This window comes from Paroedura picta, chromosome 8, assembly GCF_049243985.1.
Source record: "Paroedura picta isolate Pp20150507F chromosome 8, Ppicta_v3.0, whole genome shotgun sequence".
Taxonomy (NCBI): Eukaryota; Metazoa; Chordata; class Lepidosauria; order Squamata; family Gekkonidae; genus Paroedura; species Paroedura picta.
The window spans coordinates 30,015,111-30,123,285 of record NC_135376.1 but is presented as its reverse complement, the minus strand read 5'-3'; the positions used below and the strand labels follow the sequence as shown (position 1 = coordinate 30,123,285).

The 108,175-nt window shown below is 43.9% G+C and overlaps 3 protein-coding genes and 2 long non-coding RNA genes across 8 annotated transcripts; 2 read left to right on the top strand and 3 right to left on the bottom strand.

The window, feature by feature from the left end:
• Positions 1–8,729: 8,729 nt before the first annotated feature.
• Positions 8,730–30,934, bottom strand: AP1S3 (adaptor related protein complex 1 subunit sigma 3). The gene is made up of 5 exons (XM_077348896.1): positions 30,751–30,934; positions 17,588–17,766; positions 14,531–14,639; positions 13,381–13,518; positions 8,730–9,153 (listed from the first exon to the last, which is right to left on the bottom strand). Exons 1-5 carry the CDS (start codon positions 30,751–30,753, stop codon positions 9,118–9,120), a joined length of 465 nt encoding a protein of 154 aa, XP_077205011.1. The 5' UTR covers positions 30,754–30,934; the 3' UTR covers positions 8,730–9,117.
• A 6,099-nt stretch (positions 30,935–37,033) lies between these two features.
• WDFY1 (WD repeat and FYVE domain containing 1) lies at positions 37,034–63,149 on the bottom strand. Of its 2 annotated transcripts, none has more exons than XM_077348892.1 (12): positions 62,855–63,149; positions 58,849–58,916; positions 56,297–56,370; positions 55,315–55,369; positions 52,632–52,782; positions 50,926–51,038; positions 47,388–47,514; positions 45,286–45,391; positions 42,403–42,504; positions 41,198–41,328; positions 39,857–39,965; positions 37,034–39,263 (listed from the first exon to the last, which is right to left on the bottom strand). In XM_077348892.1, exons 1-12 carry the CDS (start codon positions 62,989–62,991, stop codon positions 39,204–39,206), a joined length of 1,233 nt encoding a protein of 410 aa, XP_077205007.1. In that variant the 5' UTR covers positions 62,992–63,149; the 3' UTR covers positions 37,034–39,203. The 2 variants fall into 2 exon arrangements, with proteins under 2 accessions (XP_077205007.1, XP_077205008.1); XM_077348893.1 differs by lacking the exon at positions 62,855–63,149 and adding an exon at positions 62,476–62,498.
• On the top strand, positions 39,151–41,719 carry LOC143843192 (uncharacterized). The gene is made up of 2 exons (XR_013233487.1): positions 39,151–39,288; positions 41,026–41,719. It is a non-coding gene; the product is annotated as an uncharacterized LOC143843192 (long non-coding RNA).
• Positions 63,150–64,357: 1,208 nt separating the features above from the next.
• On the top strand, positions 64,358–73,432 carry LOC143843193 (uncharacterized). Of its 2 annotated transcripts, none has more exons than XR_013233489.1 (3): positions 64,358–64,514; positions 70,844–70,931; positions 73,358–73,432. It is a non-coding gene; the product is annotated as an uncharacterized LOC143843193 (long non-coding RNA). The 2 variants fall into 2 exon arrangements; XR_013233488.1 differs by having other exon boundaries at positions 73,328–73,432.
• Positions 69,574–101,925, bottom strand: SERPINE2 (serpin family E member 2). Of its 2 annotated transcripts, none has more exons than XM_077348894.1 (9): positions 101,745–101,925; positions 81,212–81,487; positions 79,137–79,364; positions 77,056–77,253; positions 75,362–75,560; positions 75,161–75,261; positions 73,919–74,005; positions 73,428–73,511; positions 69,574–70,208 (listed from the first exon to the last, which is right to left on the bottom strand). In XM_077348894.1, the coding sequence occupies exons 2-9, from the start codon at positions 81,465–81,467 to the stop codon at positions 70,171–70,173; spliced, it is 1,191 nt and encodes a 396-aa protein (XP_077205009.1). In that variant the 5' UTR covers positions 81,468–81,487; positions 101,745–101,925; the 3' UTR covers positions 69,574–70,170. The 2 variants fall into 2 exon arrangements, with proteins under 2 accessions (XP_077205009.1, XP_077205010.1); XM_077348895.1 differs by lacking the exon at positions 101,745–101,925 and adding an exon at positions 81,572–81,590.
• Between the last annotated feature and the right edge of the window lie 6,250 nt (positions 101,926–108,175).

Below are 108,175 nucleotides of genomic sequence, written 5' to 3'. Positions count from 1 at the left end.
TAGCAAACTTTGTGTGGGCTTTGATTTGAAAGGACCATTGGTATTGCTGGTCTGAGTAGACAGTACTCTTTCAGAATGTAATGTGATGTATATATGATAAGCACTGGAAAGATCCTTTAAAGACAGATGTTAAATTTTGAAAATGGTTTTGGGATTACACCCCAGGTATGCCCTTTGCTGTTCAAGGAGGGAAAGTGGCTGCACCCCTCCATTTCTATTTCTGGTTCACTATAAGCAACACAGGTCAGGCCAACACAGGGCTATCCATAACACTTTGCATGACAGAAATAGGTCAACTGGCAGGCTCTATGTGAAGCCAGGTTTCCAGCAAGAGATCTCCTGGGTCACAAGTATCTGAGCAACGAGGGCTGAGTGGGATGTTCTTCCCAACCTGAACACAACTGGAACAAAAGAAGGAGACCAGTAGCAGATCTAATTAACTATCCTGTATTGTTTTTTGTTTCTTCCTGGTGAAGTTATCTTTCTAGCAGCTTCCTCCTGTCCTTAATTACAGGCATATCAAAATCCCATACACAGAGGGTCCTCTGCACCTGGACTCTCCCTCCCAACCAGAATGCAGATATAGTCCACTACCAAAGACTCACCCAAGGTCTTTCACTAGTTCTGGAGTTACTTCTAATGGCCTACTATTGTTTATCGTATCTGGTTTGCCCATAAATGAACCTCCGTTTTTTTGATATTGCTTTCTGGATCATATCAAGGCTTTATTTTAGGACTTCCATGCCCCGTCCCTAGCCCCCAAGGTACAAATCTGTTATAAAAAGAGAGCAGAGACAAGTAATTTCTGTTCTCATATTTGGCTCTACATTATGCAAAACCCAGCTTGCTGTGTTCTTTTGGAACTCCTCCCCCTTGTCATGTTGAATGGTAAATATAAATTCCACCTGACCCAAATTATTCCTCCTTTATACCCAATCATCCTTTTATTTTCCTCTGTATGGCTGATCTAGATTAAATTGTTATGGATGTTGCTAGGGACCATTTTTATTTGTTTTCAATAAAATTCCTTTATGTTGAATTTTATAACTGCCTCTGTCTGATTTCTTGCCAGATACTCTCTTCATATACATAGGTGGTGTATCTTGCTCATTACGGTCTCTTGCATTGCTTATTTGTCTCCTAGAATTGTTAACTCCCCCTTCATAAGTTCACAAGACAGGTCTATTTCCAGTAATATTCATGTTGGCCAAACTCTGTAAGTCTAATTTGTACATCTGACCACTGCTATGATTATTGTAGTAATCATCTGCTTTTGCTGCATTGCCCAATGCCTTTTAATTCACATTCTGTATTGTTTATATTCAAGTGGGTAGCTGTGTTGGTCTGAAGTAGCACAACAAATTTAGAGTCCAATAGCACTTTTAAGAACAACAAATATTTATTCAAGACATGAGCTTTCAAGTGCAAGCACTCTTCCTCAGACTCCTTGAATAAATCTTTGTTGGTCTTAAAGGTGCTATTGAACGCTAATTTTGTTATAGTACACCTTGCCTTAGTTAGTCTGTTTACATTATTCACTTGTGCTCTGGAACCATTCAAATTCTCGTCACTCGAACACATTAAACTGCTATATACTAACGCAGACCATTAATCCATCATAGGCAGTAAAATAAATCCCAATTCTCTAACATATACAAACAGATATCAACAAGGGTTGTTATCCTTGATGTTTCCCCCCCTTTGCAGAGTCATTTTCTTTTTTCTTTTTTTTTGCCATGGGGGTCCACGCTGGCTCAAGCATTCTGAGTATGAGGCTCTATAGCGTTTGATCACCCACTGAAGACAAGATAACACTGGCATTTAGAAGACTTGGGTAAGATTTTGACATTCACTTCATCAATTTCAACTAAGAAATGAATCCTGCTAGGAGGATGGAGGGAGGCTGTTAATGTACTTCAGGCAGAAGTTGTTCCAGCAAGTGTCAGGCGAGACAGAGTCAAACCGAAAAATGTCTTCCAGATGCAAATAAATTATACAGTCCTTCATTAGAAAAAAAATGCTGTCTGGAAGAAGCAGAAAACATGACCCTGGACATTTCAGCTGCTGCAGTGAGAGGTGGTTCCTTTAAGGGGAAATTTTTCTCAGCCACATGGGGACTAATTGGCCACCTTCCCTGCTATGAATGCCTGGATCAGATAGCTGGTTGCAGTTGGAAAGATGTCCAAGCTAGAGTTTCAGTAGAAAGCTGCAAAGGGTTCTTTCGGCCTCCTCTGCCTCTGCAGAGTCCTGGAAGAGTTTGATTAGCAATCTGTGTTTTAAACTTGAAGATGGGTCATAACTCAATGTAGGGCAGTTTTTTGGCCCAGAAAAGGCCCCAGATTCAAATCTCTGACCTCTCCAATTGAGATGATCTGATAACAGGTTGTAGCAAAGATTAAGAGTGAGTCAGTTAACCATGGGAGAGCTGCTGCCAGTCAGACTGGACAGTACTGGGCTGCTTAGATCAATGGACAGACTCAGTATAAGACCAATCTTTAAGCATGAGCCAGAGTTGGCAGGGAACACGACTCAGTACCATAGGAAATTAGGCAACATTCAGTGTGATCCTGTGCATAATGACTCCAGTTTAAGCTCTCTGAATAAAGTTGCATGGTATTGCATTGTCACTCCTGAGAAAAATGTGGAGTATTCAAGAGGGTGTTTCTATGTAGTTTTTCAAAATACTGGACACCAGCTTCCAAATTACGTGGCCCATATCTTCATTACAGAAACCATTTCATCATCTGGAGGGGTAGCAAACCCAGTCAGATGGTTCACCCTCAGAGATTAATGGATGGGATATTTTGAGAGTTTCCCCAATGACTTTGTGGAGGCTCTTGTAGCAACCTGGAATGCACCCATGATGGGCTGCTTGGTATTTGGTGCCCTCTACCATGCTCTGTGAGGCTCACCAGGTCCTTAGTTTACCGGGGAGCTGGGCAACAAAGCAAACTGGAAGATAATTAGAGAGATGTTCACAGAAAACTCAGGATGGATACAACAGAGCATGTCGCAGAGGCCACTAAACTATGGTCAGTAGAATCTAATCCAACTCAATTGGTCAATGTGGTCCATAATATCTAAGTCCAACCCTGCAAATGATGAAAATTTGGCCCCCAGCTATTTCTGGAAGGTTCTTTGCTGACAAAATCTCTCTCATCCATTCCAACTTGAGGCCAAGCTGAGGGCAGATCCAGTACCTGTGGTGCCAGAAGTGTCTGCTTGTCCTTTTGTTGTGGATATTTTCAGACAGATTCTGCCTTTGGATGCTGACAGGTTTCTTTGAGTGAGGGCTTCCACTTGTGCTCTATACCCATGCCCATTGTAAAATCTTACTTGGAAATAGTACTGGAGCCACTTGCAAAGGTCATCAACTCCTTCCTGGTTGAGGGAGCTCTACCTAGGCCTTTGAAAGAGGCAGTTATTAGACCTCTGCTCAAAAAAATTGTCATTGATGTGGGATGAGTTGGCCAAGGACAGGCCAGTCTCCAGTTTACCTTTTCTAGGAAAAGTGATAGAGTAGCTCCAAGTTTTCCTGGAGGACACATCTTCCCTTGATCCATTTCAATCTGGTTTCAGCCTGGGTTTAGCACCAAGACTGCTTTACTTGCACTGGTGGATGATTTTTAAAGTTGGGCAGGGGACAGTCTTCCTTGTTGATACTGTTGGACCTCTCAGTGGCCTTTGATCTAGTTGACTACCCTACTTTATACGCCAGCTTTAACGTGGAGTTCAGATTAAGAGTCAGTTAAATTCATTATGTGAATTCATATATAGTCAGTTAAATTCATTATGTGTTGCCAAAGGCCATTGCAAACACACAAACAAGAACAAGCAAACAATCATCTCAATGACTAAGCAAACTATACAGTTTCAAGATCATTATATACATATAGTGAGGCCACTTTGGAGTTGGGCGTCACAAATATGCAGATTACACCCGGCTCTATTTTTCATCACCCACGCTTCCAGATCCATCTTTCTTTGTTCTGAAGCAGTGCTGAATAATGCACTTTCAATATACTTTCAACGCACTTTAGCAATTGTACACAAGTGGTTTTGTCATTTCACACAGTAAAATCCTGTTGTAAAGTAGAGTAAAAGTACATTATTCTTAGATCAGCCATGGAATGGAAAAATGTTCTTCCAATGATTTTTGAGTGTTGAGGTTTTTAATGTCCATTTGTTCTTTCACAATGGGAGGGCCCTATTTGTTTGATGTTGAGAGGGCTGACACACGATGGCATATGTAACATTCAAAGATGAACAGAGGAACGAGCCTGATATAGTATGGCTGGTGTTGTTAAGTCAGGGAATTGTGTTATCAGAGTAACTATGGAGACAGAGTTGGCACCGCAACCACTCTTAGGACCAGGTAGATCAGGAATATTAATATCACATGTATGTCTAGCATGAGTGTTAAAGGGACAGGACATCCTCCCTCTGCAGTGCAGCTGGCAGACATTACCCCAAATTATAGCACCTGATTCTCATATTGAACTGCTTTATACCGAGTCAGACCTCTGATCTAGCTAGCTCAACTCTGTCCACTCTGACTGGCAGCAGCTCTCTTCCATGATAGGCACAGAGAGGCCTTTCCCAAGACCTCTTACCTTACTGGAGTCACAGTGGATCAAACCAAGGACCTTCTGGATAGCCTGGCAAGCCAGATCTCGTCAAATCTTGGAAGCTAAGCAGGGTTCGCCCTGCCTAGTATTTGGTGGAAAACCTCTAGGGACCACTAGGGTCATGACACAGAGGCAGGCAATGGCAAATCACCCCCGAACATCCCCTGCCTGGCTGCCAGACAACCCTTGGATTTCCTGGCTATACGACATACCTGCCATATGATAAATAATGACTCTTCCCATTGAGCCACCATTCCTGTATTTCGTTTTTATGTATGTGAGTGTATAAGGGAAAGGGTTAAACCCACATACCTCACCCACCAGCTTGACCCCAAATTCCATTTATTTTACAAATAAATTGAAATGACCTTATCCATTTGGGTGAAGCGGAAAGATAATAGGTGGATTCACACAGCTTCAGAGATGGCCTTATGCTGATTTCCCTACAGTAGCTGTTGTCCTTTGATTGTGCAAGGCTAGTGGCAGCTCTGCTATTTCAGATTGTTTTCTCTCACAGCATTCCTGTTTGCCTGTTCTTGTTAAGTAGGCCGGCTGACATGATTGTAAAGTGATCCACGGTAGCAATTTTGCCTATTCCAGGATCGAAAAGAGAACTGCAATATGCCATTACTTAGAGTTACTGCATGAGTCTTCTCTCACAAACCTCTCAATTCAGAGGGGAAAGGCAGGTCCAGATGAGAATAAGGAATCACTTACTGTTTGGTGGTAAATGTTTGCATTACCCAGAGTGTATTTTAAGCTCTAAAAAGGCACATCACAAGAAATTTGTATGAGAACAATCCAGCCTAAGTTTAGCTGATTTATTCTTCTTACTATATATCTCCAAGTAGGAACACTGATTGATGGTCCCGTAATTTCAGAGAGCAAGTGAATCCAGTTCCAGAATATCTATTTGTTTCCTGTTGATGACTATGTTCAAAAACTGGAATATTGTTTCCTTCTCTCCCCCACTCCGATGTGCTCAGGAGCAAATAGCCACCAGCTGTCAAAAGCCATTCCGCAGCTATTTTTAAATCATGAAGATAAAAATACCAAAAGGAGAAAAAGTTCTCTCTCATCTTGACACAAGCCAATAGCGTCCCCTAATCCCTCTCAGGACAAAAGCAATTGCTCAACATTCTCAGTGAAATTGAAACTTGGCAACTGACTGCCCCTACCTAGCCGCCTCCTCCTCCTCCTCTCTCTCTCTCTCTAAGTTAGACTGAGAGTGGCCCAAAATCACCAAGAAAGTTTTTATGGCTGAATGGGATTTGACCCTGAGTCTCCCCAAGTTCATGTCTCTTTATGTGATATTGTAGTTACACAGAAGCCTATGTTCATAGTGATTTCCCTTGCTCAATCCAGATGTCACCATGTAGAAGAAGAAGGTGCCTTCAAGCCACAAGCATCTCATGGCAACCCCATCCATGTGCAGCTTGCCTTTGCCTCTCTCCATGCAGCAGCTTCATCTTCCTTGGGGGTCTACCATCTTTGTACGAGCAATGGCCTTTGCTTCCAAGTTCTGACAAACATGGGCTAAGGTGGGCTATTCAGACTGTTATCAATATATAACAAGAAAATAGACCCATACCAGTCCTCAGAGATAAAGCAAAATAGGGCCAATGGTGCGTTTTATGCTTTTTGAAGAATGACTGCAAGATGAACCAGTTTGCCTAACAAAACTCTCTTGGTGAGAAGCAGAAACCTGAACCGCTCTAGTCTAGATGCATTCTGGCATAGGGCATCTTATTATATGGAGCTGCTCTGCATCCATTAATTAAACCTGTGGACCCCAGAATAGCTGTATTTCTGTCATCTATACATTGCCAGGTCTGTTTAGCAGCAGGCACATTTTCCTCTTAGCCTCTGCCTCATTAGTCATTCTGTATGCCCACAGGTTTCCATGACAGCAAGCCAAAGGAACAAAGTAGAGCCGAGTTGTTCTTCTGTTAGAAAATGACACCCTTTTGGGTTGACTCTGAACTTGATTCTTTCATTGATATTTTCAACAACATCTTCTAGCTGTCCAAAAATAAGATCTGTATTATTTTGTTCACAGGTAATAGAATAGATGAATGGGGTGAATGAATGAACAGACAGATGGATGGGATGGTATTTTTAACTTCAGCTTTGCCAAGCAGCATGCATTCTATTGAACACAAGGAAATGTGCTAACATTCTTCATCGCCTGGGTCTCCAGAGGCAGCTTTCCTCCTCTTGGAAAAAGCTGGGTCTTTTGAAATAAAAGATTACATGGCTTGGTTGCTTCAAGGGATGATGACCTTACCTCAGAAACCTTGTGAAACACCAATGACAATGAAATCTGCTGCGTTATAAAATGGATCTCACATAGCATGAGCATACTACCCAACAGAAGATGCAGGAGTTTTGATCTCACATCCAAGTCATGGCAGCAAATATTAGCACAAGCATATTATTGTGGCAAGAAAAAGGGCCTTCTCTAAATTCCTAGGTGTTGCAAAACCCTGTCTGGGCTGTTAGTGTATGCTCTATCTTCATGTTCCTTCTGTTTAATGAAATGTGGGGTACTTTATAGCAGTGGCATTTTTTAAAAGTTAAGAAACCGCTTTAAACCAAGTGTTACAACTCATAACTGTGGCTCAGATTCATTCCCACAGTACATCTCCACTGACAAAAGAGGTTTCTGCCAGTGTAGTGGGACTTCCTCCCCTCCCCTCCTGCCAGTGAAAGCCAAAATGTTACTCCTAGTGTTGCTACTGTAAGGACAGAGACTGTCTGGAATAGCATGAGGAAGGCAGAGGGGGCTGTGGCTCATCCCACTGCCTCAAGATCTCCCATTTTAGGATTCTCTCTAAGCTCTCAAGGTATTGAGCAGACTGATTTCTCATCTTCCCCCTTTTTCATGGAACTTTGTGTCTCTGCTGAAGCATCCTTATGATTCATCAGGCCAGTTTTTGCATATTGGCTAATTCACAATGTCACCTGGGCGGGGGGGGGGGTGTCCCCAGAGAGTGAAGAGAGATCCATTTTTTGCCTCTAGGGGGCTTAATTTTGCTGCATTCTTTATAGCTATATCAATATGTTATCCATGGTTCCTCTTAATTTTTGTTAAACTGCCATGGGGGTGGAGTGAGTCCAGGGTGTCTGAGTTGGAATAGGGCCAATCAGGGTGTGGCCAGCTGGCCGCACCCTGATTGGCCCTGAGCCATAGGGGTTGCGCTGATTGGGGCAGCCCCTAAGGCTCTCGCCCTCCGTAGCTGCCAGACCGCTGTCACCCCACCCTGCACACATGCATGCACACACATATGGCTCCCAGCCAGCGCCACTGCCTTGCCACCTTGCTCCACCCGCTCACCAGCTGCCGCTTCAACGGGGCCATGCCGCCATCACATGCCTGCCCCCCACCCACTCACGAGCCGGGGCCCTCCCCAGCAGCCAGCCCCCCGAACACCCTACTGCTCGCGCCACGAAGACATTCTGCACTGGAAGCTCCAGGGCGCCTGGAGCTCTAGGTGCGACCCCGCCCACACAGCAGCTACCCCAGTGAGCTGATGATGATGATCAGAGCACCCCAAGCCAAAGGGGAATGACCCACAAGATATAATAAACTATGAAAAGGCCTCTCTTTGTTATAAAACTATGCAAAGCGTTCTTTAACTTAGAGATCACCAGTTCCAATACTTACCTGTTGTCCTGTGCTTGTGCCCAGGAAAATGGAAGCCTTTTTAGGAAAGGAATATGGAATATATTTACAGACCAGGTGAAGTGCATAAGATGCAAGCAATTGTCTGGGAGGCCACAATAAAAACAGCCATCATATGGCTGCAAAAAGAGTAAAGTGATGAGGAGAAACTCAGCAGGGGTAACTTTTCTTATCATGGCAGAAAATTAAAAACAAAGTTCTTCGGAACAAAACTCAGTTCCCCACAATGTATGTAAAATACTGGCTGAGAAATGCAACTATCAGTTCAATCTTACTTAATGCTTATGTGTGGGTATCTTTTAGGACCACAGTGCAATAGATGCTCTTGGTAAAACCAGGTAAAAGTAAATTAAACACATGGAGTATCAATATCCTCAAAGCTATCTTAAAATAAAAAATCATCGACTCAATTTTTTTTGCAAAATCATTATTATTAGTTCAGAAAAATGATTAGATTCAAAATAAATGGCTTTTTCTTTTACAAAATTATACAGAATTTGTCAGAAGCTGACCCAAAAGTCATATAAATATATCCTTCAATTTCTTGAAATGAAAAAGCAGGTAGCTAAGGAATGCCCTAATGACAAACGTTCAGTCTAGACAGCCAGAAAGATTAGGTTATAAGAAACCTGTATAAAATATATTACATGCATGTTGTTATAGAGGTCCTACTGCCCCAGACCTTCATCTCGACTCTTGCATGAGTTTGAAGTTTTTGCTTTTCTCAAGTAATCTGGCACCTAAAAACAGCAGCTTTCACATGTACATTTATGCAGCATCTTTTCCTGTCTATGAGGGTTCCAGTTAAAAAGCAGGCTTGCTCATATATTCTTCCATTGTCTGCAACAAAAAACAAAGCATGCTATTAGATCAATTGTAATAAAGCACACAGAAGTCTTTATAATTTATTGAGATACTTATATCATGCTTTTCTCCATGATGTGGATCTAAAGGGGCTTACAACATCTTTTCTTCCATTTTTACCCTTGGGAACAGATTTTATGAGTTAGGTTAGGCTGAGAGTATATGCAACTTACCCACGGTCACTCAGAAAGCTTTCATGGTAGAGCAGAGATTCAAACAGTTTAAAAGAAGAAGAAGAAGAAGAGTTGGTTCTTATATGCTGCTTTTCCCTACCCGAAGGAGGCTCAAAGCAGCTTACAGTCGCCTTCCCATTCCTCTCCCCACAACAGACACCCTGTGGGGTGGGTGAGGCTGAGAGAGCCCTGATATCACTGCCCGGTCAGAACAGTTCTATCAGTGCCGTGGCGAGCCCAAGGTCACCCAGCTGGTTGCATGTGGGGGAGTGCAGAATTGAACCTAGCATGCCAGATTAGAAGTCCACACTCTAACAACTACACCAAACTGGCTCTCCTAGTTTACCTCCTAGATCCCAACACTATAACCACTACATCATGTCAGCTCTCCTATTATGCCACACTGGCAAAGGTAGAGAAGATTCAGTGCCAAGAAGCATTTTAGAAGTTCCATCAAATTTCAAAGGGTTGAAGCTAATTGAGTCACTTAAGTGAAGATCATTAACAGAACATAAACGGTGGGCATTGTCACCTGGTAGGGACAGCTTAGAAGAAGGGACCAAGCAAGTACACTTGCTCTGTCTGAATGGGGTGCTACTGTTGGTTGCAGACTCAGCCAGTAATCTGGGTGTGATCTTTGACACTTCTTTATCAATGGAGGCACAGATCAGGAAAGCAGCGCAGCAGACGTTCTTCCATCTTTGGCAAGCCAGACTAGTGCCCTACTTGGCCCTGGAGCACTTAGCCACAGTTATCCATGCAAAGGTCACCTCTAGGTTGGATTTGCATAATTTGGTCTATGTGGGCCTGCCCTTATCCTTCCTCTTGATACTGCAACTGGTCCAGAATGCAGTAGTCAGAATCCTCACAGGAACATCTTGAAGGGCCTATATCTGGATTGTCCTCCAGCAACTACACTGGCTCCCAGTTGAATTCTGGATCAAGTTTAAGATTTTGGTGCTTATCTAAAAGGCCATTTGTGGTTCAGGCCTACATATCTGAGAAACCGCCTCTTTATTTATATCCCCAAGAGTGTGCTTTGCTCCGCTAATATCTATCAGTTGTTGATCACTGGCCATAAGGAAGTACATCTGGCCTCAATCAGGGCCAGGACATTTTTTGTCCTGGTCCCTGCCTGGATGAATGAGCTCCCAGAGCAGATACGGGCCCAGACAGAGCTGGCACAGGTCTGCAGGGCTTGTAAGATGGAGCTCTTTTGCCAAGCTTTGGTTTGTGAAACAACATCTCCTAATGAAAATAAGTTGAATAATAAATATATAAATTGAATAATAGATAAATAAAAAATAGAAGGGGATTAGACAGATTCACGGAGGAGAGGTCTCTCAGTGGCAACTAGCCACCGTGACTGAGGGGAACTTACTCATTCTGAGATACTAAATTTTCATATCCCAGAGCCAGAACATAATATTAGGTAAAGCTCTCAGTCCTTATGCCCCATTGTTGGCCCTCCAGAAGGACCACTGGCCAGCCACTGTGAAACAGGATGCTGGACTTGGATATACTATTGCACAGCTCTTCTTATGAAGAAGTTTCCATAGCTAGCTAGGTAGATTTTGGAGAGGGTTTATTCCAGCAGCCATGTCTACATAGGTCCTATTGGTGAAGCACTGCTCAACTGATCACATGCTCCTATCTTTTATCAAGAAAATATGGATGACCAGATGAAACAGACAAACATTCCTGGTATTTACTTGTCCATGTTGTTTTCTGTTTATAAGGTAACTAGCAAGAAAGCCCATTGCAACCATGAACACAATGGGTGCTAGGACCCAGGGGACACCGGCAGGCGCAGATCTCTCTCAGCAGAAGCCATAGGAAATAATCAGGGATCTTAGTAACAGGGAAGCAAGAGTCTTTTTCAGCTTGTCTCTGTCTGTCTCTCTCCCTTGCAGCAGGAGCCATAGCAGGTAATCAGGGATCGTTTGTGGTTTGGCAGGGCTCTCTGTTTCTCTGCCTGACTCTCTCAGGTGTCTGAGAGCAAAGTGGCTAGCATCCAGGAAGGAGGGCAGGAGCTGGAGAGGGAGGGCCAATCAAGGTGTGGCCAGCTTGGATAAGGATTTAAACAACAAATCAAATATGCCTTTAGAGGCCTCTGAGTCAAGGACTCGTCCTATTACAGACAGGAGTTGCTGAAAGTACTGCTAGCGGACAGGAAGGTTTGCCAGCACACATTTCTCATGTTAAAGCTCTCAGACAAGCAATTGATGCTTCCACTTTGCTGCACAAAAACAAATCAGCAAACGTAGCAAAGCACTTTTTAGGCACTAATTGACCAAGCTCAATACCCAACCAAATATTCGACAAATGGTGCGAGAAACTCATGAACGCTCCTGTGTACCAGCTAGGTTATTTTTGTTTCTAAATAATTCAAGCCCAGTTTTCAGAATGCCAAGGCATGACAGGAATGGGAACCATGAAGTGTGATATCTAAGGATGCATTCAGACAGAATCATGCAGTTGGAAGGGGCCATACAGGCTATCTAACCCACCCCCTGCTCAATGCAGGATCAGTCTGAAGCATCCATGATAAGTAACTGTCCTGCCACTGCTTGAAGTCTGCCAGTGACGGGAAGTTCATCACCTCCTTAGGCAGTCAATTCCACTGCTGAAATACTCTGGCTGTGAATTTTTTTTCCTGATATCTAATCATTATCATTCTACATGTAGTTTAAACCCATTACTGCAAATCCTATCCTCTGCTGCCAACAGGAACCTTTCCCTGCCCTCCTCTAAGTAACAACCTTTCAAAGTGGGTCGGGTGATTGGGGATTGTTTTAGGTGTTTTATGTACTAGGGGTTTTATGGGGGTTTTACATGTTATTACCCGCCGTGAGCCTCAGGGGAGCGGCGGGCTAGAAAACTAATAATAATAATAATAATTTTTAAAAGACAGCCATCATGTCCCCTCTCAACCTCCTCTTCTCCAGGCTGAACATTCCCAAGTCCTTCAGCCTTTCCTCACAGGGCTTGGTTACCAGGCCATGGATCGTTCTTGTCGCTCTCCTTTGAACCCTCTCAATTTTGTCCTCGTCCTTTTTGAAATGAGGCCTCCAGAACTGCACACAGTACTCCAGGTGGGGTTTGACCAATGTGGTATACAGTGGGACTATGACATCCTGTGATTTTGATGTGGTGTTGATATAGCCCAAGACTGTAATTGCCTTCTTTACCGGCATATCATGACGAACTCTCATTATGGAACACTTTGGCAATGTCAAGCCTAAACACTGCCTTGCACACTCTTTTGCCTCCTCCCCTCTTCCACATAGAGCTCAATTAGGCACTTACAATTTGATCCAGCCATAATACCTGAATACAGGCACCTTGGCAGATTCAGAGTCCCACCCGCCCAACTGGAATTCTAAACCTGTCTCAATATTGAATCCTAGTTTAAGAGGGGGGGGGGAAACGCCCCTTTGCCGGGACCTCCACCTTCTGATGTCAAAGCAAATGGAGCTGGAAGAAACTAAGAATATTCAACTGAGCTCTGTGCACAAAAAGAAGAGAACGTTTGGAGGAATGAGAGAGGTTGTTGTGCACAATACCAACTAACCTTGGTTTATTTCGAGTTTGTTGCGATGTTCTAATGTAGCCAGCCCGATATTTATACTTTGCAATATTTAAATTGTTACGTTTCTTGAAATCTGGCATACATTTTACTTTGGTGTAAAAATACATTGGATCCCTCTGCAAGGTAGCAAGGATTTCAGCCTCTCTTTTCTGCTAAGAAAGAGCCAGTTTCATTGGCAGACAAAGATATGCACATTCAGAAAAAGTAGCTTAATTGGCATCAACAGCCAAGAAATGAAAGCATAACATGATTATTCATACTGGGTGATTATAAGTGGAATAGCCTTAAAACTTGATATTTTAATTTTTGTGTTGTCTCTTAGTTCTGCCTTCTTGATATCTGATGTTTGTTCCTGATTTTAATGACAAGATCAAACCTGTAAATTTTGAACAGAACAGCAAAACACTGTACAAACCCTTCTTTTATCCTTCTCCTTACCTCTTGTAACATGTCTGCATCTTCTATGGCTTTCACTGCAGATTTTTTTGAAGTTTCTTGAATTTCCCCTCCCATTAGAAATTCATCAAGAATAAAGTATGCCTTTTCAAAATTGAAGATAATATCCAGTTCGCACACCTGGTGAGGATTAAACGAAAGTGCATTCAAGCATAATTTTATGGCACCAGGCATAGTAATTTGGACAGCATGTCAAGACAAAACCCTGTTCTCTGTATGCACCCTTGTGGCAGACTGTGAATAAAGGAAATACAAAAAGATTTCAGTCTGAAAATATGTTCAGATTCTAAGAACATTCCAAGATCATTTTCTTAATATCTAGTGAGCTAATTTTGCAGTTCTATATATGCATACATTGGTTTATTTCCATCCCCATGTTATTAAACGAGTAAGCAAAAAAACAGAACAAATGCATGATTTGGCATACTGAATTAACAAACAACAGGACGGATAAACAAACAAAAACAGAACAAAGCAGGAATATTCCTTGAAGAAGATTTTCCTATGGCTGCCCAATGCTTCTGCCATATCCCCTTGACATGCATCATTGCTACAGGTACAGTTGGCAGAGCCTACCCACAAGACAATGCCTATCCATAGGACATGGCGGCAACTAGCACTAATAATTAGGTTCCAACCAACCACAAGTGGAACTTTGAGGCAAAGGTTAGCTCTGCCTCCTTTCTCCTACATTGCAGCCCACCCCTCCCCAAGCATTGGCCCTGGGGTACAGGTGCCCCCAGGAAGAGCACTGAACATCACATAGAGGTCTACAGTGAAAGAGGGAATTGACAAAAATCTCCCACACATACCCCAGAATAAATTCACTTATTTCAGGGGAAGATGAAAGTAGGGTATAACATAATAGTGATAGCAGCACAGGTGATACCAAGACCACTAGCTTGCAGATGTCCCCTCATCCCCACACAAATTATTTTCCCTTCATTAGCTTGTTCAAAGAGGTTTGTTTTTTAATTGAAACAGAACATCATATAAAAACCAGTCAACAAGTTATCCTTGGCTCAAACGTCCAAAAAACAAAACAAAAACCCAAACAAGTTATAATGTACCTCAAGTCACTTCTGCAGAGAGGAACAAGAAACACTGGGTTTAAAAAAAATACTCTACTTACATTGCCAAAATATCTGTCCAACAATTCTACATAACGATGGACAACTTCTAGCGTCAGAAGCTCATTATCCTGGCCTTCAGTTGCACAGCAGAAATATAAACTAGCATACCTAAGTTATGAAAACATGAAAAATATTAAGATTACTTTAAGGCTGTACATCCACATTCATATTATAAATTATCTAAAAATGACAGCTTGTTTCAATGGGTTGATATATGATGAGCTAATTAATGTTCAAGTATCTAGAAGAGTCCCTCATTAGAGCTCCGGCCTTTTACAGAAATGTGCTACTGTAAATAGGACGATCATCATTTCAGATACACAAAAATGGATGGCGAATTCAGTGCAATAATCAGAAATAATGAGCATGACAAAAACAAAAGGTTACTTGATCACTGCATGAGCCTTTCTTGCAGCTGTGTTCCAAACTAGTCTGAATTTGTTCTACTCTCATTATGAGTTCAACTGATTTTGTTTTTAAGATGGGTAGCTGTATTAGTCAGTCTGTAGGAGTAGAGAAGAGTAAAAATCCAGAAGCACCTTAAAGACTAACCAAATTTGTGGCAGGGTATGAGCATTTGTGAGTCACCACAAATTTGGTTAGTTTTTAAGATACTACTGGACTCTTAACTCTTTTCTACTGATTTTTTAAAAAAATCTGTATAACTTTAAAATGGAACACAGACAATAGCTTTTCAGAAACTTGAAGACACAACAACAGGACCACATTGAGAAAGAAGAAATCTGGGTTCAAATCCCCTTGAAAATGCACAGGGTCAGTCATGCTCAACCAAACCTGCCTTGAATTTCTCTAAAGCTGTCCTGAGTTCCTATAGGGTTGAAAGGTAGCTTATAAACATTTTTTAAAAGTACATCACAGGATCATTTTGAGACAAAAATGGAAAAATAGGAACCATGTATGCTGGCCTGAGGTGCTGACAGGCAGGGTGGGATAAAAATGCGATAGATTAATTCAATAAACATGTTCCTACCATAAAGGTAAAGGTATCCCCTGTGCAAGCACCAGGTCATGTCTGACCCTTGGGGTGACACCCTCTAGCGTTTTCATGGCAGACTCAATACGGGGTGGTTTGCCAGTGCCTTCCCCAGTCATTACCGTTTACCCCCCAGCAAGCTGGGTTCTCATTTTACCGACCTTGGAAGGATGGAAGGCTGAGTCAACCTTGAGCCAGCTGCTGGACTGAACTCCCAGCCTCATGGGCAGAGCTTTCAGACTGCATGTCTGCTGCCTTACCACTCTGCGCCACAAGAGGTTCCCACCATAGGCTCTAGTTAAAAGGGCTTTTGAGTGGTACAAGAAAAATGAACTCATATGCAATGATTCCTTCATCATGCAACTTGGAAGTCTTTGAAAAAACTATTGTCTGTACCTGATCTTTGCTGGATATCTTCACACTCATCCTTCAGCCATATTCATCAGAAAGCTGGCTTCAGAATGTGGAACATTTTGGTACTTTATTTCCAATTTACAAAAACTGTGAAAGCATCCAGGCTACTAGAAGAAGAAATGGAATCTACTAGGTGCCACTCAGAGAAAGTCTACTAGCAATCAAAGGGACTTAAGTGCTTCATGGCAAGTCTAATTTAAATGGGAACTTGATTTTCATTTGAAAGGGGACTCAAAAACCCTTACATTTCTTTGCAAGGTATTCTAAATATTTAGATACGTTTGATGTATGCCAAGCTAATTCTTGAACAACTACCTAATACTTGATGCTCATCACTGGCTGCCTTTAAATATGTAAGATTTAGCAGGTACAGACTTCATTCAGTTAGGGATTCCACGCTCTAGGGAGGACCTGAAGATTCCCCAGAATTACTGCTCATCTCCAGACTAGAGATCAGTTCTCCTGCAGAAAATTGGTACTTTGGAGGGTGGACTCTATAGCATTGTACCTCACTGAGGTCCCTGTCCTCCCCAGGCTCCACCCTCATATTGGGTTTGGAAATACCTGCAGAGCAAGAAGTAGGCGGGATCTGGGGGCAGGGAGACACCTCAGTAGAATATAATACTATGGAGTCCATCCTGCAAGCAGCCATCTTCTCCAGGGGAACTGATTTCTGTTACCTGGAGATGAGCTGTAAAATTGGGGGATCCTCAGGTCATCCCTACCCCCAAATCTTCAGGAGTTTCCCAATGCAGAGCTGGCAACCCTTCCCCATCCCTCACTGGTAGGCAGAGAGGACCTGGCAACCCTACATTCAACACAATGTCTGTAACTCCTGACAACATTTTGAGATTGCTGAGTAGAGCTGATTTCATCTTGATTAGGAGTTCAGCCAGCCAAAGCAGACAAATCTATAGTCTAATTTTTAATCAAGCCGACTTGTATTTACAAGGTCTAGACCAGGGGTAGTCAACCTGTGGTCCTCCAGATGTCCATGGACTACAATTCCCATAAGCTCCTGCCAGCATTTGCTGGCAGGGGCTCATGGGGATTGTAGTCCATGGATATCTGGAGGACCACAGGTTGACTACCCCTGGTCTAGAGCAGTGGTCCCCAACCTTTTTATCACCGGGGACCACTCAACGCCTTTTACTGAGGCCCGATGGGGGGGGGGTAGTTCACTCATCTACTCTCAACCACTGCCCTAACGGTCTCTGATCGCTACGGTAATGTTTAAACATCCCTTCAAAATAAGATACAGACACGCCACAGCGATGAACATAAGGAACATTTTATTTTCATGGAAATTTTAACTCATGACAATGACAAATCAATGGGAACCCTGAGCTTGTTTCTCTACAACAAGATAGTCCCATCTGGGAGTGATGGGAGACAATGACACCCGAGGTGTGTTGTATAGGGCCGGGGGGGGGATGAAGTAAAGGGCCGGGGGGGGGGGGGAGAAGGCATCCTTCGGGGCCCACCTCCAATTAGTCGAAGGACCACATGTGGTCCGCAGCCCACAGGTTGGGGATCGCTAGTCTAGAGCACAGCCACTCTTTTATAAGTGTATAATCTTTTCTTCTCGGAAACCTCACTGGAACAGATACAATTTGTGGGAACAGCTGACTTATAAAACTACTCACACCTTTTGTAAACAAGCTTGAGATCTTTCCAGTCCACAAAACTGCTCATTTTGGGATTGCGAGCCAGAATAATCTGTACAATTTCTCGGGTGATCTTTTTCTTTTCTTTGTCAGGCAGTGTAATAAACCACTTCTGAAGTCTTAATTTCCCTTGTCGGCTGAAGAGGAGTACAAAATGTATCTAGAGTAAATAGAACAAAATTTGGTAATATAGAGAGAAAAACCATAGGCTGATGAAACTGAAATTCAGCAAAAAATTGCCGGTTACCGAAGAAAACAAGAGACGGAGCCATTGTATCTTTGAACGGCACATGAGCACAAAGAGAAGAGTTAGTGCCTTTGTTAAGTGCTCCCCATTTTTATAAGCTGTGCTACCTTGAATGGTTAATTCCATTTGGATGAGGACACATCAGAACCTTACGATGCTTTTGCAATATTTGTTTTATTTTTAGATGACAACAAAGGCACACTGGTACAAGGCACATCTGTCACTTTACATAAGATTTTCATAGAGAGAAGCTGATACATCATGGGGTGTAGGATTAGCTCACAGCAGTCTCTGTCTGATTCTCCCTCTCTCTTCCACACCCCAAGACTGGTTATCCTCCACCAACACATATGCCCGCTCCTCCCTGGAGCTAGGAGGGGTCACCTTTTCCACCTCTCACAGTACTTGAGCAGAGTTATTAGGGGATTTCCCCCCTAACAATTAGCATGGAAATACCAGACAACTACTTTGGCCCATTAACTTAGCAGAGGATTAATGAGGCAGCAGCCACAACAGTGCAATAACTACAGGCTGCCATGTTAAATTCTCACACACAGTAAAACTGCATTGAATGCTCCTGGTTTTATTGCAGACTAAATTCACTTTATACTATTAGAGTTTCCATTGCCCTGCTCCTACACATTATTATTATTGTTTATTGACACAATTTATGCTCAGTCTTTCTGCCTTCTTCAGGACCACTAATACAGCTAACATTACATACAAAAACACAACTTTAAAACCAATAAAAATAAAAACACATTACAGCTCAATTCAAACACAGCTAAACATACATACAGAAACACTTTAAAAATCAACAAAACACAGGAAAGGAAGGGGGAAGGGATCATTGAGGGAATGGCAGACAAAAGAAATGTCCTCACCCACTGGCGGAAGATGACAACAGAAGGGGGACAGTGTGAATTTCTTTAAGGCTCTTTCCTGAGTTGTCACCCACCTACTCTCAGAAGGCAGAAGCATCTGAAGATAACCATAGTAGTTGGCTAGGTTCCAAAGGGAATAGGCAGTCCTTCGGGTATGTTTGTGCCAAGCCAGAGTTTTAAAGGTCAATATCAGCACCTTGAATAGTACCTAGAAACTGACTGGGAGCCAGTGTAGATGGGCCAAGGCTAGAATTCAGGTCGGAACAAAACCTATGGGTGCCAATTCCCAGTTGGGGTCAGGACATCCCTGGTTTGGAGGTTCCCCCCCATGCCCCAATTTTAAGGCTCTAAGAAACCAGGGGAATTTACCAGGCACAGGGAGAGAACAAACAGGATGTATCCCTGCATCGCCTGGAAATGACATAGGGATGTTGGTGACGATGGGAGGCAACACTCTGGTTTGGGTGCAGAATTCTATGGTAAGAAGCTAATTCTACCATAGAGATTTTACCCACAAACTAGAGCATCACTCCTGACTTCTGGCTGATTCAGGGATGTTGTGTTTACTTCCTGATTCTTCCTCTCTAGCTCCCAGTAAGTTCCTCCCCATCCCCCACCAGCTGGACCAACCGACCTGGCTACTCTACTAGGTTGCCAGCCTCCAGTTAGAACCTATAGTTCTCTTATAATTACAACTGATCTACAGATAACCCGTTTCTCTGGAGAAAATGGCTCCTTTAAGCGTGGACTCCATAGCATTATACTCTGCAGAGGTTCCTCCCTTACCCAAACCTCAACCTCCCAAGCTCTACCCATAACACTCTGGGAATTTCTGATCTGGAAACCTTATCAGAACCACTGCAACAAAGTGCCTCCCAATCCCAGCCAAGAAATACAGCTGAAAGAGTCCCAAATAACTGGTCAATTCAACACCATAGAACTATGTTGGTACATTATTCCAATGGGTCACTAAATAGGCCACCTCCACCTGCAGGCCAGATCCCAACAGGCCTCTGACCACCTTCATTGCAGAGAAGCAGGTGGGAAAGTGTCATTTCATTCCCACCACTACATATGCTTTCAAATGAGCACTGCCATATATCTTTATGATACAGAGTACTGGGTTGCCCTGTATCTTGTTGATCTGGATCCCTGGTCTTTTCATTGCCCATAGCCCTCAATAAACCAATGGGCTATTTGAGCTATAATGCCTTAAAGAGGGCATGTAGGAGCAATCATAGCAACTGCCCAGGTAATTTCCTCATTCAAGGTCAACCAGGACATTAAAACGAATACCAACTGGGCACACCCCTGGAGCATCAGCCCCCAGAAGTTGGAAGCGAGACGCACATGCAGCCTTGCAGCCACATGCCCCCAGGTCACCGAGGAGGGCATTCCCACAGCGCCCTGGCCAGCCCACCACTCAACCTGGCCACCAGCTTGTGCAGTAGGCCGGCTGGCTGCAGGGGCATCGACCGAGCTGCCAGCAGCGTGCACAGATAGAGCGGCGGCGGAGCCCTCGGGGGGGGGGGCACTACTAGTGCCTGTTGCATTCCTGGATGCAATGAGCTTTAGGGCTAATTCAAAAACAAGATAATAAATCAGGAAATTATTATTGTATAAATGGTTCTGAAATAGGCAGATATACATAACTTTGCATTCTAGAAGATGGAAAAAACTGAACATATGTATATCAACAGGTAGCAGCAACAACTAAATCAAGATGTGGCAACATTCAATACCTTTTTCAGTTGTTTGAATGATAACAGCGATTACTTTCCACTGCTGCTAGCACTACATAAAGGGCTAGTGGCACACATTTTGAGAAAGAGCTGAAGTGCTCATCCAGAAAGGTGATGGAATAAACAATGACACACCTTTTGATGTTGTGACAATACACAAAGTGCAAGTACATAGTAAAAACAAATCAGCTGTCATTGAATATAAAAAGTCTAAAATGTAAAGCTTAATTAGGTACAAAGAGTATTTATTCATGTTTGGTTTATCAATTCAATTAGGTAGTCATGAACTTCAACCAAGTTCAGCCAACTCCATGAACATTTGAGATAGTGGAATTATTTGATAATTCTCAAAGTCAATGTACATTTGGATCCATTTGTTTGCTTTGGAACTGAGTCGCACAGAAGCCCTTCAAGTGACTTTCATTGTATTATCAGTTTGTGTAAGTATGTATGTGTGTGTTTTTATAGGGTTGCCAGCTCTGGAGACTTTGAGAGGTGGAGCTGTGAGTGGCCAGGATTTGGGGTGGGGAGGGACCTAAGCAAAGTATAATGCTATGTAGTCCATGCTTCAAAGCAGCCATTTTCTCCAGGGGAGCTGATGTCTTTAGTCTGGGGATGAGCTATAATTCCAGAGGATCCCCAGGTCACACAAGGGGGCTGGAATCCCTAAACAACACCTGATATGGGAGAATCTGATGCCAAATCTGTGTAAGGATCTGATTTGATGATACCTGAAATGCACGTTGGGTGGAAACCCCAGTCTAACTGTTTAATTGGTAATCCACCACTCACCTTATAAATAGTTGGGGTATGTGTGTATAGAGCAGCAGGTGCAGTTTCAGTATTTCCTACCTGCAAGCTCATGCATTTTTTGCACCATGGAACCATCTGATCCTGTCACTGCTAATGCAGGCTGGTTCCTGGCCAGACACAGGGTACCAACAACATGAGAAGCAGCCTGCCCACAGCTCTCAACAACATTTTTTCTACTGAAAGCCCATGGGGTGGAAGGGAGGAAATGCTGAAGCCCTCCTGCCACTGTACCGCTCTTGAAAGTCCAGTTGGCCCCACCAAACTACGTTTTTAAATGTGAGTGATGAATCACAGATTAAATCAGAGGGAGGTTGGGTAGAGTTTCCTGAACCCAACTTGCATTTCATGTACTGTCTAATCTGACTCCAAGTCACAAAAAATCTCCAGGTGTATTTATGCTGTTCAGAATGGGAGTATCCCTGCCCTTAAGAAAGGCGAGAAAAACCACCTGAAGTCACAGATTTAGCAATATCATTAAAAGTTAGCAAATTGTGAGCTATTTATTATATAAGTAAACTTCATGGAGATCATCTTTTCTACCTCAGGTACCAAAATAGCTTGTGTCACCTTTAATTTGGAAAACACACCCTGATGAATATAAGATGAACTGAAAAATGGCAAATCAAATACCATAAATATTTATATCCCACTCTCCTTCCAAGAAGATCTGTGTCAAGATTTCCCCATATATACCCCATGGGACCCATGTGAGATTGGTTAGTCAATGAACGTAATGGTTACATGAATATTTGAACCCAGGTCTGAATCCAAGTTAACCAGTCAAGCAGCTATACTACTCACTGTGATGCATTTCATTTACTTTCAGCCATTTAGCTGAGGCTGGCTATTACAAAAACAAGGAGCATTATCCAGCTTTATGGTCATACTAGGACAGTCACTGAGACAGTTACTATGATACTGTGATACTATGATAGGGCTCTAAGGCATGGTTTTGGGTGGATCATGCTGCATCCAGCATCCCATCTCACATGTTTAGTTGTGAAATTTATAGACACTTTTGTTAGCATAATATTGTGAATCATGATTCTCCATTCAAGATTACACTAAAATATGGCCATCTAGTTTACGTCCACTTCCTCATTTCTATTCCAATCAACAGGAAAAATCAGATAATACCCTTCCAAACAGAAACCTGAGCATTGGAACAAACAATTGTTAAGCAGCTGAGGAAATGACAAAGGACAATGTTTACTGGAGATTAAGACCCCCACATGAAGACTGGAGTTTTTCAGTGTATTTTCATTTCTGTTCTGAAGTGATAAATCACAGTGATACTGGAACTTATTCATTGGGGCAGCTTTCCACTGTGCTCTCTGGGGAATGACAATGGTTCTTCCCATTGTCAGGATGCACTGGCATGTGAAAAAACTAAAGCAACTGAGATTCATCTTGCTCGCTTGTTCAGGAAGATAGTTAAAATAGTATACATGAAGCAGAAAGTCAGTGTGTATATCTACAGAAAATGTCTATCAAGGGGGAAGAACAGAGCTCTAGTTCTTTCCCCTTTCCCTCTGCCTCCTAACCCTATTTCTACTCCTGTAGCCCTGTTCACAAATTACAGTGAACATATATACCTTCTATGTACATGGTGCACTTAACTTTTCTTTATATGTGCTTTGATTCTCAAGTTATAGTCAATGCTTATACAGCTGAACAAGTGATTCAGACTGTACATTTATCTGGGTACTGGTCTCCAGTTTTATGTGTAAAGTGAATACACATTGGCTCTTGTAGAAGAACAGTTGGGTTTTTGCAACCTTCAAGGCAGCTTATAATTCTCTACCCCTCCTCTCCCCACAATAGACACCCCCTGAAGTAGATGAAGCTGAGAGAGCCCTGAGAAAATTGTGACTGGTCCAAGGTCATCCAGCTGGCTGCATGCGGAGGAGTTGGGAATTGAACATGGTTCCCCAGATTACAAACTGCCTCTCTTAACCACTACACCAAGCTGGCTCTTGCATTCAGGATATATGGGCATTCACTGTGATATATGAAAAGGGCTTATATCCTCCAGGGTAAAATATGAGGGTAGCACTGCACACCATTGCCTAGTCTACCTTGTCAGGTGCCCTGCAAGTTTCCACGTCAGAAGTTTGTAATAACCAAGAGCACAGTCCTATGCAGATCAACTCCAATCTGAAATCAATAGGCCCAGATTGGACAAGCTCTGCATAGAGCTCTACTGCAAGAGATACCTGGTAAAAGTACACAAGGTAACATAATTCCAGCACAGTGCCAAAAATGGACTATTATACAGCATTTAAAGCATACATCACAAATATTTTCACATATTACAGTGGCTGCCAGGTCTGGGTTGGGAAATACCTGGAGTTTTTGAGGGTGGAGTCTGAGGACAGTGGGGTTTAGGGAGGGGAGGCACTTCAGCGTGGTATAATATCACAGAGTCCATCTTCCAAAGCAGCCATTTTCTCCAAGTGAACTGATCCCAGAAGATCTCCATCCACCACCTGGACGTTGGCAACCCTTGTCATAGAAGTTATTTAAGTAAAGGAACACAGTCCAGGTTAGGGGCGAGCAACTCAGAAAGGTAAGAATTGGAATCAGTACAATCATTCCTGGAGAGTTTTCTGTTCCCCAACTATAAATGTTTGGGCCCTCTGCTTGTTAATTTGAGAAAACAAACTCAACAGAATTTAACACAATTTCCCACACATAGGATGCTTCCTGATTCTCCTGCAGTCCATTTAGCACTTACTGTGCCATTGTCTGGCATAATTAAAAGACAGAAATAGCAGCACCCTAACAGGGAAGCCTTGCTTATTATCCTTGCCTCTTGCTCCAGGGCTGAACTTTCTGGGCCTGAAGCAAAGGCGTTTGTTGATTTAGGGACATGATTCACTTCCTTTCAATGACACCTCACCCAGCTGCTGGCACATCTCCACTTGGGGCAATCAACACACGGTTCAAAAGGTAGGCTCAAGCTGTGAACAAAAGAGCAGGCTGTGCTTTTCTGTTCTCTGTCTATTCATGTATCACAAGGACGTAATTAAAAGAGATACAAGTGGATTCATTAAGAAACAATCTACTAAATTCATTTGGGCTCTTGGATCTCAGCCTAATTGCTTGCCCATCTACAGGAACTACACTTCAGGGCTCTCAAGGCAGCTTCTGTTCACAGTATGTTGTATAGGATGGAAAGAGGCAGCCAGAGCATATAAAGCAGCACCTCTTGCCCTGGACTATGTGACCCAGATACTTGTAGGAAAACCACAAGAAAATGGCACCCAAAAAGTCATTTAAAAAGAAACACATTTTGCCTTGAAAAGATCTAAGAATTACCTCCGTGTAACTCATGGCCATATAGACCATACAAAATTTGCACAGCTAGGCCATCCATGGCAAGGAAATCTGTCTTTGCAAACTTGGGACTCTAGGTTTGCCCTCTCATGCAAAAAACGTAAAACCCCCCCCCCCAAACCCCAAAGACTAAAAAGTGTCTGCACGCACACACACACACGTGTGGAGGGTGAGAACAGAATTGGGGTAATAATCTGGGCTGATGTAACAACTCTATAAAATGCCCAACAGCTCTATGAGCCAGGAGGGAGTAAAGGCAGATACAGCATGTAGAGAATGGAAGGAAACAGGGCAGAGGGAAATAGAGACACAGGGGATGGAAACAGAGACTGCAGGGAGAGGGATAATGGAGACAACAGCAGGAGGCAAAGGGGGAGCAGAGCAAGCGGTCATGGAAGGCTGGAGAGGAAGAAAAGCCAGTGTAGGTAGAGAGGCCAGCTGAAAGAACATATGGCATTTTCCGTCTCCCGTGAGTCCTTGAGGGTCTTTGCTTTTTATTCTAGGCTCTATTAAAGATTATTTTTATATATTTCCAGCCCATTGCACCTAGTCTCCTAGGGATTAGAATATGCTGAGACACTGTGTAGTAGCAGTGATGGAAAAATAAAGGGGGGGGGGTGGACAGATGGGCTCAACGGATGTAATGTTCTGTCTGTATCAAATCATCTGTATCAAATTACAGATTTGATTCTATGTTCTATGTATTGTTTATAAGTTTAATGTAAACCACCCTGAGCCTCTGGGGAGGGTGGCATGGAAATATAATAAATAAAAATAAATAAAATAAAAATTCTAAGCCTTAGAATCTTCAGGACCTTCTTGCTCTGTGATATGAAACACCTGTCCTAAGAAGAAGCCTCAGGCTGTGACGGCAAGCTGGACAAGATGGAGGACTGGAATTCTTAGTGGAAGCTCCAAAAGAAAAGGAAGATAGGGGGTAGTAAGCTCAAAGGCAGAACATGTCAGAATGGATGGCTTGTAACTCAGGAGAGGCCTGGCTTGAGGGAAAAGCTGTTGACGCAGACAGGAAGATGAATAAATCTGACAAAGAGCCATGGTACAGGAAGGTTATGAGGGGATGCAGGCAGGAGATTCAAATCTGAGTCTTCCAAATCCTAGATGGACACTCTGATCCCTATGCCACACTGGCTTTATGGCTTGAGAAGAATGCCCAAGAATGGGATGTACATTTGGATCCATATAGTCCCATATAGACTTCCCTCTAGCTCAACAGGAAGGGTAAAACAATACTCTGCTAGATTTTAAGCACTGAGTTCAGGCCTGCATTTATACCAATGATTTTCCACATTTCAGCTACCTAATGCAATTTCTTCCTGATGTTTTCATATGATGTTGCACTCACACACAGACCATTCACTGCCTGTTCTTTCCACACACACAACTTTATTTTAAACCTGATAAAAATGGTGTTTCACGGGCAGGACGCTATTGGCACAAAGCAGTTCCTTGTGTCAGAAGAAGAAACCAAGAAGCATAAATAGAAGAGCCCCACACATTAGCAGAAGGCGTTTTAGGATCCAGTGTCGTGTCTTGTTGATTAGGAGAAAGGAGGAACTGGGGTGAATTCGCAGACTCAACGCTTTCCCACCCAACTACAAAAGAAGTAAGAGATGGTAGAGAAGGGAGAGACGGAGAGAGATCAGCTGGCAAGGGCTTCCTCTGTACACAGCACGGCTCTTTGTTTATTGTGTTGCGAAAATAATGTGGTACTTCGTACCAGCAGTCACTGAGAAACTGCATGTAGCCTAAGTCTAAGGAGACCCTGATGGCGCTAAAGCAATGCTGCTGACTTTAGTACCCTGTTGGGACATTTCAGTGACTAGCATGAAAATGTCGGAGCTTGGCTTTCTAGGTTATCGCTGTTTGCCATGTTGCTATCCCACTTGGCTGGCACAGCGGCAGACATGGGTACCTCTTTATACACATACACAAATTGCATACCCTCAATAGCAGCTCTTGCCTATTTCCAAGGCCAAACTCTTTCCATCCTTTCTCTTCATTGGCTGAGCAGATCATTGGTAGGGGCCTGCTGGGTAATAAAATATTGAACACTGCTATGTCTGTGAGGGAGATTGTTCCAGTTTCATTGGAAGCCAATATGCACACTCAGGGCCAAGAGCCGGAAGGATTGCATGCTGTTGGCAGGGAGGAGCAGAGAGGGTCACAGATGATGGGAAAGTGAAAAATAGGAGATTAGTCCTGCATTTGAATAGATCGGTGTTCTTTGCATACCATTCACAGGGACACAAAGTGAAAAAGGACACAGGCAATTAACTGTTTTAGATTTTAAAGGGCTGGGAAATAAATTAGACACATATAGGATGGCTATTGCCTTATCACTCCACCTGTCTAGCAACATTGCCTCCTGTTTGTTTTCTACTTTTCCTCCTTTGCTCCCTATTAAGAGATGCGGCTGTTATCTTTTCTATTGAAATTACCTGATCCCCAGAGCCAGGAACTTGCAGATTTGTGTTCAGTTTGATAATCAAAGTGCAAGCTTGCCATGTGTAAACAAGCAAATAACTTGTGAAATTGCCTAACATATAGCTGCAAATCACAAGGAGACCCAGTCAGTTCCTCCCCCCCCCCCGCCTTCTGCTAATCTTGTTAAATTCAGAGACTATACAGCCAATGCAGTTTTCGTATACAAAAGCAATCTGCTTCTGAGTCCCAGATGCTAGAGAAGAAACAAGATGCAAGGCCATTAGTTCTAGGCCCTGGTTTTGTGATCCTTCCAAAGCAAATAGCAAAGTATTGTAAAGAGAAACTGAAAATGAACATGGGGTGTCCATGGAAGTTCTTTATAATTTAACATTAGCCTAATGCTTTAGAAATAACCTGACTTAAATTCATGTTACTGATATAAGCATGCAGCTAGACGATACAATTCCCACTGTACCTCAGAGCACAATGCACATTTCCTCCTCCCTCCCTCCCGCACACAAAAGGCTGCTATTTTCCTTCTTCCTTTCAAAGTAGTAAATCATATCCTTTGTACTTATGTCTTCATATCATGCCATTTCCCTGTTTCGGCCAGCAGCAGCAAACAGCGTCAAGCTGGAGCAAGGAAACATCCAGAATGACATAAAAGTAAGAGGAAGGATCAACGTTATCATAAATCCCATGGAATGAGACTCTCATTATCAGTACAGCCCAAAGAACCCCTGAATCAAGGAACCCTTACAAAAGCAATGGGAATGGCAAGTCATTCTCCCCTCCTCATTGACAGAAGTGTCATTCCTCTAGTGAAAATGCCAGTGGAATGGCTCCAACCTCAGGCCTATGTTTTCTTTCTTGTTATAGAGGAAGTGGAAGAAGAAGAGGAAAGAAATTATGTTCTTCATTGTGTGTTCACTCCTGCCTCGTTCTCACTTTCCATTCATCTCATATGCACAAAAGACAGTTTACCACTTCTGTTTCTCAGTCTTGCTTAACTTCCATTGTGGGACAGCAGAAGTGCCTTGGTGGGAAAAGTGGAAGGGCCAGTTGGTCACACTGTCTCACCGCCCAGATGCCTTTTATAACCAGCTGAACCCATCCAGGCAGTGACTTTAGTGGAACATGGAGAAACCTCTTCACAACCAGCCTTGCCTGCAAAATAACTGATGTGGAAAACAAGGGCCAACAGCCAGACTATAAGGATCATGGCAGCAGAAAAGGGGAAAGTTATTGTTTTTCTTACACCTTCAATGCACAAGGGGAAAAGCGGTCCTGTCCCAAGAAGCAAATAATTTCAAACTTGCCTCAAGGGAAACAGAAGGAAGAGGAGGAAGCTGAGAGAAACAGGAAGAAAATGCATTCATTCTGTATCCCTAGTTGTCACCTGGCCATCTTCTCTAGAAGGGATGGCACTCTTAGACCGTTTATGCACTGGAAGTTTCATATCAGGCTGCAGCCTGGAGTTTTAGTTGTGGCAAGTTGCCCGACCTCTTCCTGCACCCACATGGGGGAGCATTTGGCCTGGATCCACCCACAATTTGTGCTCCTGCATGGGATCTGGGGAAGTGAAGTTCCCAGTGCATAAACAGTCTTAGTGAGCACAGACATAGACAGAGGACTGCCTTCCTGTCCTCTTGGACCCAATCAGATGCTTTTCCTGTGTTTTTGCTGAAAGAAAAGTATGCTGTAACTAAGCACATGACTCAAACTCCTTTGCAAGTTTCTCCAACTGGTCTACTATTTTGGATAAGTAAATATATGACGGACCAACCCACCATTTGTGTATTGGTTAAAACTAGCCCCGGAAACTAGATGTGTTAAAACACATAAAGCAAAGTTCATCCAAAAGGACAAAGGGAAGTAAGAGGTAGGTGGGTGAGAGATAACTGAAGACTTTTATGACAGGAAACTTGCAAATCCAGGAGCAAAATCCACCCTGTGCCTTTTCAGCCTACAGATGACAAGCACCTCATGCAAAAGAGAGGAAAAGTCCAAGCAGCCAATAGAAGCTTTATCAAGGATCAGGAAGAGCCTGATTTGAGCTCAGGAATGTTGTCAAGCACCCTAATGCCTGACCTGCCTGCTCTTTTATTTCACTGTCTTTGAAGCCTGCTGAAATTTGGGTGTTTTCACACATGTTGAATACCTTTTCAATGCAGTTTGTTTGGCAATTGTTTGCACGTGGGTGTTGCAACATTCAGTTGCAAAGAGCACTGAAAGACGTTTGAAAGTGCATGCATGAAAGTGCCCTTAGTCACGCCAAGGAATTTGTGATGCCATTCAAAGCGAAGTGGCACTCTGCCTGTGGACTTCAGCGGAGTGACACCATAGACTCCTTTCCTGTCCTCCCATCTATATAGGCAAAAATACATTTTAAGGAAGGTACAAAAACAAAAACTCAGAATCAAAGCAGAGGTCTGAACTCCTGGGTCTTTTCAATGTGGGTTTACCGAGGCCACATTTTACCAGCAGTAGAAATGTGAAGTGGGCACAGACAGGACGCTTGAAGACAAGACAAGGCACAACCAGAGTTGGAGAGACATTCCCTCTAAAGGGGCCTAGCCAGTGTTTGGTGGATGCCCTATCTGCTGGAAAACCAGAGTCCAATAGCACCTTTAAGACCAACAAAGATTTATTCACACCTTGAATAAATCTTAGTTGGTCTTAAAGGTGCTATTGGACTCTAGTTTACTTGTACTACTTCAGCCCAACACCGCTACCCACTTGAATCTACCTGCTGGAAAGTTTCCCCATCCTGCCGTTATCCTATCTGCAGCAACTTCTGATGCCCCCAAAGCAGGCAAAAGGGAAATGCAGACTCCCATCAACATTTTGGGACTGGCTGCCTGGGAACATCCTATTTCAAAGCTGCTTGCTTTTCTCCACAACTTGCACAACGCATTTCGGGGCAGCAGAAATCCTGCAGGCCCAGCTTCCCCAGCCATGTTGGAGAAAGCAGTCTCCCTCAGCATCCCCTGCCCCTGGCCTGGAGGAGGCCATTAAGATGTTCTGAAGAGTTCCAATTCGCTTACAGTCAAACAAGTTTCAATCGGATCTTCCTCTGGGCAAGCCAGACATGCCACCCCCAGGGCTGCTTCTGATTGCCCGTCTGGGGCCAGCGGATTGGATTCCCAGCCTCCACACAGCACGGGAGGCAGGAGACTTGAACACAAAAAGTGGATGGAGCCGCAGCGGCCGCGGCTCCTCCAGCCGGCCAGTCCCTCCTTCCCTCCCTTCTTGGCCCTGCATCAGCAACAGGTAGAGAGAGGCACCGCAGAGATAAGCCTTGGCAGTCCCTGAGAAGGGGAAGCGACTGGCCGCTGGGAAGCCTATGGCGGGGCGGGCGGGCGGGGAAGGGAGCCACCTGCAGAGTCCCGCCAAGCCCCGAGCAGCTCCCCAACGCACCCCCCGCGCGCGCCCCCGACGCCCCCGCTTTCCTCCCGAGAAGGCCGGGCAGTTCCGCGTCCCGCAGCCGCTGGCGGGCAACAGCGGAGCTTGCGCGGCGCTGGAGGGCGAGAGGCAGCCCAGCCTCTCTGCGCCGGGGCTGCTTCACCTGGCTCCGACAGGTGCTTCCTCCCGCGGTGCCCGCAAAGCCCCCGAGGCCGTCCGGCCAGCCCGCCCGCCGCGAGCCTTCCCCCTGCAGCGCGCCCACCGCTTACCATGGCTGCCGCGGCCCCGCTTCCCCGGGAGGCCCCCGCCCCCCCGCCGCGACAGGTGAGCTCCCAGCCGCTGGCCCAGCCTTCCCATAATGCCCTCCACGGAAAGTTTGAAACTCCTCCCCTGGCCGCGTCACTCCGGCAACAGCCCCAGGGGCCGCTCGGGCGGCAGAGGCCAGGCGAGGCGCCCCGCCGGGGGGGGGGGGGGGGGGGGAGAGAGAGAGAGAGAGAGAGCCACGGCCACCCGAGGCCATGGCGGGATGCCCGTTTCTGGATGATGTTCCTGGGCTCTGTGAACCCCGAACTCTGGGCTGGGAAATACCTGGAGACTTTGCGGGTGGGCGAGGAGGGACCTCCGTGGAGTATAATGCTAGGGAGCCCACCCGCCAAAGCAGCCATTTTCTCCAGGGGGACTGGGAGTCTGGAGATGACTTGTAATTCCAGGTCCCACCTGGAGACTGGCATCCCTGTGCCCAGAAGCGTAAGTGGCCCTTGACCGAGGATCAGAAGCAAAAGTTATTGAGGCCATTTTTAGCCCTCCCTTCCTCCAAGGAAATGAGCATGGCTTTTTTATCCTCACAACAGCCCTGAGAGGTGGGTTAGGCTGCGACTAGCTCCAGTTAGAAGAACAATGTAAGGAGCTCTGGGTACCTGCTGAGGTATAAAAGAAGTCTAATAAGTAATTGCAGTGATTAAGCAAGGCTAACCCAGTCCTGCTTCCCCTGGTATCTGAATTATACATTTTTGCAACCACATGCTTGTGGAATTTGCACTTTTCATTTTGATATGCACATCTAAAACTGTATAACATAACTTCTAAGCTTCTCTGTTGGTGGGACTGGTGACAAAGGGGTTGGCTTTAATATGGGATCACACACACTTGGCACCAAAGCTGTTCTGAGGGGGTGTTCCATGGGAGATTCGCAGAAGGTACACCATGTGACGGGTAAACAAACAAGCTTGTTTTGGTGTTCAAAGGTCTTTTCCAGTTAAAGGGGTTTGAAGTATGAGCTTTTATCATTTTCAATTCCCTACAACTAAGAAGATCAGCTTGCTCAGTTCCACGTCCCATGTTCATGTTAGATTTGCACATTTGTACAAGATCTCATTCTCTAGTTTTCAGTGGGTTCAATGTCCCATATAAAAATGGCAAAATTGGCATATTAGCCTGATTGTAACAACATTTCTTTATATAAAATAGGTACATGTGACAAATACATTCCAATATCCCGCTTAGTGCAGTACATATGATAGTTCTAGATTGCACAAGCCATCTCTGTTGTATTAGTTCAGCTTCTAGGTCGGCACAGCCCCTATAATGCATTCTTTTCTTTTTTTTTACTTACTATGCAGTCAACAAGTTTGCAAATGTAGAGGGTTTCATTTTTTTCTTTCAGTGCTCCTGAACAGCCTTAATCCAGATACTCTAGTTGAACTGGTTTGTAGCTTTTCTGTATGATTGCCTTGTTCATTCCTTTCATGTTAGTCATAGCATTTGTAGTAGCTTTCACATTTCTGTTTTTATGACTTAATCACCTCTCTTGCCCTCAATATAACCCATGGAACGTAATTTGGAACATGAACATAAGAGAAGCCACACTGGTCCAATACTCTGTGTCCCACAGTGACCAAAATCCAGGTTCCTTCAGGAGACCCACTAGCGGTACCAGAACTCCAGAACCCCTTCTTCTGTTGCCCCCCAAGCACCAAGAATATGGTGCATGAATACCAATGATGGACCTCTGATGCTTACATTATCCAATCCCCTCTTGAAACTGCTTATGCTTGTAGCTGCCACCAGCTCTTTCAGGGGTGAACATGTTAATTACTCCTTGAGTGAAGAAGTATTTCCTTTGTTCTAAACTTAGTGCTCATTAATTTCATTGAGTGCCCATGAGTTTTTGTATTGTGAGAAGGGGAGAAAAGTACTTCTTTCTCTTTTCTTGTCCCGTGCATAATTTTGTAAGCTTTTGTCATGTCACCCCTCAGTGATTGTTTCTTCAAACAAAAGAGCCCTAACCTCTTTAACCTTTCTTCATAGGGAAGGTGTACTAGTTGCCGTTTTATGGACTTTTCCCAACACTATACTATCTTTTTCAAGGGGACATACCAGAACTGTACACAATATTCCAATGCTGCCACACCAGATTTATACAGGAACGTTGTGATACTGGCTGATAGGTTTTCAATCTCCTTAATAATCCCCATAGTATTTGCCTTTTTTATAGCAGTCACACACCAAGTCAGCATTTTCAGTGAGCTATCTCCCACAACTCCAGGATCTCTCTCCTGGTCAGTTACTGCCAGTTCAGATCCTATCAATGGATAGTTATAGTTAGGATTTTTTTTATTCCAGTGTGCATTACTTTTCACCTGCCCATGTTGAATCTCATTTGCCATATTGATGCCAACTCATCCAGCCTTGACAGGTCTCCCTGGAAGGCCTCACAGAGGTTCTCACTGCCCTGAACAACTTAGTGTCATTTGCAAACTTAGCCACTTCACTGCTTGCTCCCAACTCCAAATAACTAAAGAAGTTAAAAAGCACCGGACATACTATGGAGCCCTGTGGTATCCCATTGCTTACCAGCCTTCACTGTGAAAACTACCCCTTTATAGTCACTCTTTGTTTTTTGTTAATTAACCAGTTTTTTAATCCACAAGAAGACTTGTTCTCTTATCCCATGGCTGCTGAGTTTACTTAGGAGCCTTTGATGAGAAACTTTATCAAAAGGTTTGTGGAAGTAGGTAAACAGCATCTACTGGGCGACCTTTGTCCACGTGTTTGTTCACCCGTTCAAAGAACCCTAAAAGATTAGCGAGGCAAGGTCATCCCTTAGAGAATCCACGTTGATTCTTCCTCAATAACTTTTGTTTATGGTGGTTACATATCAGGAAGGTACCTATCTCCAAACACAAAGTTCTGAGACACTTTCAGCACCATCTTCAGCAGAGTCACACCCTTCTAAGTATTTTGAGGTAATTGGCCTTGAGGCTATGGAACTCTGCTTAGAGTGGCATTGTTTGGTATTCAGCAGCCAAATCTGCTTCATTCAACTTCCACATAAATTAGACATAATTATAAATACTCAATGGGAGCAACTGAGAGACAAACCGAAACCTTCAAAGCAGAAACTTGCCTGAGTGCCTGCATATAAAAATTACAAGAATATAGAGCCATAAAAATTGTTTCTATATTTTTTACTACTTGGGGGATGGGGATGACTTCCCAGCTCTTTTCTTAATCTTACCAACAATCCTTTTGATTTTCCAATTTTTATTAATATTGATTACTCCTCAACAGATATTATAATATTACTAATTTGATTTTGTTCAGGGTGTGTTTTAAAAAGATAACCATTTGTCATGGTACTGATAAATTCTTCGGTTGTTACTCCTAGCCTCTGCAGTATATGAAGGGATAGTGATTGAAATGGAACAACCTGCATCCTTTCTGCTTAGTAGCTAATACCCTTACCTTTGTTATCTGCCGTCATGTCTACAGATTGCTCTCTCATCTTCATTACTTATCAGCACAGTGAGAAACTGGAATTGGGCTTGCCGCTGATGTTTATATTGGGACTTCCTGGCTCTACCACGCCTGAGTTCTCCTTATATGGATCACACCTATCTTGGATCGACCTAGTCTACATCTCTGCATATTTTCCTTCTCCTCAATCCCAGCCACTGGAAATGCCTTAGCATTTTCCGCAGCAAGAGCTACATGGAAGGCTGTCCCACGGTCAGTGGAAGCCACCGTAAGGTGTTCAGTGAACAAATAGCCTTAAGTTCATTTCTGCTTGCTTGGAATCAAATTGGTTTGTTCTAACCTGCCATGTTCACCTATTGCTTCTGTAATCTGAAATATCCCCCTTGTTCCTAGGGTTGTTCATCCTTTCTTCCAGACAGATCAAATCCATTCCCCGGTGCCAAATGCCTTCTCAAGGCACCTGCATGGATTCCAGGTGGATCAGATGGTTGCCTTATTTCCATAGTAGCACCATGCTGCTGCTGTGTTTCTCCTGTGTCACCGCTCATTAGTTAGGCACCACTTCATCTTTATTTTCTTCTCTAGAATTAACCTTTTCATCACTTACTGCTGCCTATAAGACAAGAATACAACCCATGTAATATCACCATTAGGACCAACCCAATGACACATAACAGCATGCAGCCTTTCTGGTTCTCCAGGACTTTTCATCAGGCCAGATGCTATACCATGTTAAAAAATGAAAAGCATATGTTGAGCCAAGTCTGAAAGGAAACTTGAGCCCTACTGGATAAGGGGGAGGATACAGACTTTTGAAGGGAATTGTTGCCACGGAGTTTGTTTTTTTACCTCTTGCTCTTACAATCCCTAGCCTGCAGTGACCTGGAACATGATTCTTTTTTAAAAACGTAAGACCCCTGCTGGATCAGACTAGTGGTCCATCTAGTCTGGCATCCTGTCCAATAACAGAGTAGCCAACAACAGGACCCAGAGGCCAGGGCCTTCCTGATATTGCTTCCTGGCTCTGGGATTCAGAGGCTTAGTGCCTCTGAATGTGGAGGTTCCCCTCAGTTATGATGGTTAGTAATCATTAGTACATTTGACCTCCATTAATCTATCTAATCTCCTTTTAAAGAATTGTGATTATCACTACATCCCCTGCCAGCAAATTCCACATTTTAGTCAATCTATATGTAAAGCAGTATTTCCTTTTATCCATCCTGAACCTACGGCCCATCAGTTTAATTGGATGCCCTTGAGTTCTGATATTTTGGGAGAAGATTTCTTTGCTGGTCAGCAAACCCACTAGCAGCTGGCATGAGGTCTTCTTAACACCATGAGTTGAAAAGAAAATCTGCCTCTTTGTAATTCTATCACATTATTTTTCAATGTGCTAATAAGATCTTTGAAACTGAGTCACTATAAGATATGGATGACCACTTGTGGCCATCTTTTGAGCACTAATCATCTTCTCCACACCCTTCTATGTTGCAGATTTTCTGAAATGCCTATGCAAATCCCTAATGCTAATCCTGCAGGTAGTTCTTAACTGGTACTTACTGCTCAGCTGTGCCCTGGTAGAATTGTTGGAATGATTGTCATGACAAATTGTACTTAGCTTGACCACAGAAAACAATGTGCTTATGAACTATGTCTCAAAAAGCAGGTAGGAGTTGAAAAAGGCATGCAAGTCCTTACGCTATCCCTAGTGATAGGTTTTCCGCAGGAAAAAACGGCACCACATAAATTTTGGCCAGTTAAAGTTAGGGGCAAAGAACCTCTGCAAGGAAAAAGACAGGAATTTAACTATTCCCCCTCAGCCAAGTATATTCCAGATGTTTCCCTCTACTGTCACAGCTTCTGAATGAGGAAGCATAAAAGAATCACATACCTTCTTGAAAACAAAGAAGTCCCATGCATCCCCTTCTTATAGCAATGCATGTATAAACTGATATAAAGAACACTGAATGCAGCCTTTTACCAGTAGTCCTGCATAAGCAAGCTATGAAAACACGGTGAGGAACTATTATTATTAGATTTAAAAACTTATTATTATTTGAATATAATATTTGAATATTATTATTTGATTCATTATTATTTGATTTAAAACTAACGTACTAGGCACCAAGTAGATACACAGTACCTTGGAAGAGTTCTCATCCCAGGTGGTTCATATATTCCTGTATTAATGACTAGTGCTCTGTACCTGAGCATACACTTTGGTTCAGCTAAGAGAAATATCATTTGAATCTTATACTGTGGCTCTTCCAAAATAGGAAACCTCACTAGAGAGCCTGTGAAGACCCCATAGAGCAGCAGAAACCTCCAGGAAAGGGTGAGCCTTAAAGATAGGAAAGCAATATCTACAAAATAAATTACCATAAAGATTAGTTTTATACTAGCCAACTGGTTGATTTTTTTCACTTTGGATCATTCCATTCAGCCAGCCCTCTTTTGTACCTGGTCATTGAAGGCAAGATATAGGGATGGAAAGGTTTGTGATCAGATATTAGATATTGCCGTTTCTAAAATGATATTTTTGGTTTCTCTGATCTGAACCCTATGCCTTGTAAACCGGACGTCCATACAGTGGCTGTGGATACTCAGGAAGAAGGGTTGCTCATATTTAGAAATCTTCATCTTTTAGATTTTAGCCCTAGTTGAAAAACCCTTCCCTACAAGTTTTGTGTAATGCAATTCAGTCTTCAGGGATATTTATTGAACTACCTTTTTGAATAAAAGTCCATTTACAATAGGGAGCAGCTATTTCCCAAGAAATTAGAGAAACAAAATAGCTATCAGGAAATAGTATTTTTTAATTTTACAATACATAAAAGTTTTTTTTTAAAGATACGGACAGCAACAACAAAATCTTGGATAACAAAAGGATACAGGATTTCACACAGAATTTCACAAGAACACAGCTACTATCAACCAAAAACAGGTTAGTACTTGCTTCCCACTGAAGAAAACCTTTGTGAAGAAACAGGGTAAATGCATCAAACCAAGTCAAAGTAGCTGCACATTACTGGGACCATTATTGTTACAATGCTCAGTAAGATTCCCCCCACCCTTCCCCACACTCACACCACCATTGCCTATACAAGCAAAGATCACCTTGAGCAAAGTCTTTTGAGTCCTTTGGAAAACGCCAAGGTTCACAGGTGTACACAACCAGTGTTCTGCCGACAAAATTCTCTATATGTACTATTTGACACTAACACTATGACTGTTAATTTTATTTGCTACAAAAAATATATTGCTCAGCCATGAAGCAAATTCAGCATCCTCCAGCAAAAGACTGAGGAAAGATTATAAATGGAATTGCCAAGGCGGTAGAAGCTGTTATTATGCAGTTTGTGCTGCTAATCCTCAGGCCAGGCCATCAGGGTAAAAGTGTATATGCAATGAGAAAAGACTAAAGAAGCAGCTGGGGGGGTGGGTGGGGTGGAGGAGCTGGTTTGCGACTGGCCAGTTAAGCCGACTTGTCAAGACTGACCACGAAGAAATATACAAGATAATTTCCACTCTTAAAAAAAGTACAAACATCTTCAAGTCACGGTAGTGCTTCCCTAAGATGGATGAATATTTGCAGCAATGGTAAAGTTTCTCTCTGGGCACTGAGGTGAAGCGACTCCTCCTTTGAACCATTCCAGTGAAAACTGAAGTTTCACTTCTGCTACAAGCAGTCCCAATAAGGCATTGAAGCAGGACAAGTTTACCAGTTCAGTGGGGTTACCATCCTAAGCCTTTTAACTATGTCAAAGTCAGAGAAGAGGTATATTCTACATGTGGATTGTGCTATTCTTAAATGATTTACACAGGCGTTGTTGCTGAAATATCGTATCCCTCCTTGTTCATTCCTGAAGACACACACTTCTCCCACATCACAGTGCCTATTATTTCAGGCACTCAGCAACAATTGTGCCTATTCTGGAGCTCCCATCAATTTTCAGAAAACCAACATTTCAGAAGGATACATAGCATGCAACATTGACTTGTGACAAACCGTTATTAGTATCAGTATTTAGATAAATTCCAAGTACAAATATCCCCAAAACAAGGATTAATGGTTGCTTCTGGAGGGGCTTACACATAGATACACAAACATTCCTCATGACAATTTTCCAAGAGGAATTAAGGGGTTCTGAAAGACATCTTTTATTTACTAGGGACCCCTGGTGATACAAAGGAAACATTACAACACACAAGATATTATTCCTCCTCATTTGGTACAGACATGTCAGTTTGCTTTTACTGTTTATGGAGGAGAACGTTACATTTTAGTGCTCTGTCAGGGACAAAAATCCACTCAAAACAAGGTTCGAGATAATTCTCATGTTCCAAAAGTACAGACAGACCGCCTAACTTTGCAGAGGTGTATCAACAGCGACACTTGTAGAAAATACTCCCATAAACTCTACTGACACTCATCCCAAATGCAATTTTTGGGTACGGGGCGTGGGGGGGGTGGAGCTTTCCTCCTCCTTGCAAAGTTATGTTTGAGTTTCCTCCAAGGCAGCCATCAGAGTGACTGATCAGAAGACAAATGGCATCTAAAGCAATGTTTCACTAGGGCTGAGAATAAGTTACTACTATTTGCACAGGTTTTTGTCACTATACTCATTTTAACCCCTAGCCACTGTACAATATAGTTGGGGCAGAGAAAAAGTACACTGAACACTACAAATAAGTCACAAAGAGTCCTCTTAGGCCAGGTTTCCTGCTGAACAAAAAGCCTCTTCTGTGTTCATTCCACAGGGTGTGAATTTGGCCATTCTGCATCCTCCACCTCCCCCAGTAAGCACTAAAGAAGAATTCTGCTCCATGAAAGGAGTCATGCTGTCCATCAGGGAGTGGGGGGAACAGCATTCACTGAGTCAAGCAGCCAGCTTTTTAAATCAAAAGTCACAGAAGGAGGTTCGTCCATTTGGTACACCAGGTACGCTCTCCTGGCAGGCAGATGTCAACGGGAGCTGAAGCCAGTTGCAAGGCTGCAACCCATGACAGGTGTCATGTCCCATATCTGAAGAACAGAACACATGTGTAAGGTAAGATTTTTATATGACCTACAAACTTAGCCTTAAGTTAACTGTCTGATCCTTGGCCCATAGATGCTTGCAAGTACCCCATGGCACACACAAGGATTAGTCAAAGATGGAACAGGGTATCAAGCAAGGTAATGGGAATGAGAATTGGAGACTTTTGTTGCAAATGAAAATGTTCTTCGCTTCTTCTCTTTGACCAAAGGGTAGAAAAATTTCAGGAAAATGGTCTAAATGATTGGACGATGGAGCTTCCAAACACTATTCCATGCCCCACCCCCCAAAATAATGGAATGTTTTATTTCTATTGCACAGAGAAAATTGAATCAGGGCCTGTTTTAAAAGGCAAGGTCATCCTATGGTGCTGACTCCAAGGCAGTTGTGCCAATGCCAGAAGAAGGGTGGAGGAACTCATGGACAAGTGCAGACAGACCTGGTCTGGTGGCCCAAGGCACCACGGATACTACAGCTTTGTATTTTCCCAAACATTAGTTGGCCATAACTTCTGAATATTTAGATCTTTCCTTGTTCTCTAGAACTTGCGTTTCAAACTGCAAGAGGAGAGAGCTCTTACCTTTACCACACGATCGCTTCCACACGTCACCATCAGTCCCCTTGAGATATCCATGGCCATGTGGGAAATGTTATGTTTTCCTTCGTGAAAAGTTGCCAAAGAAGTGCGACTTGTTTTTTTTTTTTTTAAGCCCCAAAAAACAAACAGAGTTCAAATGAGGAGAAATTACTCCTGAGAACAGCAGCATCTTCTGAATGACATTTAAGCAACTCGCTGGCTCATTAAGGTCTTAATCAATTCCAAATATGCAGAAGTGAGGGATGCAGGCCCTTTACCTCTCTGTTGATCTGCAGATGTCTTTGCAGATAAGAACAATGGTAATTAAACCATTTTTGTATTTAAAAATTGAATGGTTGAAGGATGTCTACCCACCATCCTGGTCCCAAGTTACTGGGAATGCCCTTACTAATGAAGCCAAGCAAGTTATCTGCTTGCCCTCTCCATTTCTATAGGATACCTTTCCACAACTTCAATACTTAGCAGCTAACTGTATCTTATGAGGACTGCTGTGGCATTGTTCTCAATTGCCTTGCAAGCAGGGGAGACGCAACATACTCCTTCATAACAGCAGTATGAACGGGAAGGAGTCTGACTCACTTGTCACAGACAAGCTGTGGGCTTGGGAGGTATTGCACAAGGGGAAGAACTAAAAATTGGAGGCCCTCCTACCACTCAAGGTCCACCTACCAGGAATCTCCAGAATATCAGTTTTACACACATTCCCCCTATTAAGGCCCTCAACATTCCATTGCTCATTTTCATTTCTCATCAGGCCACTGAGAAAGGATTCCCTCTTTAAGGTATCCCCTGTGCAAGCACCGAGTCATGTCTGACCCTTGGGGTGACGCCCTCTAGCGTTTTCATGGCAGACTCAATACGGGGTGGTTTGCCAGTGCCTTCCCCAGTCATTACCGTTTACCCCCCAGCAAGCTGGGTACTCATTTTACCGACCTCGGAAGGATGGAAGGCTGAGTCAACCTTGAGCCGGCTGCTGGGATTGAACTCCCAACCTCATGGGCAAAGCTTTCAGGCGGCTGCCTTACCACTCTGCGCCACAAGAGGCTCTTTAGCTGATGTACAAAGTCTTGTTTTCCTGCATAACTGGGCAGTATCTCAGCTGGAACAAATCCCTTAACCTTACCAATTTTCCTTTTTCATTTTCCACACAGGCTAGCTAGCCCACTGTTAAATAAACTGATTTAATCCGAGATTGCTACACCCTAAGAGACAATCTTCCTCCACTTGGGAACATCTGTGTTCAGGGACAGCAAGACCAAAGTCTTCAGAAGCAAGAAGGCCAATACAATGAACCCTACACGGGCCTCTTCCACAGGTACTTACTCTTCATCCTTGATTGAATCAAAACAAGAGTCACAGACCCGGACCTGGAACTCAAAGCCCATGATGGGGTAGCTGGAGCGCTTTGTACTGCACTTGCCACACACCGCCTGGCCACATTTCCTGCAGTGATGCTGGATTGAAGGCATTGAAAATAAAGACCACAATCATTTCAGGGACAATGAAGGATTTCCAAGCCATTCAAGAGAAAAAGGTTGCCAGTGATGGGACCATCTGTGCATCATCTCCCACTGACAGTGACATTATTTATTGTGTGTGTGTTACGTAGCCAGTGTGTTACGAAGACTGCCTGGCTGCCAGGCAAGAGGCATTTGCAGGTGGCTTGCCATAGGCTGCCCCTATGTCATGATTCTGGTGTTCCTTGGAGGTTGCCCTTCCAAGTGCTAGCTAGGGCTGCCCCTGCTTAGCTTCCGAGATCTGGTGGGGTCAGGCTTGCTTGGGCTATCCAGGTCGGGTCACTGCTGTTGAGAAAATGGGATAAAGAGAAAGATGCTGGCAGCAGAAGCACCATGTGCGTCATCCCATCCCTCTTTGGGGGGGGGCTCACTTTGGGCTTGTTTGCATGAAAACATGAGCTCACATTTGTACAGGGAAGCATGGGTGGCTCTAAGTTAACCTCAACTGAGCCCTGGCTGTGTCTTGCACTCCACCACGCTCAGCAGTTCACATGACCAGCCTGCCCCTGAATTACAGGTGTGAAAGGGAAGTCAATATACTATTTCGAGTTTTGCACACGATGCCGGGGAACATTCGCCACAAAGCATGTGAAGGCAGTGCTATGTTAAAACCTCTTCACCTACAGCATCCTGTGTTGGTGCAGGCAGCATCCAAAGTGCTGTCTCACCTGGAGCCTAGAGCTCAAGTAGCATCTTGCCGAGAGGCTCAGATGTGTAGGTCACAGCATTCAAGATCAGAAACTTTGTTGATGAAAATAGGACTGAATCTATCTATTTGGAAACTGGTTTTTGTTTGTTCCCTTTACTGCTCTATGGAGTCCCAAAGTGGCTTACAATAGCCTACCCTTCCTCTCCCCACAAAAGACACTCTGAGGTAGGTGAGGCTGACAGAGCTCAGAGAGAACTGTCACTAGCTCAAAGTCACCCGGCTGGCGGTATGTGGATGAGTGGGGAATCAAATCACACACAGCCATCCCCACAACTTTCTCCAAGTGGGATGCACGGCCTCACCTGCCTCAAGCCCAAGGTCTTGGTGTCCCACATCTGCTTTATATTCCAGAAGAAAGGCTGTTCACATTTCTGACAGGAATCACTTTCCAGCCATTGAGGGGCCTAGAAATGGGGGCAACAGAATATATTTTTATAATTTATTTTCTTTTTAGATTTATATCCCACCCCTTACAACGTTGTCACATAAAACATAACACAAAAACATAAGCAATTAAAAATCCCCATAAAAACAGTGAAGTCAACTGCGTAGGAAGGCCTCAGAGCATCACAGTTTTCAGAGGGTTTTCAGAGGGGGTATTCGTATAGAGCAGCCCTTTTCAACCTTTTGACAGTGGAGGAACCCCTGACATAAATTTTCAAGCTTTGAGGACCCCCGGAAGTGATGTCAGCTGGTCACGTCTCTCTGTCGCGCCCCCAGGAAGTGACATGTCACTGGAAGTGACATCACTACCCATACCCTTTTGCTCCCCCTCACCTTTACTACTACTACGTCAGCCTCACATGGGTTAAAATAATGGAAGGACCTAATGAGACAGTTCAGCCCCACCAATACCACAACTCAACCAACTTTCTCCACTTCGATTTTCACTTCCACTTCCTAACCACCGAGCCCCCTGGGCGGAGGCAACCAGTTCCCTAGCTTGGGGCCAAGTCCATTAACGTAGGAGGGGAAAAGCTGTGGATCCCCTCTGGAGCTCCCAGGGACCCCTGGTTGGAAATCCCTGGTATAGAGGAAGCCCAAATGATGTTGACTGGCTGTCTAGATGTTCATTAGTCCCAACCAAATGTCTGGCAGAAGAGCTCCATCTTACAGGCCCTGCAGAATTGACTAAGTCCTGAGCTCCTCTGGAAACTCATTCCACCAGGTCCGGGCCAGGGTCAAAAATGCCCTAGCCTTGGTTGCGGCCAAACGTACTTCTTTTGGCCAGGAATCACCAATTTGTTTGAACTGGATGATCTCAATGCCCTTTGGTGGACATAGTCATAGTTTACAACAGAAACAAAGTCTCTCCAAGCCAATGCAAATTTCACTATCGTTACAAAGTATTTTTGTTTGACATCAACGACAAACTCAGAATCACAGAGCTGGAATATATCACAAAGGGCCATCCCATCCAGTCTCCCACCTTTTTGAGGACTTTAAAAAAATTACACATTCTTGACAGGTGCTCATCCAATCTCCTAAATTCTTCCAACACGGAGACTCCACCACCCTCTGAGGCACCATATTCCATCTACAAACAGCCCTCACTGTCGGAAAACGCTTTATAATATTTATAAGTGGAACCTCCTTTCCCATAATTTGAATTCATTGCTCCTAGTCCTTGTCTCTAATGCTGTGGTATACGTCAGCCCTCTCTTCAACCTGTCTACCTTTTACATAGTTAAACTCAGTTATCAGGTCACCCATTGGCCTCCTCCAAGCTTCACATACTCAGCTCCCTCAACCTTTCCTCGGAAGGCATGGATTCCAGCCTCTCACTCATCCTAGTTGCCCTTCTCTGAACATGTTCCAATGGCAGCCTTCATCTCAACCAGGAGACATGTCCCTCAACTTCAAGCGTGGCCTTTAAAACCTACCACCCTCCAGACAGAATTTTGTGTCAAGCTGCACGTGGGAGAGGATGCCTGCTTCCCAGATATGTGTGCACCTCCCACACTTTGTCCTTAGCAGTAGCATTTTTCAATACCCTCTTGTTAATGAGGAAACTTCTTAGCTGCCTCTGAATTATTAGCTTGCTGCAGGGTTTGAGAAGCTCCTCTCTTTTTGGCGTTTGGATGATTAAGAAGAGATTCTGAATAATTGGAAAAGTTGAAGCCTTCCGTTTTCCAGTCATAATCTGACGTTCAACACATCCTGTTCTTGTTTCTGGGCAATATAGATGCCATTTAAAGCAATCAACCAATTGTCTAAATCTGTCTATATGCATTTGCTTCTATTCCTGGCTTTATTGCTGGTAGGGACTCTTGCTGAAATCCAAGAAAGAAAGGATCCCCCCCCCCATCATTCACTGTTCTATAGGAAAGCATTTACACATTTAGCTAATATAAAAAAAACAATGAAGCAAGAAAAATATAACTTTTTAGCAAAATTGTTTGGAAATGGGCAACATAAAGAGCATCTGTGGCCCATAAGCAATTTTAGGATGTTCTGCATTGGGAGTAGTTTTTTGAGTCATTCCACCTTGAACTACCACTTGAAAATACAGCACCCAAGAGGGCATTCAAGGCTTGGTTTCTACTAGGGTTGGGTGCTTCAGAATCCGAAGCGGCTGCTTGGGCCCGAAGCAGCCAGCACCACAGGGAGGGGGGTGAAGGCAGGTGCAGGTGTTGATGGGCCAGTCAGGGCACACACGCAGGCACAGAGCTCTGCGCCTGCGTGTGTGTGCCGGTTGCCGCGTCAATGCTTACCTCCCCTCCCCCCTCCACGATGGTGGCTGCTTCGGGCGCAATCGGCTGCTTCAGACACTGAAGCGCCCAACCCTAGTTTCTATAAGTATCAATCCAAGGTCCCTTTGATACAAAGTTTTCCAGTGCTAAATTGTTAACTGGACATCTGTGAGCAACAGATTGTGGAAATGTGACCACTACAGTAATACCTCAGAATGATGACAGAGTTAGTTCCTCATCTGCTCCCTTGTGGAAAAAAACTTTAAGAACACATGAAGACCCCTGCTGCATCAGACCAATGATCCTGTATCCTGTCTCCTACGGTGGTTTCTCTAGAGATCCAAGAACAGGGTACAGAGGCTGAGTCCTTCCCCTGATGTTGCCTCATCTGAGATTCAGAGATTTAGTGCCTCTCAGTGTGGAAGTTCATGTCAGTCAACATGGCCAGCAGCCATTGACAGATTTATCCTTTGAGCAACTGACACCCCCTACCTCTTCTCTGGTAACATCCATATTCCAAACAGCGATCCCTCCATCGGCAGAACAGGAAACCAGTTGTCGTGTGAACTGGATGTAACAAAGGCCGTGTACTTTGTCACTGTAAAGAACAAGAGATGGTACTTTATGGTACAGAGTGTTATGGACAAGAAATGTTCCAAGGGCCAAAATGGGTCCCTTTCTAAAAAGCAACTTGAAAGGGGCTGTCAGCAATAACGAAGTTCAGTGAGATGTTTCAAACTAAGTGTTTTTTTTTTGCAGTAAGTACTGTGCTAATCCCAGGGAGCAAGGGCTTTTAGTCAAGAAGCTGAAGATACAAAGTCATAATTGCATTATATGTATTGAGGGTGAAGCAATTTTTGCTCTTTTTCTAGTTTATGAAAAGAGGATCCCAGTGTCACAAGTAATAGCCCCACAGGTTTTGGAGGGGAGACTAATTGTCACCAAAAATTTGGCAGCACTAACATTAAATTAAAATTTGGCAACACTAAAATAAACATTCTTTGTGGCCAATCTAGGAGGTCTCGTTGCTATTCTTTTTCTTGGCAATTTCTTCACCCTTCATCTTCCCTTCAAGGATAACAACCTGTAGTGTCACTTACCTTGTCATCTGTTGTAAACAGACGGTAACCTACATGGACACACCCAGAGGCATGCCCTCACCCTGAACTCTAGCTGCAGATCATCTTATTCCAAGAGTTCTGTTTACTTTTACAGGGGAATGTATGCCTCTGCACAGGTTTACCAGTAGTGGGCAGCGGGATGAGACCTTTTAAGTCTCCACCGATGGAAATTATATGACCTGCAGCACTGTGGCCTGGTAATCCTGAAGGGAACAAACAAGTGTCAGGGGGGAGGGGACTTTGAAAAATCCAGCCAGTTAATTTGTTGGCTTTCATTTCTCCACTTCTCTATTTTCCTAAGCAGAGTCAACTTTAAGTCATCGATTAAAACAGAGCTGAGTTCTCACCGGTGTAAACAAGCCCAATGATGCCAGAACTTGATGGAATGGGCCAGGTCCAGAAGGCAAAACGAGACTAAATCATTGGAGGCCTTCTCACTTACCTCTTCATTGATTTAATCTCTAGCCTTAACTAAATTCCAGTCAAAAGTGAAATTTTGCTTTAAATTTGCTCTCCACCCTGAGCCTTGGGCGAGAAAGGGAGGTTGAATGGATGGATACCAACTTTGCCATCTTGACTGTGAAAGTTGGGAGCATAGAAAGACAGTTCTCGGGGGAGATAAAACGGACCATTGAACAAGATGCTATTGTGTGGCTCCATGGTATAAGCAGGATTGATGGATAGATAGAGCTAACTACAAGGATATTCTTACCATATTTTTTTTTCTTTTTCAAGTAAAATGAAAAGAAATAAATGGATGCAGAAGCAAAAGAAATAACCCTTAAACATTTCGTATTCAGCTGTGTCAGGGAGAATTTACTGGAATAATATAAAGCATAACTTTTTTATTTATGTAAAATAAATAAAATGTAAAGAAAATAAAATACAGTACAACTTCCAGTATAGGGGTTGTTCAACTATTAAAGATTCTTTTGCCTTGCACTATTAGTTTCTTTCTTTTTGTTTTGCTTCAGTGTGGCCCTCATTTCTCATCTCCAAGTAGCCACAGGGCCTGCTAGCTGACTCTTTTGTGTGTACGGCATTTCAGCAATCAAGCTAACAAATGGCATCTGCTAGGGAGAGATTAAGAACCTCTTGTGGCGCAGAGTGGTAAGGCAGCAGACATGCAGTCTGAAATTATTATTATTATTATTATTATTATTATTATTATTATTATTATTTAATTTATATCCCGCCTCCCCCCAGTGGCTCGATATAAAGCTCTGCCCATGAGGCTGGGAGTTCGATCCCAGCAGCCGGTTCAGGGTTGACTCAGCCTTCCATCCTTCCGAGGTCGGTAAAATGAGTACCCAGCTTGCTGGGGGGTAAATGGTAATGACTGGGGAAGGCACTGGCAAACCACCCCATATTGAGTCTGCCATGAAAATGCTGGAGGGCATCACCCCAAGGGTCAATGACCTGGTGCTTGCACAGGGGATACCTTTACCTTTACGAAAAGATAACACTACATACTGGTGGCCTTGAAGCAGCAGCGTCCGGCCTTTCCTTCCACCAATGTCCCACATGATTATGCTGTGATCAGATGCTCCAGAGAAGAGTAACCGCTGAGTAGGATCCCACCACAGAGAAGCAATACTTCCTAGGTTCAGAAAAGAACAAGATGCATGAGCAAAGCATCTACAGGCTGTTACATTTAAGACATAGGTTACCTTCTGAGCACTCATATCTTCCCTCCTAAAAGAAACATTCTCCTGCCTCTTTCTGCTAGAACTGCCCTGCAGAGATTAATTACATGTTCGTAAGCCATAGCTCTTGCAGAACTCTACCATTAGATAGGTTTTTTAAAGTCAAGCTGTTAGAGGGAAGGGGTAAATTTAGAACAATTTTTCCAAGTTGGTCCTTAAACAGTGGGCACAGGATCCATCAACAACAAAATGGAAGAAAGTAAGTAGCCTTAGGGGTGAACACCTGTACAGTCTCCAGAAAGCCTTCATAAACATTCTGCTGTATCAGACTAAACATCCATCTAGTCCAGCCTCCAGTTTCCCACAGCACTCAACCAGACATGCCAATGGTTAGGAATGCTGACTTCTAATCTGGAGAGCTGGGTTTGATTCCCCGCTCCCCCACATGCAGCCAGCTGGGTGACCTTGGGCTCGCCACAGCACTGATAGCGCTGTTCTGACCGAGCAGTGATATCAGGGCTCTCTCAGCCTCACCTCCCTCACAGGGTGTCTGTTGCAAGGAGAGGAAAGGGAAGGCGAATGTAAGCTGCTTTGAGACTCCTTCGGGTAGAAAAAGTGGCATATGAGAACCAACTCTTCTTCCTGCCCTCCCAGAGGTGAGCCCCTCCCAGAGGTGAGTGTTAAAGCTATACCACTGACAACTCCACCAGCTGCACCTATGCCCCTCTTCTATCATTGACTTTGCACCACACCTCAAAGGACAGCAAATGGTCCAAGAACTTAATGCAATATGGAAATACCACATTGGCCATCCCTGGGCAAAACAAGCTGTTTTTCACCTTCTCCACCAGCACATGTTCACTATTTATTTCCACAGCACTGAGAATGGGGACAACTTGAGAATTTCCCCTGCACTCGAAAGAGAGACAAGTGGTGCTCACCTGGAGCACAAAAAGCTTGGCTTGGCTTTTTGTGTCAAAAACACACCTGATACCAGTCCTGATGGAGGGCAGCAGGTAAGGTTGGTTTTTGACGGGACTGATCCTTCATCAGCCTGACTCCATTTCATTTTGTGACCCCGCCCAAGAAGATGGGTGGTGGAAGGAGGAATCGTTGCTAAGCAGAATTGGGCTTCCCGGAACCTGACCTAACTCAGCAAAGCCTGGTCTCTCCAGCCAATGACGGACGTCTGAAGAAACCCTACCAGAAAGGTTTTGTCATAAACTATGGCCAACATTAACAATGCAAACACACTGTGCACACTTAAAACTACACCCATGCACACACACGCCCCCCTGGGAGCTGTCTGAAAGAAAAGGATTTCAGTTTTGGTGAATAACCCCCAATTACAACAATCCATGCCACTTCGCTTCTGGCCTCCAATGAGGGAGACTCCCCAGCTTGCCCCTGAGAACAGCCTCTGAAATTTACTCTTGATGATCACCCTCTTTAACCTGACAGATTCGCTGAGCCATCTGTGCAATTCCAAATTTGCTTTATTGTTGGTACTGCGGCTCCCCCAATATTGACTGTGTCTCTGCCCAATTCTTATTGTCCGGCATTTACAGCCTACTGCAAGGTACATAGAAACCGGCATTCTTCACAGGAGCACAGCTGCATGCAGTTAATCAGTGCCAGCCCCTACGTGTGTACAGCTGTGTCGCTTATCTCGTACTCTGACAAGGCCATCCACCCCTGGTCGCAGCCATCCAGTCAACAAAGGGAAGTCAATTCCACACAACCTTCTCCGGTCTACAGATTGGCCTCAAGACACATGACAACGGCTGGAGCCAAGTCTGGGGAGAGCCAGCTTAGCCTACTTTGCAGGGTTGTTGTGATGATAACACACAAGAGACAAGAATGATGTGAGCAGCTTTGGTCCCCGGTGGGGAGAAAGGCAGGGTACAAATTATAAATTACAAAACCGGACACTACGACAGGCGGATTTTGGGCAACTGCACACAATAAACAGGTGTATTGTGACATGCGATCTCAAGGATTAGCATCCACATCATCAAATATATATGCTGCATGTTTATCTCACCTGTGCCTAAGGGATGGTAAGGGTACAGAAGCAAGCAGTGGTAGAATCACCCATGCCCCACTTCCTCCTCTGACTTGGCCTGCTCTGAAACACCAGACTCACGAGAAGGTGAAGACCAGTCATTGTGCTAAGAGGGGGAAGGGATGCTCACATTATGGGAAGCAAAGCAGCAGCATAAAGTGGTGAAGGGGCTAAGGGGGTCACTATTACACACAGCCAAGGAAACATGCAGGGAATAAGAAAGAAAACAGGCGGGGAGCACGAGTCCTGCAGCCTCAGAAATAGAACTTTATGTCATAGGGACCCAAAGTAGCAGAGATCATTTTCTTCTCCTCTATTCTGCCTGCACAACAACCCTGTGAGGTAGATTCGGCTAAGTGTGTGCAACTGGCCAAAGTAACTTAGAAATCTTCCCTGGCAGAGGGGAGATTTGAATCTAGATCTCCCAGATGCTAGCTTGATACCATAACTTTTCATTGTTTACAAAATAAAAAAGGAAAAACCCACAATGGCTTGCCTAGCTAACAAATGTTCTCAAACATGTCTAATGCAAAAGAATATGGTATGGTCTGTATAAATACAAAACGTGCTATATGAGAGCCCTAATAAACATCATTTTTCATGGGAGTATGCTGAGGCGAACTTATTTGAAATGTGGCCATCTAGTGGCAAGATTATTTAATACACTGAAATTAAGTAGATAATGCTCATTTTGGATTTTGTTTCCAGCTCTGGCAGACTCTGGCCTTTCCATTCTCTACCATTAACCCAGTTTGAACTTTCACCCAAGGACAAATCCATCGGAGCAAGTGCCAGCACAAGAAAAACCTCAATGTGAATTTTCAAATGGGTCCTTTCCCCCCAAACATGCTAAGCTGCTTACCAGAGACAAAGCACCGGGCCACTAAGCCCAACATCAGCCACGCCAATCGGCAGAGACTGTCCAAACACTCACAGGGAGCTCTTTCCTGGTTCACCGCAACCTTCTAGCTGAAGAGTGTATCTGGCACCAGACTCAGGAGAAGGTGAATGCAAGAAAAGCAGGGGCTATACCACAAAAGTAGACAGATGGAAAAGTGCATCAGTACCAACAGCTCCCACTATCAGTCTCTTCCTGTTTACTCTCTGCATGAGAAACAGACCACAAGAATCAAACCGGAAGCCAGGAAAGCTGATGGCTAAAATGACAGTGTGAGAACAATGTCCTTAGCAGTGCTTCATTCTGCACCACAAAAACTGGAGGAAGAGTTCAACCACATCTACCTCTAAGGAGAAAGGTAAACGGACATCTTATTTAGCACCAAAAGGATGTAAATTGTACCTTCGTGACCCTTGAGGGTTGTAATGACAGAGCAGGTGTTCTGCTCCAGCTTCAGTAGCGTTACCTGCCCAGAGTAGTCACCCACAAAGGCATGCTGGGTTTCAAAGTCATATCTGTGCACAGCTCAGTCAAGGAAGGACATGCCAGAGTTGAACTCACCGCTTAAGAAGTGTCAGAGTCTTCTTACAAGCTGCAGGGCAGGAAAAAAACCCTTTACCCTCGCCCTGCAGAAGCAACACAAGCATAAGGCCCCATGCCACTGTGTGCCAGGAGCCCATGGGCACTGACTTCTGGCGGGGGCGCTAGAAACACAGAAAAGTCTACATTGATAGTAATGGCCTCTAAATTGCTTCAGTCTTAAAGGACATGGAACACGGACTTTCTAATTGTTAGCCTAACAGAAGGAATACAAGTTTAGTTCAAAAAGTAATTTGTGCTGTGCTCAAACTTCTTTTTAAGTACATGCCAGAATCTGGGGGACTCAAAAGTGAGGAAAGCCCTTGTGAGCCCAGCTGGCCCTCTTGTCCCTGCTATAGTCCTTCACTGCTCCCTACTTCCCAGCTCAATAGCCTAAAGACAAAAAGCATTCAAAGGTGCATGAACTGTGGTCCTGGAGGAAAGTGCCGACAAGTTCACAGCTGACTCATGGTGACCTCATGAGGCAAGAGACACTCAGAGGTAGTTTATCATTGCCTGCCTCTGTGACATGATCGTGGCATTCCTTGGTGGTCTCCCATCTCAATATTAGCCAGGGTCGACCCTGCAGAGCTTCCAAAATATCTGACAACACGGGCTAGTTAGGCTGGGCTATCCAGATCAGGGTGCACAAACTGTACCCTAGTGTAATACTCATGGACCACTTGTCAAGAAGACTGGCCTTCATTAGTGCAAATCAGTGTGCATTTTTAATCCCACCATCTCCAGGATTGTGGGACAAAACCCTCACGGTTAATTACGCCGAGTATCCCAGCTACTGAGTGGCCTGTTTGCTTAATTTTCTCTAGCCAGCTCATTAGCTGTTGCACTAAGGAGGCTCATGACACTGAAATGAATAGCTCTGCCTTGCCTTTGATGACTCTAGCAACCACGGTAATGCCAGGATGAAATTCCCTCTGAAGAAGGGGAATCCTGGGTGATCAGTCACTGAAAGGAGACACCTTCCAGGAAAATGTTACTGGTGTGACCTGGAAAACAAGAGTACAGCTTCGTCCTACAGAATCTCAATTGGAATCACAGTTCTCCAGTGGACTCATTCAGCGTCAATAAGCAGGTCTTACACTCTACTGTTACTGATGGGAAATGAAGACTGAATAGTGAGTAGAATGAAGTTTGAATCAAAAGAGAGCCAGCTTGGTGTAGTGGTTAGGGGTGTGGACTTCTAATCTGGTGAGCCGGGTTGATTCCCCACTCCTCCACATACAGCCAGCTTAGTGACCTTGGGCTCGCCACAGCCCTGATAAAGCTGTTCTAACTGAGCAGGAATATCAGGGCTGTCTCAACCTCACCTCCCTCACCGGGTGTCTGTTGTGGGGACAGGAAGGGAAGGCAACTGTAAGCCGCTTTGAGACTCCTTTGGGTAGAGAAAAGTGGCATATAAGAACCAACTCTTCTTCTGTCAAACACCAGTAGAGAGCTGAAGATTTCTACATGCAAACATGAAAATCCTCACATTTATTTTCTTACACTATAACCAGTCTGAAGGATACTGCAGGCAAGAAGCCCAGGAGGTAAAATAATGTCTTCCCAGCATGTTTCCACTCCTGGTACACATCCAGCTGACAGACTTATCATGGCCAGTACTGATAACCCACTCAGCTTCCAAGCAGAAGATAATGGAAGACACTCGATTCTGATGAGCTGCAGAAACACAGACAGAATGCAACCACTTATGGCCAGAAATATTTGCACAGGCATTTCAATTGGAACAGAGTGTCTCCACCTTTATGCATGCCTCCTCTAGGAATTTTTACTCTCCTGCCTTCTTGTACATTACTGCAGAACTGGAGTGGGGAGAAACACAAGGTTTGTCTGCATTCCTGGACGGCTTCGACAGCTGTCCATGACTTTCCAAAAAGCAGAGCTCTAAGGCAGGACTCGGCTCATGTATCCATGCTCGCGTTGTCAATGGTATGAAGAAACTTAGGGGTGATCTTTGACGCTTCCCTTTCCATGGAAGCTCAGCTCAATGGCATTTTACCCTCTGTGCCACGCAAAGCTACTAGCACCCTATCTGGCCCTGGAAGACCTTGCTATAGTGAGCCATGCAACAGTCACCTCCAGACTGGAGCTACCCTTTGCTCTGACCTGGAAATTACAACTGGTACAAAATGCAGCTGCTCAGGTCCTCGTGAGGACCCCGTGGAGGGTACATATACAATCTGCCCTCCAACAGCTGCACAGGTTGCCAGGTGAATTCTGGATCAGGTTCAAGGTTTTGGTGTTGATCTTTAAGGCCCTACATGGTGTGGGTCCTGCGTATCTGAGGGACTGTCTCTCCCAATATGCACCCCCTCTCCTGAGAGCACTGCATTCATCAAATGCCAATTTATTGGTAATCCCTGGCCCCAGAGAGATCAGCCTGGCCTGGAAAGCGGTGGTCTATAAATCTAGTAATAATAAGGTCAGTCCAAAAATGGCCCACTGCTATTCCACCCAGGCGCCTGATTTAATTGTGTGGATAGACCAAAACAGTGAAAGTAACTAATTCTAAAGTACTGGGGGAAGATTCCAGCCATTATTGGCATTCCTGTAAATAAAGAGAACTACATGATGCATGCAGTTCATATTTTTTTTAAAGAAACGTCTTAAATCATTGAGCAAAACCCAGGAATACTTGTCTAGGCAGGGGGGAGAAAAGATTACTTTCATACACTCCATCTGTTTTCATCTGAAACACAATTCCCAGCCATTGAAGCTCACAAGGGGAAAAGATACAGGCAATCATTTTCCAAGCAAGATACCAGTTATGATGGAAGGTGATGATTTTCAGTGGATGGACAACTAGAGGAGGGCGAAAGAGAGTGAGGCTCAACAAGCCCATCTTCTCCCATGCTGCTCTCCCAGTTAAAACTCCATCCTCAGGGGCTGCACGAGGAGAAGGTTGTTAAAAAAAATTACAGAGTGACATGTAATATGCACCTTAGCACTCAGTTACAGCTCCCAGAAAGACGAAGGGATGTCTGCATGGCTTCATTTTCTCCCTGTGAAAGTCTCTTTTCTAGTTTGCATTTTTCCATTCAATGGAGATGAAAGGCTCTTCCTAAAGACTCCTTTCCTTCATACAGAAACCTGAAGATCTTTCTCCATTAAGGACACACCACACCAGCAGCTTCAACACACAGCACATACTCCACGGTGCCAAAGTAATTAAATGAGACACGGAGCATGACCAAAACAGGGAGAAATGTGCTCCTGCCTAAGAGAGTTAGTTTTAAGGGAGAACCATTCCCTTTGGAATGGGAAAACAAATCAACTACTTTGTGATCAGTGACCTTCTGAGGCTACTTCTGAACACAAGGTCTCTTTTTAAAAGAAACCGTTCCTGGTGCAAACTGACAAGTCGTCATGAGAAGGATTTGCTCCTATGGGCTTGGTCTCGTGTAGAGAAGCATATTTTTGCCCCTCTAAGCATGTGACAAAAGATTGTAGCCTGTTTTATTTCCACATGCCCATCCCACTCTGGTTTGTGCAGATATTCTCTCCTCCTGCCTGCCTCATAATCACTGGAAAAGTTGTCCTGAAGAGAACAGAAGCTCACAGAAGTCAGGGCTTTTTCAATGCCTTTGGCTGGAGTGAGCATTACTGCGCTGTTCAAAGGAAAGGTTTTCCCAAGGTCTGCAGGAATTGTCCATGACAAATCACGCAGCCACAATACGGCAGCAGAGAAAAATAATTCCATCAACGGTAGCTTAAATGTTTCATGTCTCCAGTTTCTGCAAATGTTTGGCACAACTCACAAGAAATCCAAAAATTGAATAAGGTCATATGGAGATGAAACATCCGCACCCTGGTCCATTTCCATCTAAGAGCATGTTTGTACACATGCCTGTTTTTTTTTTAAAAAAAGAAAGTAGAGAAGAAAGCTGTCCTAGATAATGTGGCCGTTACATGTGCGTTCATGCATATACGCACAACATTCCAAAAAGCACTATGAAATTATGTAATGTGACTCTGCATCTTGCCTTTTGGCCTCAAACACCAGTATGACCACTGCTGGGGGAAAATGTATGCCTGTTTTTAAAAATTATTTCAGGTAATTATTTGAATTAACATACTCAGGCAAACTACTACATAGGCCTACAAACAGGAATAGTGCGTGCCTACACTGCACAATATCTCCAGTTAATGGACATCCTAGTCAAAGTAATACCCGCTTCACTGTTTTATTACCTGGATAGGTTCTGACGAAGTTCATCTTATTAAAGTCTTCTGAGATATGAAACTCCTGAAACCGAAATTGAAGGAACAATTAAGAAACCAGAAGCAGATCATGAAGGTGGAACCAGAAAGCACACAGACGTTTCCTCCTGGGCTTTATGGGCAAACCATTTACAAAAAGTTGCCTACTTGAATCTTACATTTCATGGCGGAAAATGCTGAAAACCTGCCATGGGTGTGGTTCCTGGGAATGGGGCAACTTCCTATGAAGGAAGTAGGGATCTGAGAGTGAAAATTTTACAAGCGTTAGAGAGGGGGTAAAGGGGCCCATTTAGCATACAGATTTTGTGACTTGTTCTTCTGCCTGTTGCCACCCCAACAGGTACATTTTACTGTTCTTTCAATAAGCCATTAAAAAAGGATTTAAATAGCAAAAATCAGCATGAGCTGGCAAGGGGAATTTCAGTCTCTTTCAGCTGTTTCGGGGAACTATATTAATTCCTTCAAACTTGGCTCGCCGGATTAGAATCCGTCACTTTTAACCGCTACACCAAGCTGGCTATTCACAGATCTTGATCACTGCCTTAATCCAATCTTAGCTATTGTCACAGTTTCTTATGCATCTTGACTCTAGCCAGCCCTACCTGGCAATTACCCCTCCCTTTCTATCTATATGTAATTGTTGAGAATATTCTTTCACTGTATCTAACAAAGTATGCATGCCCATGGAAGGTTATACCTAGAATAAAACTTGGTTAGTCTTAAAGGTTCCAGTGGACTCAAATGTTGTTCTATTAACTTATCAGTCCTCAATTTCTCCTACAATAGGTTGCAAACCCATTGTGATGGAATCATTCCACTTGTGTGGGGTGTACAGTGCCCAGGTCATTGCTGGCTCAGTGTAAAATACTAATAACTCTCTGGTGAGGCCACACTAAGCAGTGTGAGAGAAATCAAACTGTTCCTTATAGGATAAGCTGCACACTAGACTCACCATAATGGCTCCGTTGTCTTGGCCTACAAATATCCGTCTGCTGTCATGATGATATGCCATCGTGGAACAGGGAGCTGCCACAAGAGATAAATGGTCACCACGTAAGCATGACTTAGGATGATTCTGTATTGAGTCTCTTTGGCCCACCAAACCAATAGCAAGGTGAACCAATGTCGAAACCACAATGCAATTCTTACATTTCCAAGCACTCACTGAGGAAAAGTAGCATGGATTCTGTGGAAACCAATACATTCTTGTTATCTTACCCTCTCGTTTCAGAGTAGGACTTTGTTTTGATGGGCTTGTTCCTATACTTTTAGCAGCCATCTGCAAACATTAGCAGGCAATGATGCTGCTCGCTGTGCCAGAAAAACTTTGCTTGCTCACTTTATGCAGGTTAAATGGATCCTAGCAATCTAGGAGTAAGCTGGGCTTAGTTCACATCAACAACAACATTTACTGAAATGAAAAATTTAGGCTGACCCAGTTTAAGGGATGGCTAAGTTCTTTTTTTTTCCAGAACAATCTGGCAATGAAAATATAACTGTGCAATCAGGAAGCATTTTCTTCTTTTTCCTATTAGATTAAGAATGAGAGTGAAAGGCAGCAACACAAAGCCTGTCATTGTGTTAGCTAAACTGGCTACCGATTTGCAGGACATGCTAGAGAAGGAAAAGCTTCAGTTCAGCAAATGACTCCCACAGAAGCCATGGTTCGCCATATGTAACTGGGCATTACATTGACAATATGCCTGACAATATGCCAGAAGAAATTCCCATTTAGGGGCCAAAACTAAGTATCTCCCACAGAAGGCCAGAGTCACTTTGCCAATTTGCCGCCTTATTTCCCAGGTTGGGAGGAGGGGCAGGGGAGGACTCCAACAAACGGAAGATGCAGACAGTTTTGTCACATGCTAAATCTGGTGAATACATCCAGATGTTGAGATGCCTTAAATAAGTCTACCCTGGAACCCTCTGGCCAAAAACAACAACAAAGATTCTTAAAATTACAGCCATAAGGAGTCATTAAGGTTGAAAATGAGAAATTTAGAGGAACATTTTATTCTAATCAATAATGATGGGGGATACTGAAATCTTTATATACCTATGAAGATGATGGTGATGGTGAAGAAGAAGAAGTAGGGCAACACAGATGCCAAATGAAAGTTTTCTTATGCTTTCCCCCACTACAGCCATGCAAACCCGGCCTCAATGCTCACTGCTCAACCATGGCTTGCTTTTTACAAAATAATAGTAGAAGCAAAAGCATAAGGTCTCAAAGCTGTTTGTCTTCAGAATTTGCAAGGAAGAGGCTATTAGGAAAAAACTGGGACCCCATCCACATAACAAAGAAAGGCTGCATAATGACCACCAAGGAATTATCAAAGATCTGGGATTACGCAAGATGAACATGAAAATTGGTGTGTGTTTTTAGAGTGCAGACTTGAGATGCACCTTAAAAAATGTTCTTTAAGAGCATGTGTTTTTCTTCTGTTCTACAAAAGAAATAAGTAGTGTTTGCAATTTTTTTGCAGCATCAGGGTGCTTCTTTGAAAGATAAAGAAATAGAACAATAAAACAAGGGAAGAATAGAACAATAAAACAAGGGAAAAATAGAACAATAAAACAAGGGGGACACACAACACTAATCCCAGGAAGGTCAGCACCTTTTTAGCCAATAATACATCACAAGATGAAATGCAGGCTGCAGCAGCTCCTTGTGCTATTTTCGGCACTGTAAAAAATTAACTAGAATCCCTTTCATATGAGTTCTTTAAAAAGCATGCCTTAGTTTTTAAAAGCAAACAGATTTTTTAAAAGAAAGTTTCAGTTGCCATAGGTATAATGCATGTCAACAAAACAGACCAAGATAGGTTTTGGGAATGCACTTTGGGAGGAAAGCATTTTAGTCTTAAAGTGTACAAATCCTTAAAACATCCATTTCAGAAGCCAAAATGGATTGAAGAATCCATATGAAAGGGGTTTAAATCAAATTAAATACTAATCCACGCATGATAGATTAGTTACTTCGGTAAAGGCTTTTTCACTCACAGTTTTTACACATCGGTGTGGAACAAGATGTGAGCTTCACCCTCAATGGCAGTCTTTAAGCAGTGGCTAGACTTATCCTGGATGTTTTAGGCTGATCCTGCATTGAGCAGGGGGGTTGGCCTAGATGGCCAGCATGGCCCCTTCCAGCTCTATGATGATTCTAGGATCAGCAAGCTGCAAAGATTGTCCATATGTCTATTTCGCAGCAACTGCTAGCCACACCACCACCAGAGAGGGTGAAGCAGTGTGGGTGTAGTAGAAGATGATTTGGAGTTCCAGGCTCAGACCTCTGCCTGTGGTAAAGTTACTAGAAAACTTTGGGCTTGTCACTCCCTCAGCCACACAGGGCTGCTGTAAGGATAGAACAGAAGAGGGAAGAAGCATGCATGCATGGAAGAAGGGATGGAAATGGGCTGCACCAATACACTCCAGTGGGATTGTGACCCGGAGACATTCAGCGCAGGGCACGGGCACCGCCAAGCAGTCAATGAGGTTACTTACATGACATGGTGTGGTAAATGCTGGGCCAGTACTGCCCACTGTCCCTCTTCAGCCATACTCTGATCGTCCTGTGAACACAAAGGAGAGAAAATCAGCTTGTGTAATTCTTTATGAGAAACTCCTTCTCATGGGCCACTATTAAAAATACTAAAATGTATTTCAAAAGCATTCAAGCACGTATTGTAAAGCATGCTTATCTTACAAACTCACAGTAAGGAAATGAATTCTGTCTGTTCTCCTTAAGAGTCATTTTCCTGCCTCTTCACGACTAATCCGTTCCCATGACATCCAATGGAAACTTTTAATTATGTGCAACAGTATTATAAGCTATGTAGCAGCTGCTGATCTGAACTGTGAATCATTGATCTTGTGCATGGGTCTTTTCAGCTTTGCAAAAAAACACATTCCACAAATGCTGTGGTAAGGGACTTCTATGTAATACACACATTCTGGAGCCAATCCTAAAGTCTACTCAGAACCAAGTTTAATTTAATTCAATGGGGCTTAAATCCAATTAAAAGTTTTTAGGATTACAGTGTCAGTCTACCTATTCAACTCCAACCTACCACTAGAACCTAAAGGATTCAGATTGGCTTGATTTCCAAATGCAAGTCTGACACTTGATAAAAGGGTCAGACAGGAGCCAGATATGATTTCTCCTAGCATGACACTCACGCCCTTCCTTGCCAGCACAAGAAAAATCCTGAAACATCATATGGGCCTTGAGGGAGGGGCTATGCCAGACAACGCCTCTGCATATAAACCAACTGAATGGCATCATGCTGCTAGTTTTATTTAGTTTTTAAATGTGTCTGAGCATGGAACTGGGGTTGCTGTGGGTGGGCAAGTAGTTGTGAATTTCCCGCATCCTGCAGGGGGTTGGACTAGATGATCCTGGAGGTCCCTTCCAACTCTATGATTTTATATGATTTCATTGTTTATACTGTTGTGAGTTGTCCCGAGATGACTGGTTCAAGAGGGGCAGGCTATAAACTCAAATAAATAAAAGGAATCTAGCAGAGGATTCACAAAATAAAGAGCTGGAAACAGACGCAGGAAGTATACTCAAATTGCTAACAAGCCTTCTTATTTTAATTTGGAAGCAGGAGCAGACTCTTCAGTTGCCATTCTCATGACCACAGCAGACACAGGTGCACTCCAGCTGCATTCATTCACACAACAGAAAAAGTACACAGAGAAACTCAAAGATTAAGCAGTAGTAAAACAAGGGGGCTGAAGAATTCTTCTTGGAAAATATTCTGATAATTCATAAAACTACTGTAACAATGACAAAGATTACCATGAAACAGACATTTCCTTCCAACTACCTTCCTCACACTTTTTTAGAGAGGGGCCAAGTTTATACTTGACACAGTACTCACACATTGTTTCTCCCCGGACACAAGAACACAATGAACCAAAACAGTGCTGCAAAAGAGATCTGAGATCAAGAACTGCCACATTATATCCCCGCCGTGACAGAATATACACCCAACCAGTTCATCATGGAGGTAAGGTTATTCCTGGGCATTTGCCTACATGCAGTTTACGTAGCCTATAGCAGGTCTCAGCTGTCTCTTGGGATGCCATGTGTGGTTACACCCTTTATAGAAGTCTACCCTGTGCGCTGCACATCTTTTTGTCCCTGCCCTTCAGGCAACAACAACAGTAATTTCCCTTCTCTACAAGTCAAGCACATTTCAGAGTAAAAGTCTAGATTTAAGCTTCCTGCCTTGTATCCTTGGGTGACTGTTTATGCTGGGATGGCAGATAGGAGTACATCCACTTTGAGGAAACAAGAATTCTGTTCTTAGCTCTGACATAATCCAATGCAACAGATGCTGTAATTCCCAAAGGCTCTCATGAACCAGCAAGAATTAACCGTTTGCTACTGTGAAACAGATTATCACCCAATAACTGATGGAAGACTAGAGGGGCAGTTTCTTTGCAGATTCCCATGTGTGCCACCTGCTTGGTATAGTGGTTAAGAGTGGTAGCCTTTAATTCCCCTCTCCTCCACATGCAGCCTGCTTGGTGACCTTGAGCTATTCAACAGTTCTCAGAGCTCTCTGAGCCCTACCTACCTCACAGAATGTCTGTTGTGGGGAGAGGAGGGAAGGCAATCATAAACTGCTTTGAGACTCAGGTAGTGAAAAGTGGGGCATGAAAACCCTTTTTCTGCTGCTTAAAAAGCAAACACCCGCACCTTTATCAGTTTTGCCCCACCACAATAGGAGCAAAGGTAAGGCAGCTCAACCTGTAATTGTGTTATGCTCTTAACAGCGAATTACTTATCTAAATAATAGTAAGGATTTTGAATCTGGAATTCAGTCATGTGTATAACTGGGGGATAACTGGCGTATAAGCTTAAGGAGTGTTTTCAGTTCATGCAATGAAGAAGTCTTCTGCACAGAGACTGAATGAGAGCCACAAAATTGTTCTTCCCATAAGCGCCCAATTCAAAAACATACCCCTGTTGAAAATGGGAGTTGTAAGTTTTGTGATGGGTCTCAGATTCATCAATCATACCCTGGGGTCACCCTGCAATATCTCAAGGCAAAACAGAAGCATCAACATGATCTGTTGAAAAAACTCTTCTCAATCCAGTCTGAACATCACACATCTTGAAAGCTATGCTCACCCCATAAAGAGGCAGCCATCCTTCCACCAAGTAGAGAGTTTGCACCCACCCAGGACTCAGAGGAAGCAGTTCTAAATTTCATCAGCCCTAGACACTATGGATGGAGTCACTGAAGCAGTTGGTGCAAACTTAAATGGACTCCAGGGAATGGTAGAGGACAGGAAGGCCTGGAGGATCATTGGCCATGGGGTCGCGATGGGTCGGACATGACTTCACACCTAACAAGACACTATGCTAGAAGAGAGGGTTTTATTACTTGGCAAAATGTATAGGACCAGGGAAATGCCCTTATTATTTAGAGGCCAAGAAGTTAAGCACTCCCTACGCACCCCAGGAAGATGCTCCTCCTCTTTTGCACCCTACTACGCTCAGACGATCAAACAACTTAATTGGGGGAACTGTTATGCTCCCCCCAATTCCAAAGGGAGTTTGGGGGTGAGGGTTAGAAGAGAAAGAAGGAATAACTGGAACAGCAAGGGACTGTTTCCACCTGGGCATATGTTGAGGGGGAGGGAAGGGAGAAAAGCAGCAGCCTACCAGACCCCTTGTTAATAAGAGATGTTTACCTCCCTTCTAATCCTCCTCGATGGCTTTCGGAGGAGGATTAAGCTGATTCACTGAGAACAGGTCTATGGGTGGCTACTAGCTGCAGTAGCTAAGGAGAATCTCCATCCCCATCATCAGTGAAACTCCCAACAGCCCTGCTAGGAGCCACCATCAGAGGCGGGCCTCAGCCCCTGTGTGTGTGTGTTGGGAAAGGCAATGTCTGGAGCAGAAGGAAGAAGAGAAGGCCCTGCGGGGGGAGGGGGGGCAGCAAGAAGGCAATTAGCCGGGCTCCTGCGGTCAGCCTCGTCTCTCTCCGGCTAAGTTTCATTTCTCATGGGTCTCCAGGCTGCCTCTCTTCGGGCAATTCCCTTCTTCGCCTTCCCCAAAGCCTTCCTCTCTCAGCTGGAGCTGCAGTTAGCGGCCTCTATCCTATCAAGTACCCCATCCGTCCGTCCCTCAGTCACCCAGACCGGGCTGGGCCGGCTCCTCTGCCCACAGGCTGCTGGTCTTCCAAGGGGAAAGGAAACCCCGCAAAAGCGGGCGGGCCCAGCGCCCCGACCCGGCCGGCCTCCCCTCGCTCCCTCTGACGGGACAGTCTGGCGGGGGAGGAGGAAACGGGGAGGAGAGGGGGCGTGTCGCTCCCAGCCCGTCGGCCGCCCTTCTTTGCGGGGCCTTCGCGGGGCAGGTGTGGCCCCGTCTGGGGGGCCGCGAGGAATGGGCCCGCCTCCAGCCCTGGCTCGAGAGAGGGCGCGCGCGGGGCCTCCCCCTCCCAGTCCTGGCCCGGCCAGTGCAGGGCGTCGGGGGGGGGGGGCGCGTCACCTGTCCTCGCTGGCCGTGATGATGCCGTCCTCCTTGGGGATGAGGAGGGCGGCGCTGACGGCGTCCTGGTGTCCCTCGATCTTGCTCAGCAGGACGGGCCGGCTGCTCTGAGGCCGCGAGTGGATCTCGGCCGCCATGGCGCTCGGCGGAGGGAGGGGAGGCGAGGCGAGGCGAGGGAAGCGGCAGGCGCGGGGGCCGGCCCGGAACAGCGGGGCCGCCGGAAGAGCTCAGCGCCCGGCCATTTTCCGTCGGGCCAGGGAGAGCGCCGCCCCCGGAAGCGGCCGCGACGACGCGGGGGAGGAGGGGGCCGGACGCTAAATCTCCGCCGCTAGCAGGGCCGTAATCCACAGAATAGCGGGGCCGCGGGAGGCGGGAGAGGGCTCGGGTCTGTTTGAACGTCGGTATCTGCGACGGCCGCGTCCGAGTCTCAGCGCCACCCGGGCCAACGCAGTAAATACATGAGCTTGGTATTGAGTGGGTCAACAGGAAACGTGTTCTTGGTCAACTGACGGAGTCTCCCCCGGTCCCTGTGCGGAAAGCAGCACGCCGTTGTCGTCGGGGCTTTGCCTTGGGCTGGAAGCGCCCCAGGAGAGCCTGGAGCTCCCACAGAGTTATTTCTTGAAATTTAGTGCTTAAGGGTGTTTTCCGCCCGGTCTCCAGTGACTCGGCTTTCCACTCATTCGTCGCTGCGTTCTGAAGAAGAGTCACCTTTAAGACCAACAAATCTTTGTTGGTCTTAAAGGTGCTACTGGACTCTGATTTTATTGTGCTACTTCAGACCAACATTTGATTCTAAAGAAGAGAGATACTTGGAAAGGGGGGCTCAGCTGAGGTCTCTCCCTTCTTCGAACTTTGCATTGTCCTCCAAGCTCCAGGGATTTTCCAGCCCAGAGCAGAGAACCCTATGATGTTACATACTACGTCTGGTAATGGTACTAGCATTTTTTTATTTACTTCATTTATACCCACCTTTCCTCCAAAGCAGTTTACATGTCCTCCACTCCCACAATTTTATTCCCACAACAACCCCTTGAGGGAGGGAGGCTGAGTGTGTGCGGCCAGCCCAATGAAAGTCATCCACCAAGCTCCCCTGGCAGAGTGGAAATTCGAACCTGGGTCTCCCAGCTCCTACCCAACCAACATGCCAAGGCATGAAAGAAATGAAGCCGTCTGTAGATCAGAGGTTCCTCAGATTCAGATTTGTCGTGCCCCACAGATAAAATAGATTATTCCTCTTGGTGCTTGGCAAAAATGATTGTAAAGCAGCTATTAAAAGACCTCTTTAGTAATTCAAGTGGGTAGCTGTGTTGGTCTGAAGCAGCACAACAAAACAAAATCAGAGACCAGTGGCACCTTTAAGACCAACAAAGATTTATTCAAGGCGTGAGCAAGCACTCCTTTGTAATTGTTTGCATTTGTATCAGAACCAAAAATAATACATCATCATTCAAAGTACATTCACAAATAACCAACAGCAATAAAATTAGCTGTCTTGCACTGATCTTTAATCTATCAGGAAGCAGAATCACTGGCTGTACTGTGATCTAAGGAAGAAAACATACAAGGATAACCCAGGGACGTAGCCCTACTGGGTCTTGACTCTGCTAGCAACCCTCTAAGGCAGTAGCCAATCAGGAACTTTCACTGTCAGTCCCTGCAGGTAAGGCTGTGGCCCACGGTTACTCAGTGAGTTGCATGATTAAGCTTGGATTTGAACTGAGGCTCTCTAACCCTGGCTCAGTACTTGACAAGTGCAGTGTGGTTCTAGGAAACAATGGCCTGTGTGGTTCTAGGAAACAATGGCCTTTGTGATGCTATCATGAATGGAAAGACAGCATTTTACACAACTGATGAGTTAAACTGGGAGAGAATCTTTCTAGGAATAAACTGGATCACAAACTGTGGCTGTTAATAAATATCTTGTACTGATAGTCCAACTTAAGGCAAAGAACTCTTCCATTGAATTTACTAATGAAGAGTAACCCTAAACTTAATGGTGCTAAGTTTCATCAAACAATTGCTGGAGAACAATTTTTGAACAAGGTTTCTGCTAGTTACATAGTAGATTGTTTTCCCTTTGCAATTACAAAAAGAATGATTAATTGGTTTGGGAAATGGTTGCAGTGTGTGCATTATAATTATGGCAAAACTATTTTACTGCACAATGAAAAAATGGCCACAGAAAATCAAGAAAATGAAAGTGTACTTCTGGGTTGTCTATTCTGGACTGAACAGTTTGAACCCAGTTCAGGTAAAAATGTCCACTGTTTTGAAATGTTGGGGGAAGTCATGCCAAAAAGCTTTCTCTGCATAAAGCCTAAGAATTCTAGAACCTACATTATAATTGAAAATTCTGGCCGGACCCAGAGATCTTTTGACATAAGGATAGTGGAACACTGTTTCCCAGGGTTGAGGAACCTGTGTAGAAGGACAGCTGTATCTTTTTTTATTTACTTATTTAAACATTTATATCTCAACTTTCTTTGTGGTTCATAGAGGCTTATAATAGTTGAAAACATTTTCTTTTAAAACCAGAAATAGCAAATACCAAATCTCTCCCCTTAAAAGATACATGCAATTCAAACACCATCAAAAGCCCTGGAAAGCTGACAGGCCTTGTAGAGCCTCCTGAAGATCACCAAGAAGGCACACAAGGACAGGTGGAAGATCTTGCCAATAGCAGAGACATTATCAGAATGGTGGCTGCCTTTGTTTTCGCATAGAGGAAAATATCTTTAAGAATGAGAAGGTTATGTGGCATATAATCATGCCTTCAGAGGAATTATACAAAGGCGGGTCCCTGCAAGGACTTGCAGGGGGCATCATGTTTTCTCCTCCCGTTACTTCCTCTGAAAGTGCCCATAGATTCTCCTTTTCCTGTTTTCATCTTCCTACCCACACACCTTGAAAGCCAGGGTGGTGTAGTGGTTAATATCTGTAGACTAATCTGGAGAACTGGGTTTGATTCCCCATATCGCCTCCACTCTCAACCCCACCTACCTCGAGTGGAGAGAGGAAGGGAATGTGATTTGTAACAGGGGTCATCAACCCCCGGTCCGTGGCCCGGTGGCAGGCCGCAAAGGCCCGGTACCGGGCCGCCGCCAGCCACGCCTGCCTTCCCCCGCCGGCAGCAAGAAGGAAGGGAAGAGGCAGGCACAGCCGCCGGCATGGCGGTGACGCAAACGCGCATGAACGCAGTTGCTGCGCATGCGCGTTAGCGCCACCTGGTGGCAAAAACACACATGCACGGCAATTGCGTGTGCGCGTTTTCGCAGCACCCGGGCCGTCAGCTCTTCCCTCACTCCGTAGGCGGTCCCTGACCTGAGAAAGGTTGGGGACCGCTAATTTGTAAAACGTGTGTTGCCACCAGAGGAGGGGGGAACAGATCCAGGACTTGCTAGAAGTCATCTCAGTTTCCTTCTCCCATTATTTCTTCTTTTGACTCCCTGAAAAGCCCATAGCTTCTCTTTTTCCTACCTTCCACCCTTCACCAGTGAACCTACATTTCTCCCATCTGTTTCTCAATCTTCTTCCCCTTCCCAGAAGACTCCACCTGGGGAAACTGTGACCCAGTTATATGGTGCCAGCTGCTAGGTTGGGCCCAGTTGTACAATAGGGAACTTGCAAGGACTTGCTTCACTTCTCTTTGCATCCAATGCCCAAACTATTTCCTCTTGGCAGCCCTTGTATCCTCTCCCTTTTCCAGCTTCCTTCTCACCAACCACCCTTTTCTCTCTCCCCCATCTTCCTCTATACCATACTTTTCTTCACAATGAGGTTCCAAAGGAGCTTATAACATTCTCTTCTCCATTTTATCTTCAAGATGTAACTGGCTCAAGGTAACCCAGGGAACTTCCACAGCAGAAGAGTGCTTTGAACCTACTCCTACTAGAGCCTCCTCTGAACCTCTCTGCCACACTCGCTTTCATAGGGTGGCTGCTATTGAACACTATCAAGCCACCAGGCCTGGCTGAGTCACACAAGTCACTTTGTGGCTGCGGCCAGGCCTGGACCTTACAAGGCCAAAACAGGCCTGGAAAGGGTCCTTTCCTTCCCCCCGCTGCTTTTTACTCACAGAAACCATTTTGTTATGGCTTAAAGGTGGAACAAAAACACAACTGTGCTTGTTATGAAGAGTAAAAGTGTAGCAGCTGCTCCTTTATTCTTAACAATTCAATCCTGGAGGTATTCGTGTGCAGGCATTTCAACCTTGCTGGGATTCCTGTCTCTCTTTTCAAACCTGGAAAATAAACCCTGAATACCCAAAGCAGGACAATCTTTCTCACCATCCTAACATGGTGACATTGTGGGAGCGGCTCTGAAACAGCAACATTCCTTAGCCAAATTCTCAAGCCCTTCTCTTTCTGGGTCACCACACTATCAAGTTGTTCTGTTTGTCCTTTCAATGGAAGATCATTCCAGTGAGCTTAGCATGTATGACATTTCTGTACTGCCCTGCCTCTGAACCTCAAGGTGACTAATAAAAAGCAAGCTACAATCTACCATTTCCAGGTCTCAGCTGTTGCCTTCCAAAATCCCACTCTTATTGTCCTGGAACGTTTTTCAATTTGCTAAGCTAACAAAGGTGACACTGTGCCCCAGATAAGTTACCACCAGTAACTTAATCTTTCAATGCATGTTTTATTATCCTATTCCTTCTGGTTGTATGTTCATAGCTTTATTGTTCTGCTTATAGTAAACACTGATGTTTTGTGGTTTGGTTCAAGAAAGCCTCTTTTTTTCTTGCTTTATATTTTTATTTTTCCGTTCCTAAGGCAGCAAAACTCAGGTTTTAAAAAAGAAATCATCCTGGAAACACTCTTCAGTTATCTAATGACAAAAAAATTCTGTGATATGTGATTTGTCCGTAAGAGGGCACTCTAACCAATTTTCAACTGCCATCCTCAGAAAGCTTCTGACATCAGGTTTTAACTCGCTGAAGAGGTATATGAGGACTGCATTAAAATCATGCCAGTTTAAAAGAACGTAAGACAGGGATCAAATGTCAGCCTGCATGGCTCCCATTATGAATGTATATATGACATCTGTTACAGAGTATTCCATACTGCCAGGTCATGCACCCAACCTGGATAGCCCAGGCAAGCCGAATCCAGTCAGATCTTGGCAACTAAGCAGGGTCAGCCCTGGCTAGTTCTTCCAAAAGTGACCTCCGAAGAATACCAAGTTGTGATGTGGGAATGGCAAACCACCTCCAAATATCTCCTGCCTAGCAGCCAGACAATCTTAGGATCTCCTGACTATATTACATGCATCACACAATAAATAAATAGACCTGATACAAGGGGACACATCTATCCCTCAGCAGTCCTTACTATGTAGCCTGTCATGGAATAACAGGATCATTGCAGTGGTATAGCTAGAGCAGGGGTAGTCAAACTGCGGCCCTCCAGATGTCCATGGACTACAATTCCCAGGAGCCCCTGCCAGCATTCGCTCCTGGGAATTGTAGTCCATGGACATCTGGAGGGCCGCAGTTTGACTACCCCTGAGCTAGAGAGACCATTGTACAAAATCTCCGTCTTCATTTGGACGTGAAGCAGAATCTGCTTAAAGGGTATGGGGAGTCATTGCTAACAAGTGTCTCAACTCACACATATATGCATGGGTCTTCCCTCCTCCATGTCTCCTGTAGAGATCTCTGGAGCACAGCCACTTTCCAGAGGCACTTGGGCTGCTTTTTGATAGCTGAGGTTTAAGGCAACTGCTATATACGCACTTTGATTTTTAACATGCTGAAAACTGAAGTCCCAAGAATGGAAGAGGATAAAACTTGAATATGCCCTAATATTAAAAACAAGTTGCAAAGCATCTTCATCACTCATTCTGAAATATCAAGTGAAGTGGGGCTAGTGAGTATGACATTATCAGGGCTTCAGGCAGATAGGCAGAAGTCACAGCGGCCATTTTGTATATAAGCCCTGGTTGCTGCTTCCAATTCTATCATTTTTGTAACACAGCAGCATTATTTCTTAAACATGAAAATTTAAATGAATCCCAATCAAATACAAAAGGATAATGAAATCAGAGCCAATATTTAGGCTTTAGCTTGTCAAATTAATCGAGCTTAATCAAGACTGGAGAAAACTACACAGAAGGTGAGCTCAGCTTGTATTTTTCAAGCCCATTCCAAAAATACACACATATACTAACATATTTAATGTTATTCTATGCGTGAACAGCCAGAACCAACTTGATTTTATGGTGAGCCAGCATTTATGAACATGCGGACCTAGAATTATATAAAGAATTGTCCCGTCTCATTCATGTGGCAAACAAGAACTATCAGCAGATATGGACTCCTTTCAAGATCTGGGACTGCAAGAATTAATCTGAAAATATTGGAGCGAGAGAAGGCACAGCCAAAGTTTCTCTCTCATGCAAGTAGGATGTCACACTAGTCCTAAAACAGTGTTGATGAATTTAGAGATTCTTTAAAGAGATGCTAAACAATAACTTGCAAGGGTTTCTGGCATCTGATACATCTATTTCAAGTTACCTGCACACCCAGAGAAACATGTGGCATTTCCAACTCTTCCACAGAGATGTAAGGCAACAAAATCATTCCTGGCAAGGAAACTATTTACAACATGAGAAGTACTAAAGTTCCATCAAGCCCGAGTGATCTTCCATTTGGCAGCTTTCACTTCCCTTGAGGACAATGAAAGAATACGTTCCAACATCACACTGATGCAATGCCATTTCCAATAGTTCATACTGCTTTTATTTCTTTTCCTTTGTACAAAAAAATATAAAATTTAAATCCATAGAAAGTGTATACTAGCAATGACAAGTTTACATTACAACAATGCAAAGGCATTAGCCGGGACATTAGTTAAAACAAGTCTCAGCAATACATGCAACAACACAAAATAAAAATTGCTAAAGCTTTTAAATTTTATTTCTAACAAAGATGCCCCACCAACCATTTCATGGACAGCAGTAGTATTAGTAGGGCAAGGTTCAAACCAAAAGTAAAAAATAAAATAAAAAATGTCCCTTTAGTTCCAACTTGGTTAAAGACTTCTCAAATCACAAAATACATAGACCAAAACAGAATTTCAAAAGTTGTTAGCACAAGGAACCAATCAGTAGTTTTAAGAATCTTTAAACTGCTTTGAAAAAGTTGTTCCCACCCCCTGCACACACAAGAAATCAGCTATTTCAGATTTCTTCTTCAAAGCTTAGTTGACCAATCACACTCAAAAACTAGTTCTTAGCCAAATGATAGTGTACAAAAATATTTAACAGAAGAGCCTCAATCTTTATTTGCTTCAACAGAAAATTTCTTCCCACATTCAAGGTTTGTTGATTTGTCCCATAAACAAAACTGCACCTGAAAAACAAGAAAGCATTATTGAAGATTTTGATTATGTCTTGCTTATAAAGGGTATGCGAGCCTTAAAAAATTAGTGTCAGCTAGATCACTGAAGGATTTAAAATGATTAATCAAATCACTTTGACTCCCAGTGACTGAGTTAAGAGTTCATTGGGGCTATTTTGATCTGGAGGCATCGCTGTAAGCGAGAATACAAATGGTAGTTTCTGCTTATTGAAATGCAATCTTCTCACATCCTTCAATATTTCATTGAGCACTTATACGGATATTTGGTAACATGGACATTTATATTCAACTTGACACCGATAGTCAATTAAGCAAGAATTCCTTATGTATGTCAGGAGCCATACAACAAACTGGAGCTTTAGATAAATAGCTTTCATATCTCACCTTTTCCCTTAATTGGGTTTCCATTGTTCTCTCATCAGTTTTATCCTCACAACAACCCTATGAGGTAGGTTAGAGACTGGCAGTACGATGGACCCAAGGTCACCACCAGCAAGCTTCCATGGCAGAATGGTGATTTGAACCCAAGTCTCCCCAATCTTGGGCTGATACTCTATCCGCAACTCTACATCAGGTCCTATGGCTGATTATTCTATAAACCACTGTTGTTTCTTTCCTTCGTAAAGGCATTTCAACTAGAAGCCTCAGAGAGAATCCAGTCATTTCAGGGGGGCAATAAGGACAACTCTTGCACTTTGTTATTCGACATCAGAGGTACGATCTAGCTAAATTTAAACACTTAAGTCCGACACTGTGATTTACAAATGGTTAAATGTGAATGCATTAGACTCCCAAGCATTAATGGAATGCTGCTAAATACTCCTACTACGAACCCTGCACAATTTGGGCAGGTTTCCAGTCTTCCCCCGAAGGTAACAAAAACAAAGCACAACATAAACCAAACCCCTAAGAACAGCAAGGAAGAGACTAAGCAGTGTATTCTATACTTGCTACAGCAGCTCCCAGCTACTAAATCTGCAAAAAGTCAGGTAAAACAAGCCATTCTTAGATGCTGGCCTATGCATGGATCCAAACAAAGGGCTGTACATCTGGCAACAGCTATTCCAAGTTCTTAGCTAAAACATCACTAATTTATGCAAACATCTCAAAATGGAGACATTGTTGCTTAGTAGTGAGTCGTGCTTTGGGTGAAACCCCTCCCCGACGCATACAGATGAAGCTTGCTAAGTTTCCTTGTCCGGTCACCATCTCCCAGCTCAAAGCTGTTGACTCAGGACAATTGTAAAGAGCGAAATGAACTAACCTCGTGTAAGTCATACACAAACCGATTCTACCTTCCTTAAGTATGAAGAATGACAAGTCAAAACTGATAGATGCTATGGATATGATCCCCCACCCCACCCAAAGGAATCCTCATAGGCTTTGGTGGGTGGAAAGTGCCATCAAGTCACAGCTGACTTATGGCAACTCCAAAGGGTTTTCAAGGCAGAGAGACATTCAAAGGTGGTTTGCCATTGGCTGCTTCTGTATCACAGCCCTGGTATTCCTTGGAGGTCTCCCATCCAAATACCAACCAGGACCGCTGCTCACAGAGCACATCACAACAGCCTAGCCTAGTTAATGGGTCCAGGCCAATCTTATGTCCATCCAGTGCTCCCTGCCCCAACTTTGTCAATTAACATGAAAGTTGTATAAGTTACATGAAGCCCTTGCTCTTCCTACTATACAACTTTTTCCATGCATGGGGGCACTACAGGAACAGGATGTCTGGAGACTCCATTCCTTTGTAAAGCCTCTACTGCCTTCACTCCTCAATTGACGCCATTCAATAAGATTGGTGATGGCTTCTACTCTATTGCTTTTAGCATGGCTTACATATAAGGAGCCAGAAATCTCTCCATGCACTTGTTATTTACCTTCATATGGCATACACATTAGGAAGGCTGGAGGATGGGAAAGCAGCATCCCCAAATGGCTGGGCCAGTCCATTGGTTGACCATCACCTTGTCACTGGAGAATCATCATCAAAATAAGAGGCATACATAACAAGATGCTCCGAGTTCCAAAGAGTTCTCAATGTCCTCCTAAAAATCTATTTCCAGGTGTGCGGGGACGTGATTCTGAGCAGGACCACCATATGGGGTGTGGGGATTAAGTCTCCACCTTGCACTATTTTCTTTGGTGTGGGAAGGAAGGCTTAAACCATTCACCACATGCCATGGTCCTAATCAAAATTGTGCTCTGGCACACCAGAAACCTGGGGGGGGGGAGGGAATCTGTGAACTCCATTCAAGGACTGGGAGCAGTTCTATGTGTGATTTGGTAAAAGTGGAACATGGTCATGGGCTTGGTTACTAGAAGACTATGAAAATCCTTATCATGGGACTTCCTTCTGTGGCTGCAGGATTAGAAGACTGCTTAGTAGAGTGGGAGATGCACGTTCTGGCCCTACTATCTGCCTTTTTTTCTAATCAGAATTTGCTTTTGTCCCACTGCACCTTGTGGGGCATTTTGTATCATAGGATATTTTAACATACTAAAGATGATTCTTTGAAGATGATTTTATTTTCAGCTCATCTTTGATTGAAACATAAACAGAAAAGGGGAGAGGATTGGGGAGGTATAGCCTGGCCTGACGTTTTGCCAATGCATTTATTGAAAACGTGTAACCACTCACTTTCCATGTGAGTTGTTTTCTTGGGTTGGGAGAAAAAGAAGTGTTTTCCCTAAGCAGCTAGGAAATGTGGAGGCTAGAATATTAATTAGAAGAAAAATAGAGCAGAGAAGTGGAGCAAACAGAGGATATGTGTGTTTTGATGGCTGGCCAGTGCTCTTCTTCAGTACTGCATAATGCACCTTTGATGTCCTAAGCGGCCTATGTCTGGGGATGACTGCCAGGAGTCTTCTCCCTCCAGTTTTGGCACTTTTGCCTTCTGCACGCACCATATATGTAGATGAGCTAGCAAATATGCTGGCAGAACAGAGGGCCTGTCAGTTCCTGGCAACAACCCTTAAAGTGTTAAAATCCTGCACAGCTGCTGATTACTCTCTATTTCAGGGACGAAACCTCCTATGAATGATGTAGATTAGAGGAGTTTCAGGACCTCATTTGTTAAGGAGATCCAAAGTATTTGTCTTTATTGTTTTAGCTCCAGGCTTCTTCTGTCTCCTATTTGCAGTTTGCCAGACTAAGAATGAAGTCAACATGAAGCTGAGCAGGACAAAAAAAAAAAAAAAAGAACAGCTTACCTGTAGGGTTGTGTAGTATGAAGAACAGAAATGGTCTATCTACAACAAACCAAGGAGGTGATGATCTGGCTATTAAAATTGCAGCTGGAAGAAAGAGAAATACAATTATTAGTCATTCTGGGGTTTAAATCTAGACCCCTCTATTTTATAACATTTATGTTTATGGGGACTGCAATATAAAATAATCCCCCATCAGCAAAACTGATTAGCCTTAGACTATTAGTTTCACAAATGGCTATATGGTCAGTCCCAGTAGTTATTGTTACATTTCAGTTTTGTATCCATGTACCACAAGCTCTCGAGTGACTCTGGTCTCATGGAAGATTATTTTTCAGGTTCTAATGCCATGCAGGCGGCCTTGACAGTTCATGCCATTTAATTGCTCATGCCATTTAAACTGTGCTTTTGAATTCATAAAAATCATTTACAAGTAAGAAACATTGTAATTATTGTAATTGTTTCCTGCTAGCATAACCAAATCAGCTACTTACTTGTTGCTGCAGAAGCTTTGGTTCCATCTTCACTAACTTCAATTTTTGCTTTTTGTAAGATGTGAGATACATGAAGATTTTCTGTGCCTAATAAAAGTTTAAAAAATAGACAACAGTACATTTACCCAACATGTGTGGCACACACCTACAACACTCTTTGGAGAAACCAATTTCTTCTAACTGTACATACATTCAGCAAATACATATTTATGCAGCATGGCTTTACAACATGTGCCTTTATTCTTAGTAAGACACTCAATTTTCCCATATGCAGAAGGTGTTTACTATGTAACTGGAGAGCAATTTTTGCATTGATTAAACTGAGTAATAATGATTCAACAATAGCATCCAGCAGAACAGTAGTGGAAAGGTAAATGCATCTCTTCCAAATTTGGTGCTGCTACCACTGTAACACTTTCGATAGTGAGGTCTCTAGGTCCACTACCCAGATTCTGTCAAGCACTGCACCCACTGCACCGTTCAACTAACACTTTTTCATCACAACAAAGATGTATTTAGAGTGCTGTGGATATAGTTGCCAACATTTAGGTGGGGCTAAGAGTACTCAGAATTACAACTATCTCCAGACTATGAGGATTAGTCCTCAAGTAAATGGCAGCTTTTGGGAGATTCTACGGGATCACATCCCAGGTTCCTTCCCCACCCCACACTCCATCCTCCCTAGGCACCATCACTGAATCTCCAGGAACTACTCAAACTAGAATAAGTAGTCCTAGCAGGGGGCTAGGGTTAACTATTTCACAATCCTTATACCACTACATTTCTTCTTCATAATATTAGTTAAGGAGGAGGACAAACATCTGAAACCTGGCTGCTATGTTTGCAAAACACTGCATTTAGTTTGGATTTAAAGTTGTAACATCACTAGTGAAGCAGTTTTACACTATAGTTTGAGCTAGACTCAACATCAAACACATCTAATTATGTACTCAGCATAGCTTTGAAAGTGCTCTCCCCTACCCACCTCCATGTTAAACAAAGATTGTTTCTGGCTAAGTCTGTAGTTCAGCAGCTGTCTACTCCTAAGCATGTGTGCTGTAATGATGCAAAATGCAGTCCTTCACCATAAACTGCAAGGCAGTGCAGCACTGTGCTTAAGTCAGTAAGCTACATGCTTTACTAACAAAGGCCACAATTTCAAAGTAACCAATTAATTATTTCAACAAATTTAACACAAAAAAACCCTTAAAAGGATGACTACAGGACCAGAGAATAACTCACTCGTTATTTTTGCAAAGTTTGCTTTTGACTGTTCAAACATATCTCGAATGCCAAGCTCTCGGAGAGGTTCTTTCAAATCTGTTTCTACTTCTGCTGTAAACCTATAAAGAAGCAATGCAGAAGAGCCAAGAGTGAAAGCTGCTCGTCACTGAAGGTTCCCTGGAGAGTAATTTAAAAATGAAATGGAGAAGCAGTACATACTTTGGTAAAATAACCTGCACTCTCTTCTGAACCATGGTTGACATCCAGCTCTGTATAGTTTTTGTGCTAATATGAGGAATAAGAGCAGACAAAGGCGTTGTGCTTTCTGTGGGCAGGGCAATTAGCATGCTGATGCTTTCCCCATGGTATGGCAATTCAATGATATTGTACCACAAGTCATTTGGTGTACTTGTTGTACCTAGAGAAAAAGGAAAGGAGTTGAAGGGGATAAAGATACAAAGAAAACACTCAGCTTTATGTCATCCTGTGATAGCAACTGATGCCTTAGTATCTCAGTTATCTGAAAGTAGGCAAGCGGTAAGTTCCTAAACTTCCTTATTGGGACAGAACTTAAATGGCTGTCTTCAATGGTGATTGAACTGAAAACAAAAGCATTCAGTTGTTTTAAACCACAGTCAGGCAGCAAAACTATTTCCACATACTATTCTAGAATTGTCAAATCCATGTGTTGTAGCTCTCATCTATAGCCAGTGATAGTCTTATGTTTTTTTTTTTTAAGCTGCTACTTCAAGTTTTTTCTGGTCAAAGATGTTCAAGTGAACCTCTTCCAGATGCATTCTCATGGCATAGACTGCCTTGCTCTAAAGAAATGCATTTTTGACCAAGCTTCTTTAATGATTGCAGTAATAAAAATACATTATTGGAAACTCAACTCAAATCAATGGGGAAGTGGGATTAAACCAGAACTAATGCTCAGATGAACACTATTTTTCTTGAAGTGTCTAAAGCCTCCAAGCCTGAAGCAGATCCACCACATGCTCTCATATACAAGAGAAGTACTATAGGCTCAAAGCTTGGATGTAACAGCAGCAAACTATGGTTTGCCCTGAGAATGAGCCAAGTGTTCACTAGAGATCCCTCAATTCATCGCACACAGCAAGATCATCTCATTATTTGAGGGTTTGTGGCACTCCGTAGCTTGTAGTCCAGCATCCAAATTGGCAAGCTACAGTTTGCAGTTGCCCTGCAAACCAGGATTCCAAACGCCAGCTTAGTTGCTGTTTAGGAGCCTGGTTTGCAGAGCAAGTACAAGTCCTAGCTTATCAGAATAGATGTGGTGGTGGGGCTGGTGTTAATGTACCAAGTACTATCAAGCTATAGCTGACTCATGACAACCCCATAACCAGTACTGGCAAACTACACTTTGATGTGATTCTAGAAATAACAAATCATCTCAAGTATACAAAAGGAGAATGGTCACACAATAAATCTGCAGGTTTGAACCATACTTAATTGGCTTTAGCTACAATGAGTTGGGAGTACAATGAGCAAGCTTCTGGGTGTATTTGTATATGTTTCCCTGGTTTCCTTAGTTTGCAGTTTCAAGGCACTGGGAAACAGCAGCACACAGGTACAAGGCCTTCTGCTTTAAGGCTGCAATCCATAACAGAATATACAGAGGAAGGAAGAAAGCTCAGCATTTCTGCAGAGCATCCCCCCAAGTTATAGCCTAAAGGTCTGTTAGCTGTTAAGACTGTTGGAACCTTCTCTCTTCTTACCCTACATTTAACCATTGTTTATGCATTATTCACCAAGTGAGCAATAATGCAAAAGGTAATTCTCTGTTTTGTCAATTGCACAACTTAATTTCCCTCTCAATCTTTGAAGAGAATTCCAGGCAAACAAGAACAAACATTTAATACTTCTGTAAGTCAAGAAAGTTTTGAGCATACCACATCGGAATACAGAGAGCTGAGCCAACATAGGTACTTGGTAAGTCTTTCCATCAGCTCCATTAAAGGCTCGCTTTTTTGTATTTTCTGGTTGAAAACGGGATTTCCACAGTCCTTTAAAGTATATCGCATTCACCAACACCAGCCTGGTTAAAGCACTATCGATAGCATCTGGCGATAAGAGACCATTGATCATGCCTATATGAAACAGAGGAAAAAGCAAAATAACCCTATGCATCACACACAAAAATTAAGCATGAAGAGGAAAGGGAACAAAAAGAAATGAAACATACTTGGATACCAAATCACATTAACCCAAATATGAAACAAACTGAAACGTTAATGAGAACGTTATTTTACCAAAGCTTCCAGACAAAATGGCAGGATGGTGTGGGGGGAATCCGTGTGTGTGTGTGTGTGTGTGTGTGTGTGTGTGTGTGTGTGTGTTAGGATCCAACCTAATGACTAGTCAGTAAAAGCCACCCTATGTCAACAAGTATTATAGCAACTTCAAACTACTCTGAAGTCCTGGCTGGTTTGAATTAATGTGCCTCCAGCAGGTTTCTCCTTTGTCTATCTGGAGATCTGTGCTGTTTCATGGCCGTATGTAGTCTAGGTCATGTGTATATGAGGAACTGCCTCTCCCAAACTGTTTCCCAAATAATGGTATGCTCAGCAAATGCCAACTTGCTGGTGATCCCTGATTCCAAAGAAATCCAGTTGATCTCAAACCTGTTTTTTGAAACCAACGTGTAAATAAATAAATATTGTGTTAATATACAATTCCTGTTTCAGAGAACTCCATATTCTATTTGTTTCCATATTCTAAACGTATCTCACAGCGACCAATTCAAAAGAACACGTAGTAACTGAAAGGGAAACCTGGATCCCCCACCCCCCTGTCACATGCAACCATGGAAGATGTCAAGAACCATGAGAGGTTCATTAAAAAGTGAGTGCTTTTAAATGCTATTGGGAAACAGGAGCTTTATGCTGAAGCAACTGTTAAAAGGAATGGAGTTTTTGTGGAGATTAAGAGAAATGGGGACATCGTTTCAGTTATGAGATGTAAAATTTAATCCAGAGATTAACTCATACACTAATAATGTACAATTGTACATTAACCCCCTTTCTTCTCTCCATTAACACACCCTTATCTGGAATCATTTTATGAAGTTACTGTGTCCTTACAGCGAGAATGTAATCAAGAGGCTCCCGGGTCTTAAAGTAAAACTTTTGTTAATTCCACAATTTTGCAAGATGATCTTGGATATTCTAAAATAGTATGGTCATTAGATATCAAAACACATGGAGGTTAACCAATAAACTCCCTGGTCCAGTCTTTTTGAAACTTTGCGGGGAGGGAGTGTGTTTTGAGCAGAGATACCAAAAGCGACACTGAAACTCTACCTTTTAGAAAATCACAGCCACCCACCCCCAATAGCTTACCCATTATAGGCTACAATGGTTCCCATAGGCCAGGGTGGCCAAACTGTCTCTCCGAGTGTCCATGGACTACAGTTACCATGACCCCCTGCCAATATTGGAGAGCCACAGTTTGGCCACTACTGCCACAGGCTATAATTGAGCAGAAGGCATTTTAAAGTGTTGAAGTTCCTTAAAATTCATTCATGAAGCTGCAGCTTCATCCCAGCACTTAAAGGGAGAATAAGCATAGTTTATCCTGTTTTCCCAGAAAACACCAAAAACTGCTATGGTATTTTTTGCCTATTTTTCCAGCTCGGATAGAGTGGAATGCACACCCCTAGTGGACACCAACAAGAGCAGAGGTGGGCATATGATCCGGGAGCCAGGGCTGGGGAGGTAATAGGCAAAAGGAAGAACCAGGTGGCAGGGGACTAAACATCCAGGATGATCAGGCGGGAGCCCAAGCAAGGGGACGAAAAACAAACAGGTAGGTCAAGAAGCAGAACTGGAACAACCGCAGGTGAGGAATAACACAAACACAGTCAACATATAAAACGCCTTATAAGGTGAAAAACATAAGTCTACTTTAACACTCTAAATTCCAGCTAAATGGAAGAAAATGGTGTTTAAGATAATGTTTTTGTATCACGTACCCTTAGTTGCATTTTTAACCCACTGGTTGATGGTGTCACAGGCAGCATTTGGTTCCATGAAGTCCACACTCTTGACACCACACTGAAACACATCATTGTTCCGTGAAACAAAAGGCACTTCCATTTTCAAACCACTTTTTGCAAAGACTGCATTTGCAAGTGTCACAGCATCTTTATTCTTCTTGGACACTATAGACCTGTTTATCTTCCTGAGTACTTTACCAACTCCTGTTTGAAAAGCAAACAAAGACCCTTTATCAAATGAATAAAGATTAATGTTACCTTTTAAAATAAGCAGAAGCAACCAAGAAAAGAGCAAAATTGCATTTTGAGTACAGAAAGCTGTGATCCAAAGCACATTTAACTTGGCTCCCATTAGGCTAATGAAACCTGGTTTCATGTAAATTATTTTAATTTACTTTATCCAATCTCAGACCAGGGCAAAGATTATATCTGTACAAAGACACCAAGTATAAAATTCATGCTCAAACTTAGGAAAAAGTCTTACAGTGTGGTCTTCCACTGCAGCCACTTCCTCAGCATTCTCCCTCCACAACAACTTTACGCATGTAACAGATTGGAAACTGCAGCAGTGACAGATGCTCTTGGACAAGTCACCAAACCAAGTGAACATTATCCAACCACCTTGGCCATGGAACTACACACGCTCTCAGAAGTGTGCGGAACACTGCCAAGTTGGGTCAAGCAGCTTTGTGTGTTGTCAAAGGAGATCCACGTAAAGATCCTCTAATGGGTGGTTAGGCTGGCTTACTAGGACAGGTTGCCACATTTCTTGAGTTACATTAATATACTCCAGGGAAAACAGAATTTCAGTGTCCTGAGAGGCTGGCTCATCTGTTCCACATAATGTATTTCTGGTAAGGCCTTGGAGGAGGAGCGTGTCTCATGGCTTAAGTGCCACTCAGTGCTTAACACCCACTCAGGGCGGCTGTCCCGCCCCTGAGTGCCTCCTCCTCCAACTGGCTTGCCTGTCTGTCCAGGGGCACCCAATCGCCTTCTGTCCCCCACCCCTGACCACCCTCTCCTCCTTCCACTTGCCTCTGAGGCTGCAAATCCCTGCCATGTGAGAGCTGCCCCTGTCAGAGAGTTCCATAACAGCTACTTGCATCCTTTACAGGTCCTGGGGGGAGGGAGAGGCCATCTGCAGAGTTCTCCCACCCCACCCAATCTAGCACCCCTTGTATTCCTGAATGCAACGGGCTTGGCCCCCAGTGATTTATATAAAACTCACGGGATTCCAATATTCAGGTATTTGGGGTTTAGAGAGGGAACCAGCATATACAATGTATCTTAAAAAGAAAACAGAAAAGCAAGCAGGAGGGCAGAATTCTCATGGCGCACACACTTTAAGGGAATAATGAAGTACGTTCTGTATAGTGCAAGCATCCTGGAACATGCTCAGAAGCCACAATTGCATTTGCACAACTACTCAGCAGGATTTTTTTTTTTAAACCAAGGTCTATTAAGCCTCCGTCAGAGGAGAAGCTCAGGGCGGGGAATGAAACTCTGCTGCCTGGCAATGTCAGGAACACAGCCTGACGGAAGCAAGAGCTCTCTCTAGAAAGGCTGCAAAGGTTGATACAGAAGAATCGAAAGCTATATGAGAGCCAAACAAATGGGCCAGCTGTTTTAGTTGTCACTAAGCCCCGGGATATTTTATTGAACGACATCTGAAGACATGTAATAGAGGCTGTCAGCCCCACACAGAGAAACGTTTCATGCTTCCCACACAGCCCTGGCAATAGAACTCCATCCTATTTGCTCGGGAAGCAGGAGGACAGTCCTTGTGAAGCTCACTGTGTTTAGCATCAATGCTGAACGCTGTGGCCAAGGATGCCTTCTGGTACAAGAGAGACTGCCGCACCATTTAATACTGCAGTAGGCCAAGATAACTGGTTAGTGTTTCCAAGCACAGTGACTACTGTTCTTGCAATAGGCCAGTCTTTGTAAAACTATATCAATCCACTAGAACTTACCTACCCTGTGATTTTCCACAAGCAGAACACACAGAGACCCCCCCCCACCAAACCCCATCACAACAGCAGAGAACTGACCATTGACGTTGTATCTCATCACTGTCGTCAGCTGTTTTTTTGTCTTGCCATCAGCGCCCAGCTGGAGCATTCCGAGAACTGATGCAATTCCATGGGGAGACACGACGACGTTATCCTTCGGCCTGGTTTTGACCAGTTGGTTAAAAACTTGGATCCCAATGTCTGAACCCAGTTCTTCAAGAGACAGGGGGTTCAGCTGGAAGCATGTGCACATGGATGTCAAGGCAGCAAAGAGAAGGGGGGAATGCCAGTTCATGGTTCCGGCACAGAAGCAACCTGTAAAAGCGAGAGAGAAAACAAGAGTCTAAACAAAAAAAGGAGGTAATGGTCAAATGAACATTGATTCTACAAGGTACTTACTTGTGGCATCTGTTTGTCACCTGAAAGACATGGTGCTTTAGTGAAGCCAGTTTAATCACCTCTGAGAGCCTTAAATTCAGCACTCTTGTGATGTGAGCCCTTAAGAAGTAGAAAGGCTGCCAGTGCCATTGAGTCATGCCACTATTTTAGGATGTGGGCAAAATGCCAGTAGGATGTAAAGCAAGGCCAGATTCTATACATGCAATACTTAAACCACAATTGCAGCTAAAGCAGAGAAGTAGCTGGCACTTTGCACTGCCACATAATATACATGCAAGTGTATAAAGAAAACATTTTTTTTAAAGCCACACAAACTCCTGTATACCAGAAATAATACAGCATACTGAAGTGAAAATCATAATCTGCATTTTAGCATACACTTCTGCATTGATCAAAATGTAACCCTATTTATAATCTTGTGGGCTTCTAGAAAAATAAGGCAAGCTCCTTTTGTCCTCACAATATAGGAACCTATAAACTATATAAGGAGCTAATTAGATCTTGAAAGCACTGACAACGAAAGTAAACTTACAGTTTGCCTTCTCAAGTGATTGGGTGCTTGGTCGCCCCCCCCAGCTCAGATCAAAAACCTTGGTTCTATGTCCCGTAACCCAGGGGTAGTCAACCTGTGGTCCTCCAGATGTCCATGGACTACAATTCCCATCAGCCCCTGCCAGCAAATGCTGATGACCTCTCTAGTTCAGCATCTCTTCTCCTCCCTTCACCATGTATGCTCCTTGGTTTAGTGGTTAAGAGAGGCAGCCTTTAATCTGGAGAACCTGGCTTGATCCTCTACGGTTCAACATGCACTTAAGCCAATCACAGTTCTCTCAGAGGTCTCTCAGCCTCACCTACCTTGCAGGGTGCCTTTGAAACTCCTTTTAGTAGTAAATAGTGGGGTACAAAAACCCAGCCCTTCTTCTCTTCCTTGCTACTTACTGCAACCAAACCCATCAGGTAGCAACAGGTGCATACGTTCTGATCTACTTCCTTGTGTGTGTACTGGTCAAAAGCTACCTGAAAGGGGCCCGTATTTCATTCCTTCCACTGGAGTGGAAGGCTCTTTGCTCCCTATTACTTCCTTCCAAGTGAAAACCTGGAGAAAACTTCAAAGTGAGTTCTGTAAAAAGGTATGCAGCAGCTGGTTGCCAAGGTCTCCTCTGCTTCCACCCTTAAGTGACTTGGGTGAAAAAAGCAAACACTGCTGTCCATGGCAGCTACTTCCCTGTTTTACATACCACCCCAGCTACCACTCCAGAAATTGTAAGATGTCCATGAGAACAGGAGGAGGGCAATAGGATGGAGCAAAGGGAAGGAGGCCAGGCAGACAAAGCTTTGCTTCTGTACAGCTGCAACACTACCCATCCAGTGAGGCATCATCACAGCTCTGGACCCTGCAAATGTACCACTGTGGCTTCTCCCTGCGCCCTCAGATGGGATGGTCTAATCTCTGCCGACTATATTTATGTTTAGGAACTGGGGTGCTTCGAATATTAAGTTAATTGCCTGGCTGAAGTCAGTCTCGTGGTCATTTGCAACCTAGCAGAAAATAACACAATCACGACTATCCAATGTTTCAAAATGTATCATTACAAGTAACTGATAAGAAAGTTTCTCTTTGGTCAGATCTTAATGAAGACGTCCTGTCAACTGTCCAATCACTGGAGCTACGTAGAAAGTGCCAGAGCTGCCCTCCATAAGTAAAGGGCCATAATGAGTTGGAAAGCTAGCAACTATGGAAGAATTCACATGACCTTAACGTGAACTTCCATATGAAAGAAATAGAACAATTTCCCACCTCACTTTTATAGTTTCCTACACAAGATATAGTTAATATAACAACAAATCTCATGCTACCCTCTCCGTACCACAGAACCATCAACAACAGAGAGCTGCACACACAGGAAGATGAAAGTTGTTGTTTTTTTTTAAAGAAAGAAAAACGCCAGTCAAAATGGGGAGCAGTCAGGAGCAGCAATATGGATCTGGCTAAACACAAGTGTGGGAGATAAAGCATCACTGCTTGAAAAGATACAAAAAATCTTGCCAGATCAAGGTGAAGATTTCAGGAAGGTGTCTGTCATATGTGATTCTTGCCTTCATCCAAAGATTAATTTATTGTTGATCATCCACAGAGGGTGGAATATGAGATTTACTGAGCTGTCAGGCACAGTTCGGTCAGTAACAAAAGACTAATCCAAGACCACAACAATGAAACTGGGAGCATTCCCTGAGCATCTGGGCTTTAGGTGTCTGGCAGTGCCAACAGACATCATCATCATCATTATATTAGATTTATTAATTATCCTCAGCAAGACCTAGGTAGCTCAAGTTAGTAGGATACCACTGTACTCATAGCTGAGTTTTCTGTTGAGTCGGCCTTAAACATACAGGGAAGCAGATTTAACTGTCATTTAACTGTTTTGCCACTGGTACAAGCTGGATTGAGTATTCAGTTCTGGGATGGATAAAATCTAGTTTGCTTTGTCTCTTAATAAATTGTATATAATGACAGTATAAGGAGAATTTCTGAGGACAGGAATAGATTTTTTTAAATCCCAGAAAGAGACCGGAGAGTTTTAACGGAACGTACTGGCAGCTAGCTATGACTGAGAGATTAAACTCTGAACAGAGCATCACAGGGTTTGAAATCACCCTCCCTTCCAATCAACAGAGTCAGGAACTTTAGACTTCTAGATGTCCACGGTTTCCAAAAGACATGCTTGTTCCCTATCTTGGGGTTTTTCCAAATGATTAGATCCTTGTGCGTGAACAGGACAGCTGAGTGCTAATCAGATGTCAAGCTAACCTGCTGAAATGAAACAAGGTTACTTATTTTTTATTTATATTTGGACCTATAGGCTGCTTTTCTCCAATAGCTCTCAGGGAGGCTCACAGCAATTGATTAGAAACCCACTCAGTTAGTGCTAAAACTACATCATCTTAAATCGTTAACAGTCAAATTTCCATATTGTGCCTAGAAGCCAAGCAGAGAAATGGAGTGCTGGTTACACCAGGCACAGGATCCAGGAGTCCAGCTGGGGAGCCTTTTCTGATAGCAATGGTAGTCTTTGGTCTAACCAAATGCCTCGGGGAATAGCGCCGTCTTACAAGCCCTCTGGAACCTTAAAAGCTCCAACAGGGCTCGTACCTTTGCCAGCAGCTTATTCCACCAGGTCAGAGCTATGGCAGAAAAAGCCCTAGCTCTGGTCAAGGCCAAGGATCACCATCAAGTTGAAATTTGCTGACCACAGAGCTCTCTCGGGGGGGTATATTTGGAGAGCTGGTCCCCCATGAGGTTACATACCTTATGGAAATTGCCCTGTAGAGTGTTTGGGTGCCAGCTTTCACAATGCCTCAGTAGAACTTGAGGCCTAGCTGGGATCAGTGAAACAGAAACTATCCTGATGACAATGTAGTCACTGTCAAGCATCTTCCACACCCAGCAGCAGCTGTGTGGGAGTTAGTTTTCCATGGTGCCGTTCCACATAACATGCCAGTTCCAGGAAGCAAAGACAGAATTAGCCTTGCCCACATGCTTGCATTACTTAATGGTAGCCCTCCAATTGCCTGGGGCAGCAACACAGGACAACTGCCCCAGGTGCTGATGCCGAATGACACCCCAGATCCAAGAAAGTGCTCCTGTTCTCAAAAAGTTGTTAACTGTTTGGCATCAGTATTCTGACATTCTGATATGAACAAATAGTTCCGACAGGATCCTAACTGCTCCATCGTATTTAAACCTTCCTTTCAGAGTTTTATACTTCGTGAAGTCATTTTCTGAACTTTGGGACAATATAAACATGAGTGAATTACATGCCATGTCACATGCTACCAGTTCAGCCCAGAACCCAAATTCAACTGATATGGGTGAAGAGATTGGGGGGGAGGCAGGGGAGAGAACACGCACACCAACTTTCTCCACTCTACAACACAAGCCCTGACCTGTTTTGATGCTATCACTCCCAGTAGTGATTCAATAGTACATCATAAAAGATTTAATATAGGTGGGGAGAAGAGTCCAAGCTTTTATGCAACAGATGACAATGTAAATAGTATCATACATCTCTTCAAGAACTGGGTAGCAATATGAAGCAAAGATCCAGGCTGGGGACAAAACCCTTGCCCTATGAATCCTTGAAATAAAAAGGGTCAAGGACAGGCATTCCTTTGTTCATATATTACAAGTCAACCAGGCAACGGTAAAGTAGACTGACGTTTAGATGAAGCTGTCAAATATGCTTTACTTGCTGGCAGAGGCTCATGGGAATTGTAGTCCATGGACATCTGGAGGACCACAGGTTGACTACCCCTGCTCTATCCTGCTTAAATAACACCTCAAAGTATTGTAAAGATAAGCAGGAATGCTCACAACTTTTGGTTACAGACCAAGAAAAAAATTTTTTACTTGAAGCTAGGCTTGAAATTACCATCTTATAGCGCATACATACATTGTTCTACATATATATAATATATGTAGTAAAATGTATGATCTTTTTTAAAATAAAGAATTAATTCACTGTAAACATTTTAAAAGGCGAGGGAAGTGCAAACAGCCCTTTAGAATTAAACGCCCACCCATGATTCTCCTAATGTTACTGTTAATTGTTATTTATATTATAAATGCGGTTTTGTTAGCTTTTGATGCTTTATTGAAAGTTGTTTTGATGTTAAAATCTGTATAATGTTCCATGTAAGTTATATACATGCCCAGAGCTGCAAAGAAATGGGCGGCATAGAAATCTAATAAATAAAAAAAAATAAAACCAAGAGCACAGTTGCAATAAATGCTCTGCTATTATTTCTACAAAGAAGCAGGAGATAAAATAGGAAGGTACATTGTGGAATTACCATCCTAAGTACGTGTACTCAACCAGGGCAGAAGGTTATTTATAAAGGGGCCTCTCTATATTATATCTCTGCCCTGAGTCACAATTATTGATTTTAAAACAATTTCAACTAGATCCAACTTTTTGAAATTATTAGTTCAAAGTCTACAGCTATTATGTACTTTGTAATTAACTACTGAAGGCCATTTGGGCCTATAAAATGTTATTATCAATTTGTAATAAATACAAGTATCTTTCATATAATTATTTTAATTTTGTATGCGGAGAATCTGAATGGTTAGGCATGTATAATTTAGTAACTCCATCCTGCGCACCTTCATAGGCTTCCAGTAAATCGCTAACCTTTACTACAAGCATAACCCATCTCATTCTTGACCTGTATCATGCAGAGCCTCCTAGCTATACTCTTAAATTTCCAGACATCTAAAATGTTTGCTCAGTGTATTTGTCGCTCAGGTTAAGCCTATAGCTATTTTTCTTTCAGTAGCACAAGAAGATTCTTCAATGTAATTGCACATTTATTACCACATTGTGCTTTTGTTTTGTTTTTCGTTGTTCTCTTGACTTTCTTTTCTTAGCAGGATCAAGGCTGACGAATCAGTCATCATCTAACATTCTTCTTGGACTTCAGGAACTAAGACCTAGCTGCTAAAGACAAGGGTGCCAGCACAGGAAGTATTCCCCCTAATCTCAGTTAAGTGAAAGACTGAAAATTGTCACTGTAAAGGCTGAAAAACAGACCTGCGGGCCACGTTGCCCTTTAAATCTATCACAACATAAAAACGTACAATTTTATGCTGACCACCAAAGATTTTATTTCTGCTGAATGTAGAAACTCATTTACAAGTTGAAAGGTGGCAGTTTTGCTAAACCTGGCATCTAAAAACTTGACATTTCCCAGCCCTTCAAAAGCCACAGTCATAACACCCACCCTGCAACTCAGCCCACATCCCAGTGTGATATGAAACCTACATGGTAAGGCTTTCAGTCTACGTAAGTGCTATCACAGAAGCAAGTGTGTGCTTAGGGAAACTGATTCTGTTTGCCTAGTGACCTGGGCGGAATCTGCTTTTTATCTCCAATGCCCACAAATTTTAAAAACTCCTCTACATCTCACTTGATTTCCATTATGATACATAGCACTTTACATTTTCCCTCTGCTAAATTTATGATTGATCCAGGGTGACACTACCCCCTCCCACAATATCCAGGAGTGGATATAACTTGCTACATTTGAGGAAACCGCTCCAAAAGCCCCAGTATTAAGTTTAGATCTCTGCATTTTGCCAGATTAACATCCTCCCCCCTCTTCCATGCTTCCAACACTGACATAGCATGGTAGCATAGCATCATCAGGGTGTCAGTTCAAAGACTGCTAGTTCCCGGTTGCCATTCGCTCACAAGATTTATTTTTGCCCTCCTTTTTTAAGTGACTGTGCTCTTGTCCAAAAGCCTACACTTCTATGTTCTGAAATTGTCTTTCCCCTCTCATTCCCCCCCCCCCACTTGTTCAGGAAAAGAAAAATAAACAAGCTACCCGGTGCTCCATTACCCCCCCCCCTTATTTGACTGTAGAGGAGATGAACGGCAGGAAATAAACCCCTCACCAGCCTTGTGCTCCTTCAATGCCAGATGGAGCTTTACGCAACCCACCCTTCCCCATCTTAGCTTCCCCAATCAAGCCGGAAGGAGAGAGAGCAGTCAGACAATTATTAAGCGTGGAATGCAACGTCTCTTTCAATTCAGGAAAAACAAAGGCAGAAGACCCGGGTTCAGATCAATCTGAATTCAGTAGGATTGACAACAGAAGAAAAAATGCAGAATCAGCCATGTTAGCAGTGCTTTTGCCAAAGCAGTTCTACATCTTAAGACAACATGGCCTGAGCTATATACAGTCTGCTAAAAATTCTTAGCCTAGGCAATGCAAATTCCACATCAAGAAAAGCTGGTTTCTGCATTACGCATAGATTACTCATACTAAACACACTCATATACTCTTGTATACATATTTTACATAATATGTTTTGAGCTTTCTAGTCATGAGGAAGGACAAGCAGGCGCCTTCTCCAACCATTAGAAATCCTGTCGGCTTCCCGACTCCCAAGATATCTGCAGGCTTTGACTGAGACCACTCTTGCCCCAATTTCAGCGAATGATATATTGACCACTTCACTGTTCAGATTAATTCAATGGCCACTAAAACCAGTTCCTTAACTAGTACCTGCCAGCCAACCCCTTAATACCTGCTGTAGATCTGCCTTGCTTAAAGCTACAAGTTTCACTGGATTCTACCTAGGCCTGATTTATATGTGTGGCCAGACCGATAGAAATAAGGTGCCAGAATGCTGAGGTAGGTTTTCTAAACACATTTTGCCATACTCCATATTTTGAAAACTCCCTACAGGCAGAAAGATGGCTCAGCCAATGGAGGAACACGATTTCTTCTGGCTGTACAACTTTTCCAAGTCTATGAAATGTTTTAATGCAAACGAATATTCAGAATCAGGACTGCAGTCCAATGTGGGGCATTCTGTTCTACCATCTCCTCCAGCTGCATAAGCAAGTTCCAAGTCTCCAGCTAGTCAAACATTCTGTTTCCATTAGCTGCCACATACTTTTATGCTTGCTGTGAGTTTTTTCAAGAGGTGATGGCCATTCCATTTGACACTAATAAGTTCACTGCTTCTGTGTACGAATTTAACAAGAATGTAATTAATGTAAACATCTGACTTCATACTTCCTCCTCACTCCCCCCTCCCCCCAAACTATCAAAGAAGGGTCACTCCTGAGCAGTACGGTCTAGGCAATAAGTAACTATTTAACTATTATGTTTAACCTTCTGTATTTTATTATGGAATATTTTAATTTATTTGAACCTGCATTATTTTACTATGATGATGATGTAAGCCACACTGAGTTCCTTGGAAGGATGGTATAAAAATGTAATAATTAATAAATGGTAGTTCCATTTAACCATTAAGGATAATAGACCTGGACAGGAGAAGAATGTGCTGTCGAGTCACAACAAACTTACACGGACCCATCTGTCAAGTATTTCAAGCAAGAGATATTGGACTTTAGCTTTATGGTGAGGCCTCATTTGGAACACTGTGTGCAGTTCTACTCACTGTATCACAAAAAGGACATAGCAATCCTGGAAAAAGTACAGAAGAAAGACAAAAGGAAATACTTCTTCACACAGTGAGTGATTAAAATGTGGAGTTTGCTGCCAGAAGACATAGAGATGGCCAAAGGTATGGCTTTAAAGGGGGATTAATTCATGGTGGATAGTCTTATCAGTGGCTACTAGGCTCTGGTAACTAAAGAGAACTTCCACATTATGAGGTAGAACATCACTGAACATGAGTGTCAAGAGAAGAAAGCTTCAGCTGCTATGGGCTGTTGTTGGACAACCAGAGAAACTGGTTGGCTACTTAGCGAGACAAAATGCTGGACTAGATGGATGACTGGTATGAGCCAACAGGGCTCTTTTCATGTTCTTAGAGATGAGCAGAGGTGGTTTGCAATTGGAATTCCTTGTTGTTCTCCTACTCTAAGTACTGATTGTGGCCAACTGATTGGTATCAAGCTCTGATGAGCCTGGGCTAAACTTGGCTATTCAATCTCCCATGAATCATTATACTCCTCTGTTACTACAGCTTGCAATAGGGAACTGAGCTTGTGGAGGTGATTCACTTTCTTGTATACCCAAAACTGACAATTTCATTGGATGATCTTGTGCTTGTTATGAGGGCTGAAAACATCCAGACTTCTATTGTCGGCTCAAATATTTTGCATACTTTTTACATGAGAAATTCCTCTGTCCCTCCACACAGTTAATTTTTTGATCTCTACCATGCTGCTTTAAAGCATTTTTTAAAAACTCAAACCAAATCATCACCCTTCTCAATATTTTAGTTGTTCCACTTTTTTGATAAGATTACTGGAATTGTTTAAAGGTAAAGGTATTCCCTATGCATGCACTGAGTCATTTCTGACCCTTGGGATGACGCCCTCTAGAGTTTTCTTGGCAGACTCCATGCAGGGTGGTTTGCCATTCCCTTCCCCATGGAATTTCCGTGGATTAGGCTTTCCAGCACCAACAATTTTGTAAGAGAAACTTCTACTATCAGTGTCTAAGAGAACATTTGGCCACTTCAACTTTAAGTGCAGGGCCTTCAAGCATACCCCCCTCAAGGTCAATCTGATATACATTTTGTAGAATGTAGGACCCATAATTTAGTTCTCACCGAATGATCTTAGATTCAAGTGGGTAGCTGTGTTGGTCTGAAGCAGCAGAATTAAGTTTGAGTTCAGTGGTATCATTAAGACCAACGAAGTTTTATTCAAGCATAAGCTTTTGTGTCCTATTTCCTCAGCCTAACCTACCTTATAAGATTCTTGCAAGGATAACATGAAGAACATGCACCACTCTGAGTTCCTTAAACAAATGGCAGGATGCATCTATCTGTACCCCCAAATCTCCCAGGAATTACCATAAGGTTTACTTAAGTTCCAAGCCCAGAACCAAAATGAAAAATCTATGACGTAAATTTAAGGGACTCTGAGAAATCTCAAATGACAGAAAGCGAAGATGTTCTAGTACTGTTTCAACAGTACACATACATAAAGGAGACGCCACATGTTTTGTTCTGTACAACTCCTAAACATAAGCTATGACCTTGTCAAGCTGAACAATTAGTGAAATGATGTCTTAGCTAATTAACTGCCAATAGACCTCATCTTCTTTCCATTCCTACTGACAGTCACAAGGCTATTGGGAAAACGGTACTCTTTGTAAGATCATTGTTATGCAGTTTTAAATGAGGGTGAGGAGGGGAAGTTATATATACACACATACATTTGGGAGCTTGCTGTAAGCTTTATGAAGTCCCAGAAGAACATTTTAGAAAAAAACAGAACCACAGTTTGTCCATTCCACACCCATGCCAACAAGCCAGAGAAATAGCACCAACTTTTTCAAACTCTCAAGAGTCCAAAACAGCATGTGAGAACAGAATACAGAAAACTGAGATGTTTCATGGTCAATATGAATATTGAGTCCTTATCACCTGGTAATTGTAGCGGTTTAGGCTCTGATTTTTCAAGTAGTACCACATTTTGCTGAAAATCTCAAAAGCGCTTTCAACAACTGTGTACATAATTCACATTGAATCTCTGAGACAAAGGATTATAAATAATGTAAGCTAATAAAACAATTAACCTTAAAAAATAATCACTGGTTATAAATTGTCTTCCAAGAACTTAAATATGCACACTGGAAAATGCATGATTAACATGCATGATTCACAGGAAGAACTGTACAGCACACAATGCACCTCATAACTTATACCCACAAGTTGTTTCCACTATTATGTTTTACTCATTTTAAAGGGTATTTAATTAGCAAACTTGTGAGTTTGTAATGACTATTGGCTAAAACATGCTATTTCTGATGTCCTTTAGTCCAGGGTTGTCAACCTGTGGTCCTCCAGATGTTCATGGACTACAATTCCCACGAGCCCCTGCCAGCGTTTGCTGGCAGGGGCTCATGGGAATTGTAGTTCATGAACATCTGGAGGACCACAGGTTGACTGCCCCTGCTTTAGTCAATCCTGCTCTTTCATGGACAAACATACCAAAAGCACATAGCTGTCCTGAGCCAGCATAGTATAGTGGTTAAGAGTGGCGGACTCTAATCTGGAGTCAGGTTTGATTCTCTACCCCTCCATAAGCAGCCAGCTGGTTGACCTTGGACTAGTCATGGTCCTGTTAGAGCTCTTCAGGTAGAGCAGTTCTGTCAAAGCTTTCTCAGCCCCATATACCTCACAGGGTGTCTGCTGTGGGGAGAGGAAAGGGAAGGTGAATGTAAGACACTTTGAGACTCCTTTAGGTAGTGAAAAGCAGGGTAGAAAAAAAACTCTTCTTCTAACACATCTACACTTACTTTCAGATACATTAATGTTCAAACAGAACTTACAACCAGAATGGATAAGCAAACAGAGTTAACCAAACGCTTGACTTTACTCAGCCAGTTATGGGTTTTCATGGCCTTCTGCCAAGCACCTTGGGTTTAACTGCCAAGTATCTCCAGTTTAGCAATCCCAGTACCTGTAGTTAACCAACCCTACATCTACATACTTGGATAAACAAAGAAATCATGCCTCCACTTCTTGACATCTGATCAAAACTAGTTTGCAGCTCACGTGTTTGACATGGCTAATACCAAAGTAATACCCAGACTGTTAAGAAATCACTTTACAAGCCCTGCAGAAGAAACTTTCAGCATTCTACAACATCATAGGTCTGTCAACATCAAATAGCTCTGCATTTATTTATTTATGAAGATAGTTCTTGATGTTGCTTTTCTCCTGAGGAACCAAAGTGGCTTACAGAACTTTCAAACGAATTAAACAATGTAATTTAAATAATCAAAACAAACAAAAGCAAATACATGCTGGATGGGTCCTGCTTCACTAGACTGACCAGCAATGGTCCCCAGGCAGTGAGCCATGAAATCATGCTCAAGGGCTCCGGCCTCTCGCCATGCCCAGCCTTTATAACTAAAGGCAAAAAGGAGACAAAAAACTGATGAGATGATGTGAGCACAGCAAGATGTTTTCCAACACACACACACTGTGTTTTTGCCGCAAAAGGTTCTGCAGGCACTGATCAATCTGCTTTCTCTCACACATAAAATGAAAGCTAAGAAGAACAGGCATCCTGTTAACACTGCCCAGCCACATCTAATTACCTACTCCAACTAGATATGAAATAAAACCGTGGGCCACTGCAGATACCATCACTGATCTGAATTAATGTGCATGATGCTACGGCATAGAATACAAGCCTACAAGATGCAAAAAGCAACATTATAATATAATGCCTGTCACGTACACCAAGTTATATACGAAGAAGGCCAAAGCCACATGCAGATTAGACGTTCCACACGATCATCCACCGATAAAGTAGGGCAAACTTCTGTCCTTTTCTAGAGTAACAAACCTTCCCACAATTACCTCGGACAGATGTTTTTTGCATCCCCTCTTCCTAACCACTCGTGCCACCATTACCGGTAAAGGTAAAGGTATCCCCTGTGCAAGCACCGAGTCATGTCTGACCCTTGGGGTGACGCCCTCTAGCGTTTTCATGGCAGACTCAATACGGGGTGGTTTGCCAGTGCCTTCCCCAGTCATTACCGTTTACCCCCCAGCAAGCTGGGTACACATTTTACTGACCTCGGAAGGATGGAAGGCTGAGTCAACCTTGAGCCGGCTGCTGGGATTGAACTCCCAGCCTCATGGGCAAAGCTTTCAGACGGCTGCCTTACCACTCTGCGCCACAAGAGGCTCTAACCATTACCATTAGAGCCCATTTTTATGTTTAAATTTGCACTGCTATGGCTATTCACCAGTGTCCAGATTAGTTATTGAGACTACAGAATCCACTGTTGTTTATATCCACTATCAAAAGTAAAGTAAATTGGAAGGAAAGGACTCCTCCCACTTTGCACAAGGACAAGACACATTAGTACGTACACTGGGATCTTTTCACTCGCTCCTCCCAACATCTAGTTGGGCACTTAATGGTTAACATATTCGGCTAATTTCAAGAAAAGTTAAACCTAGCTACTTGGTGATTTCAGTATGACTTCCCAGCCTTTCTCCCTTCAAGCCAGCAAAAGTCTATGAAAACTTAACAGAAAACAGATACATGAATCTTAAACTCAAGATCACTTATTTGGTTTATGGAACATCATTAAGATTTAAGGGTGTCAACCAGGTAAAGAAACTAAGTCAGAAGATCCATAGACATAGAATGAGAGGTGGGAGAAAGAAGATTTCATCTTATTCTTGGGCATAACATGTTTGGGTCCAACTGGAATATTGGCCCTATTAACATAGATGCATCCATATATTTATTTATTTATTATTGCATTTGTATACTGCCCTCCCCTAAGGCTCAGGGCAGTTCACATAGAATGTAACAGAACAATACATCAAGCTCACTGATTATAATGAATGAAAGGTAACAGTAATAACAATAACAGAGAATAACATTCTAACATAGTGAACAATCTAACAGGTCCATGGATTTGTCAGATCTGTCGCATGTGTTCAAGGGAGGGATGTTTGGGGGCCCAGTAGATGTTGTTTTGTTTCAAGTCAACCTCAACCAAATGCCTGGTGGAGGAGCTCCCTTTTGCAGGCAAGGTACATCTAAGATGCATTTGTTGGACTTTATAGAACACCATTAGCAAAATAAACATTTAGAGGAATGCATCATCCTTATCCTTAACCATTACATATTTTAGAAGAGCCACTGTGGCGGAGCAATGTCTGGCACCTGTCCAGGTGCCTGGACATCACTTCCAGCTCCATGGGCCAATCCAGACGCGCCCATCTTGGGACAGCCCCTGGAGTGTCCACTCCTAGAAGCCAGCCACTAGGCAAGCAGACAGCCTCACAGCCATACACTCCCTGGATGCTGAGGAGGGTGCTCTTGTGGCACCTTGGCAAGCCTGCCGCTTGACCCAGCCAGCTGTGGGGACATCAACCGAGCAACCAGCAATGCAAAGAGGTAGGGTGGCGGTGGTGCCCTGGGGGGAGGGGGGGGCGGACCGCTAGTGCCAGTTACATTCCTGGATGCAACAGGCTTTGGGGCTAGTTAGGAAATAATTGTTCATATCTTATATTTCAATGGATACACAGATTAACTCTTCTATCCAGCTTGCAGACACCAGAGGGTGCACTTAATGTTCAATGCATTCCTATACTGAATATTCACAACTAAATTTTCAAAGACATACATCCAGATTTTTCTAGTGTCTCCTATTTTGTTCTATCAAAAAGCTTGCTGTTAAATTGAACAGTTTTATACTGAATTGCTTTATATAACAGGTAAGTGATATAGTTTGATGCCTTAAACAGCTTTTCGTTAGCTTGTGTGTTTAAATTTCTCATTTCAAGTCAAACTGCATTATATATATATGTATGTATGTATGTATATGTATATGTGTGTGTATATGTATGTGTGTGTATATATATATATATCAGTTGTTAGACTGAATTGTTATATTGTTGTATTGAATTGTATATTTGTTTTGTTTCTGCTGGCTGACTGACTGAAAAGCCTTCCTCATTCCTGTATTCTGTCCAGCACCTCTGCATTATTGTTTCTCTAGGAATCATAGTTACTAGAGTCAATTTTATGTATTTATTTTTACACCCACCCTTCTCCTAGAGGCTCATTATAAAAATGATTCTGTAAAACTTTATAACTTGTTTGCTGATTGACCAAATAGTTCTTACCATATTTATAATCTGCCTTGAGTCCTGGCAAGAAAAGCAGACTATAAATGAAGCTAGTAACAATAATAACACAACATTTCATTTGGACTTGAACAAATACCTTTCAAGATATTCAGTGCCTGATTTACTATTCAGGATAAAAAAGAAACCTGATAGAAAACTCATTCCTGATTATTCAAGTGCTACCATCATTATAACACGCCATTTTCTTCAATGTTTAAAACAACGGGTATGATCCAATTGTGCCCTTCTAGACACTTCTGGATCCACACCCTTATTAGTAAAAAGGCATGACGTTCATTATATAAAGCATTAGGAACCACTGGGAAAAATGCAGGTATGGTGGATCGTTTTTGATTTACCAGTTGTCTGTACTTAAAAAAAAACAAAACACTTCAAGCTTGCTTCATTGTATCATCCCAATATTTTCCTGAACAGAAGCATAAAAATTGATTTATTCCTCCATTGAATCTAGAATCTTATTTACAGCTACAGCATCCATTCGGTGACTCCTGTTCACTGAAATCTAATGGATACACAAAAGCTTATCTGTACATATAATCTTACGGCAATAGTGTTACGAGAAGGAAACCTGTATCCTAAGCCATTCCCAAAATGATGGCTCAAAATGAAAGCCTAACTTTTGATTGCCAAAGTTATTTGAAAACTAGAGTTTTGGAAAATAAATAACTGGACAATATATGGATTTGGAACCATTTATTCATAGCCTCAGATTTCCTCGAGTTTCTGTGCTGATTTCAAATTGAAAGCCAGCAATGAGGACTTCCATTTGAAATATTTTTAAATGATGAGAATGACTGTAGAGCTCAGCATAAAAATGTACCTTTGTTTTGGCAAGGTGGCCAATGTTTAACGACACGGCACCTTCAATTACGCTGGAATTGCATTATACCAGCCATCTGAATGCACATGGAGCTAGGGAAGTTTCGTCTGTGACTAGCTGATCGAATTTTGATACAGAAGTGAGCTTCAGGCAAATGTCAGCTCCTGCCATGTTATGTTGGGCACAGCATTCAACTATGCTAACTATGCTGCACCGCTATGATTCTTCGTTATGAAATGAAACGTTTTCACCCTGCAACCATGTGCTATAGTCTAGTAATTCTTAATAAATTCTTCCTAAACCAATCATAGCATCTAAATCAACATATTATTTTGCCAGCTTGTCAAAAAATACGGAATATATCAGCAAATTCCAAGTACACTTACCTGTTCACAAGCATAAAGCAGCCAACTATATAAAGGTAAAGGTATCCCCTGTGCAAGCACCGAGTCATGTCTGACCCTTGGGGTGACGCCCTCTAGCGTTTTCATGGCAGACTCAATACGGGGTGGTTTGCCAGTGCCTTCCCCAGTCATGACCGTTTACCCCCCAGCAGCAAGCTGGGTACTCATTTTACTGACCTCGGAAGGATGGAAGGCTGAGTCAACCTTGAGCCGGCTGCTGGGATTGAACTCCCAACCTCATGGGCAAAGCTTTCAGGCGGCTGCCTTACCACTCTGCGCCACAAGAGGCTCTTACTAGCCAACTATATACACCATGTCAAACCCGAAGGCTTATACGTTTTTGAGATCACGGGCTTATTAAAATAGTGTTTAAATCCACAGTCCAAATATTCAGAAAGATGCAGTGACAAACTATTTAAAAAAGCAGACTTCAATGCACCATGATCTCACATAGATCATCAGATCCTCCTAGGAAGATCTCCCCTGAGGCTTGCTTCCAGTTGATCTGTGAACCAGAAAGGGGGGGGGGAGTTTTGCCATCGAGGGGAGGTAATGGGGAATCTTAATATTGTTTTTATGGGGGTTTATATCTGTGTTGACCATGAGGCTGGGAGTTTGATCCCAGCAGCCAGCTCAAGGTTGACTCAGCCTTCCATCCTTCTGAGGTCGGTAAAATGAGTACCCAGCTTGCTGGGGGGTAAAATGGTAATGACTGGGGAAGGCACTGGCAAACCACCCCGTATTGAGTCTGCCAAGAAAACGCTAGAGGGTGTCACCCCAAGGGTCAGCCATGACTCGGTGCTCGCACAGGGGATACCTTTACCTTATATCTGTGTTGTGAACCACCATGAGCCTTTTCGGGAGTGAACAATCAATCAAGCCACAAACATTATCACAAGTTACCTCAAGGGAGTCCAGCACCTGGCTGGGCAAGGCGGGTGACTGAGCGTGAGACTTGGCAGGCCTCAAGGGCCCCGCAGCCACTGCAGGCCTCCTGCCTCCCCAGCAAAGCCAGGCCAGCATACAGGGCCAATGGCAGGGCCTGCCCCCCCCCCACCCAGCGAGCTAGTTGGCCTCCTTGATGGAGGCCAGCATCCACCCACACAGGGCAGCCAGCTCAGAGGTGAGCTGACTGACAGTTCCACATGCAGCAGTGAAGGCTTGCATTGCAGCCCACCCCCACCCTTCTCTGTGGAGGCCAGGCCTGGGCTCCTCTCCATGGCAGGCCCAACCTGGCCGACTCCCTCCACACCACGGGCCTGGGCCACCCAGTTCTCTCTCCCAGCTCGCTCACCAGCAGGCTCACCTCTGGGTGTTAGCGCAGCAGAGCGGGCTGGCACCTCTTCCACATGGAGGTAGTTGGAGGGGACACAGCTAGGGGCAGGACAGCCCACCTGATTGGCCGTTCATTGGGTGGACATCCAATCAGGTGTGTGATGAGTGCAACTCCTCCCACCACCCCTTACAGGTTTTTATTTATGGTACAGATTTTTAAATAGCCAATTTTTACATTGCCCAATAAGACCATTCTTCTTACTTCTTGGAGTAAGAAGAATGGTCTTATTTCACTGACAGTTATACAAATTACTGGCTACAGAACAGATCTGTCTGTCAAAATGGTTTTCACTGAATGGCAACAGATTATATTTTAAACACCCGTCTTAAAGCTGAGTCCAGACCAGACACTACAAACACCTCTGCAATTGTCTTTGGGAACTATTAATGCTATATATCATGTCTTTTGGTTGCATTACAGCTCTCAGATTTTCTTTTTTGTCTTAGCATTTAAGGTAGACTCTTCAAACAGCGTAGATAAAAGAAATATTGCCTTCCTTGAGCATATATTCTGTGGCTGACCTATTTCTTCACTCTGAGCAGTTTCTCAAAAGATGCTTTCAGAGACTGCTTGTTAAATTGGACAGCCAAGTGCCTTGCCAAACTGGGAAAGACATTCCAGTTCTATGGCAAAGCTAACAAAAGGTTCATCCCATTCCAGATTAATTCTTTAGCTTCCCATTGGCAGCTAAGACCACCAATTCAGCATAGGTAGGATGCCTGAGGAAGCCGATAAGCCTACAGTGAAAAATGCAACAGCCGTTAAGAAAACTGCACACAATCAACACTAAAGGTGGTAGTGCTATCAAAGTGCAGTTTTCAAGAATTACATTCTAGGTAAATTGGCCCATGGTTGCAGTACCTTGTCTATGTATTTAGTCCTGAAGTATCTAGTCACTATACACCAGTCTTATGATTTACCAACCTGCCACTGCAGTAGATTTCCTAATACTAAGGAATTCTTTCAAAACAGATTATATTCAACTGAACTGCATCAGATTTCTGACTTTAACACAGCTTCAGTCTTGGATTAGTAGGGGCAGCAGTCACATCATCTGCTCATTCCAAGGCTGACCACATCCTCAAATGAGCCAGTCACATATGTTTATATAATGCTTTTCATGTGCAAAATGCTGGTCAAACAGCAAATTTATTATAAAACCATTGTCAAAAACACATCCTGAATGGTTTAACCTTATATAGAAGCTAACAATTAACATTTCACTAACATGCTTTTTTAGCTACTCATGTTCCCATTATCCCCTGAAATATACCCAAAACTTTGTTCAGAATTTTTGGCATCTGTGCACAGAGGGATAGAAATAAGGACCACAAAATAAAACTATCTATACTACAACAATGCTAAATTGAGAGCTAGTGTGGTGTAGTGGTTGGAAGCACTGAACTAGTATGCGGGACTGAGACCCAAGTTCAAATTCCTACTCATGCCATGTTAGTTTGCTGGGTGACTCTGGGCCAGTCCTGCTCTTGGCTTAACCTACCTCACAGGGTAGGTTGTAAAGATAAAATGAAAGAGGAAAATGATGTAAGCTGCTTTGAGTCCCACTCAGGAGAAGGGCAGGGTGAATTGCATAAATACTGCATAGAGCTTTTAATATAATAATAAATATAACTTTAAAGTAACAGAATGCATATTCATGTAGGTCAGGCTCAAAATTTTAGCTACAAGAAGAAAGTATAAGAGAGCAACAAGACAGCACTATGTTAATTGTATGCAAATCATGTATCTATTTCCTTTGGAATAAAAGGATGCTACAGAAATTTAGGCAAACTCCCTAATCTTTTTATGCCACTATTTTACAGCATAGATGACAGGCAAGTCACAAGGCACCAGTTCTAATTTCAAACAAATTCAATTTCACAATTCCTTCACAAATCAAATATTTCATGTCCCCATGTCCAAGTATAGAAACAGGTTTCTTCCCCACACAAATCAAGGAAAACCAACCATCCCCATACTGGTAACATTCTGAATACTGGCAAAGATATATTCATCAGGTGGCAGGTTACAGTAGATGAGTGATAGGGATGTGAGTGTCCTGCATAGTGCAGGGGGTTGGACTAGATGACCATGAGGTCCCTTCCAATTCTATGATTCTATAATCTGCTTTAACCTACATATTTCGAATCCTGACCAAGGAATCAATTTGCTGATTTATTAAATGCCCACACCACTACCAAACCTTCATAATGGCAGATGGCATTACTGCTATTGTTATTCATTGCTACAAGAGAAGCTGAAAAACTTTAGAGGTTGTGATTAATACTTGACCAGATAGACAAGAACGTTTGCCTACACCATACAGTGAGAGGAGACAGAGCAAATGATCACAACTTGCAAATAATCAGAGCACCCTGGCAAAAAGCACAGGCTTATGCTAGCAGGCTGGGAGGGTTACGAAGTCACAGGTTTCTACCACAGACTGAAGCTACTGTGAGAGGAAAACAAGATTATGCAAGCAAAACCAGCCCAAATCAAGAAAGATGTCTGTGTTTTTTTTTTTTTAACTCTTGCAACAAGGAACTAGAATTCTACTTTTAAATCAGTCCCCTGTTTTCCATGACCGGAAACCTTGCTTATTCACTGGTACCCTGCCCTTTACTAATAAAACAAAGGGAGAGGTGAAAAGTGTGATCGATTTCCAAGGTTGCCCTAGCCCAAGGAAGGAAGGAAGCAGACAGGTAAAGGTGGAAAGGTAACATAAAGGTGACTAAATGCCTCCATGCATTGCTGGGATATTACACGCCTGCAGCTCTACAGAAGTCCACCCACATACGGCAAGCCAGCCGCCAGGCACGGCGATCCTGCAACAACTCAATGATAGCCAATGATGTGTCGATGCCGGTAACCAGTCGTATTTACCCCATTCATATATTGGAGAGGACGGAATCTCAGAAATTACGGCAGTCCTCTTTCTGAATGCTTCTCAATGATGCGCCAGGAAACTTGTTCCCCTTTCCCAACTTGGGCCGGCGAGCCACAGGCACCTTCAGGTCGGGGAGCAGCGAAGCGCTCCTTTGAGACAGCCTCCAGCTCCGGCAGGGAGGGGGAGAAAGTCCCCAGCCTCAGGGACAGAAGGCAGCCTGCGTGCTGAGCCGGTACAAGCCGAGCACTTTCTTGCCTCTCTTCCCCCACAAAGCCCGCAAACTCAACCCCCCCCCCCCCCATTATTGCGGCGCAGAGAAGCCGGACGGGGCAGCGCCATCAAGAGAGCGCGAGCAAAGTTCCCTTCCCGGGAGGAGCACCGGGCTAGTTCGTCCCTCAACAAGAGTCCGCGGGGAACCGCCGCCGCCGCGGGGCTGGGGGCTCACTTGGACCCTCGCCGAGGGGCGCAAGAAACCTAAACATGCCGGGGGGGGGGGAGCCTGGAAAGAGGGCGGAGGCGGGCGAAGCTGTTCTGCTCTCACCTCAGCTCGCTTGAGACGCGCCTTCTCCTCCGAGCAACCAGGCTCCTTCCTCCCGCCGCTTGCCTCAGCTACTAAGCGGAGCAGCCGCCCCGATGTCGGCATTTATCCCGCCCGCCGGCGAGGGATCGCCACCGCGGCCAGGCGGCGCCTCCTCCGCGCCCGCCTCCCTCCTGCCTAACCACGCCGCCCTCCGCGCCACGCCCAGCGGCCTCGTCGCCCGCCAGCCCGCCCGCCCCTCAGTGGCGCCTCCCCAGCCCGCCAAGGAGGAGGAGGAGGAGGAGGAGAGGCGCTTGCCCTGTTCTGCTCTGCTCTGCCCTGCCCGTCTCACAAAAGGGCCGGAAGGAGCCCGCTCGCAAGGGGCTTGACCCCGGGCTGGCCCGCTGGAGGCTTCAGTGCAGGCGCGGGGAAGTGAGGAAGGAAGTGCTGGCTTGGAGTTTTTGCTTTGTCCGTTCAGCCATGCTGTTTCCATCGAACTTCCATTTTTAAATCAGTTATAAGGAAACCATTTCAAATGATAAAACAAAAACTGAAGGAACCAGTTTCAGTTAGTTTGAATTGTATCTGCGTTCAATTTTGACGAGGCAGTGTGGCGCTGCAGCTGGCCTCGGAGCAGTTGCGTTCTCTCAGCCTGACCTGCCTGCCTGCTTTATTGTGGCTTCCAGCTCTCGCCGGCTGAATATTCACCAGCATCTTTTTAGAAATTAGATGTTCACCCAATATCCTTCCACAGAGGCTACATATGAAATGGTTTTCTAATGAGGTCAGGGGTGAATATGATACTGACACCTACACAAACGAAAGGGGAGCCCTATTAAAGTGGGCTACCCATGAGGGCTACCGGATCCTTCTGGATTCCAAAGTGCTCTGGGGGATGTTGGGATTCCAAACATTTGTTTTATTGAGGTTGCAGTGGGAGCTTGGGATGTAAAGCTTCTTGACAGGACTACTCCTCAATGACCCCTTCTGTCCTTGGGGTGGAAGCCAGCCCCATGGTTTACCACGGAGTTGGGTACCCTAAAGCAGGGGTAGTCAACCTGTGTTCCTCCAGATGTCCATGGACTACAATTCCCATGAGCCCCTGCCAGCAAACGCTGGCAGGGGCTCCTGGGAATTGTAGTCCATGGACATCTGGAGGACCACAGGTTGACTACCCCTGCCGTAAAGAGGGCCAAAAGATGCCTAGAAAGACACTGGTGGAAACTTCACACTGAAGGAGACCTGTGAAGTAGCAGTGCGTGTGGCAAAGTCATTTCTCTGCAACCATTACTTTCACTAGTTCATGATCCTCCCAGTATCTTGACATCTGCTGATTCCTCATTATGAACCTTTCATCTTTCAGGAACTGAATTAGTTATGGCACCTTTATAAAGGGTTCTTTTTGCTGATAAATACACCCTGATCTAAATCGTGGCTATAATATAGGCTTAGTGTGTCAGAAGAAAAGTTTAATATGTCATCAGGTCTGCTTATGGATCATTTTGATCACGTGAACACATGATGCCTTATGCTGAATCAGACCCTTGGTCCTTCAAAGTCACTACTGTCTCTTCAGACCAGCAGTGGCTCTCCAGAGTCTCAGACTAAGGATTTTCGTATCACCTCCTGCCTGATCTTTTTAACTGGACATGCCAAGAATTGAACCCAGGACCTTCTGCATCCTTAGCAGGTGCTGTGCAACTCAGCCACAGCGCCTCCAATAACGCTGAAAAGTCACCATTTATGAACAGGACCCTTGCCCATCCTGTCTGCTGAAATCATGTAAGGACCACATTAACGAGCCTTTGATGATTATCATAAGCCATAAATTAATTGACCTTGAAGTAAATTTATGCAGGATTGCACTTCATTGTTTCTTATTTTGTCCTAATGCATCTAGCATCTAGCAACGTGGTCCTCACATTCCATTTTTTTCTCTATTTTCTGTTTTGCCTTTATTTTATCAGAAATTGTGCTTCCTCAGATTTTCCTCTTTTGGGCTAGATTTCCACTTTCTAAAGAACTGAAGTGTTCATGTTGCCACAGTGACCTCTTCTTTTCACTGATCCTACCCTTCCTACTTGGTGGTTTCCATTCTAGCAGTCCTCCTGTTACTGTTTTTTAAAAATAATTTCGAAACATCCTGAAGAGTTTGACCTTCCTGACTTTCCTTTCAATTTCTTTTTAACTAATCCCATTATCTTTGAGAAATTGCTTCTTTAGAAGTAAAATGCCCTGACCTAGATGATCCAGGCTAGCCCATCTCGTCAGATCTTGGCAGCTAAGCAGAGTCAGCTACTATTTGGATAGGAATACCAGAGTCAGCCAGTGGTAAACTGCCTCTCAATGTGTCTTGCCATGAAAATCCCACAGGGTCACCATAAGACAGCTGAGCCTTGAGAGTACATTCCACCACCACCAAAAGTATAACACGGCTGTGAAGGACCTTGCAAACAAGGTAGTGCTCGGGTCTTATGTAAATTAAATGTGATGATCACTGTTCCTTAGTAGCTCGAACATTTGTGCCCCTCATAGCAGATTCTCAGTGGTCCCCAACCTTTTTATCACCGGGGACCGGTCAATGCTTGACAATTTTACTGAGGCCCGGGGGGGGGGGGGAGTAGACTTTTGCCGAGGGATGCCACCACCACCGCCACCATCTGAGCCCCTTCTCCACTTGCTTTCCTACCAGCACCCCGACTTTCTGCTGCCCACTAGGGTATGCTGCCAGCAGCAGCTGTGCAGTGCCACGACAAGGGGGAGCCCCAGCCATGGCGGCCACCGGAGAGCACCAAAGGTGAGCCGGTGGCAGAGTGGCAGGTCAGCCCCCGAGGCAGCAGCCGGGGAGGAGGACGAGGAGGAGCCGCGGCCCACTATCAACTGATCCTCGGCTCGGGACCGGTCCCTGGACCAGGGGTTGGGGACAGCTGCTCTAGTACACTCAGGATCAGCTTCAGGGCAATATTGTCTCTATATGAGTAACAGTATAGTCCTAATGCTGCCAAGGTGGAGGCATCCAGCATAATCATGCCACCACTCCTGACCTGGATACTCCAGGCAAGTCTGATCTTGAGCAGCAAAGTCATGTGGCCAGGTCTCCCTGGCGAATGGCCACCTGTGGGGAAGCAATGGACATGCACAGCGAGAGCCAGCTTGGTGTGGTGGTTAAGAGCAGTGGCCTCTAAACTGGTTAGCCGGGTTTGATTCTTCACTCCTCGACATGCAGCCAGCTGGGTGGCCTTGAGCTAGTCACAGCCTAGTTAGGACTGTTTTCACAGGGCAGATTCTCTCAGCCCCACAGGTTGTTTGTTATGGGGAGAGGAAGAGAAGGCTTTGAGACTCCCTTGGATAGTGAAAAGGGGGTATGAAAGCCAACTCTTCTAGTAAACAGTAGAGGCACCATGCTAGGTTTGGTCATGTCTGTGGCACACTGGCAAGGTCCACAGTCCCACCCAAGGGGTATGTGTGGATCTGCCAAGAGACATCCCCCTCCACCCCAAGACAGATGCTGTTGCCATCACAACGACACTTATCCTTCCTGGGTGGGAGCACTCAATGACTGGTGCAGTGCTGCTGCAACTGCATAGGATTTGCATCCTGCAAAGGACTGAGTGCCAGGGATGCTTGGCTGGCTCATCCACAGAGCTTCCAGTGCCCTGACTCACAGTTGCACCCTGTCCTCCACCCATGGGGGGAGTCCTGTCAAAGAAGGCTGCCAGCAGGCCAATGCAGAGCTGCAAGCATCCCTACCTCCCCGCCCCCATCCCACATAATGGGCAACTCTCCTGATGACAATGGCCTGGAACATGGTGGGGAGGGGCTGGCTGGGGCCACCCCCACACTAACCCACTGTCCCCATTTATGGAAGCCAGATTTGGGATGTAGTGGCCAGCCTTGGGTGAGGAGACTGGAAGAGGTGCATGTGAACAATGGGGTTGATTCCCGGCACTTGCCTACCTGTTTGTCTGCAGTTGCCCCTTTGAGTCAAACCTACACAGAGAGTGTACCTGTTAGGGTTTTGCAATGAGAGATATTAGCCACATGGGTGTTAGTGCTAAATGTTTGCCCACATGCACCGAGTGCCCACTCTGTGCTTTTCCCGCCACCAAAATGCAAAGCCACACACTGTAGGTCTACACTGCAGGGAGCTCTGAGGCACAGTCTTATGCTGTGCATTCCACCGAATGGCAGGGAGCAGCTGGGGAGGGGGGTTGGCTGCCTCTGGACAGAGGTGATTGGCTATGGCTGTACTTGGTATTCTGTGCTCTGCTAGGCCCTTCAGGTGGGGCCACAGCAATGGGCAGGCAGCGGGATTCTTGCTCTGCATGGACTCCTGTCGGCGACACTGTATTTCTGGAGGGCATCACTTTCTGCCACGGGCAGGGGGTGTTCACAGGCTGGAGTAGCACAGTGGACTGACTAACTCCTGCCACAGACCTCGGCCGTCTCACTCCCATGCTGGTGCAGAGGTCTGTGCTGCCAGCCCAATGCTGTCCCACCATGGCAGGACTGTACCAGGGAGCTGGGGCTGTGCCAGAACAACTACTTCTTCAGCCAGTGTATTTGCCAGAGATGCCAATACAGAGGCTGAGTGGCTCCCTGAGAGTTCGCACACACCCCACCCCAATTTAAGCTTTCTCAGGCACAAATGCTTAGCATATTAATAAGTAATACATTTTAGAAAGCAATCTGTGATTTTGTCATGTTCCTTTTCCTTTTTTAAGTTTGAAGAAAGCTTCTTACTTGGAAATACCAGAAAATGGGTCTTTTTGCTGAAAACTTTTGCATAAGAAATTATCTTTTTTCTTATGCAACGGGTGCTTTTCATGAACACAAGGCACTTCTGGGGAAGGGAAGGCCAGCTTCTCTGATTCCCCTCTCCTGCAGCCGTTTGCTGGAGCACTGCAGGATTGCAGCAGAAGTGGGACGAGGCAGTTTAGTTTCGCGAGGAGAGCTGGGTTGGTGGTTGGTTGGATACTGACCAGGAACAGAGCTTTCTAACAAGGTACTCTGTTCTTCTCCCACAAATTGCAGCTACTTGAACATTGAGCAAGATTGCTGATGCCAAAAGGGAAGGTCGATGGTGAAATCTTATGGCTGTGTTTCAATCATAGCTCGAGTATTTTAAACAGCATGCCTTTCCCTTTAGTACTCTTTAACCGCACAGACTGTACAGAGGAATATTTAAAGTAAGTGATGGAACTTTACCCCGTTCAGCTGTCTGATAAGAACATTTTAAACTGGTGATTCCACATGCTTCTTTTCCTTGTATATCCCAAGTAATTTTTAGCTTAATTCAAAGTCTGAATATTAAAGATTTAAAGATTTGATAGTACTCCAAAGTACACCTGTAGTCCAAAACAGTGGTCCCCAACCCCCGGTCAGTACCGGGCCACGGCTCCTCCTCGTCCTCCTCCCCGGCTGATGCCCCAGGGGCTGCCCTACCACTCTGCCACCAGCTCACCATTGGTGCTCTCCAGCTGCTGCCATAGCTGGGGCTCCCCTTCAGCGTGGCACTGCGCAGCAGGCGGTGGGAAGTCAGGGGTGCAGGCAGGAAAGCAAATGGAGCAGGGGCTCAGGCAGCAGCGATATCCCTTTGCAAAAAACTACCCCCCCCGGGCCTCAGTAAAATTGTCAAGCGTTGACCGGTCCCCAGTGATAAAAAGGTTGGGGACCACTGGTCCAAAACACAGGAGTGGGGTGTCCCACTGCTCTTTCCCCATAGTACCCTGCCAATAAGCAGTAGTGAGTTTATTCACTTTCCCCCAAAACTTATGAATTAGATTGCAGAGCTGGCATGGAGCTTGATATTCCATGAATGCATCAACATTATACCAGTATTTGAAGGGGGGAGAGATGAGAGGAATTTGAAATGCTCCAACCTGAGTGTAAACTGCACAGAGCTTTTATTCCAATCCCAGGTCGATTCAGTCCCTGCCATCTACACAGAATGCGATTTCCGTTTTGATTTTGGGCGATTTAAATTTTCTGCTACTGCTGTAGCTGAGTTGATTGGTTCCAGGGGCTTTTGGGGAGGGGGAGGAATATTTTGCTCCATCACAGTTCTGGTAGAAGTTCAGCTAGGTTTTTTTCACCCAGATCATTTACGCACTGGAGGTTTCATGCTGGGCTGTAGGCTGGAGATTTAGTCGTAGCAGGTTGCCCCACGTCTTCCTGCACCCACATGGGGGAGCGTTTGGCCTGGTGCGCCTCATCTGCCCCCGATTTGTGCTCTTGCACAGGAGCTGGGACAGTGAAGTTCCCAGTGCGTAAACGGTCTGACTGAGATCAGAGTATTTTAACTTCTGCCCTCTTTTGCTGGCATGACAGTACACCCACACTGAGATTTTGAGAGGAGAGTATGTTGTATCCCGATTAGGTCTTGCACCTCCTATGGAACCCCTGTCACCCCACATGATTCTGCTGCCCCTAAACCAGTGGAGCTGTACCATAAC

Bases quoted from the DNA above. Each gene is read 5' to 3' on its own strand.
- AP1S3 (XM_077348896.1), bottom strand. The intron at 14,640-17,587 runs GTGTGAGTAGTT...TTCATAACTTAG, and splicing joins CTCAAGCTTGTTTACAAAAG to GTATGCTAGTTTATATTTCT. The intron at 9,154-13,380 runs GTAAGGAGAAGG...TTTTTGTTGCAG, and splicing joins ATGCAGACATGTTACAAGAG to ACAATGGAAGAATATATGAG.
- WDFY1 (XM_077348892.1), bottom strand. From the start codon at position 62,991: ATGGCGGCCGAGATCCACTCGCGGCCTCAGAGCAGCCGGCCCGTCCTG. The intron at 58,917-62,854 runs GTGACGCGCCCC...TTGTGTTCACAG, and splicing joins ATCACGGCCAGCGAGGACAG to GACGATCAGAGTATGGCTGA. The intron at 39,966-41,197 runs GTAAGTACCTGT...AAAAAAAACAAG, and splicing joins GATTCAATCAAGGATGAAGA to TCGCACTTCTTTGGCAACTT.
- SERPINE2 (XM_077348894.1), bottom strand. From the start codon at position 81,467: ATGAACTGGCATTCCCCCCTTCTCTTTGCTGCCTTGACATCCATGTGC. The intron at 77,254-79,136 runs GTACGTGATACA...TGTTTCATATAG, and splicing joins GGTTAAAAATGCAACTAAGG to GCATGATCAATGGTCTCTTA. The intron at 70,209-73,427 runs GTAAGCTGTTCT...CTTGTTTTTCAG, and splicing joins CATACTACACAACCCTACAG to GTGCAGTTTTGTTTATGGGA.